This window comes from Echeneis naucrates, chromosome 5 (genome assembly GCF_900963305.1).
Source record: "Echeneis naucrates chromosome 5, fEcheNa1.1, whole genome shotgun sequence".
NCBI classification, from domain to species: Eukaryota; Metazoa; Chordata; class Actinopteri; order Carangiformes; family Echeneidae; genus Echeneis; species Echeneis naucrates.
In genome coordinates, this window is record NC_042515.1 from 21,645,315 (window position 1) to 21,789,493 (window position 144,179).

Here is a 144,179-nt window from a genome sequence, read left to right on the forward strand (position 1 = left end):
AGTCCTCTGCTGTTGGTCGTAGAGCAGCTGACATGTGCAAATGGGGGTTCATTGCCTATATCAAAGGCAGTTCAATGTTAGTCATCGAGAAAGAGAAGCCAATTCTCCTCAATCACGTTTGAGATGTTCACTGTTCACTGTATCAGAGAACTGCAATAGGAAACTTTCTTTTTTTTTTTTTTTTTTTTTACCTTGCCTTGACCCTCTTAGAAAAAGACCAGAATTTAACTTTTAAAATTCAGCCTTTTAGATCTTTTGATCTCTAACTCCTGCAATCCTAGAGAGTTGGTTTTGTATATATTGGTTTTGTAGATGAATCTTTAACTACTGTCCATCTGCTGGATTCAGCCACAGAAACCACTCGTGTGCAACCATTGAAGCCTTGAGCGTTATGCCTGACAGGTGACCTCCTGGAAGGAGCTTTGAATTTATCCTCCAAAGCTTCAGTGAGATCTGAGAAGTGACTGAGGTGGTTTGGCCGGAGCCCCCCTGTGAAGCAAAGCTCCTCTGTAAGGTTCCTCTGACCTCGTTCGAGTGGAAGGGAGGGCTACTTTTCCCCAGTTTGTGCCTCCTGTGCCATCATCTTTTCTAGACTTTATACATGGTTGCAGTCTGAGATATGAGCCACCTCTCAGCTGCAAATACCATCCCAAATTTGAAAAAGTGGACTCTGACAACCAACATTCATTGCATTTATTTTCAAATGCTGTGTGGTGCTGAATATACACAGACATGGATGAGACTTTTTTTCATGCCTTCATTAGTTCATATTATTGTGAAAAATTGGAAAAATTGCACGGAGGTAGGAGTGAGCTGCGTAAAGCATTTGTGCCCATGTAATGAGCTACCTAAATATAGAGTCAGCAGCGTTTACAATTTTCACATGATGTTACTTTGTTCGCTCAGCTGAACAGCCTTGTTTGTGCAAGGCACTTCAACACCTTTGGACTTTTTGCTTTGTTCCCAAAAAGCCCAAAACATAACAAAAGGACTAGTAGACATGAAATCTGCCCCATAGTTAGAGTAGATATATAGTAAATAGTAATATATAGGACAAAAGTTTGCTGAGACCAAAGGAGATGGTGTCTACCCGGATCCCGCTGTGCCATTTGGTCAGTTTGTAGTGTAACAGCGACTACTGGAAATAGTTTGTCAACCATTAGCCAATAGGAAAAGATAAACAGCTAAATCAGAAGTATAATTAAGCCACAACAGGATACGGAGAGAAGCTCTGGTTCTAAAGTTAAACCTGGAGTGAACTTGGAAAGATTAAAGGTTGTAATTTATGTGTGCATTTCAAACAAGGATACAGAAAGGGCCTCAGCTGACACGTTGACTTTGGCAGTATGCTCACCGAAAAGCCAATCAGTGTCAGGTGAACAGTAAGAAATGCATGTACAGGATGCTGGTCTAACGTGAGAAGCTCTTCGGTGCATTTGCAAAATTAATTTGTAAAATCAGGCCTCGGTTCCTCTCGGGGCTAAAAACACAATTCTTTCTTTTTCCTAAATTGATTTTAGTTTCCATGACGAACTGCATAAAAGCACATCTATAAAGTAAAGCCTGCGTATAACGAGCCGATAACTATAAGTGTGTTGTTACAGTTCTGGTTGTTAACTCGACTTTCGCACCACTAGTTAGGTCCCATGTGATTAGTGTGTGTTTTGTTGCCACGTCATTTTGGGTAATGTGGTAAATATGACTAATTTAGCATATTAACCACATTATTGTTGTTGTTTGCATGTTTGCACTTTGATGTTAGTATTTAGCTCATGTCGCTGAAGTGCTATAAGAGCTGTTGGTATGACTGCACACCATGGTTACAACATCAAAAACAAAAAAAAAAAAAAAAAAAAGAAAAAGAAAAGAAAAAGATAACTGGTATTCTCTACCAAAAATAACTATACTTAGCTAAAATTTCTAATGTGCAATTTCACCGAGCTCCTGCTGTTATTCGCCTGCTTCCCAACATGTATTACAGCCAATATTGTCTGGAACTATTTTATTTCTTTTTCTTTCTTTCTTTCGTTTTTTTTTTTTTTTTAAATTTGAACAAAAGTTCAGATGGCGTTACGAGGCACCTTGAGTAATACACTATCCAATAAATCTTCAGATCTGCTGGCACAAACTGTGTTACTGTATCCTCCAATGCATAATTAGGACAACACATACTGCAGGAAGTAATGCTGTATACTATCATCAGAATGATGAGAAAGCCGGTTGGTCGGGATTTCATCCAACAGCAAGATAATGATCTAAAACATGAGAAGAACAGAATCAGACGGTGGCTTCACATGATGGAAGAGCAGCACAGTCTCCAGACTCAAACCCCATGGAGCTGGTTTGGGATGAACTGGACAGAAGATAAAAGCAAAGGCATCCTGCAAAGTGCAACACAATTGTGCCAACTGTAACAATGTCTAGGTGAACTTTCTGCAAAATATTTGATTCACGTTGCAGAAAGAAGCTAGACATGCGTTCATCTGCTGAACGCGTCCTGTATTTAGATCAAACGATTGTTTACATTTAAAATAGATTTCTCGCAATCTCTAGTTACAATTAATTCTGTTAATTTATATGACAACTGGGAAAATTTGTCATAATTATAAAAAAAAATTGACAGTTTTGAATGCGGTTGTGGGTGTTCCACTGCAACTCAGCACATCTTTGTGCTGAATTATTCTTCAGATACTGAATGTGGATCACTCATTTCTGTCCAGTTGCTGATGTGACAGTATTGGAGTAGGGGGCTGTCACAAGTCTTCACACTTCATTTTATGTAATTTATGATGACATTGTATTGATTCTTTCTCCCATTTTGTGCATTATATATGTGTGGTGTATGCTGAGTGAGAACTATGATGCATCAGTTCATTAACAGTACAGTCAGAGTGGATTTGCACTTGTGATGAAAATTTCACCAGAAAAGTCCCAGAATGCAGGACACATTTTCAAATTTTGAATTTTAAAAAGTTTCCCACAAACTAAACTTTTAGAAACATTAGTATCGCAGGTCTAAATAATTAAGTGCAATTTCTTATCATAATTTTCTCTTCTTCACATGTCTCCACATTAAAAATTGCCTCTAAAAGCTTTGCTCTGCTGGTGCCTCCACTCAGTTTCCAGCGTGATGGATGGAGCCTAAGCTGCCTTTCATATTGTTCTCTGGCCACACAGAGCAGATACCCCCTCATTAATAAACCTCAATGATTAATTTCCAGGCCTCTTTCCTGTGTCTCTTCCCTTGTCGTCTGTAAAAAAGGCGCCCTTCTAATTAGTGAACACTGATGGAGCATCTATAGAGCCCAGGGACAAAGCTGTGGAGCTCTGCTGCTGCTGAAAAGAAATCCATCTAGAACCCTTAGTCTGGATGTTACCTAAACATAGTATGGCAGACATTTAGATTTCACCAGCCTTTTGACTAACTAATGTGATTACAAGAGGTGTGACATTTCAGCATCTATATTTGTAGATATATTTCCCCGTAAATCTCTCTTGTCATACTAGATTGTATGCGATGCTTTATTAGTAATACCACAAACTGTCTTAATTACGTGCCACTTGGTGCAAAAACACCATTCTGATGAGAATGACTTTATGAGGCAGAGATTCAAAAGGGGAAGCTGGATTTCGGTTTGTAAAAAAGAAACTGCTTCACTTGCATTGTTGCTCACCTTTGTTGATATTTTGTCTCAGGTCTGCGGTTCCCATCTGTGCATAGATCACCATGTAAATATTTTTCATCACATTGGTAGAAGGTAATTACTTCTAAACTCTGCATCTCTCCTGAGCTTCTTAACAGACAAGTGATGTTCCTCCTCTTGTCGATCTTTTTTCATAACAGAAGATAAACATTATGCAGTAATGTATTTTCAATATTAAGTTTTCTTATTTTCCTAGCTGAGAGCTGATAGAAGTATGACAATTTCATACTCTGCGACAAACCACTTATTTTAATCACTTTAAGTTTAATAAATTACGGGGTGAGAGAAAAGTTGGGCTCTTGAATTTTTTGAATCATTTTACAAAAACTTCAGATAACTTTAACAGTGAAATACAGTATGAATAAGCTGTTCTATTCATTCATCTTCTACCGCTTATCCATTTCTGGTCTCGGGGGTGCTGGAGCCAATCCCGGCTTAGATTTGCAGAGGGTGGGGTCACGCTGCACAGGTCGCCAGTCCATCACAGTCCAACACACAGAGACAGACAGAGACCAACAACCACTCACACTCAGACCTACAGACAGTTTAGAGTCACCAGTTAAACCAAACATGATGTCTTTGGATGGTGGGAGGAAACCGGAGTACCTGGAGGAAACCCACGCAGACACGGAGAGAACATGTGAACTCCGCACAGAAAGGTCCCACGACAGGAACAGAACCTGTGATCTTCTTGTTGTGGGGCGCTAACTATTATGTGGCCGCGCTGCCTGCACATTTTACATTTGAATTTAATTTGCTAGTACATCAGTGGTAAAACTCAAATGCTGAAAAAGAGCAAACTAGAAAGTGTGAAGTGACCTTAGGTTATTCACAGAAAGTTTAACTGTAAAAAAATCGCACTCTGCAAACAACTTTTGCAGATTTTGTGTTTACAGTACTGCACAGTTTGCTACTGCTTCTTTCTGCTGAAAAAGAGTTAAATGAACTCTAATCTAGAAATCCTTTGACACAACCGAAAATATGACAGGTTCTGCTGCTTGGCTTATTACCATATGTTAAAATTGATTTCCCAAAACTGAAAGAAATTTTACTTTGAAAGTGTACAATACACCACAAGGACACAAACAATACACAGACAACCAAATCTATGAATAATATATTACTGGTCCTATAAAACCCAAATGAGGATGTGTAAGCTTTCACAAGAAATGAGTAACCTTTCGTGACACGTTAACACAAGGTTGAATAATGCAGCTTGTGTAGACCCAAAAGGCGACCTCTGGTCAGACATAAAGAAACATCTATTCTTCATCGATACTGTGACTGTGGGGGGCTGATGATGGGTAAAATGCAGCGCAGTGGAGAAGCCAGCGCAAAGCTGTGCTTCGATGAATCGGGTGATTATATTCAGAAACACTCGTTTGCTCTACAAACTTCTGTGGAATAAAGTAATCCTGTTTTGACCCACTGCCTGCCTGAAAAGGCCTTTTTTTCCATTGAGGTGTGAATCCCACAAACGGAGGCTTTCTGTAATCATTGCCTCTGGTTACCAAAGGAGGCGCCTGCAAGTAGATTATGTCCATCGTCATTACGAACCTCTCCATCACCATTGCATTTCATATTTAAACTGTTTGAGAAAATGCAACATTTGGTCTTAGTCTTGATGCCCTACAAATCTGATCCTGTCATCATGTTCACCAGATCTTAGGCCAGGTTTAGATTTCACTGGACCTTTAATTATTCATTATGTATTATTATAATCCAATATCCATGTGAATACTGTGATTAAATTATCTTATAATCCTATCTTCTGCATCAGTTTATAATCATCAATACCTGCATGTATCTGCCATATGTTGACACGTATTGATTTTGGAAAATGTCCATATATAATATTGCGGTAATAGTTCCAAAACTATTGCTCAGCGCTGACCTTTCTCAAAGCCTTGAGGCAAATATTTGCTGCTGTGCTCCTGCCGAGACCTCTGCTGAACTTCTTGCATCTCTTTTGCACCCCTGCTGCCTACAAATACCGAATTAGTGTGAAGCGCACAGCAGACCATATGATTTATTTGTCCGGCGGTGAGGGAATTTGCCATCCACCCTAGAATAAGATTACCTCGACTCTAAATAATCATGAGTAGAGTATTAAGAAGAAATAAGAAATTAGATTTTGTCCTTTTTTTCAGTTAAGTAACCAAAATCCATTGACAGATGAACAGACCACTGGCTGGGATAAACATTTTTATTAATTTATAGTTTTAGAAAAAACCCCAACACAAATTCACAAACAATGATTAACATGCACAATTTTAGTATACAAGACAAAACAGTTACTTTTCAATATGAAAATGTCACTCTACATGTAAGTATCTCACAGAGATCATTGATTAATACACCAGTATTAAGGTTGAAGAACACACTATATAAAAGCAATATGGTTGTCTTTGATGGCCATGTTTAAAAAATATATGCAAGCTATTTACACCGCACCAGATACACTCCTCCGAGCAACAGCAATCACAGAAACCAATGGAACCAAACTGACCTTGTGGATATAAAGTAATGTTGTTCTGTGATAAACACACTTCAACCACTTCAGCTGGTGGTTCCCTTTAGATTGTACTCGTAATGTAATTTCTCAAGCAGAAACAAAAGTTTTGCTTTCTTATGTGAGCAAGAGCAGAGGAAAAGAAATATTAGGCTGAACTACAACTATGTAAACAATAAGAAAGCTCTTGAGAAATTGCCACACATTTAAGCACTGTAAATTAATAACCTATTAGCCTGACATTTGGCGATGAGGTTACATTATTTGGATATCTACGGAAATATTAACACCACTTGGATCAAGTATTTGCACACACAGGCTGCGTTGAGGCCCCGTCACACCAGAACGTGGCACAGCAAAATCCATCCAGACATGGTTGTGGGGTAAAGCTAGTTACTTAACTACTGTATCTGAGAAGCGAGTACCTATAAAAACTGGACACGCGATAGTGCTAGTCAGCCACATAAGCTTTATGAGCTTCTTTTTATTTCTATTATCTTTTATTTTCATTTCACACCTGTAACACTTACTGCACTCGCTTTCAAACTAATGAGCTTGTCAGTTAGCGAGCTCATTAGCTCAGGTGATAGCAGGACATTAAGTTCACATAGTTAAATGTACAATCAGAACTGGTCTCTACAGACCATGCCTCTTCTTCTGGAGCGTGCTATACTTTGACAGGAGAGGGATAAATACAAAATGGATGGACCAACGCAGTTAATAAGCTGTTAGCAACCTGCATTTTGGATTTTTTTGGTCAATTTCATCAGATTTGATCACTGTGACACTGCAAAATAGGTTCACCGAAGTCACTAAGACTTGACACTAATGGCATCACTTCCACCAATTTGAATTGAAATGTCACTGTTTTTTATCCTGGTGTGACTGGGCTTTTATGCAGCTAGAAAGAAAGATACAATAGTATTACTGCAAGAGCACAACAGCTCAGCAGCGGTTCGACGTGTAACTTAAAAGAATCAACCAGCCAATCAGTTTCAGGCCACTGCTCCAATTCAAAGTCACAATCTACCACTACACTATAAAATACTTGTAAAATCTGTGAAAAATTGAGCAAATAGATAAAATGAGATTTCTGGTAAAAACCAAAACAAACCACAACAATAAAAAAGGAGAGAGAGAGAGAAAAGAATGACGTGCCTGTGAAGTCTTCTGATAAGTGGTAAAAATAGTGGAGGGCATCTGAAACATCCCAAGATGTAACATAACAGAATGAGGGCTATGAGAACATGGCCATCAGTCAATCAAGCAGCTGAATTGTGACAGCTGTAATAATGGGCCAGGAAAATCAATATCCCATTGACTGGTCTGCAGCAGTCCAATCAACGAGCACAGGGCTTTATGAAACCAGTCAAGGAGCAGATAGGACAGCCTGATTATGTCGGCCGTTTGGACTTTTTTACGAGGCCTCTGGGGTCTGCACACCTGTTCAGATGGCTAAGTGAGGACATCCAGTCACCTTGCATCAATTCCTTGTGCTTTCATTCGACTTTGGGGTGAGGTTGTAGGAAGGGGGTGGGGAGGGGAGTAGATAGAGTGCAAAATGCAGACGACGACAGCCTCCAAGCTAATGACCGTACACAGCCCCATGTTCGGCAAAGGCACAGTAATGTGTAGCAGTTCAGTTGACTGTATCCTTCCACATCCACATGAACATTGTCAGGACCCCAGTAATCACACCTCAGCTTTTACTTGGGTGGTTTTTGACAGACTCATCCACATGATAAAAGGGCGTGAAAAGTGGCTCCCTCAGCAGAGTTGCAATGTTCTGTTGTTGCTGCTCAGTCTGGTATGTGTCCAATAGATGGGATGGGGTGGGAGTATAATGACAGCCATGCCTTTCACCCCATTTCCAGTCAGGGCTCTTTTCACTGCACTATTGGCATCAATTATTCTGATGCCTTAATAGCCCATAAATTATGCTTCCGATGGAGTCATACATTTATTATACCACAGACCATAAATACTCTGACCAAAATTTCCTCCATATATCTCATTCTACAGCGACTTCCCTTAAGCTTCCAACCCATTCTATCTTAGGTGCTCGGGTGTACTTGTCTTAATGAAAATTTGATCAATATACCCTTAACAATAATGTGCTTCTTTCACATTCTGAGTTTCCTGTCCTTCATTGCTAATTGCTGTGGAAACCAAAGCAAACAATGCCTCCTCTGAAACATGAATCTTACTCGCAAGCTACTTGAAAAGGAAAGAAAGAAAAACAAATCCGAGTGAGCTATAATGAAGGCACTGTTATCCGTAGTCCACTGCGTTCAGAGCCAGCTCGTCATCTGGGGTGTACATGGTAAATGTTCTGTGGTGAGATATGCATAACTAGAACACAGGTCATCTAAATGTAGGGAAGGAACAATACACATGGGATCTGCTTGACATAGTAACATCACACGTCTCTCTTCTCTGCAATCCTGGCTTTTAGACTAGACTGAGATTGCAGGATTGTGATAGGCATTTATTATTTAGAGGCGCATGAGATAGAGAGCAAAATGCCAAGGTCTATCAGAGTATTGTAGAGTAGCCTAAAGCTCAGGAACATGTGGCTCTTGAATGGACTTAATTTTATTTCAGAATGCAGAGATAAGCCAGTTTGAAGCAGAGTTGATCTAGTTTTATATGCATCTTTCATTTCTTCTTATTTATCAAAGCCTGGTAAAACTTCTCAAGTCTGCAATGGAGGGTTCTTTTGGCCAAAGCTGCAAAAAAAAAAAAAAAATGACTGTGGTTATTATCATGGTTCAGCTTAACCCATAAGATTAATTTTGAGAGATTGGATACATCCTTGAAGACTTCATCTTGTGAAGATGAAGTCTTCAGTGTACAAAAAACTTTTGATAGAGGGTTCAAGAAACCACCTACTTTGGTATGGACTGTATGTTTAAAATGGATTTAAGGCATCAGTATCTCCAGAGATACTAAGAAGATAAGTTATACAGACATCATAACTTATAAAATGAAACCTAGAGCATGGCGGCACTTATGACACTGGAAGAAATACCGAAAGATATCATGCACGCGGATCATCACATCTCAATTTGACGGTCCTTTAAAAGAAGTAGCGTGGTCCCTTTAAGAATTTGGTGCAGTCCAGTCCATTCCAATCTTTCCCAGTCCTGCCACTGAAGTCCAGGCCCTGTGCCAGTCCAGTGGAGGGTTAATGCTGGACAGGCTGACTGAGGGGATGTGGGTGGTGGTGGGGGGATGGGGGTTTGCTCCACGTAATCTCTGATTAGACATCACCACATGGAGCAGAGCAGTGCACTGATGAGGACTGCAGAGAGGTCCAGCGGACTGAAGCCACTCGCTCCTGAGCCTCGCGCTCCCATGCCTGAAACCAAAACCAGCGAAACTGCTTGTGAAGGACTAGAAATGCCCCTGCGATCAAAAGAAGAAAACATGCTCTCTGCTATGCTTGCCTCTAAAATTTCTGACAAGTCATCATAAATCAAAAGGCAACTGTGAATTTTTTTCTCTCCCATATCTCCATTATTACTTTCTTTCAACAGGAGAGGCTATTTAAGTATCTGGAGAAGATAAAGTTCATATCACATGAAAGAGGAGAGTGGCAAACTGAGCTGCCTCACAATTTTGCACAGCAGCAGGATGGAAGCACGGTACTGCTTTATATGCTGTGGCGCTGTGCAGCCAGTCAACAAGGAATAATAACCCAATGGCAGAGATGGATGACACCGTGCACGCATTTCTAAAAAGGTCGCTTTTCTCACACTCAAAATAAGTCTATTACACATGGTTGGAAGGGGATACAATGACGCCAAATTAAACGCTCTCTCTGAATAATCAAATTCTCACTTTATCAGAAGGACGGGGAGCAGCACAAAGAAGGAAAGACAACAGTAAACTCACTGAGTTTGTGGATGTGAATGGGTTCACTGCCCACACCGTCTCCTCCCTCACTTGTGGCTTTGATCTGAATGAGATAGTTGTCATTGGTAGAGAGGCTTAGCTCCACAGTGGTTTTGTTAGTCAGGATAGTGTTGATGTCATTGTAGCGATGTCTCTTCAGCAGCACCTGAGGCAGGAGAGGGTGACAAAAGAAATGAGCTCATGCAAAAAAATGTCATCAGCGATTCTGGAGAGAAATCAGAACAACCTGGGACCTACCAAATATCCAGTGACCTTTGACTCTGTCTCAGCGGCTACTACGGGATCCCAGTGCAGCGTGAGCGTGGAGCCAATCATGTTCCATTGTATATTGAGAGGAGCTCGATCTGGAGCTGCAAAAAAAAAAACAAAAAAAAACAAACAAAAAAAACCAAACAGAAACCCAAAAAACAAACAAAGAAATAAAAAAAACACAAGTAAAGGTATTCTGTAATGCAAGATATCTGGTTGCTGTACTGTAGTAGCGTCTAAATTGTGGCTGCAGCAGAGCACCACATGAATTAAGATGAGTGAATTCTATGGTGGGTTGCTAAACAGCTGAAATTAAGTCCAGGTGGGATGCAAGTGGAAATGCTGTGCATGACTGTCCTCTGTCTGGATCCTGTTGTCTGTCCACCATTGTTACCTAATAAATGCACAAAATCTAATTTTATAAATGCTGCAGATGTTATTTTCTCCAATTGTGAGGTTGTTTTCTTCATTTCCATGCATTTTGTCTATTTGCATTTGTTTTCATGAGATGCATTGCATCAAGCTCTCTGGGCCATAATTGAATTTTCACAATTTTCTCAGACAAAACTGTGCTGTGGAGCACTGTGCGACCACTGGCAGCAAATATCTGGCCACAGGAAATGAATGCGATACAGTCAGGTGAACCCTAATCCTTTTGGTGTAATGACACACGAGCATCTCATGGTTATTTTTCTTACTCTTATTTCAAAATGTCTGAAGGCTGCAATATCTACAATTTGCAACACTTGGTCCAGTTCAGTTTTTACATCCATCCCAAATACCTGAATTGTCACTACCACTACATTTCACTCAGCCCACTTTTTTTTCTTTTTTTTTTTTTACGTCTCTTTTTGTCGTCTTTTATTCCCTCCAAGGCAAATGAAAAGCTCTCTTGTCAGATAAAATTTTGTGATCCGAGCCAATAAAGCTGAAGAAATGGAACGCCTCTCATGTTGAGGACAGTTCGACGTCATTGGAGTCAGGCTGACATGGTTCATGAACGAGGACCATTTAGAAATGATTTCAATGCCTATGGGGAATGGACTCACGTGGTTTCTTTGTGGTGGTGTTGATGGGGGCTGACTGCGGCCCAGGGCCAGCTGTATTGAAAGCGGCCACAGAGAGGTAGTACACTGTGTTCGCTTTCAGCCCTGTGATGTTCACCAGCGTGTAGTTTCCAGATATGCGCACTTTGCCAATAGTGTCAGGCTTGGTGTCATCTTCCCAGTACACAACCTATTTGTGCAGGGGGGGAAAAAAAGAAGTCATGGACAGGGACACAAACAGCCTGATTCTAGTGGTGCATTTCACTGCATTATTGAAATTCATCTTCCATCAACAAATCTGAAATGCAGTTTATATTACAGGGGGGGGGTGATGATGATGAATACATTTTTCAAGAGTGCAGTCTCAATTACTGATGCACATCCTCTCAAGCACGCCGGTCATATAAACAGGACATTAGTGGGTCATATGATAACTGACCCAGGAAATCAAGATTCATGAATGTTGCCTGTTCTGTTTACGAAAAACAATCTCAACTCTTATTTCTCTATGAGGAAACTGGATATTAAAAAATGAAGAGGTTATGGATGTTACAAGTATTTCAAAATGCTTCATCTGCAAGAGAAAAATCATGCTTTTTTCAGTGAATCAGGATTTTGCCCTCTGTAAAAACAAGATTCGGAGTTTCCTTTCCTTAAGGCTATTTGCCTCAAATTAAGGGTGCAGGTGAGGCCGTACTGTGTTAGATAAAGCAAACTTATTTGCCACTTGATTTGGTTCCTCTTCAATATTCATGTGTCTGGTATTAAGTGACATAAGAGTTAAGTCACTAAGTAATTTAACAAAACGTGAAGTCTGCTCTAAGGGACACGCCTACTCACCCATCTCCCATAAATTTTTGTATTTGAAATTGGTTATCATTTAAAACCAAGTATGATTCGCACCAAGATTCACCGTTTACCGGAATGTAATCTTTGAAGCAGTCATGAGTTATTACATTAAACATGAAATTGGATTGCATTTGCAATCCTGACAACATCCAATTAAAGGTGCTGAGTCTCACACATGTGCAGCCCACAGCCCCGGAACCTATACTGTTGGTGGCCTATTGAGATTCAGCAGCTTAAATCCACTTCAGAACAGCATTTGGAGAAATGAGCTCCGTTCTGAAAGGACAATGTAGCCAGCGCTATGGCAACTGGAGAGCTTTGTGTGGAGGCCCAGAGGTGACAGATATTGAAAGCGCACCGTTGGGAGGAAAAACAACAAAGCCCTGTTTGCATTCTTGAATGGATGAGGGATTTTATTTTCCTCGAGTGGGTTTGCCATTGGTTGGCCAAAACTGTTGGGTCATTTCATGGTATTGTGCTTTAAAACTGAATCTCTGTGGCAATATATGAGGCCGAATATTGTAAGTAAAAGATAAAAAAGACAAAACTGAAAAACTTATTTGAAGAACAATGAAAGGATGATTTCGGGCTGATAACCAAGCCATGAGGAAGGACTACATTATCATGTAATTTAAAAAAAGGAAAGATGATTTTGTAGTGAGTCATAACGCACCTCATATCCAAGCACTCTTTCAGCAAGGGCAGGCAGAGCTTCCCAGATCACTTCAATTTGTGCAGCAGATACACTTCGAGCTCTAACCCTCTTAGGAGCCACACTGGGGACTGTAGAAATAGAGCGACGGTGAGAATCCCACAAACTCATCCAACACCATCACACACACTAATAGCAATAAGAGCAAAAGGCACTGAATAGACCTGTAGTTTCACTGAAAAGCTATTTCTCCACTCTCCTTTAATGGGGTCTGTGACTGACATAAGGGAAGACTATCTGCCCAGTAAATTCAATTAACAGGATACCTCACTGACAGCACGGTGTGGGAAGTGTCTGCTAGGATTTCCTGTAATCTACCAGCGTGATGACTAATATCAAGTTGACGTTCCGAGCTAGAGAGGGGAGGGAACTAACAACACTGGAACTAAAGAACTCGTTTCATCATTTCTATTCAAGGACAGCCATGAGGAAAGAAATTAGAGTTTATTTGAACATCACTCTGTGCTGCTGGGCTGTGAGGTCCGTAGTTTACCTTCCTCCGCCGAATACACGTTTGCAATAGAGCTGAACGGACCCTCCCCACGGTTGTTGTATGCCCCCACTTTGACATCAAAAGGCGAGAAGGGTGGGATGGTGTCGTTACGGAAGACGTAGCGTGACACGCTGGTTGTGGAGATGACGGCTCGCGTCCATGTGACCGTGCCCACTGGCCTGAAGGCAATGATGTAACCAAAGCCCTCTCCATTCTGCAGCTCCTCTGGCACAGGCTGGGAGCAAAACACAAAACTATAGTGATATTAAAACGCATACAGACAAAGGCACAGACTGGCCCGTGTCTGCACTGTACCTCCACAAGGGACTCTGTGATTAGTCACAGCCTCTTTCTTCAGGCCATCACCACCCAGAACATTCCACAGTCACCTTTTACCTTATCTTTTTCTCATGCAAGACCATGTTATTGTGGCTAAAGAGCAAAACTCTTCAAGGAAGTGCTCTCTGTGCCTGCTTTTGGAGGGAGAAATGGCTGTTGGAGGCTGAGCCACAGGAGAGGTGCCTCGCTCTAATGTGGGTCATAAAATTGCTCCGTTCAATTCTGCACAATTAAGCAAAACCATTACTCTGCAATAGAGAGAACAGTAAAATGTGACAGATGACTTACCTCCCATGTTATCACTAATTCAGACTTTGTGCCACCTCCACCTCCGACATCAGTGGGAGCTGTATCAGGGACTGAGAGGTAAAGCCCGGAGGGGAGCAATTAGAGCACAGTTTACAAAGCTCAATGACAAGCCTCAACTATACTTGTAGCCTTATGACATTGCTGCCTGCTGCAAATATTTTCTTATATTTTATGCCCCGCAAATCCCTCGCTGTGTGCAAACACAAACATTTCAGAAAATTGTGAATTACTGATATTGCCCAGATGTCACTGTACATAAACCTCAAGCCAAGATTTGTAATTTTTGCAAATGACATTCGACTCAACCCACTCCATCCTTGTTCCCACTCAGCTTTGCCATCATACTGTGCAGCACAGTGTGATGGCAAAGCTGTAAGTGTAGGTGGAGGAGCAGTTGTGCACATCTTTATAGTATCCTTTAGCAAGTGAAGCATCACATCTAATGTGTTATATCAGCAAATGGTTAAATCAGTATCTGTGATGCCTGCGTGTGGTTGCTTGGCAGGACTGAATCCTGGAAACTAAGATCCTGGTATCATTCCAGAATTCTTGCCTACATCTGCTCCCATTTCCTGGAAAAAAAAAAATTACTTGCAGGAACCTGGGACTTCATGTTTGTATGCATCTGTGCGTTTGTGCATTGCTGATTGTATAATAGGTTTACAAAACCTATTACCTAATTAACCCTAGCATGTTACAGCAAAAGATATATTCTTACATTTATCATAATTCACATAATGAAACAAAATATTCTTTGAAATCATGCCACTACTGAAAACCCTCACGCTTTCAGCCTCGGTCTCACACTTACCAGAGTAATGTGGCACAAGTAAGAGGAAGCCACAAAGCCACTCTGATAAAAAATATAGCCACTTAGGTTACATAAGCTGTACATGGAACAACAACCGAAAATTGGGATTCAATGTACAATTCAAGCGTAAAAACCCCAGTTTGCATTGCTCCAATGGTGGAAACTCGCACATCTAGACTTTTCCAACATGTACAGAACCTTTTCATTATGATTTCTGACTATAGTCTAAAATTCCCATTTATATGACAGCGAAATGTGTTTATTTCTCACAGCAGTTCGTATTGTTGCATCTGAAGCATGTTCGTGCCTCCAAATGAGAAAGATGCAGTGTGCATTTACACATTTGATATGGTGCCAGTTCAACTTTTCAAATCTGCTGGCAGGGGACCGGACTACAGAGCAAGACTTTAGAAAGAAATTCCATGTTTCTCGAGCTTTGCTTGGTTCGATACTTTCATCATACATTTGTAGGCTTTGCTATTGCTACGTAGCCAATGCTAGCATTCGCAGCTGTTTACTTACCAGCCCAGACGGAAAGCTGCAACTTCAGCACCAAATTTAAGTCCTTTACTCTTCAACGGCTGTCTGAAGGACTTTATTGTTTTACTTTTTTTCTACTAAAGACAGTACGATAACCATCTAGCCCCAGGTCAGCTGGCTCATCCCTTTCTGATACGAGTCAGTCTGCCCTGAGGAGTTAGTGCTCCTCACGGTGGGGCCCCTGCCAATTACATCTGATAATACAGCAATAGCAAAACTTACATTTAAGTGATCTAAATTCAAATTCAAGTTGTGAAAGTCTAGGCAGAAAAAATCAAATCTCCAAAAAAATTATCAATCTATGTATTTGATGTTTAGTTTTACGTACTGGTATCCTCTGTCCTGGTCTTGGTTGAGGCTGGGCTGGGCTCCCCCAGGCCTACAGCATTGCGGGCCACCACCCTGAACTCGTACTCTACCCAGGCATTGAGACCCACCACGGTGGCTGTCAGCATATTTCCATTGACCACTTCTGGCACTGCAATGTGGAAATGAGACCCATAAAAAATCAGGCTACTGCACAAGTGGACTCATATTAAACGATAAATAAATAAATACCTACATAAGGACCACATGAATATTACAAGGAGGACAGGAGGAGTGTTCCACACTACCTGTGTCAACAGCCTGCCATCCCACAGTAAAAGGCGTGCGGGCCTGGATGATGTAGCCAGTGATGGGGCTGCCGTTGTCTCTTCCGGGAGTCCAGGAAAGCTGCGCTGTGCTGTCAGTAATTTCCTCGACTGACACTTTGTCTGGAGGACCTGGAGGACCTAAATCAATCAGGCAGTAGGGAGGGTGAACACGAGGTGATCACCCACTTCAAGAAGGCCATAACTAATCTCATGTTCCATATCAAGGCCATCACACTCTCTTTAATTAAGGGCTATGTCCTTGCTGTCTGCATACAGGGACTTCACTGTGTGTGAGAGGTGCGTGACTACAAACTGACAGCCAAACACATGAGTGGAAAAACAACCTGGATGGGATCATTTTTGAGAAAAAGTAAATGGGATGAGAGGGGGAAGGAGTCACCGGTGATTAGAACACAATGAAAACAACGCACCATGAGAGAGAAAGGAACGATTGTTTGTGTCTGCTTCACTCAGCCTGGCGTTACCATGTTGTTTGCTTTGCTGCTCCATTATTCAGATAGCTTCCATGATATTTTGCCGATGTGTAAATGAGCCAATTATAGTCATTTTCTGTGATAAACATTGCCTCCTCAAAGCACCTGGGACAGCCATTACAGTTTGTTAAGGGCATGAATACCAATGTAAATCACCAGAGATTAGCCTGCACACTGAGCCAGATATGCCGAGCACATACCAACAAAGCCAGCTCAGCTGAGCCCAAAGTCACACATGCCAGTGAGTGTGCCAATTTCTGGATTTTTCAGCAACACAGATATATAATGTAAACAGAAGGTGACATAACTATGACCAATGTTGTTCTCCCTCACTATGTATTCACAAGTAGCCTGAGGGATTTTGCACATTTTACTTATTTGCTCATTAAACACTTCAACAGTCCCATCATTGTACAGTAAATATTACTGGGTATTCATACACCGGTTTACAAAAACAAGCTCTTAAATTGAATTGGCACTCTTACCTTTGACAACCAAGATTGCAGAGGTGGACAGGCTCTCCACATCAGTCTCAATAACACAGACATACTTCCCTCCATGGTTCAGCTGGATGTTACGAATCATCAGATCCCCTGATATGCTCTGGAGGAGAACATTGTTGTTGGAAAGAGAATACAGCTGAGTAAGAGATGTAGTTTCGTTTCATCACTAAGCTTTTGGCTCGGGGATGTTTGAACATTTTTAATGCTTTGCAAAATTGCATCGTCTCCAGGCCACTGATTTTTGCATCTCTTCAAACATCAACAACAGACATGGCAGATGTACTTTGCACAAATAATGCCATTGGCTGTCCTTCAGGGCCTACCTGACCACCACCGTCCCTCCCCCTTCCAGCACCAGCGCTAACTGCTCCCCAATCCCTCCACCCCCGCAAACAGCTACCAGACACACAGAGGACACCAAAAACAAACACTGTGTAGTTAATTGGCAAGGCAATCCTAATTATTTTGTAATTTCATAAGCTCAAGCTAGAACAGAGAGTATAGCTCTGAGTGTAAAACACAAATATTATTTTACACAAGCTACATGCAAGTGTTGGCCATGAGGGAGTGGAACAAAGCATCACAACAAATACTATTATCTGTATAATCTGTATAAGAACAGTTGCTTTATTTGTAAATAAAAAAAGGGACAATTTTTAAAGGATAACACTGCTGTTACTTCTTCATATTTTTTATATATATATAAAAAAAAAAACAAAAAACCTCACTAACAATGAAGTTTGTCTCTTAGTTTATAGCACATACTCCTTATCTGAAGAAGCATTACGCCCCAAGACAATCGGTTTCTACAGAATAACTACATTTTTAAAAACAAATAACAAACACGGTATTTCAATCACAGTTGAAGTTTTATAAAAGGAATAAAAAGTTAACGGCTGAAGACTTTTTTTTGACCGTGGATTAACAACCATTTGGTATGCTAGAGGGTATTACAGCACATAGGAGGTACTGACTCGAAATAAACTACAGAGCCCATGTTTGTTGTTATGAAGGAACGTGTCATCCAGTGAATCAGTGTGAGTCACTCATGTTTTATTAATAGGCTTAAGGTCTTTGTGACACAGAGCAACAACCTACGTCAAGATTTTGATGCAAAGAAAATAATTGCCTGTCTACGCTTCGCCAATTCTGGCCGTCCCAGACAAAACACGCTCATAATTCCAACATGGTGGTCCGAAATCACAGGGTTTAGTGACCATAGTCAGCTTTTGGAAAAATTCTCTGCCTGCAATATAGTTCTCATAAATAATGTACCACATAATTTGACAAATGCACTATAAATACTACACTGGAGCTTCACAAGTTTCCTGCATTAGAACGTGAGATGTTTTTGCAGGACAATTAACCGAGCATTCATCAAACAATCTGACAACTGACGCAAATTAGAGCAGAGGTATTATTAGACCCATGTTACAGTGTGACATGCACAGAACTTGTCAGACTGCTTTACAGGGACTAACTGTTTGTTTTTGTCCTCCATATGAGGACTTTGACAGTGAAAAAAATGAATTGAAAGATAATTGGCCTTCTCCTTTAAAATGACATATGCCAAAGTTAAAAGTCGTTTAAGTGTATTAACACATTTGTTATTATTCTCCTCTCATTTTCGCTGTGCATGGAGAGCTTCCTCCTGAAAGTCACTGCTATAGGTCCTCTGTCACTAAGCATGTCAGCCTCTAAAACGGAGTGTGTTGCTTTAGAAACGAGCCCCCCGGGGGTAAGACTTGGCACAGTCATTGCAGATTTCATCACCCCCAGCGGCTAGTGATCATAGCTTCATTCTGCAGCGGCTGGACATGAACTCCCGTGGATCTCCACCTCTGAAGCGCCTGACAAAGCAGAGCTGAGCTGAATGGCACTTTCTCTGTGGCCATGGGCGAAAGAAACTAACTCTCTTGCTATCCTCTCTTTCCCTCCCTCCCTTTCATCTCCACTTCTTCCACCTGACAGTTTTTTGCTCGCTGCTCACCATGTCTGATTTTCTCTCCAGTGTCAGCTGCCACCTGGCCAACCTGAGAGCTTGCATTTGAAAGCAAGGCGTCCTGCCTTGGCAAGGGGGTAGTGATGAGGCATATTTCCCTTAATTATGTTAATTCATTCATCAGAAGCTGCTGATCAGGGGGCCGGTAATCTCTCTGGACAGGGGAAGCAGATTCTGTGAAAACCTTAGCTCATGTTATGCCTACACACAGCTCAATGTCATTACTAATTGGCGTTTGCATTCATAAAGATATGAATTGGCATGTCCACAACACCACGAGGGCACTAATATATGATGCCAACCTTTAACACGTGAATCCCATGGATTAGGCCGCTGACCTTGGATGATAAATTATACTATAAAAAGCAAAAAGATTCTGTCAAGCCATTTCATAGTGACAAGCTCCGAATAATTAGTTTTGCCCTTCATCAAAAAGAACAAATATTCAACAAAGAGCCATCACTTATCATTATTTCAAGACATAAGGATTTGAAATGAACATTTACTCGTGCCAGGCCTGCCCTTGGTGAATGCCAGCCAGCTCATTACTTAATTATTTTGAGGCTCAAGATTCATAAATAGGTATGCAAATTCAATTATGGAAGAGGGAGATGATAAGAAAATGTTCTCCCTTGAGGTACAGCAGTTAGGAGCTGAAGGGATGAAAAGGGATGAAAAGACTTCATTAAGGAGGACCCTCTGTATGACTGAAATGGCATTTCAGTAATATATTTTTAGAAGTGTTACACATGGCCGCGCACACAGCCAATTGAAAAGGTAAGGATTGCCGATACTGACCTGATGGTGGCAGTCATGAAATGGATGAATGAAAGTAGTAAGTGATTCTTAATAGATATTGCTTGTATTTTTGATATGCTGTCTGCCACTGACCATAGGGAAACTTTCGAATGAATGAGTCATAAATTTCCCTGCTTGGGTATTATTGGTGTCGGAGAAGCCTTGGGCAGGGCAGTGGAGCATACCCTAGCACTCCACACAGTATGTCCCAATTAATCCCAGAACACCCAGGAAGTAGTTGAGTTTAATGCCTGAGATTACTCACCCCGCCCACTCTTTCAAAATGATTGCTGTCTCGCTGGAAGTCGATGAGCTGGCCGTTGAATGCCCACGAGAAAGAGACATCCAGAGCTGGATCGCAGGCAATCTGGCAGGGCAGCACAATGCTCTCGCCAACAATAATCTCCATGTTAGTAGGCCTCATGGTGATTCTGGTGGGCTCTGGCCAGACAACAGACGACATTGCATGCATGTTAATATCTCTGCCACGGGAACCTTTAACACCTCCGTGACCTCTGCAAGTGTCACCTCACTCCAATTCACGGCTAAATCAAGCTACCTTCATTACATTACCCATGGATGTGTGCTTTTCCTGATTTTTAAAAAGCACTTAAATTCCAAGCCTGTCCATTAGTAACATTTAATGACATCTCTGCTTTGCACATTATGTTCCAGGATCAATTTGGAAGAAAATGTTTGAAAAAGGATTATAGATATGGGAACACATTCCCACTGGTGATTGTGGTGGATTCGAGGCCTCTCAATATGTATATTAAAGGTCACAGTTATTAAATTCTATGACATTAAATGGTTCAGCTGTCAGTGGATGAGAAGAATAGAAGCTAATGAGAAAACTAAGTCAGGTGGCTCCACACACAACAGATTCAACTGGAGGACTACATGAATATGTTATGTCGCTGCATTCATAAATAATGACCTTTAACTAAATCAAGGATAATGCTTTGTTGCTTGCTTAACTTCTATTTTGCATAATGTACATCAGCCATATAAATTTGACTATAAACTTGGCTGTTAAGATTATAAATGCACTATAACTTTCATACAACGTAGATCAAACACTCTCAAATTTTACCTTCATTTTGAAAGGACCAAAAGGGAATTTGACCATTTCCGTGACATTGTGCCAAGCTAAGTAAGACTGCCAAATTTGCCATTCATTTTCTATGCATAATGACTAACTAGCATATTCATAACATCACTGTGTCATATTTGTATTCTACTTAATGTCAGATGGGCATTGAGCATTTTCTATTTCGTTTTCAGACAATGGGATGACTTTGTATCACCAAGACTGTATATAGATCGGTCGTCACGGCTAAAATCTTGACTTTATAACTTGGACACTATGGACACGTGATCGTAATGTGCTGTGATTTTTAGCTATACCTGCATGCAAAATGATCATGTAGTGACAGAATTTATTTCGTATTTCTATCTCTCACACAGTAAGTGTTCATATTCAGTATACGGTTATTAATTTCCTCATCTGACTCTAAGCAAGAGGGAGCATTTCCATTATTGTGAAACTTTGACTTAATGGTTAGATTAGCGTTAATAGAGTTTCTCATTTTCAAACATCAGCCAGATATGTGTTTAGTTCTTTGACGAGAGCTTTGGCCATTTTTGCTTTTACAAGACGTGAGATTATAATTCACCCTCTGAGCAGAGCTACATCTTCAGGACAGACTTGAGGCTTCAGTGAGTTCACATTATTAGCAGCTGTCAGTTAGAAATTGAATTTGCTTCTACACCTACTATTATTCCACTCACCACCATTATCGGTGGAAACTGTAAATGCACAGTGGTGAAATTGACAGATTGTCAGGAAAAGCATGACAGGCATAATTTTAACATAAGGATCCGGGACTTAGAGAAAGTTAAGTTAAAGCTGATCTGTTTTTTGTTGATGCAGAGAGGAAGAACTCACCAGTGACAAGCAGCCTCCCAGTTGTGCTTGCTGTCCCAAACTGGTTCTTGGCAATGCACGTGTAGGTGGCGGCATCTCTTTTAGTTACATTGGCGATTTTTAATGTTCCATTGGAAAGCAAAGTAATCCTGAGGACAGGGAAAGAGTGTTTTTACCGTATTGACCAAGGTGCAGCATATATGTCTAGATTTTAGTGCTGAACTTTGTGTTGCTGACTGTGGTCATTATTTCACAGTGATATTCAATAACTCCACACGACAGCTTTTGTATGTAGATGTATGTATGTTGTATGTATGCTACGTGATGTTTATACCAGAATTGTACTCTGGTTAAAATGGCAAAGACCCTGAAGAAAAACTTTGACCCCAGCACTTTAAAGCTCTCTCTCCAAATGCCCATAAAAATTGAATTCTTTGAGGTGAGTAAGCAGCAGGTAGGGCGACCCAGCACCCTGACACAGTTGTGAGTTAAACTCACGGACACATTACTGAATAAAGGCATATTTTACAAACAGCAGCCCTGAATAATTCAATCAATAAATAAAATCTGCTCTGCAGGCTTTATGCAGCTAAGGTCAGAGAGGAACTACTCTCATGCTGGGGGTCACTGACTGGCTGGATAAACCCAGAACATGCTGCAATACATAACACAGTGCTGCATAAGCACAAGTGGTGCCCCAGAGGACTGCGCACTATAATTTCTGGAATTTTTTGACTGCGTTAGGCACTGTATGACTCGTGCCTGTGAAAAATGTAATTTTACTGACTAATTAATCACCAGCAAAGAGTGTTCAAGACTATCCTTCAAAATATTGTGAAAAATAAGAATAGGCACATGATATAAGTGAAAGATAAATATGTCCTTTTATATCCATCGTGATTAAATGATAATGATAATAACAACACTGTGCACGGCGTTGTTACTTTTTCTTGTAATTATATAATACTTTGCTTTGACATCTCTCCTGAAAACAAACCAGAAGGGCTGTGTCACACAGATATGTTGCATTTTATTTGTCAGGGTTTTGGACAAAAGTATCTCTGAGCGTTTGGCTTCCAACCCCGCGGGAACGAAGCTGAATAGAATTTTGTTTGTGGTGCTCAATGAATTGAAAAACTACATAGAAATATGTCAACAGCAATGTGTCTTACCAGAAGCAATGTCTGGGCAAATCACAGACCTGACTGTAAACACTGTTTTCACTGGACCCACTTTCTACCAAAGAAATAGTCGAGATAAAAACTGCTGACAGTGTGTTCTGTAGATTATCCGGGGTAGCAAGGGACTGTAGGGTCTGAGGCAGATATTTCAGAGATTGATATCTCTAAATTAAGCTAAAGCTCTCTGCATGGATAGACACCACCAGGAGTAGCTGTGAAAATATGTCCTTTATAATTTGGCTGAAACTATCTTTAACTGATGTGGTCTTTAGTGACAAAATGTGCGCTCTGTTCAATGTCTACACGCTGCTCCAATTTATGGCATGACTGCATATGGAAGAAAACATCTCCCATCCAGTGTCCTCATACATCCTGTGTTGTGCACCTTGAAAGGGTATGTGGGATTCACATACAGTGTGCTAAATGTCATTCAGCTTGGGAATTTTACCAATTTTCTGCAGCTATAGCTGCAAATCCCCATCTGGAGCCAACTAAAGAGCCTCTGTGCTGTTTTGACAAGATGCTTTGCTCATATTGTTCTCTTTCAGACCTCCTTTTGAATAAGCAGCAGAGAAACGATTCAGAAAGCACAAAGTAAAGCACTTCTTCAGTGCGCTAGGATGTGTGTGTTTGTTTTTTGTTTATCCAGTCTGCCTTGGCTGTGTGTGTGTGTGTGCATGTGTGTGTACAGTATGGGCTACAAATTCTTGATGTGTGTGTGTGTGTGTGTGTGTGTGTGTGTGTGTGTGTGTGGTGTGTTAAATTGCAGCAAGGTTCAGTCACCATCAAAGCTTTTCTTCTACACCCAATCAGGATGATGAAAAGTGTGCAAATTGCTCAAATGTGCTGTTTCTTTCCCTCTGATTTGCTTTTGGACTTCTCCACCTTTAATTAGTTGTTTAGAATTGTGTGAAATCTCTTCAGGAGCTTAAATTCATCTCCTGGCGTATTCAATAAGAAATCAGACTGAGATGGACAACACACTAAACGAAGCGCCACATTTATGTTGCTTCGAGTGGCGCTTTAAGTTTTCTCATTGTCTGGATCATGTCCTTGCGTGGAATTTATCGCCTAGCGAGAGGTCCGAAATCTGCAAAAAGGCTTTTGTCTTTGCAACTCTGATTCGTGCATGAATCAAGGTTGCATTTATGCGTCATAATAAAGGTGAACATTTTACCTCAGGTAATTACAAATGGAACAGCTTTGGTTTTACTTCTTTTATCTACAAGCAGATATACTTTTATCTTCAGCAACGACTCCATTTGAAAATCTTTTATCCTCTTAAATATTTTATGTGTGCACCGTTGCTACCATCTCCATTCCTCACACCAAGCTATTTGCGCATGACGGTGCACACAGTACATTAGCCATGTGCAGCCTTCATGGTGGGTGCCCTGCTCTCCTTCTCCTCATTAGCCTTTCCGTCTATGCATCTGCACAAATGCCAAATACACTATAAAAACTAGTTGGCCTGTAGTGACTGTGAATGAAAACTGCTTGGAATATGCACTTGGAGTTTTATCCTACCTTTCGGTTCTCTGCAGGATCTCGTTCCCTTTCTTCCATAGGCTAATTGCTGGGGGCGAGGCCTGAGGCTTGCATTCAAGAGTGACTTCGCTGCCTGAGCGAGCTTTTAGCAAGGCCCTTAAAGGACTTTTGGAGAAACTGGGAGGTGAAGCTGTTTGTGGGGGAGCAGAGAAAAGAGGTGAGACAATGTTCAACCTATGCACAACAGCCGTGCTGTGTTGTGATTGGATCTCCTTCAGGACTCGGTGCACTCTCAGCATGAACCCAGCATTTGGCTCACGCCTATATGCACCCACCTGCCATCCCACCTTTCAGCTACATATTTACATGCATACACACATAAAATGCACACTTATCATCCGCAGTCTAGGTTACAGCCATTATCCAAGCTCATCATCACATTTTGTCAGCCGCCATTTGGACTCAAGTGTCATCATACATTGAATTCCTAAGTCAGATGGAAGTCATCAAAGCTCTGCAAATAAATCAATACTCCATCTACATGAGAAAGCATGCACAATGCCACAAAGCAGTGTGTTTGTAGTATCCAGATCAATATGATGAAATGGCTGAAAGTAAAATGAGACACTCCATCAGATTCATATTTTCGCTCACACAGCCCACAGTGACATCAAATGAGTCTGCAGACTGATTGCTAAGGAGAGCTGTAGCAAGCTCCTGGTTTTTATCTTATAAGATGATCAAACGCACAGACTGATAAGCAGGATAAAAGCAGAGGGAGGGAAGCAAGCTTACCTAACACCATTAGTTGGGCACTAGAATAAATAATGCCATGTTTGTTTTCAGCCACACACTGATACATCCCAGAATCTGACAGGTTTAACGCAGCTATAGAAAGGGCCCCGTTTTCGATTTGTACCTGGCCCTAAGGAAGAGAGAGAACAGTTATGCATATCTATTGCAAGGCCAGTCTATTATGTCGAAAGGCACAACAGCAATTACCGGGGCACCATGAGGGGAGGAGGACAGCAGGAGAGGAGAAAAAAAGGGAAGCCTACAGAGCCTTGTGGCATTTTGAGTATGTTCTGCTTGGAATAGGGGAGATGAGGAGTGAGTGTGAGTGGCCAAAATCGCTAACCTGTGCCTCAGACACACAGGAAAAAAAGGTACTTTGGTTTGTGTTGCTGTTCAATTGGAAAAAAAAAACTACATTTATAGCTCAGATGTTGACTTTTAGCCAAATTAGCTGGTGAGTGATCCTCAGTGCTTGCAGTGCAATCTTAATAATAGATGCATATCCTATACTTTGTCAAATGAATATACTGGTAATGTCACCACCTACACGTTGAAGGCCATCAGGTTTTCAGACAACATATTTAAGACAGAAAGTAGCTACACATATTACACACTAACAGCGTCTGCGTGTTTCTGCCTCTGCATTTACCAGGTAGATTCATAAATCCCTTGGATTCAGATTATTTTGGGATTAAGAAAAATATTTGTTCAAGATCTCTCTCTTCCAGCTCAAATTTTTTTGTTTCTGCTCACTCTGTACATCATCTTGTAGTGATGGGCAATATCACACTTCTATGATTCAGTATGATACTGATTACTTTTTTGGCCTATTTAACTGATACTGATATTGATACCAATACTTTCTGTGATGGTATTTTTCAAGATAGGCCACATGACATAAACTATGCTCTGTTTTATTTAGTTTTTTTTTTTTCACAGTACGGTCATGCCACACTCCTTTTTGTCTTAGTCATTTCCTCAATTTCTCCATTTGTATTTCCTACTGGGGCCCATGCAACTTTTTTGCGAGCGTGCCACAAACAGTAAAAGCTAACTGGAGTCGCAGCTCTCCTCTGGTCACGTGATATGAATGGAGTAGTTCAGGTTTATGCTGCCAGGGGTGTTTCGACACAAAAACCTGGAGTAAATTAGCCCAAAAGATTAACAAGCGAGACATGTGCTTTTAGTTCACAAATATTAATTAGTATCGATACTCAAACAAGTAGCATGTGAGTATCAATATATTGATGCCACAGAAACGATGCGCCCATCACTACAAACTTGGTTACTCTAAAACTCTACGAGATTTCTGGCATTTTTCCTGAATAAAGCTAACATGGAGGGAGCAAAAACTGCTGATCTGCAACCATCTGAGGGCCGGCCTTTTTGAGCAACAGTGAGCTGAACGTATGGTAAGTCTCAGCAGCCTTCTCACTTGCGCACATTTGGACTAGCCGCAGTGGCTGTTCAGAGTTTTGTAATATGGTTTAAAAATAAAAGCCAATTACAATGTTGGTGAGTCAAGATAATGGGAACACTTACAGGAACATCATTTTCATATTCATTGAACCATATTCATCTGTATTCATTATGTTTCTCTCCATGTTTATTCAACTTCTAAGTGAATCACTGCCTGCGTGAGTGAACACATCTTCATACCTCAGTCACTACTTGCTCCCCATTTTTAAGCCAGCTGTAGGATGGTTTAGGCTTTCCGTTCGCCTTACACTCCCAGAAGAGTTTCTCCTCGATGGACAAAGCTGTGTCTGTCATTGTCTGGAGCCAGTGCGGTTTAGCTAAAAAAAAAAAAAAAGAGGATTACCTTTTCAAACACGTGTTTTAATTATAGAAGCCATGGATTAGTAGAGAGTGGTGTCAGAAATCATAAAGCCGTAAAAGCAGCCTTGCATTCAATTGTCAAAGTTTAAACTTAAAAAGTGGATTATAATCATGATGGCAAAACACAGGTTTGTAAACATATTTGACTCCTGACGAGGAAAGCATATAAAATATTTCATGGTGACAATATGTCCCTCATGAAACAGACAATTAGGTTTTCTGTCCGGCAAATGAGATTCAAACTGCTTGTCGCATGTATCCTGTTCAAATGTGTCGATCTGTTACAGACACACTTTCATTTCTGCATCTTCATGCATTCACTGTCATTCAATTTCAAACGGTTCACTAACCATGGAATGAGATACGACCCCGCGCAGCATTCTTGCCTCGCCGATTCTCTGCCGTACATTCGTACGTCCCTGCATCTTCCTGCTGAAAATTAGGGATTTCAAGGACGCCATTTGAATTCTTCATTTTGACTTTGCTGGGGAAAGGGACGCCGCTTGTTCTCCTCCAGCTGATTTCTGGGACAGGGCTACAAAAGAAGAACAAAAAGTTCCCGTGATAGCAACTGTCACTCGCTGTGATCAAAGTGTGATTAAGCACAGAAGAAAAGTAGTTGAAGCAAAAGCCTTGGGAATTATGCTTCCCTTCAAATCAAACTGAGATCCCTCAGATTTCAGAAGCTCTAAAAAGAACTCTGATTTCTGCTCTCTTGTCTTTTCATTCTGCAGCCCCTCGCTCGACTAAATTGATGAATCTAAGAATGAATAATGTTAGGCTTGTGCATCCTTAAATCATTTTGAGTAATATTAATTCATCCATGAATGAGTCTACAGTTTATGTCAAACACACACACACACACACAGACAATAGGGCTGACTTACTTTCCCAGAGCGAAGCATTCCAGTTTCACCACCGACTCCTTTGCAGCTGGAACTGAATCGGGGAAATGGACTTCTATTTTGGGTTCATATTCACCCATTACTCCTACGAACAGGAGACAATAGATGACAAGCTTTTTACGTCGATGATTAACAGCGGACATTATGCATGCACTGGATCAAATAGAGAGCAGAAACACTTTCGGATAACTAACACAAAAGTCTTTAAGTGTACGGAGCAACAGTGACCACTGAGGGGCTGGTAAAGAGGCAAAAAATTTCACATGCCTTATAAAAGATTCAGAGAACACAACAGGGAAAAGTCTTTCTGAGCAGAGATTTATCACCTGTGGTAATTCCACTTCATTTATGACTTTATTTATATTCACATCACTGGAAGGGGTCAAAGACTTCTCCGCAGAGATAGTGGCATGCCCTTTACTATTACCAATTACAACCCCACAGTCTGGCAGCAAGAGCTGACCTGGGATCCTGTGCCTGTTTTCAGACTCAACATCCCAGAAGACTTTCAAAGGCTGTCTCGGTGTGGAAAACATGCAGAGCATAGAGTTCTCCTTCAACACAACCATATCTCAGTCATCTAAATGCTTAGTTAGTAATGATCTATGACATTTTAACTTTTCCATGTGGGGAGGCAGTCAGAAGGGATGAGTCATAACCTGGTTAATCCCTAGTGTGGGCAGAAGAACTGGATGCAACCGCTGTGGATGTTAAGCATGTGCTGACTGAAGATTTGAATTGATATAAATATAGATTTTGTTGTTTGCTGGTGAGGTGAAATATATTCTGTGCGATTAACTATTTGATACTGATCTGCTAAATATTTTCAGAGCGAAAAAAAGTAACCAATAACATTATTTCTTTGGGCCCTGAAGTAAATTTTGAATGTCCTATTAACATGAATACAAGTATATCTATTATGCTCAGCTAAAAAGGGTTTGGTGTTAGAAGTGTCTCTGTGATTTTTAAAAGGACAGTATCAATCAAAATCAAAATTATTCATATAATCTACCAAACTCTTTACAGAATTATTTAAAGAGACCCAACAAATCTCTCCAAGAGCAAACACTTGGCATTAACCAATTTTCTTTACTGCATAAATAATCTAGATCACTCAAGTTGTTGGCACACACGTGGTTTGCAGTTAGATGATGTGATGTCCTAAAGGGTCTAACTAGTCCAACTCTGTTCAACATCCATCTGTCATTCAAGCTTTATATCTACTGCACTGAGACTGGGCCCATTGTGAGGCAGTTTGTCCTGTCAGTCTGTGGAGCAAACGTCAGAGTTGGCTCAATAAATACAGAGCTGCCAACAGTGGCATTAAAAAATGTAAATAAAAAATGTAAGATGTGATTTTCTTTGTTGTTACTATTATTGCTATCACTGGCAAGCTGGCAAAAAACATCAGTTTTCAATAAAGGAGAGTTACACATGAGCTTGTCACAATGATATATTATCTAGAGGGGTGAATAAAGTTTCTCGTTTCAAATGAATGCAGTCGAGTTTTAATCAAGATGAAATACTGATGATGCTTACTCACAGCCACGGAAGCCACAATATGTACAGTACGATTATAACATTTATTTCAACAATTCAAGGTGAATCTATAGGAATCATGAAATAAACCAAAAATGCCAGACAGTTTGAATGAACGGGTACAAAGTAAAGATTCCCTGCAGTGTTTGAGATTTACCGTCACTTCTGAGGACCAGTGGTGTTGGAGAGCTGAGCACCTTCTCCCTTGTTACAGTGTTATTCACCACACAGGTGTAGTTTCCCACATCTGATGGCTCCACCTTAGCGATGTACAGACTCCCAGTCTCTTGAGAGATGAATCGACGACTGTCTTGTTGGACGAAGTGCGGGTATTCATTGAAGATCCATGCGAATGACAGCTCTGGAGAGGAAGACGAAGCAACTGTTGCAACAAAGCTGTAATGTCACTACAATGCCATGACTGTGGCTGGGACAGCTGAACTGAAATGTAGGCCTACTCCACTGTGGCCTAAAAATGCTAGCATATCATTTCCCTCTCCTTTATCTCAGTTTCGTTGGGAAGAGATACCAAGACACGGCAAATGCAATAGCTATCAGTGCAGAAGAAATGGGAGCCCTTAGGAAAGGGAGCGAAACAAAATGGATTACAATACGTCAGTGGCCTTCCCTGAACACATGACCTCCTTTCCAGGTCCCTGAGTGACTAAGTTCACGGGAGGCACAAATGGAGGAAGGAATGGACTGACTACCGTAAGAGAAATAAGAATACTATTGTCTTCCCCCTTCACAAGTGGCAGGTCTACCATAAGAAAGGAGAGTCCTGCCATGATGAAGCACTGTGTCATTCTGAAAAGTGCTCACTGCCCAGACTTGCAAGACTGAGGAGATGCGTCGTGTAATCTACCACTTCGGAAGTGAGGGGATCCTGGTTAAAAGGTGTATGCCACGACTATCAAGCAAATCCTCCATCCCTCGAGGGAGCGAACCTCTCTGCTTAGGATAGAATTGAGCTACATGCTTCAGTGTAGTGATGCAGATTCAAAGCTCCTTCCGATTAGGCAAGCAGGAGCCACATGGTTCAGAGTCAGCATAATCTTCCTGCCCAACTATTTGGCTGTAGAAGCAAGACGTAGAATGTGTTAAGGAAACTTCTGGAGCTTTCGTACATCTGAAAAAGTGGCCTATATGGCCCAAAAAAGGGCCTTTAAGTAAATACATGGTTAAAAGTAGTATTAAATGTATTTTGTCAGCAGTGAGGGGAAGCATTTGCAGCATTCAGGGTCAAGGAAACTCAATGAAAACCAGAAGGAGTGCTTGCCTAAAGTCAGAGATATAGTTGATTAATTCAAGGTCATGTAGCACAGCAACATTTTTCGAACTCAGGAGTGAAAATGAAAAAGGGTGAGGATAAGACAGAAAAGACACAAAGAAGGAAATTCATTGAAGGCGCGACAGGATGAGAAAGGAAGTAAAGGACAGCAGGCTCACACTGCTTTATTTTCATTCACTTCAGAAAATGTGAGAAAACACAATAGTGCTACGGTTACAGCAGCCAACTGCGTATAAGCCTATGTTAGAGAGGAAAGCTGTCAAACTGTATTTCACACACAGTACTCTGACCCATTATCCCATGGACCAGCTGTACAATACGCTGTGCTGCAAACTGTTCTCTTATGAAGGAAATTGGTTGTTCCAATGTGAAGGCTACTGTGTCAAGAGGGAGACAAGCTAGGCAGCAACCATTGTCCATGTTCTCAGTTTTCAGCTGGGTGGTTCAGCTGAGCAGTCAGAATCTTTATCTGCTATTTGGATTTTTAAAAACATTTCTTATGCCTCTGCGCTGGAGACAACCAAAGCCAACCGAGACCAGAAGCGTTATCATTTCAGGTTCTCCATCCATCCATCTGCCCATCTATAAGCCTGTTCCACTCAAGTAAATGGGCTATCTCAGTAACACCTCAAGGGAATTTTTTCATATTTGGGAAAAATTTTAACTTACAAAGATTTTGATGGTCAAAGGTCAAGACTGCTTGACCTCACGAAAATGCAATTCTTGCTCTGCAATCGCCACATCTCAGGAATCAACAAGGGTATGCTTTCGAATTTCTCTGCAAGTTGTCCATTTGAAAGCAGGGATGTCACAAGAGTCAACATGTCAGCGCTAAAGTCAGTGCTAAAGCTGAATATGTAACAAAGCAATATATTTAAACAGTAAATAACGGTAAAACCGAAACATGGAGTGGCTGCAGAATGGAAGCAACAAAGTGTGACTTCAGAAAAAAAACAAAAAAAACAAACCCGAACCCTTATCATGTTCCAGGGAGATGTTTCATATATAACAATCCTCATCCAGATCCATGCACAGAAAGCATGTGTTAGTGTTACTGTGCAACTATATTCAGCTTTATATTAATGGTACACTATGTCTTTGTAGCCCAATACTTTAACGTCTAATTAACAACAGGAAGTGTAATACATATTTCACCAATATTAATATTTCATTGACTTCAAGATTCACGTAATAACATAAGCTAATTTCATTAATGTTGCATTATGTGTTGTACATATAAAGTACTGTTAAAATACTATATTTTACTCCTTTAATATTAATGTGCGAGACTCACTGTGATATTTCACCTTTCACATTTGATATCAGTATAGGATGATAAATATTCAACTTATTTCACATTTTTAATAAATGGAAATTGATTTTGCTGTATTTTTTCACATGAAATTGTGAAATTGAAAGTTTTTGTCTACAACACTGAATATAATTATCATTACTTTGTTTCAGCATATGATAATTGACCAGAAGTCGGTTATTGGTCCTGTTCAGATACAGGGTAATATTGTGAACTAACCTCAATTTGCTGACAAAACAGAGTTATAGAGTAAGCTTATTACTCCAATCCTCTCATCGAAAAAAAAAAAAGGAATATTTGATGAAATGTTAGTAAAATTAGTAAAATTTTCAAAATAAGTGGAAAACACAATAAGTGTGATTACTACTATATATACTACTAAGTGTGACTTAGTAGTATTCTGTACAGAAAACGTAAGGGGAGGATTATTAGGAACATATGTGCTCATAAGTGGTTATAGAAATGGATTAAATTTGGGTTAAGGAAGTAATCCTTTATCAAAGGTTGCCATGTGGAACGAGTAATTCCTATGAGTCGTGTATAAACAGGAGAAGACAGGCAGAAGCAGAAAAGTGGCGTTTAGTAAACTCACCTCCAGAATGTGCAGGTGGTCCACACAGTAGTACTACACCTTGGCCCTCACGTACGTTGACAGCACTCCTCACTGTTTGGCTTTTGAAGTTATCAAGATCTGATGAGTCAAATAAAATTCAAAGTAGAATTAAACTTGAGCTCAAAAAAAGTTAAATCACCAACAGCACTGAACGGAATATCAGACAGCTAAAAAGAGTCAAAGTGTCAACTCCTTTGAAAGGGATATCTTTTGAAAGCACGGGACACACATATTCCCAAATTCCCTTCATGGATTCGCTGAGACATGTTTTTTGATGTTACATTTTGAGCACTGGGACTTTAATAGGGCATCATTGATTGCCCAGGGACACCTCCTGATAGCCTCTGACACATTCAAAGGCATGCTGGGCGTTGATAAAATACATGGACCTGACTTGGTGACGTTTACCCCACAGCACTACATTTAAGACAAGGAAACGATTAGGCTGAAAATAAGATGAAACGAGCAGAGGGGGGGCTGTGTGAAGACTGAACAAACACGGGGGAGTGTGCATGACAAATGACAGTTTGCAATGCCAGCAGCAATAAGTAACATCATTATTAAATGTGGTGTAATCTTGCACTTAAAAGCATTAGCTTCCCCATCAATACTCTCAGCACAATCTATCCCCTGCAAATGAACGAACAGTTGCTGGTCGGAAAAAAAAAAAAAAACAAAACAAAACAAAAAACCTAAACCTGGGATGATAAACCATCCTTGGCTTCATGACTGATGGAGGGAAGCTGCCGCAGTCCGCTCCGCACTCTGTCTGCACCCTCTGGCTAACAGCCTAGAGTAAGCCTTCCAAACACAAACAAAAGAAAGTCAGTGTGACCGATAAGGGAAATTAGGAGGAGGAAGATTATGGAGAGAAGTGGGGCAGAGTGTTGGTAAGATTAATGAGCAGCTCTCTGATGACCGCAGTGGAATCAAACAGAGCCAAGTCACGGCAGGACACAGAGGAGGCCACAGGAGGAGATGGCTGACTTAAAATACAGACAGAGGCGATGTCCTTCTGATCTCGCCTGCTGCCTGAGTAAATACAGAGGCCAGCTCCCGAAGACATTTACGATTCTGAGGAGTGTGATCCACATACACGGCTGATTGAAAAAGCCCCGTACAACAACATTTCATAATTATAAACGCAATACTTGAAACAGTGGGAAGTGAATCAGAGAGCTACTATTAATTAGGAAAAGGAAAAGGATGACTCCTTTGCCCAGATCATACAAAACAGCATAGGGAAGGTTAGGGATGAAGCGGGGCTCAGTGCTGGAGGGGAGACACTACTCTGTGCCTCTCTGCAGAAGAATAATGGGCTTCACTGGAGTGAACTGACCACACACTGCAATCCTGAGAGCTAGAGGCCAAACTCACTGTAGCTGCAGTGATTCCTTTGTAAGCAGAATCATTCTCTATCATATAAGAATGGCCGGCCCATGGATTGCACAGAGTGACTATTAGAACTTGCAGATGATTGCTCTCAGCAGTGGTGCCGCCATAGCCATTTCCTGTTATACATCATGTCCAACAGATTCCTAGATTAGAGCTTCTTTTTCCTGCTCCCGAGGGATCGATGCACAGTTTGCGATCTTAAACAATTGAAAAATAGTAACTCATTGATGTCTCCCACGGACATGCAACATGCGCTTTACGTCTCTAGCCGTTATATCATTTAGTTGTGCTTTCAAGACCAGTATTTAATCTCTCCTTCGCTGTAGACAGCCACATACTCTTTCAAAACACTCAACTATATTCACCAGCTAAAGGCTGACTTCATCGGTACTTCAGCCAATTGTCTCACGCTGGACAGGTAGTGCACAGCGGGTTCAGCTGACCTTTAACACTGAAAGCCGTGGCATGCAGAAGCTGAAAATTGGGCTGAAATAGAACTGAACGGAGCTCAAAAGTTTTAAAATAAAAAAAAAAAAAAAAAAAAAGGAGAAAAATGTGAAATGCTCTTTAGGCCAAAGACAACTACGTAGCAGGTTGCCGACATTTAGCATAGCTACATAGCCTTTTGACCTAGTGTTAAAATAGCCTCGACTGAAGTTATAAATTACTTCATTTGGAGGAAAATTGGGTGTGTTAAAAACCTCCCAGTACACAGAAAAAGTACTGTGGAGAACCAGGCAGTTGGAAATGTTGATGAAAGTTGCATTAAACTCTATGTAATTTGTCATTGTCGCCACTCAGCAGATAAAGCATTGTCCTCATAGGGCACCATTATAGAAGAGAAATATTACTGGCCCCTCAAACTATAAAAAATGCTGCACTTTCACACTTTCTATTATGAGTTTTAAATCAATGATAGTTGTGTTTGAGCAAGTGAACCTTGACAAAATGTGAATTGTGCACTGGGTCACAGAGTGAAATTTTAATGCGTATGTTAAGTGATTTGCACGTCTTGGTTACGCACCGGATTAATCCTTTTCATCACTATGGTGATGATTACAACTCTATTGTCTGTTTTGTTTATGACACCTTGGGTCATTGGGATATTTTGCAATGATGGGCAATTGCATTGTTTCTGCCATCTCCTTTTAGACCATCCTGAAGATGTTCTGTTGGGTTCAGATGTGGGCGACTGGGGAGGCAACTGACCAATTAACTGCCTTGTTCGTGAGACTAGTTTGAGTTTTGCTGTGAGACATACTTCTTTATCATGGCGTAACAGTACAAGGCAGGTCAGGTTCATGCTGTGGACGCAAAACTCTGAGCACAAAATATGCTGCCTCAGCAGAAAGTGAGAACCATCAGAGGAGCCTACATCTATCCATTCCTCATCCGTCCAGGTAAGCTCAGCCTGTGTCCACTGCAGCCTCAGATTTCTGGTCTTGGCTGGCGCCAGTGAAATTTGGCCCTCAGCTGTTGTAGCTGCCTCATACTTGGATGTTTTATGAATTATGAGATGTTTTTTCGTCCGGTGCAGCTTTATGGAGTGCTTATCTGGTAACCTTAGCCTTTGTGTCAGGCCTTCCTCATCAGTTGACACTTGCCAGTCCACCTTTCACATCATTGTGAGGGAACTCTTCTGTTCTGTGCGAAAATCCAAGTAAATCAACATTTTCCAAAACACTGAAAGAAGACATGGCCCGGGCAAAATCTTTCCACAGACTGGCGTTTCATGTGAACATTCACCAAAGCCCTTGACGCACATCCGCACATATTTATGCACTGTGTTGCTGGTACTTTGTTGACCAATTGGATAACAGTATAAATAAGCAGGTACAGAGGACGTGTTAGCTTACAGTGGGTGCAGCTGAATTCTGTTGGAAAGAAAATCTCCAAAGAATGCACAACATTTCTGTCTTAGGACAGTAGCCCCATTGCACCGACAAAAAGTGAGTATCAGCCTTGCTGATCTTCTAGACCTCACTCACTGCGCTTTAGGCCAGGCAATAAATGTCAAGCAGCTCTGCTCTTCATTCGGTCGCCAAAAGTGAGATTCATTACCAAGCTATAGGGATAATGGCAAACCATCTCCTGAAAGGAAGTGAGAGGCTCTCTATCCTTAGGACATGATCAATAGTCAGCCAGCCTGATCAAGAGGAGGAGGAGGAGAGGTGCCTCGACATTGCCTGTTTGGTAGGTAGCAGCCCACTCTATAGTATCACTTTCCAATCCGCCTTTTGTCTTTTGAGCAATAGGCTGGCAGAGCAGTAGACAGCCTGCCACTGTCTGATCTCCTTCCAGTTCTCCTGTAGATATTATACATTAAGAGGTGGCTGGTGATTACAAACATACAAACACTTCTTCAGCATTATTCGTGTTCATCTGCTTTAAAGTCTGGATCACAGGGGCTGGCACATCACTCAGCCAAATTGAGGTAATTCGGACTGAACATAGCTTCTGTCAGAGTTTGAACCACTAATGAGAATCAATGGAGTTGTGAGGCAGTCAGTGGCTGCCTCACCCACTGTGTTTGTTGAATCTGACATTTCATTCGATTACCATTTCCCCTCTTGAAAATCTATTCCCTGGAAATTTAAATGAGGAATTGGAATAATAAATAATAAAACATAAAAAAATAATAAAAAAATTAAAAAAAAGTCGGGGCCAGAGCATAGCCATCTATTACATGCATGTCAGGCTGAGACACAGCAGATACAAAGGAATGGCAGAATCACATAGCTGTGTCTGAGTCGCGCCCCAATCGTGTTAGCAATTGTAGGATCACTTACATGCAAATTGGAGGCTGGCTCTGCGGCTGAGGATAGAGCCCCATGTGCTGAAGGCTGTGCACTGGTACACGCCGGTGTCTTGGTCCTTGTCCAGGTTGCTAATGATCAGGCTGCCCCCAGACATGTGACGCCGGTAGTCATTCCCCAGATCAATGAGTGTTCCGTTTAGTGACCATCTGGAAAAACGCAAACACAATCAGTAGCTGAGTCCCCCTGGAGATAGACACTCGCAGTGCTTTTCAGAGATCAATCTGATGAGTCCACTAGCATCACACTGAGAAGATAAAGTATGAGTAATAAGAGTAGGGTTCAGTATTATTAACACAGAAATCTGAGTGCTCGGTGAGGGCCTCTGAAGCAACTTCGGAGGAAATAAAGCATTTCTTGACATCGTGAACAGCCACTACTCCTTTTTTCCATCAATCTTCCTTCACCGAATTATTTTGTTTTCGAAAAAAAGAAATTCCAAGACTTGGACACGTACAGTTGTGAATATTGATTTTCTTCTACTTGCAAAAGGATTTCTATTTCATCTCAGTCTTAATATGACAGCTGGCAACAACAACAACAAAGCAAACAAAAACGCATAATAAGAGACGTCATTAACATTTGGCGGAACTGTAAGCAGGGTATCTGAAAAAAACAAAACAAAACATGTTGACAGATTTCAATTAAACATGGTAGAAATATAGACCATGGACAAAGAAGCAAGTTTTTTTAAAACATTAATCAAAAATATTAAAACAAAGACAAGGAAAATAAAGAAAATTTGTGGTGCAAAAACATAATGTAATCTTTTCCCCAAGTAAAAATAGTAATACCACAGTTACAAATACAAAGAAAAGTATGAAGCACTAATATAAAAATGCGTGCAAAGCAAAAAAGTCGCAAAAGTCATTTTGCATTCAAGACAGAGGCTGTCAGTGTTACTTTATTTTTTTATCATACCACTGGATTATTATTATCAATGAACGAAACATATTCTAACTTTTATTTGGTGTCATCTTGGGTGTTTCACCATGGTGCTGTAACTGTAATTGTAAATTATCAAAGGAGAACAAAATCTTAATCTAGAAAGGAATTGTAATTACGTGTCTCTCAGATTGACTGAGATGTGGAACACAGTAACCTGTACATTGTCCCTATGAGCACATTAGCATCTCAGCACCACTGTGACGGTGCACACCAAGGGTGTTCAATTTAACTTTCCTCAGTTGTGGGTGCACACAACATCATGCATACAGAACGCACCCATGTGCAAGATCAATTAGATATATTTACTTAGAATTAGACATACATTTTTTATTTCCAAACCAGACACATGAAGTTTCATACATTTTTGTCTAAGAACAATTGCAACTGGTCCACAACTGGTTTTCCATAGAGTCCACTGGTCAATAAAAGACAGAGGTTTCATCACTTCATCAATTAACCAACATTCCAGTTTTACAATAAACAGTCTCAGAATGTCATAGCAACTGATCGGCTCCAACAAGTTCTTTTTCTGTCCTCTTTGGACCCCATTGTCTCCACATAGATGTTTTCAGTGTGCTTGTAGAGCTAATTCATTAACATAGCTACAATCAGTCGCTAAGTAGCAGAGTGAGCAGAAAAGCTCCACCAGATGTAATAGAACCACTTTGGCAAAATTTAATAATTCACAATTATTTACAGGTTATAGTCGTGGGGATGCATTCACCGCCATGCTCTGCACATTAGTGATCTCTGGTGTAGACTCTGGTTTCTATTTGTTCATCAATCACTGTAGGCCCTTGACTGGAAAAAATGAATCCCCATCACTGTAGCTCTACTGTATGTGCAATGCGATGGGAATTAAAATTCCAGAACAGATTGAAAATGTCTTAACATTTTGTGTTAATAACATTACAAATCCAAAGGATTGTGTAGCCTTGGCAGAGTAATGCTCACGCTGAGTGATTTCTAATTAGTTTATGTTTATGCATTTATGTTTCTGAATTATTGCTTTGACACTTTCATATTGCATTGTCTACAGACCATTTGCCTCAAGGAAAGGTCACAAGATAGTCTGCCATGCAAGCTGAGTTCAGGAAGTGACAGCTATTAATCACAGCTACCAACAGAGACAAAGCACTGAATAATGTTCCCACTGAACGATGAAAACACTTCATATCTCGCACTCTGAAATCTACAGTCTGTCAGTCAGTCTGCCGCAGACACATTCAAATGTAAAATGAGGTATATCTATGTGAGTAGGACTCTATCTGAGAATATTAACAGATTAACGCTCACTTTTTCAAAAAGAACCTGAAAAAGGAAAGCTTATTTACTGTAATGTCGCATGAAAGGCTACCTAAGCGACAAGACCATGAAACGACAATCCAAATGATAAGTGGGGGGGGGGGGGGGGATCAATATCATCTTTTCTCTCCCTCACAGGGAAACTAATAGGCAGCTGGAATGATGCAGTCCTGAAGCCAGTCAGGGCTCGCCCTGGTTTCCTGCCTGACAGATTACAAAAGACAAAGCTGTCTTTCATTTCATAGCCTGCATTATTCATCTAACAATCTGTGCTTGTGTCACTTAATCTGACTGATTGTGTCATTGCTGTGACAATAGTATTATTTTAATAAAGCTCATGACAAGCTCTGTCATGTTTGAAGGTGTATATGAAAGCACACATCATCTTTTTACATTGTTCCTCCATCTTCCTCTGTTTGTATCAAAGCAAAACCACTGCATGTACAAACGGGGAGGAGGTTAAATCAAAAGCCTGAAGAATCTGAGTTTAGAGCTGCCCTAGCTTGACTGAACTTAATGGCAGAGGAAGGTGGGCAGCCTGGGTAGATCACACACCCCTAGAGCAGACGGTTGGCTGAGTGTAATGATGTCTCTGCAGTGTCAACACAATAACTGCTGCCCTCCCAGTCTTACTGCAGGAAGACCTGAGACGGGCTCAGATATGGCAGAACACGGGGAAGCATTCATCAGAGAGCTCTTATTTTGATTTTTCTCCACGTGAATGGACAAAAGGTGGATGTGATTCAAAGATTCAGAGAGGTCAACAGGTCACTTTGAAAGGTGTAAACATTTTTTCCGAAGAAAATTTCGGACGGGAATTGCGGCTATGGCTAAGCAGCGGCGCACAAAGAAACAAACCTGCATGCACAATTTCTCCCAATGCAACGGTGACAGGTAAGAAAATAATGTGAATATTCTCATTTTGAGAACAAGAGGAAACCTCAGCACACAACACGCTCCACACAGCGTGTTCAATTTTGAAATTTGCCACTTTGAAATGGACAATTTCGCACCACTGGCACAAAAAAGAAAAAAGGAAAAACTTGTTCCATGACTTTATTCAGAAAAACAGGACAGACAGATCAGTTCCAGTCCCTTCTGCAACAGCTCTTCTCTGTGCCAAACACCACCACTCATTACATAGGGATTTCTACGTGCGAGAATATTATGCAGGTTACTAAATTGATCTTTTTTGGCTCAACAAAACAGAGGAATATCTTTTTTCCATGACCGTTCTGCAACCTTAGGTCTCAACATAACTGTAACACACCACGTCGGGCTGAGAGCTGATCACAGCGACTTCGACAGAGTCCAAGAGAATAGTCCTGCTTGCCGTGGTGTGCTGCGGGCACGGGCTGATCTGAGCATGCTCCGAATGAACTCCTCATGACCTTGAGGTTCACATCAATTTTGCATGAGGTCTCCTCATCAAATAGACTGGGGATTGTACTGCAGCACCGGCTCACCTGCCTTTCCTTGAGGCCAGACACCCACAGAGAAGGCAGTGACCACACAGACCACATAATGCTTGCACACATGCACACGCTTTCGCAGAGCCTTAGAGCAGATAATGGAAATTCAACTGCTGACCTGGGTACACTCGACAATTATGTTGAGTCGGTTATTGCTGCTGCTTTTTAACAAATTGCTGTTAATTTGGTTTGAAAGCCAAATGCAACACAATAAATATTCTTAAAATTACACTGTCTCGGTGTGAGGGCATTGTGTGTGTAACTGTGGGTCTGTGTGTGAGTGTGTGTCTGTATCAGCCTCAAAGACAGTACAAATGGAACCAGTCAAACACTGAGTTTGAAAAAAATAAAAATAAAAATAAATAAATAAATAAAATAAATATATAAATATATGTATATACACACATTTGCAATCAGATATAATTACGCAGACAATCAGTGATATGAAGTTTTTATCCCATTTTAAAAGTGGATGAAGTAAGTAAATCTATGCAATAGGGCGGATAAAAATGGAGTCTGTCTGTATTTGTCTTCTTGAGCTGGATTTCAGGCCACAGTCCTACCTGTGTCAAGTTTATCTCAGGGGTTTTGAAACAATTGCATAAACCCAAGGGTCACCAAATTTTCTCAAAGGACAAGTAACCCTTCAAAGGATAAAAATGAGAAACAGTCTCCACATCCAGAACCATTATCTGGCTCCGTGTTGCAACTATATTTATAATAAAAAGAATAACGCCTTATAATCACACCCTCCCAGGTCTATTTATGTCCCCGTTACCTTCCACCAACCTATGAACAAAGGTAGAGTCATACATCTGCCTGAAGTCACATTACATGATAGCAGGAACCAGCAACAGTACTTTTTTATTCCCCCTTTCCAATCACTGCTGTGCCCTTGATCCTGTGTTACAGCAGATTCATAGTAAACACGGTGACAGGTGTATTCATAAAGCACGGCTCTGAGCCCTGGAGTGTGCTCTGGTACTACGCTGGACTATTCGTCACCCTGAAAACTGTCAGGGCTCCCGCTCATGTTATTCGCCACTGCCACTGAGTGGGCGAGGTGAAGGTGGAACGGTGCATCGCAGCGTTGAAAGCAGAATCCGACAGAGCGGATAACTAGCATCGGAAACTTGCAAAAGGTGTAATGAACAGAAACAGAAATGAGAAGAAATTTTGATTTCATCCCATCTGTCATATTGAAATCAACTCGATATTTTTAAACTTGTTAAACAGACAATTATGAACTATTCTATCCTCATATGACTGTTGAAAAGCACTAACCTCACCATGTTTCCAGTCTCTATCAGCCATGTAGGTTTCCTGCACTTCCCAGAACTCAAGATTGCATTGTACTCTCGTCAACTAGGTGTTCTTCTCTGATAGATTTTTCCATGTGTTTCCATTTTTGAGCATCAGCACACACTGCTGAGTCTGTGAAGCCTGATAAAGCACTCACTCTTTGACTGACAGTAACACCGATGCAGCTACCGGTCATGATATATCCTAAACTGTCCCATGTTATCTCACTGCTCAATATCATGGACATTAATTTAACTGCACTGGACACCGTTATTGCAAATCTCCCCTGCATCAATACTCATCCTCTACAGATGAACTGCTTTGCCACTAATGGCCTCCACAATCTCCTCGACACCCTGGCTCCCTTAAACACTCGGACGGCCTCCTTCACCCAATCTGCACCCTGGTTTACATCTGAACTTCGCCAGCTGAAAGGTAAAGCTCGCCAACTGGAATGTCTTTACGTAAAAACTGGATTCATTATTCATAAGGACATGTATAAGAATCTCATTCTCTTTTATAAGAACTCTATCCCCTGCTAAATCCAGTTACTATGCTGACTTAATTAGGTTTGGTAATGGTACTTCACAAACACTGCTGTCTCTGGTTAACAAAACACTTTGTCCACCCAACTCCCCCTGATTACTGCAACTCTATTACATCATTCTTCGATACAAACATTGACAGTAGTCATCATCTACCGTCTCCCTCTTGGTCGTATTTTCCGTAAACACAACATCCAATTTCACTGCTATGACTCTCAGCTCTGCCTGTCCACCAAACCCACATCCTCCCTCCTGCCTCCCTCTCCTAGTGCCTTCAGGAAATCAGATCATGGTTCTCCAACAACTTCTTTAAACTGAACGGTCATAAAACAGAGGTTCTTCTCATTGGCACCACATCTACCCTTTCCAAGATAAACAACTTCACTATATTCATTGACATCTCCCCAGTTTCCCCCTTCCCCCATGCTAAGAGTCTGGGTTTCATTCTGGACAGCACTCTGTCATTCCAGTTCCATATCAGTAATGGCACTTGTTCTTCATACTTCCATCTATAAAACATCTCTTGCCTTCATCCGTCTCTCTCCCCCAACCGGACTGCCTTTATTGTCTACAACCTAGACGCATCCCATCTAGATTACCGTAACTCCCTTCTCTTTGGTTTACCAAAAAAGTTGATCCATAAAGTTCAAATGCAGCCCTCAGAACCCCCTTTACCAGTCACATTACCCCTTACCTGCAACAGCTCCCCTGGCTTCCAATCAAATACCGCATTGTTTAGGAGAATCTACCTCTCACCTTCAAGGCCATCAACAACCTCCTCAGCACCTTACTGAGCTCCTTCATTCCAAAATACCTACTCGACTCACCCTCCAACCTGCTCGCTTAGACACCATGTGGTCAAGAGCCTTAAGCCGCTCGGCCCCCCACCTCTGGAACTCTCGGCCTTAGGACATATAACACTCCACCTGTCTCAGCACCTGCAAATCCCACCTCCCTTTAATCAGTTTATGTGTGTATACGGGACTGGAATGACTTCTCTTTCTACCTTTCACCATTTTACTTCTCTGTTTGTTTATTTTATTGCTTTTTGTATTTACATTTGCCAGTTGATTGTATTTTATCTATTGGAAGGTGTCCTTGGGTGTCCAGAAAGGTGCCTAAAAATAAAATGCATTATTATCAGTATTATTATTATTATTATTATTGAGGATAAGGCTGGTGATACTACATACTTTCGATTTTTTGAACTGTCAATCAATTCCCTTAAAACACAAACACCAACAGGGACTAACAAGCATTTTCTGTGCAGCCGGAGTGTGACACATAGCATCTAATTTCTCTGAGTGATTCAGCTCCATTGTTTTCCAAAAACACACCAGTGAGCCATACTGTTTCACCAGGTGACATCTTCTTTTGTTTCCATGAATCTGGTTGCTGTCATTTATTTTGAGTCAATCCCGCATCAACAACCCCGCTGCTGTAAATATCCACCAGCTCACCATCAAATGCTCAATTCCGACTCGTTTTAATAAGATTTAATAAAAATTGCAGCCCTTAGCTTTTCTTTTCATATGAATTTATGTATTTGGGAATACATTTTATATCTTCAAACCAAGGGCTTGGTCAAGAGACAACAACAAAATAGTGAGTTGTTTTTAGGCACATTTGCTGACATTAACAATAAAAAAAAAGAATGACAACACAATGTTTAAACTTGTTTTTTGAACAACCACAATGGCATGTGGCTGGTATTATTTAGACCTTGTTCGTGTGTGTGCGTTTGAGTGTCATGATAACAAGTCTCTCCTTGTGACGCCGAACGCAGCAGGAACTTTATGTCTCTCTGCAGTTTTTTGTTGCAACTGAGCAAAACTCAAAATGAGGACCAACTTTAAGATAAATGTGGTCTGATTCATCACAACAGTGACGTCGTTACTAAATGATCTCTACTTGTATTTGCTATTAATATATATATAAAATGATGTGATGAAAATGTACAATACAGTGGAAATCCTTACGTACTGGGCAGACATATAGAAAGGCATTACATGACATTGTATTGCATTCTCTATTACAACACATTGCATATTTCATTGCAGCTGTGCTGTGTTTGACCAGAGAAAATAATGGACCCAGGTACCATGCAAAATTTTCCAATTATTTAAAAAAATAAATAAATAAATGTTGTTGCAACACAGTGATGCCCCACCACCTATGTTGGGGTAACTGGTGTCCTTAGATATAAGCCTGAAAAGCTGTTTGTTTATATGTTGGCTATATAATAGACTGGCGTCCAGGTTGTACATCGACCTCTTCCAATGTCAGCTGGGATTGGCTCCAGCACCTCTGTGACCCTAAAAGTACTGGCAGTATAGCTAATGAAAAAAAAAAAAAAAGATGATTTGAACAATCACATGCTTAGTGTTAAAAACCCATTTGTGCCCCCAACCCCCTCAAGCAGGGTTAACATAATCTTTTCTGCCAAATTCAATATTGGGTGGCCCAATTTTCTGTACAGATATTAAAGTAAATGAATGAATTTTTCTTAATAGTTGCAGTAACTGAGGAAATTAAGTGCGCAGCTCTGAATGTAATACCCCCTCGCTTGGCACATCTAATTATACAAATACTGTTCATTTGCAGGGTGTAGGCACATGCACCGTTTGAAGGCTTGGTGAAAGTCAGCATGATCACTTCCTGGAATCCTTTTTTTCAGTCTGCTCAGGGCTTTTTTAGGTCCTAATTTCAGTTTTAGGAAAATACATCGTCAGGAATTTGTACCTTCTATTTTATCACCAGGACAAAGACGTCCTCTCCTTGCCCAAAGGGAAACAAGTCAAGGACGATCAGTGTCAGAAAACTTATGCAACCCAAATAAAATAAAAAAATAACAATAATAATCTTTCCTCCAATAAAAATTAGGGCCAAAATGTACTGCCTTTAAAAGCATTACCAAAAATGTCAATCCACAGTGGTGAAAGATGGCTCAAACAAACACCATTTCTTCCTTTTAAATCTGGTTTCACATTTTCGGCCACATTTGAGGCCACTGACTCCCAAACAGTGAAACTACTGACCTAGATGGATATCACCAGCATGAGATATGTGTTCTGTTTTGACACTAAGTGCTCCAAAAGCCAAGGTACGAACAATTCAGCACTGAGGACAAAAAAAAAAAAAAAAAAAACAGAAAGCAGCTGCACAAGGTTCACTTTCAGAAATATGTGCCTCTTTGACATCAGAGTGAACGAAGGAAAGAGGTTGGTAGTGTTTTTTCGTAAAAATGTTCTAAAACATAAATTTAGGAGATAATAAACAGACATTGCAATACTTTGAATTTGAAATTAATTACAGAACTTCTACATGGTTCATTATTTTTTATTGCTCTATTAAGTTTATCTCAGTGAATGTATTATCAAGCTATTCATTATTTACTCATCCAGCAGACATGGATCAACATTAACTTTTAACTGAAGCCATGATTGCAACAACCTGACAAAGTTTTTGCTTTGTTTTGGTCTACAGCCAGCCCCAGATAAATATATCTGGCATGCGAGTTGCTAAATGTCTCACTATGTTATTTAGCTAGAAAATCAATTTCTACCATTTTTTTCCTGCTGCAGGAGGGGCAGTGGAAAGCAGTGAAACTATAAACCAAAACAGTGAAGTTGTTTTGCTGTAACACTGTAACAGCAAGCTGGAAGTCTTGAAAACCCACTGCAAAGCTAATAGGAGCTGCAGAGCTGCTCACAATTGCCTGTGGGTTGCGGGTTTGCGGGTTGTGAGCAAAGTCATTTGATGCGTTGTTTACATATTGATTGGTGCCTTAAATGTGAGGATAACACAGTAAAATTGATAATCCCTGCATAACTACTGGAATAGCATCTGACCATGAAAAAAACAAAACAAAACACACACACAATAAACAAAAAAAAACAAAAAAAAAAAACAAGGTTCAGTTCTTATTGACAAAACACATAATTACTTATATTATCCACAAAGAAGCCTAGAAAGACAAAACCTCTTCAACATCACACCCATCAAGCATAACAATGCTCTAAGTTTCGCGTGAAATAATACGAGCGATGGTTTCGGCCTCGCCTTGTGTTGGCTCAGGTTGCACAACAAGTATAATGATACCCCCCCTGCTGTGCCTGGGCCATGTTTTCACTGCAGACACATTATAGGAAATGTAAGCATTTAGTGGAATGTCACTCACAAGGTTATTGCTTCTCTCCCCTGCTTGCTGTGTATCTGCATGGTGCTGACCAAGCTCCGAAACACAATCTACCATAAAAAACACAGCCAGCTGCCATTTCCAGGCTGGCTCCCTGCGCCGCCAGGGAATTGCCAGGGAGATATCAAAGGATCTGCTGTGCAAATGAGATGTTGGAATCTCCTGTACTCTCCTAATGATTTCTTAAGCCATGTACCATATTATAAATCACCATCTTTACTCGTACAGTGGCTCAAATCTTATCATTAATAAAGTTAACCTCGCTCATATCTGAGGTGTTGGCACATTTATCAACCACAAAGGCGCCTTCTGGACTCTAATGCCACATCATAGCTCAGGCTGAGAATAGATAGGCTTTTTTCAATTAGACATGGATGGTCAATTAAGCAGTTGGTCTTTGAAGAATGTCTTTTTGTTGAATGGCGCGTAATCTCTCTCGAGCATTGATGTCCAGAAAAACGCTGTTCTTTAACAAATCAATAGCAATGAACGCTATCAGTACTGTCTTTGATTTCCATGGAAGCAGCACAGAAGATTCACAAGCAATTAGGCAGCAATGGAATTCACCATGTGATGCTGATGTGGAGGTAGACGGCTGAGCTTCTTATGCTTGCACGGGGATGTAACACTGTGCAGTAATTTACCTGTACTGTGGGGGAGGGCTCCCTTCTGCTGCGCACGTGATGGTAGCTTGCTGGTCTGGGGAGTTGATTGGCAAAATGAGGTCACTTGGCTCCGTCCTCCATCTTGGCCCTTGAAATATGACATCCTCTGTACAGGCTGAGGGAAAGGGGAAAAAGTCTGCGGTAGTACAAGCCAGAAAAATTGCCTCTTTGGAAAGAATAGGACAGTTGCTGGGACCACAAATATTTAATTTAGCTGAAATACAGCAGCTTTCTGACACTTATTGTATATTACTTTTTGAATGCACACTATATTGTCTCCCGTTCCCTGAGCAGTGTTGCTTTCTCCAAAAGAAAATCAAAGCAATGCATTGGGACAAGCCTCATGATTTGTTATACATTATTTGCTCAGCTTTCTAGGAGGAAGGAAAATTCTATTCGCAATGTAAGGCAGTTAATTGCTAATATATTTTTACATTTTTGGCATCTCTTACGTGTCTTTCTGGTGAGCTTAACACTTAAAATAGTTGAGAAAACCTGCTGATGATGGCAGTTGTCTGTATTTTCACTGTTTTTGCATGCAGGTTGTTTTTCCACAGAGCCAGGCTTCTCTCTGTCACTGTATCATCCTGATAAATCTTTATATTGTCCATATGATTAATTTCCCTCTTCCACAAATCCAATGTGGAAATAAAAAAAAAAAAAAAAATGCTTTAATGCTAAAATAAGTCAGATAGCACTTTTATTATGTAGGAATTCAATGAGGTGAGCTGAGACACTTTGATGCACTTGGGCAGAGCTCACATGTTCTGGATGAATGGTGTTCAGTATTAATAACTTTCCAGGAACAATATCATAACATTAATTGCAAAGGACAAAGTTGAGCACTCAAGCTGAGTTTTCGCATATTGTCGTCAGTAATTAATGATTCCTGCAAAGTGACATGTTTGATAAATAAAGCAGGGTGATCTATTTTCGCATCATCCATGTCACTCTATGAGTGCATTGGTTAATTGAGGCCATAAGGAGCAGCAGCTTAAAAGGAAAGGATGTGGAGCACAATCTGGTACTAAATGAAAGCGGAGTCAACAGACGGTCAGAGTAGGTATAATTAATATCCTACTGCTAACAGATTGCAGCATGTGGCTAGCAGTTCTACATGTGGCTTTAACTGCTAATACTAAGTCAGGGAATCAACACATATTTCACTGTGTTGAAGGGTTGACAGCTGAGAGGACAATGGAAAGGACAATGGATCCAATCTTAGTGTATGCTCGGGGAGAGATTTCAGCTTATCAGCTTAAAGCTCAACTACATCTTAAAAATAATAAAGCATAGATATTTTAAAAACTAATTGAAAAACTTCGATTGAATCGAATTTGTTCTTTTTCTCTCTTAAAGAGCCTCTCCCTTATGTTAATTTGAATCAAATTTCAATGCCAGCCAACGCCTAAGGTGTCAGAATAGAGAGAGGAAGCATGGCACGCATGTCATGATGATTTTTAGCAGGTGTAGTGATGTTGGAGGGCTTCCAATTGCACAATCAGCACACTGCATAAGAACAAGCAGCTATAGGCTGAAACCAGTGCCCCGTTAAAAACACTTGTCTGCCGCGAAGGTGAGATAGCTTGGATCTCGTTCCCATGAGAACTGGACGTGAATTACCCATGAGCCCATTTGAATAACATTCATTGGGATTTACAATGTCATTTGAACAAGGGCTGACATTCTGTTGGAGTGTCTGCTGCTTCTCTTGCTGGAATCCCAGGTGGCTCCACAAGGGCAGAGTGAGGCACGGTAGCAAGTAGATTGTGCTAAAATGTGGGGCTGCAGTCATTGCATGGATCCTGATAATGATCTGGACAGGCCATAAACAGGAATAGGATTGGACCCCCAGTTGTCCCTGACAGTCGGTAAATATGCTGCAGGACACAGCTCCAGGGAACGATGAAGGACATCACACTTGAACCCTATACAGGCGATGACTGCTACTTAATCAGTGAGTGAGTTCAGTGGAGATTTTCTGAGGTTATTTACACCTGCTCTGAGTCCCTCTGAATAAAAACTCAATATTGAATAGGAACTTGAAGAGAAGAACAGGCTATTTCCAACCTCAGACCTTTGAGACACATATTTTGCTTCAGACTGGGGTTATTCCGTTATTAATATCCAAGAATATGTACTTGATAACATGAATTTTTCAAGACAGAAGTTGTCTACATAAAACATGACAACAAGAGTAATGAAACTCAAACATATTATGTGTTAAAATATCTTACCTGCAAGGCATCCAGTGATTGATAGCAGAACAATTTGTTTCCATGGTAACATCATCTTTAGTTGCCAAGGGCTAATAAGACTCTCATCCAATTGCTTGTGAATGGAATGCTTCTCCCTTGAATGCGAGAATTTTAATCTGAAGGGAAAGTAATTATGGATGTGATTAAAATGTGACATTTTGATCCAAATACGACAAGCATTCAACAGAAAAAAAAAAAATGATTATAGCACTGCTAAGTTACATAATTGGCTCTTAGTATTTTTGGAGTTATAGCAAGTGCAGAAAAAGTGAATGTTGAGGAAGTGAAAGGCGTCCCGGGATTGTGGTGGATGTGGTGATAGACAAAACAACGTGAGGAAGTAACCCGGCAGTATGAGGTGGCACAGAAGAAGTAGAAACAGCTGCTAAATGGGCGTGTTTTCTTTTACTGCACATGTTGCTCATTCTGCCTAACAAGCACAATTCTGCAGCTTTAAGTGAGGATGGAAATGATTGACCTCAAAAGATACTTTTCTCTGTCTATTTGACTATTAATAGGGGCTGGCAGACTGTGTATCAGCCCTCGGCCTAATGCCACTTCATACTTTAACAAAGGGTTTGGTGGATGACTGAACGTAAACAAACTGACTGTTTTTATTTTCATCGGCATTCATCAGATTCCCTTAGATCAACAGGAAATACAGCAGGGCCAGACAAACACAATAACAGTGGTACGTCTCGCTGTCAGCTATTAGCGTTGGCTGACAATGACATGCACGGTAACAACACATAAATTATATTTCTATCACAGTAGTCAGCCACTTAAAGGGCTCAATTTATTTGCTTTGGGAAGCACAGCACAACTGTGAAAACAGCTGTATGTTTCTTGTGGCTCAGGAAAGCTTTGTCAAACCTGAGACAATTGTTCAGTGTCACTTACTATCATGGCATTTTAAAACGTACTTATCACATCACAGCTTCTCAGTGATACTGCTACTTTGACATCTTTGGGTCAAACTGAAGTAAGAGACGGACAGCTAATGTTGTTTTTGACACTGGTCCACAGCACATTAGCGGGGTGAAGGGACTGAGGGCAGACTGAGCCCCAGCCAAAAGACGAGAGGGGCATAAACAGCTCCCGAGCTGCCTCTTTATATTTTGAGTAGTCTTACATAATAAGCGAGTTTCAGTGAAATGTTCGGGAAATTTGGTACACAGAGTATAGAGGGCAGAGTTGTTTCTTAAAAATGCCATTATAAAAGAAAAAAGAAAAAATCTATGTGGTTTGTTCGAATTCTACACAGCATGGGCACAAAAGGCTGCGCTGTGTGCTGCAGCTTCACTCTGACCCACAGCAAATCAGTAACTGCTGCTCTTTGGTGACATGATATAGAGAAAACTAGTGAGCTGTCCTGAATCATCACTCTAAACTTTCCTGAGAGGCAGCATTTTGGATCAGACACCTGAACAGGGAAAATGCTGAGGACGTTAGATTATGATGGAAAATGCAGTTGTTTGATACAGTGGTCATTGTGGGTGGTCAATGATAAGGGACGTACATACCGATAGAAGAAAAATATCACTGAGCTATGCTGGTTGAGTTCCCATTCATTCAAATGAAATGTGTTAAAAAAAAATGCCAGCGCACATAAAACTCGGGCCTTTTATTAAATGTGTTCAATGTAACAAGAGGAGGGATGTTGACAGAGCTCGAGTCCTTTAGCATAATTAAGTAATTAGAAACTTGCTTTTGCCTGATGAAAATGTACAAATTTAAGAAAGAATCAAGTAAAACGAGTAATTATATTCAGTGGAAATTTCAAACTTTACAGCACTGTTTAACTGCAAATGTGGAGTCAGACAGCATTGTGGGAAGTGGTGGATTTAGTTCTATAATGCGAACCACTCAAGGAATTAAGTCTGGAAATGTCAGCTTTTGCTGTATCCATTTGGATTGTTCTTTTGTCTTAAACTTGTTTCTTGTGGGCCCCCTTTCAACACATTCTCTGGTTTATCATAGACTGTTGTTGTCAAATGAGAAGGGAAGCTTTATGGTAAAGTATGAGATGTACATTTAAATCACTGGAAGAGACAACAACAGGCTTTTTTTTTTTAACCACAAAATCAGTACATCCTATCCATACTGTACCACTTGGTCCATCCTTTGCCTGTTATAATCACAAGCAGTGATATCCTTTATCAGATATCCCTTCCCGCTGGTGATCAATGACCTAAATGGACATTAAAACTTTTCTCATGTGGAAATGGTACCGAGAGCTTTAAGTCTGTAATTGTAGTATCCATGGCACGAGGGGGGGGGGGGGGGGGCTTTGCTCAAGCTCTGACCTAAATCACAGTAAGTGGAAACTGATACGCCTCTCAGGATTAAGAATTCAACTCAGCCTCTCATCCTTACAACACAACCCTGTTGTGCGGATTAACCCAGGGCTATCTTTGGAATTCTTGAAACAGACCTGACTCATAGCCGCTCACTTCTTTCACCAACTTCTAATTGTCGAAATGTGCTGGTGGTTTCATGTGTGTTTCATGGCCGCACAATCTTATGGAGGAGTATATGAAGCATGGTGAAAGCTACAGGGGGGGAATCATCCCATTTGCCCGATCATAACTTAATGGTCAGTGTCGGCTTAGTTTAATGGCCCTGTTTCCAGTAATTGTTCCTCTGGTGTAATTGCAGCAACAGTGAGGTACAGGCTGGATTTCCTTTTGTCTTTCAAAATTTTGGGGGCGCTTTGCCACTCTAAAAAAACATCCCAATAGATTACATGGTATGAGATTCTACTGGAGCAAAAAAAAAAAAATAATAATAATAAACTGCTGCATTTTTCTCTTTCAGAGCAGTATTAAACACCATCTGCTTTCTGGAGGATCCAGCATCGTCACCCTAACCCCTCAGTCCAAAAAACCCCTGCAAAAAATAAAAATCTCCTTTAAAAAGACTTTCTTTGTAAGTTGGTTGTGTTTCAACTCTGAAGCCTGTCAAACCTGCGGTGATGTTTTCATTTTTGAACGTTTTCTTTGTATTTACTTGGAGTTAATGGTTCATTAAAATGCGCAGTATATGACAGTCCTTCCAGCCTTTGTGCTAGGCGGGTGTGTCACACTGACTTGAAGGATTTCATTTTCAGCGGACAGCTTTTCTGTGGCAGCGTGTGGAGAGTTAAAATGTCTCACGGTGCCATTTCAGAGCGTTTTATACAGTTAGGGAATACACTGAGCACTTGTCTTCTTTTACTGAAGTGCCTCTGCTACCATTCAAGTTATAGTTTGCATGAATGTCTCTCCAGATCCAAGTAGTATATTTATGGAAGAACTAGAAGGTAAGAAAATACTTTCATTGCATTCTTATTTGTGAGTTTCGACAAAAAGCATTTTTTGTCAGTCACAGAAACACTGACCCACTAACCTAAGGTTTGGGCAAAGTATCAAAACTGACTTTTTGGACCTCTGATCGATTTAATCTAGGTCATCTCCACAACCCACCAAGATGTCACATACTGGTTAATGAAATTTCTTGCCACAAATAGGTGCCTTCAGTTTGTTATTTGGCTGTCACTATGTTGTTGAAAGAAAAAAAAAAACTATTTTGGAGGAGAAGGTGTAGCTGAGAAGTAGTTAGGGCTGGCTCAGCTTTCTCTATGGCTGGCAGGTCAATTAGTAAAATGTTAACTGAGGTAATAACAAATCAAGTGAGAATTAGGGCCCTTTTCACATAGACGTCAACACAATCTGACTTATTTTTACAACCAGTGGTGGTTTTGTTCCTCTGCTCCATCCAACTTAGTCTGTGTTCACTCAAAACAAAGCTGGTAATATGGATGACACAGACAGAGACATTACGCCTCAAGCAGAAGCTCATAAGTAAAATGGATGGTATGTAAGCTTTTGGCACATTTTGGCTTCAGTACAGATGACAGTGCAAAATGATAAATCGCAGTAAGACAAACATTTACGTCCCAAAGTTGATTTATGCACAGAACCATCTCTATCTAAATTAAATAATTCCAAGCAACTGTTAGGAATATTCAATAAAAAGTCATAAATAGTTCCCCTGTGTGTGTTTCCTGAGGTGATATCCATCACAAAGGTACGCACTTCATTAAAAAATATCTAAGCATTGAGGAAACCTGATAGCTGATTAGAGTGCATACCACATGGGCTCTAACGCCCTGAGCAGTGAGTCCCCGGTTTGACTCCCAGCTGGAGGGATAATTTGCTGCAAGTCATTCCCCTCCTCTACCTTTATTTCCGTCTGACTCTGTTATCACATTATCCGATAAAGTCAGAGAATGCCCCCCTCCCCCCCCCCAAAAAAAGAAAAGATTTCTAAGGATTACCACTACTGCATAGATTACTGACCTTGTCAATAGGAGTGAGGAGGACAATTAAGGTGTATAAAAGAGGTATTTATTCATGAATGAAAACTGTGGTACTTTGCCCACCAAATTGGAATCAGTTCTGTCAAGTCCGTGTCAAGACCAAGACAAAGCTTCAAAAGGATTTACTGAACTATCATGTTCACGAGAATGGGAAGGACAACCTGCAGACATAATGCCTTCATTCATAGCTGTTACGGCACTTAGAGCATAACAACAGACTGAATTAACTGTATCATTCAAAAAGGCACTAGATGGATAACTTAGACAGGTGAATATCAGCTGTAGGTTTAGCAAAAAAAGAAAATAATGAATAATAAAGGAGAGAAGTTGTATGATAAAGGTGAGAATGCCAAAGATCGTTAGTCAATCCACATGTGGTATATAACCAGCACAGAGCTGAGAGAGCCACATGTTGTGGATCATGGAGGAAAAAAAAAGGAGCAACAACAACAAGAAAAACAACCACATTGTGTCAAAATTAAACACCCGTGGCACATTGTGTTTGACTTCACTACAGACTGCGATGCATTCATTTCCATTTAGTTAACGTCTTTATGACTATCTGATGCCATCTCCATTAAATCATTCAGCAGGAGAACCTGGGAGACCAGAATCCGCCACCGGGGACGGACTCAATCTGAATGCACAGCTGCTCTGTGCTTTTGCCAATGAATGAAGAATTCGCAATCAACTGTGTGCTGATACCTCCTAATTTACTCTGACTGACTGAAGTCCTGCACAAGTCTATTTCACTTGAGCCATGGAGGGTAACAAATAAATAAGTAAATAACTGAGGTGATTAACAAATAAATGTAGGGCTTTATTGTTAGTTTTTTCACGACTTAGGTTACAGCGAAATACTTGTGAAATGAAAAGGAGAATAAGCAAACGAGGATTAATTGGTCAGCGCTGGCAAAAAAACACCACAACAGGCCCATCGAAGATGAGTGAGTATTGCTTCCCACAGCAAATAATGCAGAGATAAAAAAAAAAAAAGAAAAAGTAAAAGGTATTTCATGTCATTGAACTCTCCAAAACTAATAACAGCTGTTGTATTAACATGCATCAAATAAATTGTTGAAATAATGTTCTCTCTTGGGAGTTCAGCCCTGCAGAGCAGCAAAGACTAAATAAAATAAAGTAGACGCTTCCTATGTGTGGATGTCGGCTCACACTATGGATGTATGACTAAGACGTTTGATTTGAAATGTGGCAGAGGTCAGGCTTGAATGCTTGAGGACAACTTCTGCTGATGAATACGATGGTAAGCAATGTGTTAGATGTCAGTCAAAAGTAAAGTTCAGCCACTTACGCTTTTGCACAAAATAGACAAACACGTAAAAAAAAAAAAAGTGCATAGTACATCTTTGTTTACCAGACTAGAACTAAACACCTGTGCAGGACACTCTGCAGACATTATACAGCTGTGCATTTTCATGCGAAAAATCGTTGAATCCCTGGAAGGCAGCAGCAGGACGCCCCCAGTGACTCCCCCTGCAATGTTAAACGCGGCTGCATCCCTCAGCTGCTGCCAAATGCAGGGGCAGGAGAGTAAGTGCACTTAAAAGAGAGGGGAGCAGCGATCCATTTCTCAACCCCATCATCAGCCAGGCACATCCCCAGACCCTCATCCTAGATACAACCGCAAACACATGACTGGAGGTCAAGGATGAGGAGCAGGAGACACTCAGGAAGGCTCTTTACATACCGGCCCCCTCTCACCCCACCCCACACACTCATGACATTCCGTCCATTTCAGATCTCTTTTCTGGAAGAGAAACTGACAGCACAATGTAAATGCCTCTGTGGTTCAGAGAGAGAGAGAAGTGTGTGTGTGTGTGTGTGTGCGTGTGGGGGGGGGGGGTTCAAAGCAAATGGTGCTACAGTACAAACTCACCCCTGCACTGCCATGGTGAATATCCCTGTATTATGGAATAATTGACTGCTTGGCTTCAAAGATGTGTTTCACCTCTCATTTGGTTACTGCCTGCTAATTTCAAAATGTGTGCAAAGGATTTATACATAAACATGAATGGGGGGGAATAGTGGGATACTTTGTGGATGAAGCAGGCAGAACATTTTCTTCTCACTGCTGAGTCTTTTGTAGTCTGGGTGGACAAAAAAAAAGATATATATAGATATAGATATAGATATATCTATATCTATATATATATAGATATAGATATATATATAAATAAATGCAAAACCACTCGCCAAATATTTGCTGTGCCAAAAAAAATGAGTAAGGCTCAGCTCTTTGGGCAATTTCTTTAATAATACTGCCTGTTCAGCTGCAACTATCATAATGCCGGGAGAATTGCTTGTTTTAGGAAAAAAAAAAATGCCCCACAAATATCAGAATGTTTGATGCCAGAGGACATTCAGATACAATTAAATGGGCATTTCGAAAATCCTTTTCCCTCTGCAAAGCCTCAAATAATTGCCTTTAACAAGTTAGACAGAGAGCTTTTCTCCAGGCAGGCGGTCCTGATGCCGTGGCTGTGTGTTACTGAGCACAGCAGCACCATATGGACTTTGTCCTAGATGGAGGAAATGAGCCCCAACCGTAGAAATCTCTCAAGGACCAGCGAAACCATTTGAGGCTCATCTAGAAGCACAACCATCAGCATCAAGCATGTGCGCCCATCAGCCCTGACACACTGAAACAAGATGAAGACATCTATGAAACACATGGTAAAATCATGGGAAAATTGCATTTTTTGTTTCTCTTTGTGACAGTTTGCCTGCAAAGCGAAGGCAGCAAACTTGGCACAACACAGTTGTACCTCGTATATCCAAATGGAATGGGCTATAAAATAAGGCGCATGCAAGTGTGATGACTCCTCGGCGGGTACTCACTTGGTCTAGGACGCAATTTTTTTCCTCTTCATTAAACTGCTTTGATTGTAATCCCACTGTCCGTCAGGCGCCGTTTGTCTCGGGATCTAGTCGGAGGACAACATTATCTACTGCCAACTCTTGGTCTTTTTCAGACGCTGCTCTCTGCTCCAGCTCCGCTTTTTTTTTTTTTTTTTTTTTGCGCTCTACACTTAATTCTGCTCCGCTCCTTTAGAGTCTCTCGGTCTTTGAGGACGGCACTAACCAGCTTGCCGCCTGCGCGTCGGTAAATTCCACAATCAGTGCGTGAATTCACTGTCGGAGGGGTGATGGTGGTGGTGGTGATGATGATGGTGGTGGTGGTGGTGGTGGTCGGTGATGATGCTGCTGCTTCACGGCGGGACGCTTTTCGACCTCCTCAGATTACACTCCGCAAGATGCTGCCAAGGAGCAGAGAGGACGGCGGTGCCTCTGAGCGGACACTCACATCGTGCGCATCCCCGGGCTCTGCTCTCTTTGTGCGCAGGAAGAAGCGCCCACTGGTGACGCGTGAAAACACCCATCACAGCACAGTCATGCGCCACCAGCCCGTAGAGCACCTGCCGTTCGTCAGCCTAACTGAGTGCACATCTGATCCCGCAAGGATACCTGTCGTTAGGATGAGCAGAGATCAAGCTGAAGTATATCTTGGAGGACCAATCGCCATTTGTTTTTTTTTTTTTGTTTGTTTGTTTGTTTGTTTTTTTTTTCTTAAAAAGGAAAGAAGAGAGAGAGAGAGAGAGAGAGAGAGAGAGAGAGAGGCAGAAGCACTTTATAGAAAGAAATGAACTAAATTCCATCATGTCTCAGAACGAAACAGCTTCATATCTGATCTCACTAAATGTCGTGTTGGTGGTGACTGTGTGGGGAAAAAGCAGGAGGTCATCGACACAAGCAGAGGAGAGGATTTTTTAGCTTATTTTCAAAAGTGAAACTGACCCATCAGATTTATTTTATATTGAACCCAATAACACAAGAATCGTCATCATTAGGCGTGGAATGAGCCCATATGCAGCATTTTTATTTATTTATTTGTTAATGCAGAGCCTTCCTAGAGAGTGAGAGGATTTCATCCAAGTACAGCACAAACTAGATGTGCGGTGCGGGACCACACAGGCAGGTGCTTTAGAGCTTTTTGGTCTATTAATACGAAGTCAGCTAATTTAAATTTCATTGTTTTCGTGATGCAACCGCCCGAAATCATACAGTGTGTTTGGTTTTCTCCCCACAGCTCTTTTCAAAGTCTCAGCTCTGCAAGGGGGATGTGATCACATGCATATTACAAACACGGAGGCGAATAAAATGGGATGCTTCTTAATATAACACTTGAGGCACTCCATCCTCTCATTGGCAGAGCACATGGATATATTGTCCAGGATATTGTCCACTGATCATAAAGCTTTTATTGAGTCCCCTTTGTTCAAATTGTTGGATTTTCATATTAATTGAGGATTATATTGCTATTGTGTCAGTTGTATTGGAATACCTAACTACTGAGTTTCTTTCAAAACTTTGCATTTGGTTCACTCACCAACAGGGGGTGGGGCAAAGTAACCCCCCCACCACCCAAAAAAAAAAAAAAAAAGCTGGACTTAGCTTCTGTAATGCCAGCCAGGTTTCCAAAGACTGGCTTTGAAGTTCAGAGCAGGCTGCTCTGCGGTCACCCTCACGGCGGCGTCTCCCTCCTTGACTTCCAGCTACTTCAAAAATAGGCAAAGAGATGGGGCATACAGGGCAGACACACCCTATGTAAGAAGCCTGAGCTCAGTCACCTGTCACACAAAGCGCCACGTATAATTATGGAGAACTTTAAGCTTGAACCTCAAGGTGAATAGTCAGTTAGCATGAAGGAAGAAGTTAACTGTAGAGACCAAAACTGTTTATTTTTTCTGTAAATTTGGGCATTTTAATGTGAAAGTCAAGTTGCCATTCAAAGACCTGCAAGTCCTTCTTCAGCCTTGGCTCCATCTGTGGCTTGGTTGCAGCTTAATGCTTGCCGATGAGCAGTTAACAACCAAAAAACAAACAAGCGATAATAAAAAAAAGAGGTGATTCAGTATTTGCAAGCCTTGCCCCTGGTGTATATAACCATGACTCGTGTTCTCGTGTTTTGTTTTGTTTTTTTGTACTGATCCACAACGGGACACAGCCCGTCATCTATGAAAGTAATGTGTTCCACTAGAAAGTTAAATAAAAAGCTGGTAGAGACCAAAAAGAGATAAAAGAAGCATTAATATGAGATTGTGATTGCTTCACAGCTCCAATCAAAAGCTGATGTTGCTCTGTGACCGCTGGATATTTAAACCACATTCTGAACCATTTCAGCATATTAACATCATCTGATAAGAAACCTTTCAATGTTGTGTTTACATCTCGCTCTACTGCCCTTATATGTCCAAACATATTTACTGCTGCCTTAAGTATATTGAAAAAAAAAAAAATAGGTTCCTTATAAAATCCAGGAGGATATGCTCTGTATATTGTTATAAAACCAAAAGGTCATAACGACACTGAAATATGAAATTAATCATTATAATGACGAATTGATTGAGGCTATTATTTTCAAGGGCAGCTGAATTTACTTTCCAACCTCTCAGAGGAGAAAAAGCACTCACAATTAAATTGTCTGCTCTGTTTCTACGAATAAATTCAGTGACAGTAGTATATTTCAGCTTTGATATAGTTTCTAGCCTTTAGTGCAGCACAGCACTGTTTTCAAGTAGCCTGAACAGTGGAATCAAACACGTGAGGCTCATTATCACCAAATCTCAATAAAAGCCAAACTGCCACTTAAGCTCCTTTTAGCCATTTTATCCAAAAATGATCTGCTGGATGGTGCCACGGTTTGTAATTTTCATGTCCTCTGCCAGCGTGTTAGGGTCTGTATTACTTCTTATTAAAAGGGGTTTTCTCATTTCATAAACTGTGCCAGCAATTCTCTTTCAAGTTAAAGGAAGCCTTGAAAGATGCATTGTCGTCAAAAAAAGAAGAAAAAAAAAAAAAAGATATAAAGCGACAGACATTCATCTTCATGTTTCACCATTTGTCACTCATCACACTAAATAAATCTCCCCATCACTGCATAGATAATTGCTGTTAGTTTTATCTGGTGCAATCCATTTGATTGACTTAAATATTAAAATGATGGAGATATGAATATTTAATGTTTCCGGGCACAGGATAACTCCAGGGGGTTTTCAGAAAGTGGCTGGTAGAAAATACGGAGGAGATAAAATGCAATGAATTAAAGTCATTTGGTATCTATTGGTTGAGGGGAAATGTGCGGGAGGGGAGGTGTGTGTTAGGAAAAATGACAGTTCAAGGTCAGCAGAGATCTGAAGCCACTGCAGATAATCTGTCTTCATGCATGAGGAAACTAATGTGGTAAATGGAGGTAGCTGGTGGTAGCTCTTTCAAATCTACAGGCAACACATGTCCTGCTCCAGTGCCCCTGAACAAGACACTGCTGGTCAGTCAGGTCCAGAGGTCCTTTCTATCTGAATATGAACTTTGACCTTCCTGGAGAGGAAGCTTAAAGAAAACAAATGGCCATGCACAATTCAGCATTGTACATTTTGAAGCAATGTAGATTCACGTCTCAGCTGTAAAGCACCGAGCTATGTTCAACAATGTCTAAACCTTGGTTCCTGGCCTGAGGCCGTTCCGTGCGGAGTTTGCATTGCCTGGGTTTCCTCCCACCGAGGTGTCAGACATGCACGTGAATCTAAATTGTCTGTAGGTCTGAGTGTGAGTGCGAGCAGTTGTTTGTCACTGTTTGTCTTTGTGTGTTGGCCCTGTGATGGACTGGCGACCTGTCCAGGGTGTAGCCCGCTCTCGCCCGGTACGTTGGCTGGGATTGGCTCCAGAACCTTCCGCGTGACCAGGAAATAGTACGGTACAAGATGGACGGATGCAAGAAACATTTTAGTTTATTGATACACTACCAGTTAAAGGTTTGGACACAGTTTTCTATTCATTTGAATGAGACATTGTGTCCAAAGCTTTGACTGGTAGTGCATATCTAGTCTTTGCATCAGAGTTTGCCTTCTGAGTGTGAAAGAGAGGAGTGCGTTTTGATATTAAGCGCTTGAACCAAGACTGTTTTTGCTTGCTTTATTTACAGCCTTATGGCATTTGCACATGCCATGCGTTATTTTCAGAATAATTCAGGGTGGTCTTAAAATGCCACCGGCTGATACCACAGTGTCCAAAATCTGGGACAGTAAATAGTTCACTGTAAATATTGAGGTTTCCAGTGCATTCAATCTACACCGAATCTGATTGTTGTTCAGCAGTCACTTTCCTCACAACCAGCTTCTCTGTCAGCAGTCCTGAGAAGCTGAGATGACAAAATGTCTAATGTCACAAATCTGCCAGACAAAAATTACTTTCATTAGCACTCAGTAAGGATGTTGGGAAGGGCATTATATTTTCCCTGTCTGTTTTAGGAACTGGGCAAACCAACAGCGTGTTCATAAAGCTCAAATATCAGACAGGGAACGGGAATCAATCATTAAAGAGGCACAGCGATATTTTTTGGCAGGTTCAAAACACAAGGTGTAAACAGCTAGATATCTGTGTGATTTGACTGACTATTTCTCAAAATATTCCTCAATATGCCAGAAAACACACCTGAGGTTTGTCGAGTTAACATGGACCGAAACATTTGATAAAATGGAAACGGCTTTGTGGGTCAAGTGAGGGATGTCAAAAACTGCTTTCTGTTTGGATGGGCTTTTAGTGTTATAATGTGTTGATAGGACATTGCATGACTACTGGTAGAGAACAGTATTGAGAGCGCAAAACAAAACATGCTGAAATGCATTTATAGTCTTTACTTCCTCGTGTCAATATTTCTTTATTCCGCTTTTTCCTATGGAAGTTTCCATCACGCTTTGGGATATGCGCAAAGGGTATGCAATATTGAACTGAGGGTCTATCCCAGTACTCACACTTGCAGTCTTGAGCGCATGAGTGGGTGTTTGTGTTCCCCTCAAGTAGAGGGCAAATGTGTCCTCTGATGTGTCATCTGAAAAATAACAAGAGAGAGCGCACTTTAGCTCACACTCGATGCACACTTATCCTAATGTTTTGGAGAAGTAATCAGAGCTTCCTGTATCCCACAATTCATCATCAGCCCAGCTGTTGGCAATAATGTAATTATGAGTTGGTTGTATGGCTGAAAAAAAAAAAAGATGATTTAAAGGAGCTATTTGTAAGCGAGAGTGTAGCTTTTTGCCGGAAGCGAGTGGTGGTGATTGTCGCTTGGCAAGGTAACAAAATAAAAATTTCTGGCCCAACATATGCTTGGTCTTTGGCCTGAATCTGGCCCTCATATGTCCACATATCTCAGCAGAGTCTGGCTGTTAGTTTCCATTATTTACTGACACGTGGACAATTTTCTGTATCTCCGCTGTAATTGGTACAGATGTGCTCATGACATTTTGGAATCTTGCAGTATGCGGACAAGATTCAGGCCGCGGACATGGACATGAACAGAGCAGTTTTTACTATTTTAAAAGAGCTAAATTCACAAGACTACAGCAAACAATGCAACCTCTAAGACCAGAGTTAGTTGTTTCATACTTTAACTTTGGAAACTTTAACTTCTTCTGAGAGTAATAACAATAAAAAAAAAAAAAAAGGTAGAGACACGGGTCAACATTAGTGTTTGCTTTTCACATCTGGAGACATTTTGTGAAAGAATGAAGTTTGATGCTGAACTCATTTGTTCCAGGCTGGTAAGTACACAGCTGTTAATGCTTAGACTGTAGCAAAAGCTAAACTAACAAACAGCTCCTTCAGCGTGAATGTTGTTGCCTATGTTCCTCCACAGATGGTTTTCAGCTAGTATTGAAAACTATCATTTGCCATTTTTGACTGATAGGAACAAAACATTAATTCATTGACATACATAAACATCTAGTATAAAACTTTTTTGGTCAGTTATAATGAAAGATTTTGTTTGACCTCTTATACAGTCGACCCATGTGCTTCTATGTCTTAATCGAATTGTTTAATTCACTTTTTACTTCCCCCAGCTTCTGAATGGAATGTTGTTTTTCATCAATTCTAATTCTGCGTGGCTCATTCAGCTCATTTTTTCCCCATGTGAGGCAGGACATAAAGCCAGCACAGCATCTCAGCTTGAGTGAGCCATATATTTACATTCGGGTGAGTGACGGGATGTCCTCATTACCCAGTGTGCCTCAATAAACCTCTTGGGTACTGTTAGCGATAACTGGGCATAATTCACACAAGTCACACTTCATTACTTGCAAATACAGTGCGTGGGCAATGTAGACAAAACCAGGCCCTGCATTTTTTACACTAATCATATTGCATGAAAGTACAACAACGTTGTGACGATTACAAGGCAAGACTGGAATTTATAGGAATCAGGAGTCTTTGCTAGTGATTTGTAGGAAAGTAAAAGATGTTAACCCCTCAGTAGGATATCAATAAACAGCCGTCATTGTAAATCACTCAATCCAATACTATGACTGTAAAATAAGTGAGTGGCGACTGTCACAGGGCGGGGTTGCGTTGCGTCGGTCTTGCAGCGCCGTGACTTTCACAATGGGTTTTTAACTGCTCTTGTGCAAACATTGTTGCCACATCAAATTGGGATTTTTAATTTTAGGAGCTATATGTAGGAACAAGAATATGCTAATGAGTAAAAAAAGAAAACAAACTTTCATAAAAGGTCAGGAGGATGACAGGCTCAAAGCATGCTCTGAATGTCTCACACACTCTGAGCAGGCCTGCTGATAGAGAGGATAATTTATGCATGCGATTGCTAATGACGCTTTCTCACTGTTTTTACACTTTTTGCACCATTTTTGCTTTTTGTTTTTTTCTTTTGGATTGTTTTAAATGACACTATGTGTTGAGAGGTGTTAGAGAGAAAAAGAAAGAAAGCGGTCAGTGAGCAGAAAGAGGAAATCCACCTGAGGGGGTACAGTGCTTTCCAGTGAGGTGTGCAGCTTTGACTGAAAAACTGGCAAGTTTTTTTAAACTCCACGCTTGGCAACATGCAGCTCTGCTCTCATTGTTGTTACTGCCAGTCCTCTATTTGGAAGTTTAACAACATCCACTGGCGAGAATAACACTTTATGTTTTATTGGTGCACTGTGCTGCAAAGACAAACCAAAGGAAGCAAGTATCACCTCAACATGAACTTCTCAGAATTACAAGAAGTGAAAGTAGAGGAATTTCAAAAAACTAAAAAGAACAAACCAACATCACTACATACAGTATACCATCTCCAATGCAATGCAAATGGTACTCATGAATTTTTTATACGATTGCAATACGTTTGAGTTTCTAAGACTTTGATCATTATTGAATGTCATTGTCTTATGAGTGCTGGTGCAAGTGACAGGTAAATAAAATGATTAAATATTTAGAATGCCTTAAATATTATATGTACTCTCAGATTTAAGACAAGGTGTTGCAACTGAAAAAATTAAAAGCAAAATTCAAATTGTTATGATCCAACTCCCCAGGGATAGGAGAGCCAGGTGCTGGTTGGTTGAAAAAGAAATTGCCCAAACCCTAACCCTAATTGCCCAGAGTGTAAACAAATGCAACAAAGAAAACATCTAGAACAAAAGAGGGGGAAAGTGCTGCTGGACAATAACAGAACTAACAAAAAAAGGATTCCTAAACTAAAATTGACATAAAAAAAAAAAAATTGAAATAACAGAAATTCTACCTCATCACCACACTATATGGTGAGCGTGGATCAGTGAATAAAAGAAACTAGTCCTGGCCCAATTATATATACACAGGCTATAAGTTAACCACTTGCATTAAAGCAGTTAAACTACTGCTTTAATGCAATGCATTATATATATATATATATATGTACATCAATACCAAACATTAAAGAAGAAAATATAACTATATAATCATTATAAAGTACACTCATAAATCTGACATCAAATCATGATCATTCAATTATCATTAATCACAAAATCAGGTCACCATTTCTCTTACAGTGAGTCAATCACAACGTAGCTACGCCCTCATGCATACCCTGCTTTATGGTCAATTTTCCTCTAAATGGGGCCATCGTTTAAAAAATGAACATCACGTTGTACTAAAGATGTGAAACTTGAGACTGCGACTATAAATTAATTAGGAAAACGTTTAGAGGACTGGGCCAAGTGCACATCAGCTCATTCTGTACCAAGACTTCATAATGTAAGTACAGTAAACCTGCATCCACTGAGATTTCATTCATGTTGTTCTACCTCTTATCCGTTTCGGGGTCCCATATATATGTGCCTACATCATTGTAACTACATACATCTGCGGGCATGCCGGACATGAATTTTGCTTAAGGGGATGTGCATGAAATATTGTACAGTGATATACTTTCATTTTCTACTGCTTATCCATTTCCGGGTCTCAGGGCGCACTGGAGCCAACTGGGTGAGGGCGGGGTAATGCTGGACAGGTCACCAGTCTATCACACGGCCAACACACAGAGACAGACAGAGACCAACAACTCTCACACATGCAAACTCCACACAGAAAGGCCCAAGGCCGGGAACTGAATCTGCAACTTTGTTGTTGTGAGAAGACAGCTTTAACCGCTATGTCGCCATGCTGCCCCGCTGAGATTTTTGTAAAGCAATTGGAACTGTGTTTTATAGTGAAATACAGCATCGTCTGTGCCTTTTGTTGTGGTTGCTGCTCCAAAAGTACCCTCTGGGTTAAGGTGTAGCAAAGATTGTCAGGATGTACTTAGGATGAAATAGTTAGTGTGAATGATGTGGTGCGTCTTGTTTCAGTCTGAGACAAGAGTTTGTCAGTTGTTTCATCACATTCTGCAATGCCTCTCATCGGGACACGTCTTCAAAAAACTCCAGCGCTTGTTTGGTGTTGTGCTCACATAATGTTTCCACTCGCACTTTACTCTAACCAATTTCTACCAACAGCAAAGATGTGGATTTGAGAATGTGTGATTGTTTGTTTCAGATTATTTCAACTGTCATATAAGCAGTTACATTCAGGACTTGGTATATTGTGCAACCTGTGAAAACTTGTTGAATGCTATTACTTCTCCTCGACAACAAGCTTGAGAGATCTGCTAACACGGACGCTCTGTATAAGAAGGGGAAGAGTCGGCTCTGCGTTCTAAAGAGGCTCAGGTCCTCTGATGTCTGCGGTGAGTTGCTGCACGTTTTATCAGACAGTGGTGACGAGCACCTTGCTTTACGCAGCTGTCTGTTGGGGAGGCACAATAGTGGAGAGAAACAGGAGGCGCCTGGACAAGCTGGTTAAAAAAAGCCAGCTCAGTGCTCAGCAGGAGGCCAGAAGGACTGACAACTGTGGTTGAGCCAGACTGGGTAATGTGAGCCACCCTCTCCACATCATACTGGCTGGACAGAGGAGCGGGCACAGTGTGTGGCTCATCTCACTGCGCTGCAGGGCAGAGAGGCTGAGAAGGTCCTGAGAAGGTCAGCCATTAGGCTTTACTGCCTCTTAACCCACCCTCCACCAGGGCTATGCTGGGTGCAACAATAATCATGCTGCTTTTTTATTATGACGAATGCCAGTTTTCAACACATAACGGCTTTTTACTCTGTACATAATCTATTTATTTATTTATTCATAGTCTTTAACCGGTGTTATGTGTTTTGTGTGTGTGCTGCTGGACACCTGAATTTCTTTATGTGGATAAGTGAAGTATCGTCTTCTTCTTCTTTTTCTTGAGGCACAGTTTTTTCATCTTGGCACAGCTGATGTTCTGAATCACCTCCATTGCTTTCACCGATGCACCATCTATTTGTGGGATTATGTATATCGTTTTTAAAAACCAACCGGCGCATTTTTTGAGAAATATGAATATTTGCATGTGAAAATGTGAAACAGCCACCTACAGATAATTAACTGATCTGAGCATATGAGTTATAAGGTGAATTTAAAAGACTATGCCCCCCTAGCGCATGCTCTGCTTCATGGTCTGTTCTCTTTGAGGTAAGAACGTTTGTTTAAAAAACTAAAATCATGTTGTACTGTAGACGACTCAACCAGAGACTAAAGACTCCGACCAATGTGTTTAGAAAAATGTTTACTGAGCTGATAATTCAAGCGGTCAGCACATTTTCACATAGGTTTCAATACAATATGACTTCTTCTTACAACCAGTGGCAACACCCCTTCATGGTCATTACATAGAATACAGGTTTAAGGTTTTTCAGCATTGCCTTAAGAACTCCCACATTCTCCAAAAATGTCTTTTTTCCCTTTTACACATGCGCAGACATTCCTGGGGAGTGAGTAGGAAGTAGTGAATGAGGGAGTGATTTTGGACACAAAATTTCAGAATCCACTGCCCCCGTGCAACACCATCTTATTTCCTTGAATCCACTTGGTGTCACAGGGTACACGTTTAGCATATGACCTACGGGGCTTCAGAAAAAGCTGGAGTATCTGGGAAACCAAAGTCTCCTGAGCTTTTACGGCTCACTGTGTCCTCTGTTACAAATTTGACTAGTCAAAACAACACGAGGTGTGAGATAAAACTTCCCTCTCATTATGTTGAAAAATGGTCTCAGCCATACTTTTAAAATTACACTACACTGTACAAACAGCTAAATTGTCATTAATAATTCATCGCCGCTAAGCCAACAATTGCCCACAATAGATACTAGAACATGTCCTGGTCATGCAAATTTAATACGCTAACGTGCACAGTGCACGATGCAGAGCTTCGGAAATTCTGCATCTAAACATCGAAGATGAATAAAGTTGAAACAAAATCTTTGTAACTGCATTGTTTCTGTCAGTGGAGCCCCAATACCTTTTTGGCTATTTTGTTTGCACACTGTTTAGCGTTTTTGAGGCAGCACAGAATAAATGCATAAATACATTAAATGCATTAATCATTTATTACAGGTTCGCACAGAGCATGTAAAGCATTGCAGTATCAAAGAACATATGCAAGAACATGTATAGTTTAAGTGTGAGAAGCAAACGCTAGTCTGCTCATTACTTATGCATGAATGTGTACATCACTGTGATGTTTTAGCTGGTGAAAAGGGGATTCATTTATACTGCTCTGTCCACTGCAGATCAAAACTGGAGACCACAATCTTGTTTTCCAGCGTCTTAAAGACTTTACGTGGAGACAACCTCCGACATTTTCATGTGTTATACCATACGTAACATGTGGTGAGGAAAAGAAGCAGCCAGCACCACAGTTGTGGAGTTACATCGGGGGGACTAGGGATGGGACAGTTTTGGAATTTGATAGTACACACATCAGTCGTAAACGTACACATCGTTGTGGAGTAATTAAACCGTTGTGTACCTTTAATTGTTAGCATATTTCTGAATGGTGCTCCTATAGATGTGTCAAATTGGATGTGTTGTGTACCCTTTTGCTGCAACTTTGTTTTGGCAGGTTTTGCAGATTGGGTGGCCATCATCCCTAACAAGCACCCGGCCATTCTTTTTACAACCAAATTCATCAGTTTTCTGGGTGGCTAAAGATTGTTTGCTCATTCTGCCATTCTTCCTGCAGCAGCGTTAGATTCATGGCTTCATAGCTTTATCAACTTTCAATTCCAGCCCCTCAATTTAACAGCCAAGAAAATAACCTGTGTGTTCTGGGGAGTTTTGCTACGAGCCATTTTTTCCAGCCACAAGGGCTGTGCAGGTTGCTCAGGAATAATTTACAATTAATGTCCCTCTTTTTCTGGGAACGTAATCACTTAGGGTTAGGGTGAGGCCTCTATCGCAGAATAATTGTGATGTTTTAAATTATGGTTTATAGTAAAATCGGTTAAGAGTCCCGTCGCTACTTGGGACTTCAGTGAAATAATGATACTCTCATTAAAACAAAATAAGACAGATATATACATCATATAAAGAACCAATTGAATCAATTTGCCACAGCAAGTGGGGGTGGGGGGGGGGATTAAAACTGAAACCTTGTCTGTTGCCTTTGCTGAATAACTAACTACTGACGGTTAGAAAAGCTTGACACAGGAATAAGAAAGCGAGTGTAGATGTACATCCATCGCCAGGTTGCCTTTTTCACTTTTGAAATCAAAAAAGAATGTTAGACAAAAGGAGGTTATATACGGAGGTTAGGGAGGCATAAAGATGGAGATAAAAAGTGAACATGCTACATGGCACAGCTACATGGCACAGCTGGACACAAGGGATCAATGCACACAATTATTTCTTCTTTTGCTGTGTCTGTCAGTGATGTAGAGATGTAAAAACCTTCCTGGCATATTCAGAGACGAAGGTGGGAGTCAGGGTTGGCCATCAGGGGTTAACAAGTGAACTGTCACAGTCCGTCAACACTTCCCACAGACTTGCCAATAAATTCCAGCATTTCTCTCCGGGCTGCCTCTCCACCCTGGTCCACGCTCATCCCATAACAATGGTACAGGTATAAACAATCACAACAACATTAATCTCAATAACAATAGGCTAATGGGATGGCTGGGAACAGCAAATTTGTCAGTAAAGAAAGAACACAAGACCAGCAAGGACCAAAGGCACAGCTCAACTGCTAAATAGTTAGGGCTCAGCAGTAAAATTAGACTGGCTGGAAAACATTAGCCATTATACACCCCCAAGCAGTCTTCGACAAACTAATTCACTGCAGGCAGACATTGGAATAAGAGCAGGGAGACTGTAAAGATTGAATGCAGGGAGAAAATAAATTTCATTAAAGTTTGGAAAAGAGCTTTTAACTCAGAAAGTTAGAGATTTACATGTACAATTTCATTCACAGCTAAAATCATTTCCATCGGGGAAATACTAAGTATTTTAAGTCAAGACGTAGCATGTGAGAAATTGGATAGCTGTCACATTTTGTAGAAAATAATAAATTTGACTTGTCAAATGAGTTGTCATCATTATGGACAGCACAGTGAACACTGTATCTGGGTCAGCGGGGTCCTCTGATAACAGCACGTTTCATTTACTGTCTTTCCCCCAGAACATGCTCTCACCACATGCATGCATATTAATACTTGCATGGACACTTATTCACATTTATGGCTGCTTTCATTCTGACATTGATAAATTAGTTTGAGCAGAATTTGCTAGTGTGCTTTGTTTTGGCCGCGCTTTTCTTAGAAGCACTAATAAACAGATTGGGGAAACTTGGAAAATAGTGCATACGTTTACTGGTGTGAGTAAGTCTTCAAGGGGCGCAGTGCTGGTGGCGAGGAAAGCTAATGCTGACAACCCCCTTGTGCCAATTTAAGTGTTAATAGAGGACTAAAAGAACCTTGTAGGCTGCTTTATTTTCATATGCATGGATGTGGATTCCTGTGGTACGTAGCATCTCACATGAATAACTGCTAAACAAGTTTCTTTCTTTCTTTTTTCTGTCTTTTTAATGTTGTTGCCTCATATTTGCTCCTTGTTTTTATTACTGATACAATGTTTTTTGCCTGCGGCATCCTTTGTTTTGCAGGAAATTAATTGTCATTTACATTTGACTGAAACAAGAGATTTAACAGATGTGAGCAGCCTTATCATATGTCAATCAAACTAAACTGTCTCGGTAAAAACTGTTGATCGAACATATTGAATTGGGACTGCATCACAGAACATGAACACCGTCAAATGGATTTGTTTATTTCTATGAATGGTAAGGAAGCGCAGAGAACTCTTAGGGAGATATATCAATAGCCCATGAAGCTGAGGGCCTCTCAGCGATCTCACATGGACTTTTTTGCAGATGTTGATACGCTGACATTCAGAGATGTACTGTAAGCGATTCTGAGAGGGAACCAATGGTGGCATTTATCAGACTTTACCAGGAAGGAAGGATCATGAGGACATTAATTGGTGTGATTCACTCCAGCACAGAGCACAATAAACCCTCTGCATTCTGCGCTGAGTGAAGCTTCGGCTGTTTACAGCTTTTTTTTTTTTCTTTTTTTTTTTACCTGAAGTTTGAAGGTTGACTATGAAGACGTTCTTGTTGTTCCGTCACATGGCCCTGCCAAACTGGAGGGGTCTTTGTTCCTTGGCAGCATGCCACCCAACAAACCGCAGCCAAAGGAACTGTGTCATGCCCCACACGTTGCGGTTTGTAGATGGGGAATAATCCATTCCATTTGATAGCGTCCTGGCACAAATTTGAGTGGCTGTCACAGCAAGTTAAGAACATATTCCCTGTCAAAAGTGAAATGTTATGTATATCACCACCCATTTATTAAGACACATGTTCACCCCCCCGCAACCCCCAGGCGTTCATGTTCACTGTAAGATGAGAAGAGCTATTTATCCGCAATCTCTGCTTGGCATGTTATGTGTAGCTTCAGCAAGAAAGTTTAAACAATTACAAACTTTCAAGAATCCAATGTGTCGCTCTCCTGTACAGACAAGGTAGAGACGGCCATCTAACACAATAGCAATTCAATTATTTTGATTTTAGTCAGGAGATGAAAAAAATTCAAATAAAAAGTGCAATTAGGGTTTAGAAGACTGTAGAAGATAAAAGGAAAACTGATCACTGATCTGGGGTATAGTCAGCCACAGCTACATGGCACAGCTGGACACAAGGGATCAATGCACACAATTATTTCTTCTTTTGCTGTGTCTGTCAGTGATGTAGAGATGTAAAAACCTTCCTGGCATATTCAGAGACGAAGGTGGGAGTCAGGGTTGGCCATCAGGGGTTAACAAGTGAACTGTCACAGTCCGTCAACACTTCCCACAGACTTGCCAATAAATTCCAGCATTTCTCTCCGGGCTGCCTCTCCACCCTGGTCCACTCTCATCCCATAACAATGGTACAGGTAAAAATCATCACAACAACATTAATCTCAATAACAGTAGGCTAATGGGATGGCTGGGAACAGCAAATTTGTCAGTAAAGAAAGAACACAAGACCAGCAAGGACCAAAGGCACAGCTCAACTGCTAAATAGTTAGGGCTCAGCAGTAATTAATGTAGCACAAGTGTTCAATTATGCAATTTATCAAAAGGTAACCAGTGAGTGTTTGCCAAAGGCAGTGTAATGATGCTAGAAGACCAACAACAACAACAAAAATCTTGTTCTTATCTGTGATTAAAACGGCACAGTGGGCTAAATAGTGTGTTCTACCGCAGTTATCAAACCACTTGGCAGGTCTGAGCAAACTTTGATACATCTGTGGTTAAACCAGCACCTGTCTACCATGATTTCCTCTGGTGTTAATTAAAACGAGAACACCATCTCCACACTCTCCAGCACAACTGTGTACCTGATCAGTTTGCCGGCGCAGAAATTTTGTCTTCCAAATGTTTTCACAGTTGACACCATACCAGAGAAATAACGTGAATCAGGAGACATGTGGTCCTCCAAAGGAAACTGTGTCAACATGCCTTTTCTCAAGAGTGTTTCTTCACTCGTTTGTCCCTGTCAACACCTCCCCTTGTACCACTATTTCTGTGACAACGCTGCACTAATTATAGTGGGCTTATTAGCAGTGGAGAGATTATCACATTTGTGGTCACTGATTATTTATTTAATTTTTTGGCCATACCTCATTGTGTCTTGAAGGAATAAAAGTGGTTAACCCTAACCCTAACAATGTGTGTACAATGACACATTACTATGATTACTCAGTGGGGTTTAGCATATGATAACTTATTATACTAAAATAGGCTGATTTAAAGCCAAACAAAGTTTAAATTAAAGTAAAAATCATACATATTTCAAAAAATCGCAGCAGGTGTTTCCATAACAGTTAGAACTCATGGTCTAATTAAAATTGCAAATGTTAAAATAAATAATAAATCACAATGAGTTCAGCAGTGGAAGGATAGAATTTAACTTGTGCAAAATTAAGCTTAAAATATTTTTGATTTATCATCGTATATTTTGGAGAATATTGTATATTATTTGGCAGCACGGCAGCATAGTGGTTTGCATTTCAATTGCAGGGTGAACCCCGCCCTCACGCAGAGTGAGCTGGGATTGGCTCCAGCACTCCCGGCGATCCAAAAAGGAAAAGCAGTAGAAGATAAATGAATGTATATCATTTTATAATGATGTACATATAGCTTAACCGAAACTGCAGAGTGCCTGCAGATATATGTAAATACAATGATGTAAGCATATATATATGGTGGCATGTTTTGGGTTTTGCATACTTATAGACATTGCATTGTGGGAACTAAAAGTTAGAGTAAACTGCCTGAAGGTGCTCAGAATCACCTAATTGTGTGTTATTGACTGGTCGACAGAAATCGGCTGCAACATTCCTTTTTATGTGTTCCTAAAAAGTTATCACTTTTGAGGTAAACATTTGGCACCATGAGTGAGGCCGTTCTTGACATCCGTGGTCTCCCATCTCTGTGAATGAATGAGGGCCGGAGTTCATAGCATTTCAAGAGTTCATTTCTGCCTCTTTCTTTCATAAAAAAACCCAAGTTAACGCATAAACACCAGTCAAATACACCTCTGACTGGTAGTGTATGCAGTGTACAGTATATATAGATATATACACATATAGGTATATGTGTGTGTGTGTGTGGTTGTGTGTAAGTACCTGTGCACATGTGCCTGTTTAGGCAGGTAATTGCAAATATAAATATATGATATAATTACACTTAATTACATCTCATTGTTATTTTAGAAATGCATGTTACCCTCACATTCTCCCAAAGAGACTTTTTGGCAGATGCAAACGGTTATTTTGACTGTCATTGTTATGCAAATTTAGCAATTCAGAGATTTGTAAATTCAGAAGGCTACATCCAGGCTACCGGTTTCTCTTCCATTAGACAACAGCAGCACATTATTGAAAGCAAAAGCAGCCTTCAGTCATTGGCTTCACTCTCACAGACGCGAGCCTGAGGGGGTGAGTTTAAAGTTCGCAACATCTGAAATTTTGCCACAGCAAAGTATGTGCGGCTTGCCAGAGATACACACTCTTGCCAAATAAGCCGATTCTGCCAGTGTGTGTAAAAGGAAGCAGGAAAGTGTGGAAAAATTAAAATAAGCCACAAATTTTAAAGATTACAGCACAAGCAACAACATCTAATACTCCAACAATATTCAGGGACAACAACTGCTGCAGTTAAGCTACTCAAATTTGCAGCATTGATTAGGTATACTATCAGTCTGATTTAGAAGATGTTCAACAACATGAGACATGTTGCCTCGACTACGTTGGCATTTCACTATGCAACGTAGTATAGTGGTGTCTTCCACAGTCCATGGCTGGTTTTTGAATACGCTATTCTAGCGTGTATGAAACTACATCTGCCTGGATGTTCTTGCTTTTGGAAGGTGTGGAACAGTATGCGGCCAGGTCGAATATGAATTTTGGCCCCCTGGCCAGAGAAATAGATTTTGAAGATAAAGATAAAAAAGAGTTTTCAGCTGACAGGTTTCTATTCAGGTCAGTGACTGCACTGAACCACCTTAAACAGACAGGGTGAGGACAGAGGCATGGAGAATTGGACCATCCCATCTGCTACAGGTTGAATTTCTTCTGCAATATATCTGTTTGCCTCCATTCAAGGGGCTGTGATAGCAGGCTCTATTACACTGCTAAATCACCCAGGCGACTTCTATTTGTAGTCAAATGTGCAGAATTTATGGACAGGCCAGAGCAATCAAAATAACGGATTGCTTATTTAGACTGAGTTTTTCAGTAATGACAGCTGATGTAGAAGGCTAGGCCAAGGTGACAGCTGTACAAATATACATGATTCTGCAGTTTTAAAATGATATTCTTAATATCCTTGTGATTTGCATTTTAGAAACTGTAACAAACACATGCATGAACAGTGAAATTAACAAGTTTCAAATGTTGAATAAGGCCATGAGAGGGAACCAGTCAGGGTATTTTGAGCCACTATTTCTTAAGGATGTGGTGGCAACTTTTACACTGTTTGGAATTTTTGTTGTCCCTGGCGCTGTGTCAGTGCCTTTTTGTGCTGGAATTCTCACCAATCCCACCTCTGCTGACAGCAATCAGTCCAATGTCATCTGCAAACCTGAGGAATTGGTGCCTGACCTTTTTTACCGGTGCCACAGAGATAGTAGGCATCGGCACATGTGGTAGGCTGTAGTTGTTCAAGAGAGCATTAAATGCTGATGTTGTGAAGTGTCCCACAATGCCTTTGTTGTAGCCTCGTATTTTATTTTATGGGTCCATTTGTTTTGTTTATTACATTCTCAATTCCCCAGGAAATGTGAAAACCATGGTTACCCAGTTGAGCCATTTTTTGACTTTATTTGATAGATAGATAGTGACAAAGTGGGATGTTCTACACAAAGGTCCTGGAAGGAATTGATAGAGATTTTACTTCATCGCTCAGCTAGAGGATGAGTCTCTTCAACATGTGAACCTCACTTACATTGGCTGCAATGTAACAGAGCATCTATTGTTGAGTTTATGCATGGCTATTTAAATAGCAAAGATACTATACAAAGGACACTCCAAGATCTCCTTTTATTATGAAGCAGTTAGAATTAACTGGCTGGTAGCCAATAATGTTAACTGCAGTCACTTCCCTCCAGAGGTAATATACAACTGCTATAAACCCTGTCCCTCAACACTTTTTTATTTTAAAACACATGAAAATAAATGGTGCAGTGGCTCAAACCACTTACAGATAACTTAACAGAGTTAATCATTCCAAATCCATCCACAGTTCAGTTTTTCTTTCTAATTATTGCCAACGCTGTTGTCGAAATGTGAAAGGCACAGTACATCCTCCCACCACATGCGTAATGCCCAGTGGGGAAGCCAACTTTTACGTTTATAATCTCACTTTTGCATATTTATATATATTCTCAGCTCAAGACTGTCTGTGTCCCAGTGTTGCAGCATTATATGATATCCAGTGGTAACGCCCAGAGCAGCGCTGAGACACAGGGTTACAAACAAATCATTGTGCAAATCGTACATTCATTACGAGAAAATTTTGTGACATATCTTACGAGATGAAAATACAGAGGCTGTGAGTTTTAAACCCTGCCCCTGCAAACTTCTTCAGCATTTTCCTGCACAGAACTGTATTGCTGCTTTGGCCACTAGCAAGGACTCTGCACCTCCGGAGACTCAGACATCAATCCTATCTGTAAGATGTCAACATGCAGGCATTGCATCATTAGTCCAGAAGAGAGGAGGTGGATAAAACTTATCATCAATGCACCATTAACCTTTAATGAACTGGTGCTACATTTTCAAGACAAAGCTTTTCTGAAACACCCCCTCCCAGGAGGTCAATTTCCTCTCACCAAGCTGTCCTTGTCAACAAGAATTTTGTCTGACACTGCATCAGTAATAGAGTTAAAGAGCTGCGTTTTGAATATGGAAAGCAAGTGTACCTGCCTTCACAATCATTTGTTAAGTTGTGTTCACAACCGAGCAATATTCCAAAGGCTGAATTAAACTTCAGAGGGATCATACAGTGATTTATGGTGAGCTGCGTGCTGGGCTGCGCTCATCAATAGAGGCATTCCGTCACGTTATAATAGCTGTTGTTGATGTTGATGAGGTATTATTTCGCACATAAAACATCCCCACACGCTGACTATTTCAATGCTAATTACGTCTGGTTCATTTTTGATGTCTCTGTCGCAGTGGGTCGGCACTGCTCGCGGTGCCGCCGTAAAAAGCTGTACCTGCTCCTATTCCATCCATCCTTCCTTCTCACAGCATGCGCCGACCTGAACTGCAAGTTCACCTCAGGAGCGGTGAAAAAGATATGTTCTCTTATCCTTTGAAGGAACTGTTACAACCTGGCTTGAATTGCGCGTACTTCTTAAAAAAAAAAGAAAAAAGAAAGAACCCACCACATTAGAAAGGGTGTGATGTGAACGCTGTAATTAAAATGTCCCGGCTGCAGACGGTAATTTTTAAAACTGACTACTTGTTGTGTCATTAGTGAGCAAGCAGCATACTGACATTTGGCCTTTAGAAATGAGCAGCAAGCTGGGGAGAAACTGCTTTGCGTTAATCTTATTTACCTGCAGTGCTGTGGATTCTCTTTGGCTCTAATAAACAGGACTTTTGGGAAGCAATATTTGTGTCACGCATTATTTTTTTAGCACTTCTTCCTAAATATAGTGGCAATAATGGCATCATGGCATTATGAAGTTCCTTTGGTTTCTCAAAATTTTCTTGACCAAGCTGCAGTTGGTCGCATCCAGAGCCTTTTTTTTGGAAAGCCTGTCAAATGTTATTGTGACAAGATAAATCCTGAATAACCTTCCTCCACCCAGTGCTATCTTGGCTCTTCTCCTGCACATCATAATCGTCCTCTGGAAGTCTCCTCGAGGGAATTGGAGTCACAGTGTGTCTGCCAGTGTGTTCTTGTTTTTTCTCTATGTTTATCTGTGACATGCAAAGTGTATTAACCAGTATTAACACTTACAGCCTCCATCTCGTTGTATGATAACCGTGAACAGCCTGCCTTTATAACACAGGGCAAGACACAAAGCTGTATTAATGGAGATAAAGGGCATGGTTCATCCTCAAATGTATCTACAAGGTATTTGTGGTGCATCCGTGCTTTTTATGCATGCAAAATGGTGAGTACCGTATTTGACAGCTATTTACACATCACCTTTAACGGCACTAAAAGCATCTTTTGTTGCATTAGGGTCAGAATAATGACACATTACACAAATATCTGGATTAAAGATGATGTCTTCATTCTTTAAATATATAGACAAAATTTGTTTTTTTTTTTCTTATGCAGCTGTGTGAATGGTGGCTTACTGCAGCATCAGGTGAGGCACAGTCCTCTTTTTGTCTTTTGCAGCCCCCTCAGTTGCCACAGTGCACTGGTTAAGCTGAGGCTGATTCCAGTCTCTGTGAATGAGTAGATAGGGAGGTGAGTCGCATATCTCCATCCTGACAGGCTCAACACACCCCCACCTCCTGGGACTCCACACCAATCATCCCTTATAGCACACAACTCGATTCTCCCCTCATGCCCTCAGACACACACACACGCACAAACACAGACCACTCGGTGAGACCCGGCACTCGCCTTTTTATTTAAATGCGATAAATATTTAATTTGTGAACGTGTTGCGAAAGATCACACGAGCACGCACAAAGGACCCTCAGCTGAATATGCAGTACTCTGATAAATATTTCAGTACTCCATTTCCCCAACCCCTGGTTGACTCACCAGGAACCTGGAGCTGATCCTGTTGAGAATTAAACATGTTTTCCTTGTCATATTTATTCTCTAAAAAACAGTCAGCGCATTCTGATTTGCTGATTTCAAGAGATTGCTTGTGACTGAGCTCAGTCTGTTGTCCATTTAAGGATGCTCTTTACAATGACAATATTGTCCCCACACTCACTTTCTCTCTCTCTCTCTCTCTCATGTAGGTTAGTAGAATATTAACTCCACTAATCCTCCCACTAACATATTATCCCTCCGCTGCCTCTCTGCACCTATAAATAGTATCACACAAACTGTAAACTACACTTCCCTCACTCTCCCACTTAGAACACCTGCATCACTGAAGCACTGCTCCCTGTAATTAATTTTTTTTCCCTATACAGCGATGTAAAAGTCAGAAGTTGCTCTTAATGAAAGTGCAGCCTCAGTTCTCTAATGCTAATTCCAAAGGTTGTCTTTGTTTAATGATTGTGTCACATTTATATCTCCACAGGGTATCGCGATGAAACAACCCACATCTCGCAAACAACAATCAACCATGACTTCACCTCTCCATCTACAAATGTATTACACTTTAAGTGAGGAGCAGGAGAGGCACAGTCAAGGAAGGACAGCATTCGTTTCCAAGGGCAGTCCTCTGCAGCACAACCTCACTTAACAAATTTGAACTAAAATAAAAGCTGGGAAAAAAACACAAAACCAAAACACTGCAGTATTAATGTTGGAGTGGTGAAAAGTCCCATGCCAGCCTGGTGAGGTGGTCTTCCTTGTATGAAAGAAATTCATCAATAAAGCAATTGTTTAAGCTCCCACTGGGTTCCAGCACGGGCTGTAAAATTTATGAGCAGCAGAACAAACAGACAGTGGATGGATCGAAAAGGGTCCCGGAGGCAGCCGGAAGAGGGTCCTTAGCAATAACAACACAATCAATCACAACCAGCAAACGTCACATCCAACCCCAGGCTCCCCAGCGGTGCATTCAAAACATATTCCCACATTCACATGATTGCAATTCTGTCATCATACCTTACTGTGGAAGAGCTTTTTATTACGTGCATGCCATATAGCATCCTCCAATCATGCTAATATTTGTATCGTTGGGTTATTCAAAAACAGGCTGTTGCCTTTGTGTAATTACATTTAGTATAAAACTCCATCAATACTGGTTTACTTTGCATTTTCTATTTAGTTGAATGTTTAACGGAGGGTCTCATTTTAATCACTTATGATAATTTTGGTGTTTGGTGAGAGCCCCTACTGCGTCTTAAAGCCCTTAAAAGCTGTGTTTCAAATGTGTGCTAAATCAAATTTATTTGGGTGTTACTACTGAATCATCAAAAATGCGACAATTAAAATGAAGGTTTGGCCAGATAAAGTCATACAGCAGATCAGGGGTCTGCAACTTTTATTATCAGAAGAGCCATTCTGCTCTCTTTTCCACCAAATCATTTTTTTACGAAGCCACAGGACATAACACAGCTTGTAAAGTTTTATATGTAAAGATACTGCGTATACAAAAACCAGTTTGTTGCATTTATAAAAATATAGAACTGTAACAAAGAAAGCTGATATTTCCCTTCCTGTTATCTGTCATAACAAAGGAAAATACCGAACACCGAAAAAAAATGTGTGGTGTGCATGTGTAGACTAAATAAAAAATTAAATACATGCTGATTTGGAGTTCTCTCCGTATTTGTGGAAAATTAATCTAATATGATGTAGCTGAGGGCAGCACGGCAGTATAGTGCTTAGTGCTGTTGCCCCACAACAGGAAGGTCATGGGTTTGGTTCTTTAGGGCATTTCTTTTGCATGTTCTCCCCGTTTCCTCCCACCATCCAAAGACAGCATGTTTGGGTTAACTGGTGACTCTAAACTGTCTGTAGGTCTGAGTGTGAGTGGTTGTTGGTCTCTGTCTGTCTCTGTGTGTTGGCCCTGTGACCTGCGACCTGTCCAGGGTGACCCCGCCCTCACCCGGTGTGAGCTGAGATTGGCTCCAGCACCCCCCCGCGACCTGGAAACGGATAAGCAGTTGAAAATGGATGAAAAAAAAAAAAAAATGATGTAGCCGACTTCTATATTAATAAATCACATAGTAACAACAGCTAATAAAGGGAAAACATAGCAACAGGTCAGTTTATATTTGATTATGAGAAAAATTTTGGTTCATTGCTTAGCAATTCTCTGCTTTTTTTCCCCCCTCAGCCACGTACAGCAATCAACTGATGCACTTGCACATAAATCACATCTATGTCAGCTTTGGGTCTAAAATACAAATACAACACAAACTATTTCTTGCAAAATAATATCTTATAAAATGTTAATGTTGCTCGCTGTTTAATGTGACTTCTGTTTCTGAACATTGCTACAGATTGCAGATTACCAAGGGTGGGTGGCAAATTCAACTCTAGCAGCCTGAAGGTAAAGGATTCAGCCACAGTACAGTATGTGACACATATTTAAATGACAAAATATTACTTTTCTTTTTTTTTTTTATGTCAATTCCAACCACCTTGAACTCCAAATTAACTGTGCACACATTAAAAACAAATACATAATTAAGAAACTTTCTTTATTTACATGTAATTTATGTCAAAGCCAGAAAGAGTTGCTGCAGAGGGAGCAGCGAGTCGCCGATCCCTGCCAACAATGTTTCTAAATGTTAAAAGGAAATATGTGCAAGTTTTGCAATTGCTACATTCCCAGCATTAGCAATAACAGCTGTTTACCAACCAGTCAAAAAGCAACTTTGCAAGTTCAGCATTCAATTACTTTCTCAGAGCCGTCTACTGTGCTGGAGAGCCACTTTTTCGTTGACTTCCGTCTCTAGCAAGCCCTGGTCTGTCTCCTCACTTTCCAATAATGGTGCTGCAAAATGCCAACAATCACCATCATCCACTTCCAGAAAGAAACCATGTTCAGCAGCAGAGAGACTTTGCAAATGGCCACCATAACACTCAGAAACTGGAAATGTGCTTCAGTGGCAACGGTCTGGCCACATGGTTGAAGTCTGAGTGGCCTATGTAGTTTACTTGGCCAAAAACGGAGTGACGGCCCTGTAGAAAACCTCTTTGTGTGCAAGTGCAGATTAAAAATCATCATGAGAGAGGATTCCTGCCTGCGTGAGCACAAGAGAGCTTCCCCTCCCGCCCATAGAGCCTTTTTACACCTTTTAGCCTCTTGTTTTGGTGATTTTTGAATCACACTTGTGGCTCTTCTTAACATAATATCAGCTCTTCTCAGTGACAAAGTTTCGAGCCAGTTTCCAATTCCAGCCCAGCACGAAATGAAAGACTTAGCAGCTAGCTGGTGAAAATAGTTGAAGATTTAGTAGCTTAAGAATCGAATATATTCTTTCCAGTCGTAAAAGACTGGAACACAGCAAAAAACCCTTGACATGAAACACAACTCAATACCAACATTCCACCTGTCTTGATGAGAGAAGGCTAAATGCACCCAAGTACAATTTTTTTACCTATTGATCAGAAAATACTTGTTTTTCCCCTTTAGATTCACAAAGCCGATTTGTTTTCCTCATGATTTGATGCCATTGTAAAGTTGCTGAAGTTGCATCGCTGGCTTTCCTGCAATCCTTCAGCTTGAAACTATCCAGAGAAAACTGTGAGTTTTCTACATGTCCATTTTTTTATATCACCAAACATGTACAAACCACATATTAACATATTAACCACAAAAAAAAAATCCAGAAATTTGAAGTTTGCAAGATATTTAGCTTCAATCTTTGATATGAAATTAGCACATGCATGTATCCAAAAACATAAAATTTGCTCATCAGAATAAAGGCAAAATTGATCTTGGTTAGTATAAAGAAGGCAGAAATGAAAAACGGCATTGTTTTTTCATCACTATGTCATACAGACATCTTGGAATTTGTTTAAAAGAGCAGCTGAAGCACCTCAATCAATACGGCGCTCACATAAATTTTGATTTAGGTTCCAATGAAATATTGGAATAATCAATGGACTATGACTGTTGCTATTAAAATATTTTTATATTCATATTTTACATTATACCATAAAATGTCCTTCACACTAAAAATATACTTGAATTTGCTTCAGCACTCAAAGGCATATTGATACTACTGATATGTATTTTCATTGCCACCCAGGAAAATCTCATACAGTACTGCTGCAATATGCCAGTTGTAGCCTCTTACTCAAACATTTCTCAGACTGTATTTAACCATATTCCCTTATGTCCACAATCCCAGGGTGCACTTAGTAAACTTCTGGGATCTCTCTGTTCAAAGTGTTCATTCTTGGAGAGACACATGGAGGGTAGCTTTGCCCCTGGCGTGCTCACTGCATCAGCCAAGAATCTGCTCATTATTCTTCCCATACAACAAGTGACGTGGCCCGGATTAGATTGGTCGGCCTGGACAACAATTTCAGCCCGCAGAGCTGAGTTCCTCTGATCTATGCACATTCGTTGCCAGTGAAAGCGGTGAACACAGAAAAAGCTGTGCATTTTGAGAAAAATAAAAAAATAAATAAATAAAACTAACAACAATAAAGGAGTAGCAGGCACCATACTGCCGGTTTAACTGTAAAAGTTAGCAGATGGAGGGCAAACACAAAGTAGAGAAAGAATTTTTGTTTTATATAAGCGCTTCTAAAAGAAACCATACACGGTATCATGCTTACTTACACCTCATTGGCAAAATAATGTCCTTTTTCAAAGACATTCTGTGCTTCCTTTCACAACACACACAAGTCACCACTAAGTCTTGTATTAATCCTTTGTCATTGTTCTTTGAGTGTATATTTCATCATCACGCACTGCCCATTCGACATACATACTCCAGACCTGAAAAATGAAACACCTGTGAACCTTTTTTTTGTTTTTTTTGTCGGCACTAAACCTCTCACCGACATGTTCATGATGGTTGCATGCCATGTTATGTTATTGGAGAAGATTTATTTTAGCATTTGAAGATGACTGCCTCGTAAGGCATTTGAATAAAAATGCCTGCCTGGAATGATTCACAAGCATAACACAAAACTCATTTTTGCTTCGGGATTTTCAAATAACACACCCACACAAAACTCCAAACAAACATTTCAGAGCCTCCACACTTCTGATCAAATGTTGGAATTTCAACAATGCAGTGCTGTCGGTTCTTTGGCCTCTTTCATCGCACCATTTCTGTGATATAAATCACAGGCTGCTGCCATTTTGAAGTTATACAAATTGAAACCCACTCAAAATGGCATTCAGAACCAAAGTATAAATTAGAGAGTTCTTGCATCAAGTAACAAGTTAGAGAAACAGCTTGTTAAAGAGCAAATCAGAAAACTGCTTTGTACATTTTACATCCAAATTGTGCTTTTGAAAAATTTAAGATAGGGTTTTGCTGCAGTTGGAAGAAAAAATAAAATACGGTCATAACGGATCCCATCAGGGAATCAGTTCCACCACAGCTCACTGTGAGGTATGTTGTTGTCAGTCTGGCGTCTTGCTTCAAGCCCACCATGAATTGCAGCCTGTGAGGACATGGAGTCAAAGGAGAGGAGAAAGAAACTCCCTCCCTCTCATTTTTCTCACGCTCTCAGTTAGTTTCTCCTTTGTGCCTCTGCTCTCTGTCTCTGCCGTTCTTGTTCCTGTCGTCTAACATTGTAATCACAGTGTGGAGTTTTGCCTGGCCATTCAAGATGGGACTGACCTAGCAAGCATATTCTCTCATATTAGCTCCTGTTGTGAATGTGAGTGTTTAATTCTCCCTTCAAAGTTCAATACCATCTCAGTTATATTTCTATTTATAAGCAATTGATCTGCCCTAGTAAACCAGGGAAAAATGTGAACCTACCTAGGCTGCATTTCTGGAAGCATAATGAATATAATGAATGAATCAACATAATGTAATGCAGAATGTTAATAGAATATTTAAGTATCTATTTTCCTTTAAAACATCATATTGCAATATAAATTCCGTTTATTTTTTCACTGATTGAAGTCTGGCTTATTATAGCTACAAGTTAACTTCCAGGCTGCTGCTGAAACCCTGCAAAATCACTTAATTCATTTGTTAAAGATAAGCCAAGTTCTTTTGTAAAACAGTCACTCGCTGAGAAAGCTAGGAAATTTTTCTTATTTGGTCCCACACAGTGCACGGCCTCCATCTGGGTAACAAACTACTGCTTGGCCTCTCTCTGAACAGAGGGAGAGCCACTCCAGGTGTAGTGACAAATACACAAAGGTGTAAACGTTACCTTTGTAACCGCTTGTTCCAATTCATACAAAGTGATTTGGGAAAAGTCAACGTATGGCGATGTCCAGTGGAGGAAGTATGGCCACTCACTCACTCATTCAAAATTAGAGAAGACAAGCAATGTTGTACTGATCAGGCTATCACAGTTCTGAATGTAGGTGGCATGTGCGATCCAACCTGGTGGTGTCTATACGTTGGATGGAGTAGACTGACTCTGGCCTCGGGCTGGAGTCAAATGGCTGCGATTCCTGTTTATGAGCCTGACCCTTTTTCTACCTCAGGTTAGAGCTTTATTCCTATTAATGAATATTTTATTTTACACAGATTCCATTGGCCCAGAAGCACTGACAGGATGTTGAGAGGCCATTTTACCTTCTTTGGCTGAATTCATTTTTCCAAGTTGGCTTCAACTGCTGAGCACATTTCTGTCAACCTTGCAGGCATAGGGCTCAAGGCTTCTAGGATGGGAATGGGACTCACCCAGACAGTGCTTTTTTATAACAATACTGACACCTCAGAGACAAGCGCACAGCACTACACGTCTCATCAGTGCTGTTAGACAGACCAACACCTGCAGGCTGCAGGCGGTGGCCTTGGCTGATTTCTACAGAAAGCAGCGACTGAAATCACTCTACTTCAGTTCCACTTGAGGCTCTGTAGAAGGATTACTAAAAAAAAAAAAAAAAAAAAGACTAACACAAATTACTGGGGCACTGCGTTGTTTTGAACACACAACAGAGCTTTGTAAATTTAAATGAAATAGATTCTTAGATGGAATTAAATACTTCATTTTATAATTTCCACTATTCACACTTTTCTCCATTTTAAACATATATTTATCCTGCAAGCAGTCAGCAAGTTTTCCTTGTTTAAATTACATTTTGAATTAGAAAAACAAAAGCAATCAGCAGGAAAGCTTTTTGTCCCTGTATGCTTTTAAAAGCATTAAGGCCTGCAACCAAAAGCTCTCATGAAAAATTGATTGCCCATGGGGAACAACAACATTTTATACAGGAAAAAGGCTGAAAAGTACCCAGTATGTTTGCTAGATTTATGAACACACCATTCACCACACCGGAAAATAAGTACCAGAATGCAAACTGTTCTTTTGTCATTTAGAAAACCCTGATAAACTGCTCTTAAATATAGTACGTGTTGGTTGTTTCTTAGAGAAGGGGGGAAAAATCCTTAATATATTTCAATCAATGCTTTACTCTGAGTAATGATTTAGCTGAAATAAATAATGAGAGGTGGGAATTGGAGCTCTCCATTGCAATTAGTCATTTCATTTCTAAATATAATTTGGCTTAGTTGAAATGCCATGGCTGTGATTTCATAGTGTTTGTCTCCAAAGGTCAATCTAAAGGTTTTTCACTTCTCCCAGTCTTTCATAATATAACACACCACTGTATTGCTGGGGCATTCAGGTATTTGGATATTCTGCAGACTTAAGGTTGCATGAAACAACCCACACTACAAACAAATTGTCTTGCCTGCATGCATGCAGAAATTCCCACATTGTTAATTGCTACTCTAAAGGCTGGACACAGATGGATGCACGGGTGCAGACACAGAATGGGAAGCTTTAGATGAAATCAGTGTTTATTGTGATGCAGTTAACTAGTTCCGTCTTTCGGGGGTTAAGTCAGGTGGGAAGCGAAGAGCCAGCGGGGAGCCAGAGAGCTGACAGGTCTCCAGAGGGACAGCAAGATGGAGCAGGCAGATGCAGCCCAGGAGTGGAAGCAGGAGTTCTCAGTGACATACAGGAGAATAGCGGGCGATCTGGTGACGAGTGGTGGAATGAACCCGTCTTTTATCCATTAGTGGTGTTGGTGGCTCGAATGGGAGATCAGGACCAGTCGCGTGATTACAGCAGGTGTCCATACAGTATGATCAGAGCGGATCTGAAAGACTCCCCCCACCAGCTCCAGACAGACAGGACAGAAGACAGGCACACCAACATAAGGGAAGGGAACAAGGGGAAACAAAGGGAGGACAACACAGGATCTTGACACATATGGCGTAGAATAGGGACGTGACACAGTGCGGGAGCTGACAGGTAATACAGCAGCGATAAACGGCTGGGGTTGCAGTGTAAGGTTGCAAACGTGCACGATGCATAAACAGGGTTTTACATTAGTATTTGAGGGTCCTAATCAGCGGTTACATTGGAATTGGTCTCAGGTTTGCCACAGGTGCAGGGGTGTATAGATCACTAGATATGATTGATAAAATTACACACTATAACAAGTTCAGAAAATAATCAACAAAGTGCTAATCACGGTGCAATTTGAGTGGTTCTCTAACCTTTAGCTTAAATCTGACTAGCGCTTGACAGCTTGTTCAACGTAGCAGATAGTGACCAAAAACTGGAGGCAACCTGCTGCGAACTAACTGCCATAGAAACTGCGACACTATTTAAGCTTTTTAGGAGTATAGGGACTTCTTTATGGCAGCAGCAGCTTGCATACTATGTTGCTTTCAAAGAAATCAGGGAAAAGGAGAGCTGGGTTGCAATTATGCACCACGGCTGAGTTCTGGGCAGCCCAGGTCCTAATTGAGGAAAAACTTGCTTGGAACTTGCATCAATTTCAAGCAACAAAAGCTGACAGGTGCAACTTCTTCGCAGAGAAATATCCTTTGGGATCGCACAAACGCATCTCATCTTTGTGATAGGTCACTATGACTTTAAGTCTTAGTGGTTCCTATACTAACCAAAGCAATTTTGAAAAGCATTTCTTTTCAGCAACAAGCTCACAATGAGCCCCTCAGAGTTTCTAGTCGTCTTCTGCTATTGTGGCGCCATCAGAGCAGCACTGGGGATTACATGGTTTTGCAGTTTCAGATGGTTGCTCTGAGAAACAATTATCTGATTGCGACTTGAGGCTAAGGGATAAAAAGGTGTTCAATCTCCACAGGGGCCTGTTGTAAAGCAATATCTGGAGCAAGCTCCCCACCACACAGGCCACGGACACCGCAAAGCAGTCATATTTGCTGCAGAATATAATGGATAAACACTGTCAGTATGACCAGTAATTTGGTACAAAAGGCTAATGGCTGCTCCATGCTGGATCAAAAAAAGAGTTTGACCATAGGGACATCAGTGGGAGAGGCTCCAAATCCCTTTTCCAGTGACAATGATTCTTCCTTTATTAGAAGTACTTTTTTTTTTTTTTTCATGAAAACCCCTTCTGAATCTTTGTTTCTACAGAGTAACAAACCAACCCAACCTATGAGGGACAAAAAAAAAAAAAATAAACAAAAACAAACAAACCTTTCCTTCTTGTTCCCCTCACAACGTTAGAATTTTAGGATCATTTTCATCTGCATGGGATTGGGTGAGGTCAGACTCATCTCAGCAACATTCCAATGTTGATCAAGTGAAAGCCATTCAGGACAAAAGCCCAAGCAGCATCTTCTGAGCAACAATTCAACATTTTATTTTATTTTTTTTCTGAGGAACAGCAGGTTTAAACATGTTTGATTGTTCCTGAAGGAGACAAATACACAAACACAGAGATCTCTCTTATGCTGGTCCATTTTGAACCAGGGCCTGTGCTAAAAAGTGAGATCAACATACCCAGAAAATGTTCCAGTCAACTGATTTCACTTAGCCTAACATCCTAAATCACACTGGTGATCAACTCAGTAAGCAATTTTGTAGATTTCAAGGACATAATCAAAGCAAAGTCGAAGCTTCAAATATATGACTGGCTCGTGATGTAAACATGTATCTGACAATAATGAAATATGTGTATTCCCTTAATTTGGGGTCCACATTATGTTTAGATGAACTAATCACACGGGTTAATGTTTAATTTACCTGCTGATTTGATAAAAGCACTGTTATGGCCTGTGATGGCAAGTTTCTACAACAAACTCCACAATTGTCTTTGTCACTGTGTTGATGGCAGTTCTTTGTTCTTGTTTAGGTCTCTGCATCACCCGCGAAAACACGTCCTCTCCTGAGCTAAAGTAGCGACAAAACAGTCCTTCGGACTGTCAGTTCATGGCTCCTTTGAGTATCTCTGGACCAAACGGCTCTAAAAGCTGACAAATGGATCTCAGTCCATCTGATGAATCAATGTGCCTGAACAGATTTTACCATTTCAGAAAACTCTTGCTTTTCTGAGGGATCCTCTTCAAATTTCCTTCAAGCTCCTTGGAGTTATTCTCATACCCTGATGTCATTTTCTGAGAGAATAGATTAGTTAGAAGGAGGGGCTTTTATACCCAGTGATGTTAATCTCCAACAAAACTTGCTTTGACTCCAGTTTAGCCATTCAGGATAGGTTTCCAGGGTGATATATCCCATTAAGACCCAGGTTTTGACCTGAAATTACCTCACTGACTGCAGAGCCCACTTCGTACTACAGGTGTTAATCTGTTTTCAGTTCTTACATTTTTTTGATTATAAGACAAAGTAGTCAAGTTTGATAGCAGCATTTGTTTGCTTCCTCTTTTAGTGAAGTTCATTTATTGTTTGTGTGTATCTTTACCAACAAACAGCTTTGCTTCACCAATTACATCTGGTTCGGTAATGCTTCCCTTTTCCTCAAAGCGAGCAGGGTTGTAACATTTGTTTGTTTGTCATGAATTACAGAGGGATTTTCACTCACCCCTTTCCAGTAAGTATCCCTCGCCATCCTGCTGTTAAAGAGTGTGTTAGTGACTGGTTTGTCGCACCAGAGGAAAAAACACTTTGTAACTGTCTGTAATTGGGCAAATGGGAACACTGTGCACCCTGTAGGTATGCATTGGGTGCACAGCTACTAATATAACCCTGCGTCTTTAAAGCAAACATGGGCATTGTCAGTTCGCAATTGATTGAAGTCCGATTGCTCGTTCTATTTAAATCGTGTGGCACATCTCTCCTGCTGTGCTGCCTGTTTAACTGTAGGTTTCGGCTTCTAATGTCAGCGCTGATGCATAACACAAAGCCACTGCTGGAATGACTCAGATATAGCTCCATCATTTGTGGCATTTGTTTTGTTTTTGTTTTTTTTTTTTGTTTTTTTCCAATTCCATTTTTTTTCCTTGCTTCTTTAAAGCTCATTGCTCTCTTTCAAAACACAGACATGCTGCTTATATCACTGAATTCAAACATTACCTGACTGGTTGTACATGAGTGAAAAGGGGGCTGTTGCTCACGTAACCACTTTATTCTCAATGTTCAAAGTGATTCACATCAAGACAGAATGTAGATATTAAAATGAAATAAACATGGCAGACTTTGTCTACCTGTGGCATCTACCTGAGTATCGGCAGGTTACTGAGCTCCGATCCAGTGTGCTCTATTTTGCACTTCCATTTTGCCAAACCGACCCTAAACCTATTAATTCAACAAAAATGCCAAGAAAGGATCACACCTCGGTGGATGGCGAAGTGGATCCAGAGGATGCTAATGCAGGCCACCAAGCCAATGGTGCTAAAATTATAGCCGCCATTCATTTAATGAGAGCTGTGTAAAGTTTCGTCTAACCAAGAGACAAAAGACGCAACTGGTGCTTTTTAATGCAGCAGAGACCCGCATTGACAAAGTTGAAAGTGACATCTCAGCGCCAACTGGCAAGGAAAAGTCCCTTCATAAGAAAGTTCTGCTTGATGACCTCGCAAACAGACACCAAAGATCGAACCTACGGCTGATTGCTTTGCCCGAGAATATTTAAGGAGAAGACATGGTCGCATTCCAGACAAATTTCCGGGCCCCATTGTTACTGAACGTGCCCACCAGCTGTCCAGCTGACATGACCCAAGCAGATCTCCGCGTGCTCTCACCATGAAGTTTCTTAAACTATCAAGACAAATTTAGAGTAGTGAGAGCAACTCAAAAAAAAAAAAAGAAAGAAATAAATACACTGACACAGTCATACAGATTAGTGACTATGCCAGAACGGCCATCATATGTACAGAAAAGTATTATCTTCACATTATATGGAGTCTGTTGTGTTACAGTTTATCTGAGTGAGCAGATAATTGTGTTGGATGAGCTGTTCCTCGCAGTGTGAGAAACCAGGAGAGGAGGAAGAAACTGGGTGGGAGGTTGGGCTTCAATGAAGTCGCTGATAAATGCAGGAAAAAGAAAACAACACTACCAGCAGCAACAAGACAGTCTGAAGGAATCCCAATCGGGGAGACAGATGAGGAAGACCCATTTGAGCTGTCCATAACCAGCAAAAGTGTGCATGTGGCGCAAATGTGATGCAAATGCATCTCCATTCTTCAACCTTAACAGCAACTGTCTGCACAAATCTCAACATTGGACATCAAATGCAAGTTTAATAAATGCAAATAAATTGTGGTTCATTATGATACTGAGGTTATGAAACACGTGGCAACGTACTTGTGTGCAACAGATAGAACGTAAGTCCTCTTATTAGGCTCAAATTACTCTCTTGGTAATATGCACTTAAATTAACATTGAATGACTTCAGATCAGGCTTCTCTTGGCAAATTGCACAGTTGCAATTCAAGAAAACAATGTCAACAACATCTGACTTTAAACCCAACATGCCCATGGGTGCTCAGTGTATTTGCTCTTGTTATATCCCCAAAGCAGTCCAGGGAGAAGGGGACCAACAAAGTAAGGCCAAAGTACAGAACAGGGTTTATTAGCCAAATCAATCAAATGGGAGAGAAATTAAAGCAAGCCTCTGAAAATCGTTCATTGAAAACTAAAATCAGGTCACATGGCCACCAGCTCTGTTGCGAGAGTACCAAGACAACCCAGGTGTCGTCTGGTGAGTGTCCTTCTCAGCCTTTATACCAGGCTGGATTGAAATTGCTTCCAGGTGTGCACCACTGCAGGCGAGGAGGGGGGGCACACACACACACACCTACCTGGAGGGAATAGAGAGACACTGGGGAGGATCACCTCAATCAAACGCATTCATACTGCATGGCTCTACAGCTGTAACAGCTGTGTGTGTTGAACAGGAAGAAAAAGCTCTCAATATAGAACTGGGTTTAGTACTAAACGTAGTTTTCATCCCCAGTGTATATTAATATTTCCAAAAAATAATGCCAAATAAATCGCATTATTTGTAAGAGTTGTTCTTTTAAAAGTATTTGCAAGTAAGTGTCAGTTATTTTCTCTTAAACAGAATTTATACACTGACCCACCGGTCATGTGAACAAAGTAACAGAAGTAAAATCTGCATAGATATGAGTAACAGTAGTTATCTGAGAGAACATCAGGGAGGCTTCTGATCTTGGTGTTCAACATCTGACCCCTCATGACTCATTTGTGTGCACTTTTTTTCAAATTCTTGGTTTAGAGCCGGTTGTTGTGATGTTCCTTGTAACAGAGATGCCCTGGCAGTAGGTAGAGGAGACCCCAATATACCAAGCAGACCTTTCAGAACAGACAGGGCTTTATTCTGAAGGGGCACAAACAAACAGGAGTTACCAGAGACCGTTTCAGAAAGGGGGCTGCTGAATAAGGCAGTATGAGGTGTAGATGATGTTGAGTTTTATGAACATCAAACATGTAAACACGTTTTACTAGCCCCTGAAATAACACTATGAATATGCAAACAAGCTTAATATCCCCATAATGACCCTCTTAAAGATGTCCTCCTTTAAAAATGAATCCCCCTTAATGGCTGTATTGTAGGTGATTTTGAAATGATTGTTCCACCAAAGGACATAAAAGTGACACCCTGCTGATTGTAAACATGATGATGAGGGTTTGGCCGTGTGCACAAGGATCTTATCCTTCCTTGAAGTGTCTATCTTAACCACACAAGAAACTTCTGGCTAACCATTTCCTGTTCCTGCTACATCACAGCCCTAACATTTCATACTGTAGATGAAAACCCACAGCCATGTAGTGACATGCTACCAGAATACCAGAAATCAGTGTCCGAGTCGAACCCGCTTTCTATCTGACTTTGGAATTAAAAGAAACATCAATAAATCAACTACTCATATATTAGTTCTTTTCCTCACAGCGAGTCTTGTGCTATGTGTGGTAGAAGCAACCTGTGCATCCATATTTATGCCTGTCAACTCCTCAGAGGACTGCACCACAGTCAGACCAAACTCTGGGACTACCTGCCTGAGGGGTGTTTGGTGAGCCATCAAAGCATCCATCCAAATTGGCTCCAAGGTTTAATTTGAAATTTATTTGTGGTACATCCACTTTCTCCTCACCACAACGTTGTGTTTTTGATTTCACCAACTGAGTGGATAGAAAAGCTCAACCCATCTCCAGATTATAGAAGGTCCCCTCTTGACTGTTGTTTGATTCATGGCTTTCACCTTTGCATGAATTTTCAGTGTTGTTGCGGCTTTTGTTGAAATTTAATGAATTTTCACTTTCTCTTTGGGGAAGTTTGGCTGCAGGTTCCTGTGTGACTAGCAGAGAATTGATGAGAAATGAATTCTCATTGTGCCGCTGAAGTGAGACTGGATGCAAAAGGATATGAAAACAGGCCCAGGTTTACTGACCTCACAGTGATGTGTTCCACAGCCGTCTCTCCAAAAAAAAAAAAAAAAAAAAATATATATATATAAATAAAAAAATAAAAATCTGATAAAGTCTTGCTCATTACAATAAGACATGGCAGCTGATAAGATACTTATTGGTTGTTTTATCAGATCACTTTCAAGTCTGGAGGTGCAATAATGCTAATATCAGTGACAAGAGACAGCCTGCAAAAAATACATAAATGAAATTCATGTATTTATTTATTGAATCAGCTACAATGACTGGCACCATATTGACTTCCACACTCTTGACTACTCACTTCTAAGTAATTACACAAGCACTCCATATTCATAGGTCAGACCAAACAAAAGGCTCAAACTCAGTCTTTGTTTTTATCAAATCAGAGATATAAATACCTGCCAAAGCCCTTAAAACCACCTCTGTGGGAGTTCCTGCCCTGAAATCAATGCCTGCAGCACATTTGCATCTCGATATAATAATTGAAAGACGCACCGACCACATCAGAACGTTAACACTTGTAACTGCCTACTGTACATCTGCCAGCAGAGAGCACAAAGAAGGTGGCTGATCTCGAATCATCTCATCTTTAGCACGCAATTCAGCGTCTGCCTTTTGCCTGGAATTCTCGAAACCATTTAAATTTAGACATTCAATTCAGGCTCAATTTGGGAGCCATGCATTTTGTGGATTTATAAATAACTGATTACTAAAAAAATCAATCGCAACAGTCCAAGGCGTCCAAAAGTGTATGGCTGGAAAACAGTTTGATACTGGGCACAGGAGAGTACAAATAGTAATTACCAAGCTCACTGATTTGTGACAGACTTTAGCAAGATTTAGGAATTGAGAAGGACAGGTGCAGCACGATTGCGATTTTCAAGTCATTGAAAGGTCAGGCTGTATCAAAAAGAGAAAAAGACAAACCATCTCTCCTGTCAGTACACAGCTACATTAGTATTCTCAAAAAAAAAATAAAAAATCCTGCATTATCCTGAATCAATGTCTTTACTTTGACCTGCTGTTCAACATATCAATGTTGATATGTGCAGTGAAGAAGCAACTAAACACGATCTCCATATCCCATAATTAATTAATTACGATCCTGTAATTAATTAACATCTGAATTTGAATTTATTGGACCCCCTCCCATTTTATAATCCCATTAATCATGGCAGTCAGTGTACCAATCACTCTCCTGGCAGTGTTAATTGCTGAACAGTAATGAAGCTACAGTGGTCTTATGAGAATAACAGTGAGTTGTGATTGATTAACAGTTAAAGGACCATCGATTCACGGGTCCCTCGGTGCTGAATAAGCACTATCAACAGATAACACCAGGATGTCCTGGCTCCAGCTCTGAGTCGCCCATCACAGAGGGACAGCCTTTTCGACAGTTTAGACTCTTGCTAAAAGTTAGAGCTTCAGTGATTTAGTGGACACATATTGCAGCCATTCCCTCCTGCCATGGAGCCTGTGAGTGTTTCTGTCTGGAGCCACGGAAATCAATCCCAGCATCAGACAAACCCGTAAAAGATGATGTGCAACACAAATTCCTTTGAATAATAATTAATTTGTTCATTTCCAGCGTTTTAAAAGAATTCCTACAACATCTGCGCATTGCAGCTACAGGATAGTTCAAGTGTCTGTGTTCACTCTCACCTTAATAATGTAAGAAATATCTAATGCACATGTGAAAGTAGGTGGTAGTAAAGAGACCCCCTGATAATTACCATTCAACTTTCCATTCCCTTGAACATTTTAGCGTCCATCTTAACTAGATTTTTTGATTTAATGACCTGCATTTTCAACATTTCACGTCATTCTCAGTGCTCTCAGCAGCGTCGTTTTCCAGCCACACTTAGCAGATGTTTTCCATGAAACGGCCCTAAATCCTACTGTACACCACCTGCTCAGCACTACACAGCAGACAGCGAAATTTAGAGACTGTTTGGTGAGTAATGTGCCGAATATACCAGCTAAAAAGCTAGGTGCTACATCTGAGGAGCACAGAGCTATATCTTAAGCAAAAAAAGAAATAAAAAATAAAAATTGCTGTTCGTTTCGAGGCTGGTTAATGCCTCATCACCGAGCATATGTCAGGATGTTTGGCAAAAGTAGATAGGAATATTTGAAACTAGAGAGAGCAGAAAGTAAAAGAAAGTCTCAGCACCTGACAAACTCATCATTTAGTCACTGGGATTGATCGTCAGTCCTGCAGAGTCATCTTTGAAACAAATGCTGCTTATTCTGGTCATTTTGTTCAGCGGAGCAGCAGAAATGTTTTATCACAGCTTCAGGGAAAAAGCATTACAAATGCAATTGTTTTAAATGAAAACTGACTAAATGACTGTGGCCTCCAATGAGTTTAATTTGATTTTAGTGCTTTAATATGGCACCAAAACAGCTTGTTTTTGGGGAAGACTGGGGAAGACTGAAATACACGCGTGACCTCATGTATTTCATGGCACTGTGCATCTTTATAATTATGGTAAGTAGGCCAAGACATGGCAAGACATGGATGAAAAAAAAAACTATTTGGAAAATCAGGAAATGTCCAGAGGTGGCACAGCGTGGCTCAGTGGAGTGTACTGTCACCTCCCGGCGTAGCTCAACTCCCAGTCCAGTGGCCCTTTCTGTGGGTTTTATTCAAGTTTCCTTCTGATTTCACCCAGTGCAGACTGCAACTTTATATGACCCTAAATAAAAATATTTTTGCTAAAAAAAAAAAAAAAAGAAAAGAATGGAGGATGATATCTGTGTATATTGGGAATAAAGATGGTGATTCACGGATCGTGAAAAGTAACACCTCACACTTCAGAAACCGGCCCTGCCAGCTTTTCTCCAAACCTGGGAATCAATGTGCTGAAGAGCCAATTGACAAGAAAATATGACACAGTAATACGACTCATGTTGATGAAAGAAGAAACACCCTGCTGCCTAGCTGTATCACACGAGAGGCATCAGATGACACATCAATAACTGCATTTGATGCATTCATGTTGCTGGTCAGATTCCTTTTAAGAGATTTATTGGATAATTTTGCAAAACTTACTGCCTATTTGTTTTTGTTATCGTTGTTGTTGTTATTGCCGTATTTTATTTTTTTTTTTTACTGTGAGTCTCTCAGAGTTACCATTCTTTTGACAGAAGAAGCTCTGGCTCCTATTCAGCCCATGGCACACTGTCAGGTGAACGCACCACAGTATCAATCAATATCATATTTCACTTTGAGACATAAGGCATTTTGTTGTACACTGTCATGCATTGCCTCTGTGGAGCCCTTTGTATAATACATCAACCTTTCCGGGCAACAGAAACTGAGAGAAAGACCAACAAAATAAATATTTTACTTGCAATGTGACAGCGTGCGATGCATCAAATTCTCCTGTGTGCCCAAAGGATAATAATACTGGGAAGAATTATTAGTGAGTGGCCATGAGTTGGGAGAAATAGGAGGGACATAGGACTGCTGGGTGGTATTTCTCATCTGGCATCTCAGTCAGTGGCCACATGAGTTGGGGCACTCGCCAAATCTCTAAGCACAACAACTTGGGCTTGTCTGGAACATTAAGCTCGCTGAATGTGTAAAACGTAATTGATGAGGATAAAAGAGGTTTCCCACAGCGCGCATTTAAGCTTGTCATGGGAAAAGCACCCCAATAAGCACGACACGTAATTTCAATCACCTCCACGCTTTTGCTGGGATACTTACCAACATTTTCTTTTGGCTACTTACAGCTTGGGTTTATATCATGTTTTGAAAACATTAGCGCTTCAAATTACCCAAAAATCTGCCAGTGTTTTACATAAGCACTGCCCACCCTCTGGCTGTATAGCTAAACTGTTTTCTTTCATACGGTCTATCAAATCCTACTATGCAATATTGCATTTAATCCATTTTTAATATATGCCAAAGGTCAGTTTTTATTTTAAGTTTGTGACTGTGAATTTAGAGACATAACTGAAAATCAAACTCAAAATCTTTAGTACTGATGTCGAGGTTTCTCTATTGGAGAGCGAATGCTGGAGCCCTGCATGTCTTTTGCTGAATTTGTTTATTGAAGCCTGATTCATCAAAGATAAAGGAGGACTCCTGAGTTCTGTGTCCTGATGTCCTTGTCTTTAATCTTTACAATTTCAGCATCAAAGTGAACATAAACATAAACAAGCAAGCATGATTTGTACTGACCTAGATGAAATTGAGTGGCACATGAGCCACTTGTTCCAGACCATCCAAGGTCTTTTCTTATCCACTGTGGCTCCAGCAATATCAGCAGAAACCCACTCCTGCGTCTGAAGGAGACGCAATCACACGACAATCAGCACACCCTGTTCCTGACAAGAAACCGCAATTGTGAGTTTCAAACAAAGGATGGTGGTATGATATCCAGATCCTGGTTGTTAATGATAGAGGCTGAGGAATCCAAACAGAAATACCACATAGTGCACCAAAGATAGAATCACTACTGATGACAGTCGTGGTGTTATTTGTGCGTCTGTGTGGCTAAATTCATGTAGTTTGTCCGTGTGACACAAAGATACTGCTCATATTTTGCATTTATGGACTTGACAGTGAATAGTAGTGCTGCTTTGAGACAGGAACTTTTAAAGCGTCTACAGTCACTAAAAAGTGCAGTGACAGAATTTGCCTGGCAGCCCAGCTCTTTGACTGAATTGGGTAGTTGGAAAGCCACAGAATTAAGCCAATTCCTCATGTGCACCAGCCCAGTTATCTTTTGAGACCTACTCCCCGAAGGCCAACTATTTCATGCGTCTGACGGTTCGACTCGTCAGTACAGTCAGATCGAGATGAGAGAGAAGAGAAGCTCAATGGTGCTAAACACGTTCTATTCTATCTACATCTATCTATAGGACAACCTTTGCTCTGTGCAACATCCTTTGTCTCTGTTTAAGTAAAGATGGTGTGAATTCCAATAGCTGGCTGAATGTAATATCTTTCCCTCGAAGACAACTCTCAGCTATTAAAGATGACAACGACAATTAACGAGTTGTAGCAATGGGCATCAATCAAAAGCAAAAATGTCCTACCTAACCCACAAGGACAGCCTTTTTGATTTTTGTTTCATAATTTCCATTTTGTGGACATTACAGTGGTGCATGTTTACAGTGCTTTCATATTGAAATGCAGAGCTGTGTGTTTCACTGCTGGTGTTTGACGGTCAGCAAGACGAGGCTTTCAAACTTCATATGTGGTTGCTCTTATTTGTGCGTATAGCTTGTTTTAGGTTAAGTTGATTTTTTAAGACATGTTTTTCAGGTGAACTGGTTGATAAAATAATTATTTTCAATCTCTTCCACTAGCAAAAAGACACACGTGGGCTGTTGCACACCCTCTGGCTCTTTATCAGACATTTGTGACTAGTCAAAAAGGTTAATTGAGAACATTTCCTCATTAAATCAATAAAATACCTGAGCTAATCACAGGAATTGAATCTCTTGAAAAAAAGTTCCCTCCCGGAGTACAATTTAAGGTATAATTAAGATTTTTTTCATTCTCATTTATAATATTTTATTTATTTTTCCAAAATTATTTCAGCTGTGAGTTCACTCGGAGTAAACCATAGCTCATACTATTTAAGGTTGTTTCGAAATTGGATTCTAAATGTCAGCAACAGTCTATTTTCAGCTCAAGTTTGAGTTGGTACTCGACAAACGCGTGCTCTCCAAAATCTTTGCAGCCAAGGTATTTTGGAAAACATACCATGTCCTGCAAAGTTATGGGATTATAGCACGCTCGAGAGTTTATCACAGTTTGGATCTTTTACATCTTTTTTAATCAAGAGTAACATTCAGAAGTCCTTTGTCTAAAAAGTGCATGTCCCATTGTTTCTTCACACAAAGACACAGTCAGGGCCTATATTGCCGGTGTGTGACGGGGATATTGAAACCAGTTTGTGTATGTGTGTATGATGTCAGTAGTCTACCATTACATGTTGTCTTATAAACATATTTCATGTTCCAGTTGACAGTGTTTGACTCCTGACTAATCCAAAAATGGGCCAAGAGCCTGGACGGAAGCCATGACTTCAATACATGCTGATGTAATAACTGTTGTAAGCAGCTGCTCAAGTTAGCGCCGTCAACACAACAGGTGCATCTCGCTCCACCCAAATTTAATTCATTCACTTGATAAATACTAAACTAACATGCTGTAGCTCACACAGACATAGATACCTTTTACTACACTGATATAGAAAGATATAGAAAGAACACCATTTCACAGTGAATTTGTGATGAAAAAATCTCCACTAGGTTCTAACATCATAGACACAGCCAATAGGTTACATTAAATGACTCTAACTGGGTCAGGGGACAGCAAGCAGAGAGCTTAGCTAGTTGTGAAAGTATCCACCTGCCAGTCAAAGTAGCCACACCCCAAAATATCGACAATTTGAAGCGATATAGAAATTCACAGTACAGCATTCCCTGTCTATCACTGCAAGATTTGTGGTCAGTTGTTGCAGTGAGATGCTACGTTACACTGCTGCAAGATTATTTCCAGGCAGGTTTCAGTTGAATTGTTTGTGTCTATTGGGTCTGCATCGCATCTGTCAGTTGCGGTTAATATGCGCAGGTGTGTACATATACAGGGCAGCCTCCCTGGTGAAAATACATTCCTGCCTTCATGCCTGGATTTGTTTGTGTTTTCATTATTGCTGCTTAGAATTCACATACTCTCAGCATTTCTGGTTAAAGTAAGACACAAAGAAATATTGAGTTAATTTAAAATTGACATAGATTGTAGAGTCTGCCTTCTCCAATCTTTTCACCACTCTGGTCAGGTTCCCCTCGGTGGGCTACAACAACTACAAAATCATGTTCTTCCAGAAGTCATATGGCAATACCTCAGACCTAAAGAGGGGGAACAAGGAAACCAAGGGTTTTGAAACCCCCCCCCCCCTTTTGAAAGTGATGAAGACTAAGAAAACTTATTTTCTATGTTATTTGCAGAAGTTACCGGTTTACTTTTGTAAGGTGCTCCCAGTGTATTACTGTTTTCATTGAAATAGTGAATGACTACAAGTCCCCGGCATGTTTAATTACCATATCTCCTCCAAGTTATTTCAAAAGAATTGAAGCAAGGTTTTCTCCGAATAAATTTACAATTAAAAATTGATTGGCTCTTTTGCTTTATCTCAATGGGATGGGGTAAAGAGAAAATTCCATTATTGGAGAAAATTAAGGTTATTCAGCCACCTTGAGCAAAACTTCGCGAGTCTACTTGCAAACATAGTGCAGTGAACGATGTGGCGTTGCTTGTGCGTAGGAATGCAGTAATTGAAAAAAGGGTAGTACCAAAGGAAAAAAGAGAAATAAGCTGTGAAAATATTTTATTTTAAACATGGCATATGGTGCAGGCATTAACTTTTCTCCATTGGTGAAACGTCATTGCAGTTGGCCCCAGTCTGTTCTGTAGGACTGTGCCAATCTGAGTACACTGACTACAGAAAATACCTTACAAAACCCCCACATCCTAGTGGAAAACACTTTTTTTAATTTAGATGGCAATCGGGGTAGCTCTGTCCAGCCTTGAAATAAAAATAGAAATAAAGCGCTTCAGAATGACGGTCAGCAACAGGAGATGTTTGTGGTCTGACAGGCTGCGGTAAGAGAGAAGATGGAGGAAACTGGGCTTGATCGACCGCGTTTTCACATGGCAACTAATTTGTGAATGAATTTTGAATTGAGAAGCAGTGTTTTTATTTGGATGTTGAGTTCAAATGTCACCAGTCTTCCTCCAGCTTTGCTTACTACATTATTAATCCAGATCGTTTTTTTATGCATAAACTCTGACATCAACGACTGTCTGGAATTCACTTAGTCTGAGTTCAAAGAGGAAAAGGATGTGGATTTATTTGTGGCAGCTCCCTTCAATATCAATATTGACAGAATCATATTGATTTTCTAGTACATCATTTGTGGTCCTGCTCCTTCTCTGTCCTCTTCCCAACCCTCAATCCACCCAGGGCAGAAGCTACATAAACAGTGCACAGTCCACAGACACACACACACACACACACACACACACACACACAGCACAAAGGCTGCAGTGTCTGGAAACAATGAAGTAGGTGAAGTGAAGATTACTCGAGTTGACAACAACAATGCCTGTTACTGCAAGTGCAATAAAAATTAAAAGGTCAAGAGGTACCTCACCAAATTACCTGTCCAAACACCAGGTAGAAGATGATATTGCCAGTCTCCCACCACTATTTTTTCAAAACAGCATAAGGAAGAAATCTGTTTTAGACAAATGATAGTAATTCGAAATTACAAATGTATGCGTTTTTTTTTACATGCGAGCAAGACACATCTGTGAGCCTTTGGCTGCGGTGAGAAGAACTATTAGCTACATTAGCATCACCACTCCTCATCTGCTTTAATGTGAAATCGACAAAGACAATCAACCAATATTACGCCTTCAATATTAGGAAAATTAAGTTAGCAGCCTGTATCATATATGAGCAGAACTCTTTCAATTGTGTCCAGCCAATGGTGAGACATGCACAGTGTTATTAGATGGAATATGTCACAGCTGTCAGATGAATAGATCTATTGCCAAACACAAACTACTGTCTGCAGAGGAAGTAACTTAAATACTTTCAAATGATGGGAAATTGTAAGTAAACGCAATAGTGTGTTGCTTTCAGTTTGTTAAAAAATGTAAACCTTGTTAACATGTTAGAGTGTATAATATTAACACTGAGTGAAATAACCAGTCAGCACCAGGACTGTGTATTTTAAAGCTGTCACTTTACGGGGGTGATGAACCGGCAGGATAAACATACAACTTTGCATTTGCACAAACACTAACACTCTGTCAGCCACCAGCTAATGACACCAACAGATAAGATGCTTACTGTGCTTGGATTGGATTGAAGAAGCAGCGCAGGGAAAGGAACACTTTCACTTGTCATTGGTCATGGCATGGCTCGGGGGGCTGGCCCTCCACGGTTGGGTGGTGCATGGGGCCGGGAGCCAGGGGGCCCTATGCCAGACGGTTCGGTCGGGTACCCGGGGTCCGACTGGGCTTTGCCTCCTGGCGCTGTGTGGCGCTGGACTCCCATCTCTCCAGAGATCGACACAGAAACCCTCTGGACTCTCTTAATCCTGAGTGAGGTAGCAGGAAAAGCACAGCATCCTTCACTCCACCAGTTCCTACCAGCACCACCTGCTTCCCTTCCCCTGTCCATCCTTCTGCATCTTCTCTGTCGTTTATTCCCCCCTGTATTCACTGAGGTGTAGCACTGCCCTCCCTGCCACACAAAGGTCATTCCACTCAATAAAGATCAACAAACTAGTTTCCAGGGAGGGCTGCTGATGGTCTCTGAAATAATACAATATTTAGCTGCAAGACTATAACTGCATCAGTCTCATATAATGTTGGCACCCTGTGGCGTTAAACTATGAGGACAAATGCATACAAAAAAAAAAAAAAGGAAAATAAGAAGAGGCTTACTGTGCCCGCCATTCTCCAACTCCTCATATCAGTCTGGATCTGGATGAGACTGAAATGATTTTCTCTGGGTGAGGGTTAGGGATTTAATTATCTTGATACACTCTTCTCTTCCACTGGTCAACAACAGCAGGACAGAGTGAAGGAGTGTTCATTAGCACAGCCACTAACTCTGTGTCAGTCACTACCAGTTACAAGTTTACAAACAACGTTCACAAATAACTGCACTCACCATTTTGATCATTCCTAGTCGCTGATTTTGGTTACAATGAACTCTTCGTTCCACCAAAAAGGATCTCACACTATAGCACCCCTGATATCAAAGCAATACACAAGGTAAGTATTATGTTCTCAAAGCACCTTTTTTTTTTTTTATTGGAACAATGGATCATTCAAGGTTGAACTGAAAAGCAGGGGAAATTCGGGTCACCTGTTCTTTCACTGCCTGTGTTTTGACTCTCTTCTTTTTCCTGTTCTTTTTAATTCCTGTTGCTAAGCAGCCCTCCATTTCGACTGTCCAGCCTTTGCCATATATGTAATCTTAACGCATGCTATCACGCTGAAATAACACACCGGGCCCTGATCCACAGGCTGTAGGTAGTACACTGGGGAGCTGGAGCTCTTAGCGACTGCAGCATAAGTAAGAGCAATAAGATAAATACAGTTCAGTCCTTTAAGTCATTAAAGTCTTTACACCTTCATGAGTAGCAATGCTAAAAAATATACCGCCATTCAAGTAAATGCCAAGTATCAATCTTTCTGAAGCCCCGTTATTGCCATTTTAACATGCAGAGAAAGCCAATAGGTCAGACGTGCCTGGCTAAGGTCGCTGAGCTGTGATTGGATAATCTCTGCTTGGGGCGGAAGTTAATTAGCTTACCTGCGATGGCAGTCTGTTTTCAAAAAAGGTCAAGTAATTGTTGCTGAATAACAAATTATGAAACAATAATTATTACCTGACCAGCTAATATTCTCGTATGGCCTTATGACCTTTATTATTATTATTATTATTATTATTTGGGGGCGGGGGGGGTTAATAATCAGTCTCACTGGCAAGGTTGTGTGTTCGATTCTTTGGAACAATAGGTTGCTCTTCTGCTTTTCTGTGACGGTGTTTCAGCCACAGCTTTACAGGACTGATACATGTCTATTTTAATCAATCCAGCTGTCTACACAGATTTTGCTTGTGATCACAGATTGAAGTTTATTTTTAAACCCCGAGTCTATTTCCTCGTGTTATGTGCATGAAACCACACTGTTGGTGTAGTGGGCTCTTACCTCTGACAGGATGAGTGACCGACAGCTCATCCGTTGTAGACACAGACAGAGCACCAAAGCTGCTGCTGTATTTGTAGCGTGCTGTTCACTATGCAGTCCATGTGCAGACATGTTTTCTGTCTATAGTCAGCATTAGATGTGTCATTTTACTACTGGTGCTTTCAGTAGTAATGTGCTCTTTAACACCAAAGCCACAGGCATCCTGGTCAGATCTCTGCAAGAACATGAACACACCTGACTTCAGTGACATCTCCCCTTCTCTGTATTTCTCTTTGTTTGTGGTTTCTCTATTTGTGTCGCTTTATTCATGCTGCATTGAGCTCTATATTTTTGGGGGTTTCGAAAATAAACCAAAAAAGAAACACACAAAGAAAGCATGTGAAGAGAGTCGGGAAGTTGATGTGCAACACACATCCCCTCCAGCCAGTGCAGCCAGTCATAAGTGAGCATGTACATCTTCCTGTCATCCTTTATTAGGACTTGGATGTTAGAGACATATTGCAATTCCAGGCAGAGATCTAATTCTCTCATGTCTAGTGTGCATTTTTGTGGCTTTAAATTGATGTTTAAAACGTTTCGATATTTAAAAAAAAAAGCATGACAATTGACTTGCTTTTTTAATGTTACTTGTTCTAATTAGGGCTGTCAAACAATTCAAATGTTTAATCAGATTAATCCCATGATCGCTGTGGATTAATTTATATTAATCATGATTCATATTAATTCTATATTAATTGTGTTTGGGGGAGAAGACTTAACATGTTTATTTAAACTAATGAGCAGATGTGGTGTCCAGATTGCAATATATAAATAAAATAACAAAAAAATAAAATAAAAATACCAACCACATCGTATTTAGAAACAAACATCTCTCCTCATTAATGTGGCCCTCCTATTCATCTTTTAACCAGCTTCTAAAACAGAATCATTTGTTTACTTGCTTATCAGAGAGGAGAGCTGACCACTTATGTACAATGTTACTCTGAGATGTTGGCGAGCCCGCAGTGTCAGCTTTTCATGGGCTCCTGAATGATCGATACTATATCGATACTCACACGCAACTCATTTGAGAATCGATTACTCTAATAAAGTACCAATACTAATTAATAAATGCGAAAAAAAGGGGAAGTGTCACTTCCAAATCTTTTATTTTAACCTACTCCAGGGTTTTGTGCTCTCTCCAAGGGACAGTGTTACATACTAATGCTGGGTTTTGCTCAGTACTGCCGGGCACCACATCAGTGCTGTTACCCTACAACAAGAAGGTCACGGGTTCGGTTCCCGGCCTGGGGCCTTTCTCTTCAGAGTTTAAATGTTCTCCCTGTGCCTGTGTGGGTTTCCTCCGGGTACCCCGGTTTCCTCCCACCGTCCAAAGACATCATGTTTGGGTTAACTGGTGACTCTAAATTGTCTGTAGGTCTGAGTGTGAGTGCTTGTTGGTCTCTGTCTGTCTCTGTGAGTTCGTCCTGTGATGGACTGGTGACCTGTCTAAGTTTTACCCCGCCCTCACCCAGAGTGAGCTGGGATTGGCTCCAGCACCCCCCCGTTACCCAGGATTTTGAGACATGTTAATTGCATCTGTGTATTGTGGTGATCTGCTCCATCATATTCTGAATCACAGCGTCGCTAAATCCAGATTTAGCCTCTAAACACAGGTGGTGCTGCAGATAACTGGCAGATAACCTGGCACACTGCTGGTACTGTTCAACATAAGAATAACTGCTTTTACGGTGCAGTGAGAGTGTTTGTTCCTGATGAGTCACCTGCACTCAGAGTACATGGAACAGTGAAAGGGACATACACAGATAATTGTAGTAAGATGGCAGAGTACCTGTGTCTGTTTGTAGGAACCTCCCAGCTGGGGTTAATAATATGAATCAATCTATCAATCTATCTCTCTATCTATCTGAGCATGTGTTCAAAGAAAGCATTTGCATGCATTTATAATGCCATTTTAAGTGATGATAATTAAGCTTGGTGCTACAGAGAACATGGCTGTTGGAGCTGCCAGCATATAGAATTGTTTATACAAAAAACCTCAACAATCACACCCTCTCAAATCACAGTGCAGCCTCTCCAAGCTGATACAAGTTGTGAAGTTCACACACTTGTGCCAGGGTGACAGTGGGACCAGACATGTTCACACCCAGCTGGCTCCCTGCAGAGTCGAATTGCAGTCCTGTCATGTGTGGATGTCTGTCACAAAAATAGCTTCCATTATATTTTAATGCAGCTCTCAGCTGTATTTAGCACGGAATGCAATATACAGAAAATATTAGATTTGTATTTCTGTAAAACTTAACAATTATTGCACGTGTGTGTATGTATGTTACACAACACATTTTGCGTATTGAACAGGGGAAGTTTCATCTTCTATCTAGTGTAAAATATAATGGTGTAATTACAGCCTGTGGGTACTTATAGAAGTCATGAAAAAAAAAAAAAAGATTTGAAAAAAGTGCATTTCTTCATGCTTCTTCTCTGGTGGCAGCTGTGGCCAGAACTGCGACGACTTCAGGTGGCGCTGTGATATCACAGGAATTTGTTAAGTATCTCTTCGGACTTTAAACGCACATTAACTTGGACTCATTGGCGTTTGGTAGTCAAAGGTCAACGGGGCAGATGACTTTACGGCCATTCCACTCTTGTGGATGCATTATACCAGGAAGACCTGGAGCCAGTTTCATTACGTCCGGCACAAAGATGACCTCATTAGACTGTGGTAGTGAAAAGTTTGTCAAAAACACCCTTTCGCCAATAACCAAAGGTGGCAAAAGTACTCACATTCGGTACTTAAGTAGAAGTACAGATAGATGTATAAATAAATACTCTGGTAAGTACTAGAAGCACTGATTCAACTCCTTTACTTACTTACTTTTACTTTACTTAAAAAATACATATTACATATTTTTGTGTATAAATGTAGGGAGCAAATGTAAAAAGTCGTCAGAAAAATAAATACTCAAGTAAAGTACAGATACCTGAAAAATATACTTAAGTACAGTAAGTATTATGTATTTGTGCTTCATTACTTGTCACCTCTGCCAATAACACAAGAATTAACCAAATGCAAATATTCAAAGATCTAATAGGATGAAATGATAGCATCTCTTTTAATCAATGTAAACTTCCAGCTCAGATTTTAACAAACATTTGATTTGCTGTCTTCATCAGGTATATTCAAGCAATCAGTTGATATTCTAGGAAACACACTCACATTCTTGCTGTGTGTGTATGATTAATAAGAAGCTGCAGCCAGCAGCTGTTTAGCTTAGCTAAGCACAGCGGCTGGAAACAGGAGGAAACATCTGTCCTTGCTGTGTCCTATGGTAACAAGCTCCTCCCACCAAACTTCTAAATCTGGCTAATTAACACATCACATCTAGTTCTTTTAAGCCATTCACACTGTATAAAAGCACCACACTGCGGTTTTTGTGTATTACTTCTGAACAGCATATACGCACAGAGGCCACATGATATGACACCTGCAGTGTGCACTTACACCTACACTGACTCTCACCCAGCCTCCCACAGCATGTTCCAGTGGAAAGAAAAATGCTTTGCAGGAAGATGAAGCGACATTTTCTCTCATGCTCTCTCCGTTTTTTCAAAACAGCTTTTCTTGTTTCATAAAGGCTTTAGGTATACATTTAGTAGATCAGCTGCCTTTGTGTTATTTACTTCTCGAACAATGACTCAACCCCTTATGTTTTGAATAAATGTGAGATATCATACATTATGCAGCCGTAACTGGATCTCTACAGCTGTTCAACATCACCCTGGACGCTGAGACGGCCACCAAATTAATATGAAATCTGCCTTCTATTATGAATGAGGGCCAGGTGTGCCTCATTAAATCCGGGCCCTCTATCACAAAAACGCACACACACACACACACACACACGCGCGTGCATCCACTGCAGAGTGTGTATGGTGTGAGGTGCGGGCTGCCCTTGCCTTGCTGGTGACAGGTACAGACCGAGAGGCCGGGAGAGGACTCAGTGGAATTCATAACATCAAGTCTCTGCACTCTCACAACTAAAACACTGAAGCTGAGGTTTCATTTATGGGACATTAATTATTGCTGTTCTCTAACTGCACTCTTTAAGAGGCCTGTTTGATCCCGGTGTGGCTGTAGTGAGATATTTGAGGAAACACTTGAACAGGAATTATGCCGTGCATGCTGATAATAGGAAAGCGATTGCAGTGCATAAGGTGCTAAGAAAGTTAAAAGATCACCACATGCGCTGCTGTTATGGATCTGTCATCTACCCCTGGTTCTTCGTTTGTGATGGGCACGAATCTGTCACACGGAGTGCATCAGGACATATTGTGTATTGTCTGTCTTTCCATCTGGAAGAGCAAGTTTTGAATTCACTGGTGGGACCTGCAGCGACAGAAGCCAGATGATTCGGGATGATTCAAAGCCCAGCTGGTTGATTCCTTTGGAGCGGCTGACTGAGCTGTGGGAAGACAGCTCCAGCTCACAGAGTCCTCCATCTGCCATCCTGGAGGAACCACTTCAGAGAGCTGGCCGAGGCCCAGTGAAAGCCCAGCGCCCTGCCCTGCTCGTCCCTCCTGCCCCAGGGTCTCATCTTAAGTTGTCAGGCCGACCCCTCAGTGGCTCAGAGCCAGCTGCACTGCTGGGATCGCAGCTGAAAATAGCCCCCTCAATTCATCCATCAGCTTGCCAGTAGTGTTTGTGCCGCATAGGCACTTCTTTTAATTTTTGGGATCGGTTTCAGAGTGACCTAGGCAGACCAATATACCACACCATAGCTGTCTTATCAGCCAGAGCATTAAAAGCAGGAAGTATTATTGCTTTATATAAACGGGGGGGGTCCAAAACGTATTTGTATTCTATATAAATATACACACTCTCATACACATCTGCAGCCACCTGCTACAGGCTAAAATCTTTGGCTCAAGGTCAGGACTCAGGACTGTGCAACCAGAACCGCAACAGCCTGACTCTACAGACATGTCAGACTCCGTCAGTTTGACCCCAGTCTGCAGGCTGCAGCTGTTGCTCCTCCTGCTCCACTTAGCCAGAGACGCCGGCTGCCTGGCGTCCTTTACATCATCAGCAATTCATCAGGGTTTTTGGTATCCTGATTAAAGCCCTGCCCAGACTTCACATACCCCAGTTTCAAGCAGCTCAAAAAGGAACGTACTGAATATCAAGGAGGTACAGAAAAAAAGTTCTTAAAATGTAGTCATGTTTTCTGGTGATGTAGCTCATTACAGCGCGAACTGTCACTGTTCCATATTAGATAGAGTGCATCAGAAGCAGTGTGTATACATCTTCTTTATCTATCTATATGGGGCTGGGAAAGTTAATGGGTTGCGTTATAGTTTCATTGACACGTTTATTAATTCATGCTGACAGTTATTTTATCTAACACAGTTTGTTTTTGCTTTTCTTTTGAAGGGTGTGTTGCTCATTGGCTCTGAATAAGCATACAGACACAAAACATAGGCCAAACAATTTGGGCAGTTGAGGACTACTGGCTTGGGATTGGCATAAATGCACATGTGCCCGTTTGGGTTGGACCAGAACATGAAAGAACCAGTAGGGACAGAAAAACGGAGAGCGGCTAAATGGACATTTGCATTTTAAATCTCTCCAAGACAGTTGAGTTGAAAATACCAAAGCTATTTTGTAATCACTGCAAGGCTGAATTTCCTTATCATCGACGTACGAGTCTGTATCACTTAAAATGCAATACACACATTGATGCCTGGAAATCACTCCACCCAGTGAGCGGAACAGTGGAAGGAGACTTCAACAGACCACGTTGGAGAAAGGTTAGGGCTAGATAAACAAAAGTGTTTGAGCATAAGAATGCAATTAAATTCTAATCGTTACAGCACAGCATTAGTCTATGTACATTGTCTGATGGTCTGATACATTGCCTGTGCCCTATTGCTGTTCTATATCACACACACACACAATGTGTTTACGCCTCTGAGTCAAGGCCATCGTAAAAGCCACAGCCAACGACTAATGTACTCCATTCGCTTAATCCCTGTACTTTATGTCAATACTGACTAGCCTGAGTAGTGAGGACCTTGTTTTATTTTAGACATTTCCATTCGATGAGATCGCATTAGATTGTGATTAAAGACAAAGAGTTCCCCATTTCATGTTCATCATAAGACAAACATGATGTAAATTAGGCTGTGGGAGTGAATATATTGCATTAAATTAATCATTTATGATCAAGATCCAGGGCCCAGTCACGTTACCTCAGACACAAATGGTGTTATTCATTTGAAGCTGATACAGATCAAATTTCATCTTCACTGGGCATTAAGTTAAGGACTGTTTTACTAGCGTCATCAATTTCTTTTCCAAAATGTTTGTAGAGAGTTACAAAATCACAAGACATTGTATCACTACACTACAGAGATACATGCAGTCAGATAGATTATAAGTGAATGTCTTGTTTATCAAAATGAGCAATGCGGTTCCAGTCAGCAGGGAATTGCAATACAATGTGTGATTCCCTGCCTTCTGTTTGGAGTGAAATTACCACAAAGCTTCGTTATAATTTTTGTCTCTTCTTCTGTCAAGGATTAAATCGTGGTCTATATTTATATTCATGTATTTATTATCACTGAACTAATTCAGATCCACTCACTGGGTCATTTCGTTTTGTCATGTAGATTTCTGTGGAATATGACACACACTGCCTTCCCACAGCGAGCTCCCTTGTGCCTTCACTGGATTTTCATAGTTTTATTAGTAAAACGGACAATATATTTTGTATGACAGGTGATTTTGACAGGTCTCCCATTGTTTGTGCAATTTTTCCTGAAATACATATTCACAGTGCAAAACACTCACACGAACACCACGCACACTAGTGCTCCTGTTTGATAGACCCTTCACTGCCTCAGCACGGCTGCTCACCCATGCTGCAGCCTGGCTATTCAGTGGCAGTCTCAAAAAAGTAAATTCAAACAAGCTGACTGCATCCTCAACAATGATGATCAAAAGAGAGAAAGGCTAGCATTGCTCCATGCCATTTTACTATGAATAGAAAGCAATGAAGGAAAAAGGAGAGAAAAAAAAAACAGAGCCACAGATGGTTCAAAGATGCAGGCAATATCTGTTTTTTGCCATTCGTTCACATTCAGTTTTAAATCCCTGTAGTAACCAACTGAGGTGAAAAAGCTGGTTCAGGCTATACTGTGCCTGCTTCCCAATTCAAATGACCCAGCCACATCCTTCGGGTTGAGTTGGATTCATTTTGAAGGCCCTTTTAAATGTGGACATCTTTTCCTGGACAATGGAGGTTCCAATGGTCACATCCTTCTCAGCTTGACCTTAACCAAGATTTATTGCAACGGTAATGAAAATAATACGGCAGCAAACACCGCCGACAGAGAGCCTGAGGATTGCATGTTGTAAAGCTTCCCCGGCGAGGGGGGCGGTGCCTCAGTCAGGGCAGCTGGTGACACAAAGCAGAATTCCTATGTGGTCCGGAGTGTCTCCTTTCAGTCTGTCCATCACTGTGGAGACTGATTTTGCCCCTGAATTGGTACTCAGTCAGTGTCTGCCTGGCCTTAAGCGGGTGGATTTCAGGGAACGAGTCACAAGTTTTTGTCTCGAACATCCAGATACCCTGGTGAAGAGACTCAGCCACCGCTTCAGGATGTGAGCAGCTGTATGTCCATAGCTCTTTGTAGAGCTATGGACATACACGACGAAAAAACACAAGAAGCCAATACACAGTAGCAGTCATTCCCATTAGAATGAAGAAAAGTGTGTCCAAACTTTTGACTGCTGCTGTATATGTCCATATGCATAGTAACACAAAGTGGTTAAGAGCCAATACACTTTGAGCAAGCATTAAGTCTTTAATTAGACTTTTATTACAATTCCGGATTATTGTTACCTATTTCTAATTGGTGATGGCATATAAAGAAGAGAAGACGCATAGTACTGTAAATATGAAAGTTGGGGAGCAACTGGCAGAAAACAATGGTGGGAACATGTTGAGATGCAGTGCTTTCAAGATGAGCAAAGGGCTCGGCAGTGATGGCTGCCAAGCCTCCCAAGGAAGTAGTGTCATATTTAGAAATTTCATTTGTATACAATTAGTACAATTAGTGCCCGTGAAGCAATGTGGCCCTTTATGCATCATGATGAATAACGGCGTTCAGGTTGGACTGCGGATTTGTCACCCAACTGCAACAATAATTGGAATAAGTTAATAATTGAATACAAAATGTTCTTTCCACTGTTGGACACACATAGTTCATACTGACACAACTATAACAATGCCTTTATTGCCTTTTGAGTCAAACTGAAAGTGTCAGAGCAGTTAAGGCTCACCTAAACATAATGAAATGCTGTCTTGTCAGGGATAGATGGTGGAGCCCGAGCTTAAGCCAAGGTCTTACTTACATGACAGGAGGTTACAAATACGCCCTCTGCGCAGTGCTACATCTTTAGTTCAGATTAAAGACTGAAGCAACTCAGAAGGTTATGAAAATGATTGGTAATAGCTGGTTAGCAAGCTAACTTCTCTAACATCAGAATCAGAAAGGCTTTATTTAATAACCAGGGAAAATTCAGTTTGTTACAGGTGCTCCACAATATAAATAGACACAGAAACAGTATTTCTAGAACATGTCCACACATGAGTAATGGCACTGACAGAATATCCATACATCCATCAATCCATCTTCTACCGCTTTTCTGTTTTCGGGTCGTAGGGGGTCACCCTGAACAGGTCATCAGTCCATCAGAGGGCCATTGATAGAATATAAAAATAAATAATTATACTAGTACAAGTTTGTACTACAGTACAATTAAGCGATGGTTAAAGTGACTTGGCCAATGAGTAAGTAAGATTAGATTAACTAGACGTATAGCAATGAAAACAAAGTAAGTGCAGTATCTACAAGTAAGTGGTAATGTAGGTAAAGTAAAATGCAACATCAGTGCAGAGTCTTGCATACAGTAATAGAGACAGGAGTTCTAACTAGCATTGCTTTCCCCTGCTGGAGCCAGGTCTCTTAAAGGAATGAAGTCTGACACTGAACTGGCAATGCACACTGATAAATAAACAACTGTCAATGCCAATGTTGGCGATGTAGCAATAGCAAAATTTACATGCAGCTCCTAAACAGCAGAGAGAATTTCAAAATAAACCATTTTGGCAGACAAGGCTTGTTGCCAGCCTTCGAAACAACGCATCCACACACAGACACATAGATACACACACCCCCGATTACACTTGAGGAAGTACACTTAACTATATTGTGCAATATTTTGCATGATTGTGCTTCATCTGTCAATGTGACTCTGAGTGCAGGCAATTTTCATGACAAGAATAATTACTATCATAAAAGCAAGGATACATCTTGTCCTTCTGACTAAGGTGGGTAATGTGTAAACAACAACCAAAGCACCATTATGGATTCAATCAGGGAAGATTTCTTCATTGAAAAGGAGATATTAACTTCACATCTGTGCCCATTCTCTAGTTATTTTCTGTTACATTACTATATTTTTCCTGAGGCTGTTGGATGCTTTAAAATCCCCCCTTCAAAAATGCATCAGCTAGGAAGATGAAAATGTATCTTGGCAACACGATATCTACAACCTGTTTCTCTTTACACGCTACTTTTATCTACTCCATATGGATTTTTGTCAGATAACAGCCAGAAGACTTTCCTGGTTTCGCTGTCGATGTTCCTTCAGGAACTATAAACATGTTACATTTGACAAATTGCTGTGTCGTCATTTCGCAAATTGTATAGCCTTAAATGATCACAATTGAGGAATTTCAGGATCAAAAGCCCAAACCAAACAACAGATGATGGCTAATTTGGAATTGAAGATAGTCAGAGCTCATGCGTGAAAATGATCATTGTGGGCATTAGTTGTTGCAGCAGACCACCAAATTATTACCAGCCGAGTCAGAACTGTCACTAAAAACACCCCGTACACACCAGAGCTGCCAAGAAAAAAAACACAACCCCAAAAACAAAACAACCACAACCTGTCGTGATATGCTATAACATTGGTATCAAATCACGGGATGCTATCATACTGCTGTAACCATCACAAAAATAATAATGGTAGTGACAACATTATATTGCATCAAATTATCAGAGCATGCAAGAGAAGAAAACCAGTTCTGAGTTAAGCCAAAGCTCTTTAGCAGCTGGTAAGGCTCTCATCTCAAGATAAACTAGTATTGGCAACAATTGTTGGATTGGATTAGATTGGATTGGAAATTCAGCCTTGGCTTTATGACAAAATAACGAAAACCTCAAAAACTTTCTGAATGTTATGACAATCTACCAGCCAAATGGGATCCAACCACCGTCCAACTGGGAGAAAGAATTCAGTGTTGGATTTATGTGCGGTCGCACAAAGTCACACCGGCCAACCGCGTTTTGAGCCAGTACCAGTGCTCTGGGCTCATCTGTCTTTGTCTGAGTCCATTTTTAAATAAAAATAAAAAAAACAGTGGTTCCTACAGTGGATGGAATTCTTGAAAATGCCTTTCACCTGCATAGTACATATTGTACTGTGTCAGCTCGCATGTGGCCGGTGCCTCTGTGTTTTACCATTTGGAAGGTCAGTGTCTGAATGGGCAGCTTCATAGGGAGCATTTCACTTTTTCAGAGTAATTAGCAAAACCAAAAACAGGATACACATAATGTTGGGAGGATTTGTTCCATGCTCTGAACACAATTACTACACTGTTTTTTCACATAGAAAATAGTGGTTAACTCATGCACAGACACACTTGGCCTCTAAAACACCTGTTTGGAACACAAGGTCAAGTTTCATTTATTAGTTTTTCATCAAACAACAGGAACCTCATCAGCAGATGGATTATGTGCTGCTGGCTGTGAGTTGTAGATGTTTAAATTTCAAAATTTTTCCTTTTAAGGATTGAATTTTCAAGTTCAGGACAGAGTTAAAAGTTAAGTTTTCACGAACTGAGCGTCTTGAATAGACTCGGTAACTGAATATTTAGGATGCCCAGGATGGGAAAAGCGAAAAAATCTAAACATCTGCCCACTTTAAATGTGCCTATATTTTTTACACACAGTAATAGCTAGGCCCTGCGATGGACTGGCGACCCGTCCAGGGTGTACCCCGCCCCTCGCGGCTCCACCAGCCCCTGAGACCCGGATACGGATGAAGCGGATGAAGATGAGAGAGAGAGAGAGAGAGCGAGTAATAGCTAGACTGTTAAGTGATGTGACGTGATTATCTATGAAGAATATCCTCCTCCAAGCAGCAGAATTTGTTGATTTAATCTTGAATATTGACAAATTATGAACAACGTGTTATATGTTATGTTCAACAGAATATCTTTATAGCGTGATATGGCATAATATTATTGTCATGTGCAAATTCAATAATGTGTGGTGTCCTGTTTTTAAACACCTCAAAGATTTAATAAGCATAGAACTGTTACTACTCATTAATCTAAACGATATTAGGAACTTAAGAAAATCAGTATTTAGAGCCCCTACCTGTGGTCCACCATGCTGGATATTGCATATTAAAGGTTTAAGTGGACTGTTTCTACTCAACAGCAGCAGGAACACATTTACTGCTATAAGTGCTTATAAAAGACTGTTATGTTATTTTTATAGCTTGCACTTAATCCTATGTACAAGCCTTAAATTAGATTACAACTGTTGCATCATGTGCAGCACGCCTCCAGGACTGAGCTGGGCTTGCCAGGCCAGCGCATCTGCAACAGTCCTTTGTCTTCCCACCCAATCAGCGGCAAATTAAGAATTCCCATAATACTACAGAGATAAGACCAAAGCTCTGCGTGGTCAGCTGCACAGCACTCCCATGACACAGTCGATTCTACGATGCGAGGGAAAGGTCATCAAGCCTTTATTAAGATGTCTTCTGGGCTTTATCAGGATGGAGACCACTGAAGGCAGGCACACTGAGAAGACTGGGCTGTTTGGTGGATCTGGGTGAATAATTGCAGGATAAACACATTTGGTGAAAAGGGTTTCGACGGTCAAGCCTGCATGGTGTGAGGATCCATTCCTTTAACTGTTGGCAGTAAAAATGCTACCACTATGAAGGCTTGATTATATCACAATAACCATTCATTTGAGAGGCCTTTGATTCATTCCACACCGTTCAGATTATATAGCACAAAGGTTTGTGCTGCCCATTCATTTTGCTGTGACTGAACACGCTGAACTATTGCATCGAGGCGCCTTCCTCGTTGCTCTCAATCAAGGACTGTTGCCGTCTCTGGATGTAAAGTCGCTTTGCAGAAATGCTTCGGCTAAAAAGGATGGCAGCTGTTATCGCTCTCAGTAAACCTGAGATGGTACAAAAGGAACCAGGTGCCTGAAAATTTGTCACCTGCAACATGGAGAGGCAAGAGAGAACAATCTGTTGTGCAACTACAAAGGAAACAAAAAAAGAAACCAATTTTGCTATAATGTTGCATGCGTTCCATCTGAAATGTCTATCCATCAGTCCATTACATAGCTAGGAAAGCTGAATTCTATGGCAGTGAAAATATAAAAATAAGCGCAAATGCTACGCAACATCTCCGATTGAAGCACCACTGCTGCCACCCCCTTTTCACCGACATACCCAAAGCCTTGAGGTGACCACAAACCCATAAAAAACGTTGGGTTGAAATGTGTTGGTTGTACAAGAGAGTACTGAGGAAGCACTGAGAAAGGAAAAAGCCTGACATTTCCTGAAGAAGGAGAAAAAAAAAAACAAAACAAGCAGCCCCCACAACCCAGAAACAGGTAAGCAGTAGAAGATGAATGAATGAAAATGTTCAGGTAAAGTTACTGCACACAGTCAACCAGGTATCGGCAAAACTGATGCAAGGGGACAAAGTTAGGGGATATCGAAGTGAGAAACTTAAATAGTCTGGATTTTGATCTTTTACAAACTCAGCACAGCTCAGTTTGACTCTGGTTTGCTAGACGTTAGAGGGAACAAAGACAAAAAGTATATTTGACAACAGATTGTTCAACAACCTGATTTTTTCCAGTATGTTGGACATTCACCTTGTTGGACATGTTTTCATTGTTTGGCATTTTCAGAGGTTGGCTGAGACGTAATATCACAGAAATTTGGATCAGTACAAGAGAATATAACTTGTTTCTTCTTGTTGATTATTTTTATTTTTTTTTTGCGTTGGCCTTCTCTTAGTTTTCCACAGCGATACCAGAATCTACAGTGGGAAAACTGATGAATTAACACCAGCTTGATGTTGTGATAACTTGATGTCACATAAAAACCAGTATTGGCATGAATTGAATGAATTGAAGCTGTACAATTTCAGCGTTCAAAGAGTTAGGAGTCATCTGTATAGCTTAAAATGCAATGATTTTTTATTTGTATTCAGCCAAACAACATATACTCCTATGCTTATTTTCTTTTATAAAATGTTGTGCACAGCATAAAATTGTAAAGTTCCATTTGGACAGAACACAAAATGAATGTTTCCTTTGTGCTGTGCAAAAGAAAAAAAAAAAAAAAAAAAAAAATTAGAGCTGGATATTTTTGTGGTCCGTCTTTCTTTGCCTAATGTTGTCTCCTGGAAACTGCAATCATATGGTTCTTTTTTTTTCTCCAATTGTATGCTATTATATGCTGACAAATGTAATTGCTGCCGAGATTATCTTCACAGGCAATTTTTTGAAGTGAAACAGCATTGAATTTGACTGTACTGAGGTTCAGTTCGAGAAGCAAGAGCAAAAAGTTGTGACAAAGTATCGTTTCATTGGGTTCTTAATTATTTATTGCTGTTGATGATAATATGTTGTGCGGATTCAAGGGAACAATATTTTTCTGTATAGAATGCCACCACAAGCAGGGAAACAGTGTAGAAATGTATATTCAGTTAAAATACATAGATATTTAGGCACATGTCTATTTCTAAATGAATACAATTTTATAAAATGAACTTTTCACCCCTTTTCGAATGCGTAAATCAAACATGAAGTACTAGTCAAATGTCTGGACACGCTTTTTTATTCATTTGAATGGGTGTGTGTTTCCTTTTGTAAACCGTGGCTTTCCACTACTGAGATATTCTCATCATTCTTTTTTACTTATCTTAAATAAACTGCTACTACTGACTAAGCTGAAGCATCTGTGTGCAAAGAAAGCCTCTATTTTAGTTTTAAAACATTTCCAACTGTTATCCAAATTACTTTGGAGTTTTGAACCTCTAGAAACACTGCTGGTCCTGCCTTAATTTGAAACTGAAACACGAGTTTCGCTCCCTGATTTGGTCTTATTGGACTCAACAAGCAGTTATGACAGCAGCATTAGTAACAAATCCCAATCGTTAATGACTTTATTGTCTTTGGTAGCAGCTGTTGTGGATATAAATTATGCATTTTAACACAACAACTGTCTGTTTTGTTTCTCATTTATTGTATTTTCAGCAACGAACCAAATGCACTGTGTAAAATCTGTTTCCTGTTCACTCCAACTCGTGTCCAGTGAATGTTCGGGGTCATGTGACATGCATTTCTATTTGTGTCATAACGGAGGAAGCTCATTCGCTCTTTTTCTTAATTTAAATTTAACACCAATGCAGTAGTGTGGATATCTTCATGACTTATTTAGATACAATTTCAAAAAGTATACTAACGTCACTGAACACTAAAACTCAAACTTCTTTAATTGCAATTAACCAAACCAATGTACTTTCATTTTCATTTCATGAACTTGGTTAAATATACAAGAAATGACTCATTAACTGTGGCATGTCTTAAAAAGCCCATGGTTCTCAAAATGCGCTCCCTGTAATTCAATCTATAACTAACACAATGACCACGTCTGCCTATGTTCGTCAGGGGCTTCAAACACATTCTGTTATAAAACATCTAAAAGCAAAAATCTTATCAGATTGCAGACTTCGGCACCAGATTTTATCGAATGGGAGTTAATTTGTTTCACCTTAGGGGGCCTTGAGAAGGAAGAGCAACAATCGAAGCAACTGTGGAGTTGGAGGCAAGACCCAGAAGTCCGAGTTTAAACATGCACAGATGAGGTTATCGATGTGTCTGAGCCCTTCCGAATGTTTTCAATGTATATCCATTATAAGAAATGAAAGTCAAAGGTTTCCTTCCATCTATAAAACTTGTAAACTAATCTAATGTGTGCTTTGCAAAACACATGCATTGTAATTTCAAATCATGAGCGTACTAGGACCGTGAAGATGTAGTGTAGATAGTGTCGTGACCTTTCCGTGATTGCAGCATTAGACCCTGTTAACCCTTATAAACCATGCTGCTAATAACAGCTGTAAATGAAACCATTGTGTGTTTATGTACTTAAGCTCAGCTGTGAAAGCATCGAGCGTCCCTGAAGTTTGCGTTCCAGCTGGGAGCTCTTAAAGAGATGTGATCTGACCTCGTGCTTTAGGATTGATCTGTGGTGAAAAGGATGTTTTATAGCCATCTCAAATTTGACTGCATCAAGCCTCGTCACAGTCAGCATCATATTTTCAAGATGACATTGCTGTATTTCACCACTTTAACGCATATTCTGCTGCCGTTTTATTTAATTATCGTTTTGACATTATATTGACCAACTGATATTTAAAGCTTATGAGTGGCACAGCCATCGGTGTATGCCAGGAAGGGACTCAATCACAGATATCAGGTTTGTCGTCAGTCTTTTTCCCTTCTCAGTTCACCAGTAATGTCGTCAATCTGTCTGTCCCCCCCACACACACACACACACACACTTCTCGGTTCATATTTGAGACTCAGCTCACAAAAGATGAGAGAAAAATTTGCATGGATTTATCGAAATATTCTTTTAATCCTACCCAAGTTCATTCAATTCCAGTTTTGGTAAACCCAAGGCTTGATTAAATATTCATGTTGCAATGCGAAGCCCACATACCGGTGTGTGTATGTGGGATGATGCTGCTACCTTGCATCACATTCAGGCAGGTCTTGGGAGTATTTTATACGCACGACAGGGAAAGCAGCGCTACAATAAATCAAATGTGCTGGCCAGTAATTATTGCCTCTGCTCTCTCTCAGGGACCCGGGGATTTCACTCATGAACTTCCTCTCATTGGGCTCTGGAGCACTAGCTCTTGTGTGTTTTGAAAGACAAGTGAGCAGAAAGCTGAATGTCAGTTTAATTGGTGTGTTTGCAGTTCCCATTGCACGCTCCTCACCAGCTGCAAATTAGTTCCAGGGTGCAAGTCAAGGACAAAGGGCTTGACACATTGATATGTGCACGCAACCATGATCAGTTGCTATGTGAGCAACGTCTGAAAAAACATTGAATGCTGCAGCGAAAGAGGTTGGCTGTCTAGAGATACACCGTTAAGATAAAACACTTTTATGACCCTAAAGGTGCATAGTTTTACATTGCATTGGCTGTCCTGCTATACAGTATGTACATTAAGGAGCCTCTTTTGGCCGCTGGTTTAGTAATAATAGATAATAGTAATTATAACACTCATTCTATTAGCATCAATAATAAATCACGAGACACAGGCCAAGGGCATCGTAGGAAGCTACGCTGAAGCAATATCTCTGCTTCAGCGTAGCATGTCCAGAGCTCATACCTCAGTCTCTTTGTTCACTGCAGTGCAATGGTGTAGGTGTGGTTTCACACTCCAGATTTTGCCATTGAAAGCTATCGCTGGGAAGCCTCTCTCAAACACCTATGTGCTCCAGAGGTTCCCATCTTTGTCTGTTCTCTTTGTTTTGAACTTGTGAAAAAGCGGCAAGGTGGAGGAGGACGCCAATGGGATAGAGGCGGTGAAACCATGAGAAAGAAAAAAAAAAACAAACGTCCGCAGCGCTTTGACTCACTCACTCCCTCTTTGCCTTTCAGAGCACACAGACCTGCTGGGTGCGTGCGTCGGGACTGGCCTTGCAGGTCAGTCACAACACTCAATCAACTTGCTACAAATACAATCTAATTCAGCAAGAAACACTGCACCATCATAACAGCAATGCGCAAAGGTGCAGGCACTGCGGGCGTTGCACTCTGATTGGTTTACTGCATATTACGCTGAAAAAACTGTCATCATGGGAGCACACTGGGAGAAGAGGCTGCTGCAGACACTGCTGCTAAAGTTCCTTTAGTTGCGAAGCTGATTCCAAACCTTTTAATCTGTGATTTTCATCAGCTACATAACGTGACCCATGCAGGGAAAAATCCAGGTGTTCAGGACGTGAATGAGAGCAGGGAGAATTTGTGAACAATGGGGTGACAGTGACGGTGCTGCAGCTTGTACAACAAAATTCAAGGTAATTCAGTTTTTGAGTGCATTCATTAACAGAGGTACTTCACTCACCACAATGTAAACTTATAGTGAAATTACATTTTCTGGTCATAAATTTGATACCGAATTCATTTGCATATACTCTCATTATACTTATTTCTCTCATGCCATTCTTGTTGTGGGGAATCCAGTTCAGAAACCAGGTTGGCAAGACCATCAGTGGTCAGAAGAGGCTATAATGTGCCCTTTGAAAAGCTCGGGATCATTATTGCACATTAGGAACTGCAATGAGTCAGTATGGTAGTGTGTTGGCTCACTATGGCACAGTGCCATTATTTCAGCATGGTTAGCAAACTTCAGAAGGATAAACGTGTTAGAAACTAGAGTTTGCAATGACTAGTCGTTTCGACCTCTGCAACGAGTTGTTGGTGAGTAAAGGAATGATCTTGGATGCTGAACTCATAAGGTCTAGACTTTAGGACTAGCTCTGTATAGCTACAGCAAATCTCACCAATAGCTCCTTGAAGGAATAAGTTGCACATGTAAGGGAGATAAAACAGGAAATGAGTGCAAGGGGGGCTGCATCTCTGTGAGATTGTTACAATCGGTGACCTCTTTCATGATTGCAAACATTTCAGTTATAAACACGGCAAAATATTGAGGAGTGCACCTTGACACACAGTTCATGTTGGTATAAATTCAACAAATGAAGGTGCGACACAGTAATGCAAAGTCAGTTACATCAGCTGTTTTTACATTTCTGCCACATGTTTACTTGTATAAGCAAATAGATTTAGATAAGCTATTACCATATTTTTCTTTAAAAATGCATTTATTCTACATGTGCCCATGGGGCAACCTGGTAAATTCATTCTTAAATAAATGAAGTGTTTGTATTCATGGTTAATCCCAATATTGGTGGTGTTTGCGGTAACTGCCACGCTGCCTTTACATATTGCCTTGCTCTAATAATTGCACCTTGCATCGCAATCACTTTGGCCCTGCCTCCCATCGACGGGTGACACAGGTTGTTTTTCAAGCTGCTTCTGGGGACAGAGCAGCGCCGTAAATAGTGTAATGTTTCTCTCTCTGGGGAGCGCTGAACCATCGGTGTATTCACTCTTTCAATATGGGAGCATCACAACACCATTTTTCACTTGGGGGAAAAAAAAACAAAAAAAAAAAACGCAGAGCTCTTGTTCTTTTACAGTACTTTGATCGTGCAACAAGTTATTTATTGTTGACGTCTTCTCCCAAGTAAAGCTGCAGTAATTTGTTTTGCTGCAATTAAATTGAGAATATGAGGTTGGCGCGGCTGATTCCAACTCATTTTATTGAAGTCTACAATAAATAAGTACCCGAGAGCCGATTTCACCATCCCGTCCGCTCCTCTGGATATACCTATATACCTCACTGCCATTGCAGCCATTTAGGGGAGGGGAGAAGTGTTATTGCTCTGTCAGTTTTATCTTGTATTACCTGAGCTACAGGATGTCAACAGAGGTGCAGATTCTTAACCCAGTTGTCAGAAAATTGAGTCAGCCCAATGCCGTGCACTACTTCTGCTAATGTCTGCTTTGTTCACTTCTCTTAAAGGGCTGTCTCAACCTGCATCCCATCACTGGTGCAGATACTGTCACATTACACACAGTGAGCACATCCTGACATTTATTTAATAAAATTTTGCAAGCTAAAACATGGGGATGTCTTGACAAGGAAATAGGAAGTGAAAATTTGCTCGATAGACAACACTAACATTGCCTGCAAGCTTCAAAAATAGTTCCGAGCAGCATTTTTAAACTGAAATTGGAAATTAAAGACACCAGCATAGAGGAAATTCTCAATAGCAGGCCATGAGCTCCAGCCTGCAGGCTGTGGGAGGATAATTAATGTCAAAACAGTGCAGTGGTACAAACAGACTTCTGCTCTGCTCTCGGCCTGACATGGCTACAACGCACCAGCAGGCTTCAGAGCCCTTCCAGTGTTTCAGTGCAGACACATTCCAACAGAATGCACTGCAACAAGCCGCCTCTGACTAGTCCTCTAATGAGGTTGGGGACTGTCAACAGCTTTCCTCAGTGCTTCTCCAGCCAGCCAGGGTGCTTGCTCCCAACTCACTGCCCTGCTCCCTCTGGGCCTGCCACACACTTTACACTGGCTGCACCGATTAATCAAATAAGACCTTCCGCTGCTCACTTCTACTTTTTTCTTTTTTTCTTGAAGATTGTAGCCCTTGAGAAGCGGTCTAGACGGTTATAATAATTGGGAACTTTGTTGGGCTTGTTAGCAAGAGTAAAGTAGGGTGGCAAATGTGCTTCCATGCTGTAATTAAATATTTACAGCAGCAGCAGCAGTAGCAGCAGCAGCAGCAGAAGCAGTGTTTGTCCATGTGCAGATTATGACCAGACGTAATTGCATCGAGATGCTGACTGATCAGCGTTTCATGACAGGCCAGGCCCTGCATCCTCATAATTATGTGTATGTGCCACACTCAGTGCCAGGCAACTGCATTTTCATTCAATTCTACTATCTGTGTCAGGGTGAAGAGAGGACTTCTTAATTCATGGTAAAGAAAATACATTTGAATTCAAAACACATTTTTACAATAACCAGTATACTGCATCCTTTTCACTTCATGAAAAGTTTCACATTACATTTTTTAACACCAGGTGATTTTCCAGGGACGATTTTACTGGAGCCATAAAATAATATTTTTTATGCATGCTGCAGTAGAAACAGTGTTTAGTCTGTATCAAACATCACCAACAGTATCTCAAACTGCAGCAACAGTGAAAAGCTAAGAAAAAAGACGCAAGTGGAAATAACAATAGATCATTAAGTGCAAAGCAAAACAGCAGCATAAGTGCAGCTCACTAAGTATCCACAAACTGTAAGAACACAGTGAGCCATATAATAAATGGAAGTCTTCCAAGCTTCCCCTTTGAGTTTATTTAATGCACACCAAGGTGTTCATGACTCTCTGTTCGTTATAAGTAGGCCTGTGTGGAAGATCTGAAATAAAAAACATTGTTAGAAACATGCAATAAGCATATCCTCAAATTTATTATGCCACTATATATTTTTTAGAATTTTTAACATCCTGTCTTTATGGTATTGGCATTTCAAAATTTTCAGTTTCAGATCCATTGCCTTTATTTAAATGTAAAGTAAATGTAAAGTAGATTTAATTGGATTTTATATTTTACTTATTTTATTTAGGATTGCTCTACCAAACAGTTGTAGTTGAGGTTTTTCTTCGTTTGAACATGGGCTACTGGGTAAGACTGGGTAAGAAAAATACCAAATATGATATATTATGTAATTATAACAGTACAATAAAAGATATATCATATAATCAAAGTGTCCCCCATTTTATTCCAGTCAAGGATCTGGCTGCATGTTTTCTCTCTTCCTATCTTAGTGGTTCTAAAACTATTACGATTAAAATACTTTGAAGAAAACATCCTGAATGCAAAAAGATGTGTGAGTAAGAGTAGACATGTATAATCAGGAAAACATAAAGTATCAAAAGTAAAAGTGCTTCATATAATGGCTTTGACTCTTGGTGAAGCCAGAATAATGAAATAAATGATTAGCTGATTAATCACTTATCAATTAGTTGATCTGCTGATCCACTAACCATCTCAGCTCTAGTTATAACAATGACTGCATTATATTGCAGATGTTCTCCGTGTCTTGTATGCAAAATAAAATGTGCAAAATAACTAATTCCATCAAATTAGTGCAATGGAGTAAAATGAGCAGATGTGTATTGAAGTTTCAATTCTGACCCACCTTTCTTTTTCACACTCAATTCTCAATTCTGTTTAAAAAAACAGCCAGGCTGATTCTTAAATCATCTTGGACTCTCTCTTTTTGTATTTGTTTTGACAATTGTTTTTCTGCGCCATTAAGCCTACAGGCTACTTTCATTGTATTTTTTCCATTCGGGTTAGATTGCGAATGTGACTTGGATTATTTATATTGATTGACCATCAAAAACAATGCAGCTTTTAAACTAAAACCAACTGATTAAATACAAATAGCTAAACTCGTGAAATTTCTTTTGATTATTTTGGGGTGGTTGAAATTTCAGCAAAATCCAAAATAAAGCAGAAGCATTGACACTAACACATTGTGTTGCACACAAAGCAGGGCAGAAACCCTCTCAAAATCCTCGGACATCCATTTCATGAAAGATACAGAAAATCATTCATTCCCCCTGCTATCAGACTTTGCAACTGCTTCACTATCAGAAGATAAGCTACCAAACAGCAGAAATTACTTCCAGGGATTAATAAAGTATTTCTGATTCAGATTTTAACACTGAGAAAACAGCATCAATAACTCCTCGAGCAAGTGCTGGATCGTTCACGAACACAGTGTGAGAGCAATGACAGCACTGTCTGCTCCTCTGTTCAAACCACTTTGGCAACAAGGGGTGTAAAGAGCAGCACAGTCTCGGGGGGTGATTCTGCGGCTTGTGTTTTTCTGGTATTTTATTTAATATTTTTCGAGGTGGTACAACTGCACACTGAGAGCAAGGGCTGCTGCTGAAAGCAAAATCATGACAAATAGGCAGTTTTTATCACATACAGTTAAATTGAGCACACACTAGGTTACACCAAAATAACATAAAACTGCTTAACTCATCAATTTGCAACACGCCTAAGAGCTTTGATGCTATATTTTGGTACATTTATTGTAAAATGAGCTGTCTGTGTCTTGGTTGATAACCTGCATGCTCCAGTCAGCATCAGTCAAAGTGGTCAATATGTGCAGAGGCGTGAATTGCATGTTTGGTCTCTCCCCACAGAGCGACGGGTGCCAAATTAGGGGGCTGGCGGCAGATGGTGTGGGGTGTGAGATTAGACTGGCATTGACACGTGGCAGGAGGCTGTGCTGGTGTGAAGTTGCTGTGGGTGAGAGTGGAGTTCAGAGATCGCTTCCATGGGAATTAGCACTAGAGCTGAGGAGGAGTAGATTTACATATCTGTCTGTTTCACCAGCTCGGCTTCAGACAATGTTTCTCCAGCACCTCGGGGGAAGAATGTTAAATGCAACATTTTTTTTTCTTTCTTAAAAGAATCCAAACAGTCAGCACACTTTACTGTATGCTTTTTATGCATCATTTCTCCCTCTGGACTGAACTGTGTGCCAGAAGTTTATATATAACAGGATGAATTACTAAGTAATCACTGACCAGCTCTACTTTGCATACGGCTGCGCTGGGAAAAATAGACTTCTTTATGTTATTGCTACCATAAAGTAGAGAAGTAGATACTGCTGCTTGAGTTCACTAATAACAAGGCCAGCACATAACTCTTTAAGAAATATGATGGGCTTTATGCATACACATTGGAACAACTGTATTTTTACTGGGGCAATTAAGGACAAGAACCTTGCTCAAGGGCATGAACACAAGTGGCTCTTTGGATTCATCTCCCTGGTGTTAAATCACTAGGCTATTGACCCTCTGTAATACCTCCTGCTGACACAGTAGAAAAAGGACTTTAATTATATATTCAAGCAAAAATGGTGGGGGAAATAATAGGATACCCCGGTGGCAAGGGGAGCACAAAGTCAAGAGCGGCTTGAAAAGAATATTGAATTAAAAACATCACATTTTTTGATGTTGAGAGTCCCCTATCCCCCTCTGTGGGCAGGTGTTCATAAATTATGATGCTTGATTATTTTCAGGTGTTTGACCAGGAAGACACAAAGCGATACGTCATCTGGTTGGTGAAATCAAATCAAATCAAATCAAAAATGCCTTTTCAACACAGACAGCGTCTATGAAATTAAATTAGTCGAGTTGGATATGCAGAATTGATTTCGCACATGTCGGAAGAAAGGCGGCCAGAGGATGGCGACAACAGAAAGAAAAAAAAAAAAGGGGAAGAAAGAAAAAAAGATATGTGAATAAAGACTGCTTTGTTGAGAAAATGTAATTCTCAGTTCTACCAACAGAGAGAAGCAGAGCACAACTTTTACCAGCAGACTCGCAAAGGGACGGCATGGTGAAAACTCTAAATAGTTCAATGGATATGAGCCCGTGAATCAATTCATGGCAGTTGCGTTACCACCAGTGAGGCATCTGAAGATACCTCTCGTCTACAATTCCCTTCAACTTCAAAATCACATTATGTTTGAAGGATTAAGATGATGCTCGACCAAAGTAGCCCGCTAAACATAAATCCTTTCAGCATCACTGATCTCAGCTGTGATGCAAGGTCACACTGTGACAAAAACTATTAGCACGGGGTAAATGTAAATCCACTTATCAAAGCCTACCACTTGTTAGGGTTGCTTATAAAGTATTTAACAGACCAGAGAAAATGTCGAAGGAGAGATGCATGGAGAGGATTTAACAGGTGAAATGAGAACCTCAAAGTGTTCAATAGTCTATGAATGATAGCAGACATTAGGGAATGAAAAAATGTGTGTTTCATTTGATGTCATGTTCAATTGATAGCAGTCATTTCAAATCCCCCCTTAAAACCATCTTTCTTTATTTCATCTTGGCATTTATCCTAATAATAATTTCATGTATTTCATGTCAGGACTTTGGTGTCACTGCCCCCTCACCTTTAACCAATAACTTATGATAAAGCCGGTTTAGCCGTTTCTCAAACAGCTAGTATTAGCTGTAAGTACACAGCATGGATGTGTTTAGAGTGCTAAAGATGGTGCGGCACATAAAAAGTTCAGGTGTGTTCAGGCAACCTTCAACTACCATTGTCAAATTCTCATACATACACGGTACAACTGAATCAGAACTAATTCAACAAGGCTGCATATGATTTTGAGCCCAGAGTTCATTCTGCCCAATTTCTGATTTGATTTCCATCTGTGCTGTGAGTGGCACTTAAAAATATGTAAAAATAAATAAAAAAGATATTTAGGCCTGTGTGCAGCAAAAAAAAAAAAAAGATTCGCAAACGTTTCCTCAAAATGGGAAGAAATGACTTTTATGCTACATCATTTTTGATGATTCCTTGTTTTAATGTAACAACTTGTTGTAGTCTGTAGGTCACATAGTTTTATAAACTTTTTTTGACACTGTTTATTCGTTTGACCATTATTTTTCATTATTTCTATAAACACTTCACTAAATCAACTCCTTTTGAAGATCGGACTTTTTTCAACTGATAGAAATGAGTAAGAAACAACTTAAATTTAGCCAATGTAATGAATTAATGAATAAAAATTCACATGATTTTGATGAAAAAAAAAAAAAAAAAAAAACTGCTAACTTTTGCAATAAATATTCATGATGTTAGCCTGAGTTGGAAAAATCTGTAACACAAACAGGTAGAGGCTGGCAGACGAGCTTTTGTGAAGAGGGGACTTCATCAGAGCTTCATACGAACACAAAGAGGCAGGACAGAAACTCGATTACTGGGAAATGGAAGTCTGCTGCCGTGTCACACTGACAGTATCTGTGGGGGCTGCGACTCTGAGATGATACCATCAAAGTCCTCCTTTATTTTGTGAAATGAGGAAGAGACGGCGCTTCCCCAGAGCTGCTGGAGGGCATGCTGATGTCATCTGGCTGTCAGACACAATGACGGGAAGCCTCCGGCCAGCGGTAAATGACTGAGCGAGTGGTACCAGCTGGTGGATTCATCAGGTCCTGCGATGAAACTGGTCAAGGCACTGATAACGGGCGGAGAACGGATTAGCATTTTGCCCAGATATGGAAGACTTGATATTCGCTTTGATATATACTGTACTGATGATAAGCTCTGCACCACCTTTGGTGAATGCATATTGCTTTTCATTAGTGATGCTTGGATGGTGTTTGGAATTCACATTGCACAGAGCTGCTCTTCTGTGCATCTGGGGGTTGGTTCTGCGGTGTGTTGCTCACTGCTCACGCTCCACCCTTGATCCTCAGAGACACAATAGAGCTGTAAGACAGAAAAGCAAGCAACTTCTTTAAAGCCTTTTTGGAGGCTCATGCAAATCACGCCAGGCTAAGTGTGTGTATGTATGTGTGCGTGTGTGTGTGTCTTTTGAGGACTTTGCTGCAAAGACAGATTTATCAGAAGGGCCTTTTGTGACCGTCCCCAAGCTTCCAGCACCTTTGGTTCTAGCACAGGCAGTGGAGACAAACACTATCCAGATTATACCTCATTTGAGATCTACAATAGCTGCATTGGAGCATTTAAATGGACCCCCTGAGTCATAAACCTTCACACTGCTGACAGCTCACAGATGCAGGACTGTTAGCTGACCGCTGCTCATTGATGCAGACCACGGGATAAGACATGAATGCTTACAAGAGTAATTCTCCCTGATAAAAAATAAATCCCAGCCGCAACTACTCACTGCTGCCAGACAACATTTTAATGAGATGCAGCCAGATTGCTTATTGACTTCCTGAATTCTATCTGGCCTACATCTCCATGGCAACCAAACCAGCAATTTCTTTTCAAAGTTGTAGGAAAAGGATAAGAGTTTGTCGTTGTTGTTTTTGTTGTTTTTTTAGAGTCCATTCTCACTGCACAGCAGCATAGTGGTTAGCATTGTTGCCACCCAACATAATGGTTGCGGGTTCGGTTCCAGGCGTGGGGCTCTTCTGTGCAGAGTTTGCATGTTCCCCCCGTGTCTGCGTGGGTTTCCTCACACCGTCCAAAGACATCATGTTTGGGTTAACTGGTGACTCTGACTTGTCTGTAGGTGTGAGAGTAGTTGCTTGTCTCTGTGTGATGGCCCTGTGATGGACTGGCGACCTGTCTAGGGTGTACCCCTGAGCGAGAATTGGCACCAGCATCCCCTGCAAGTTGGAGAAGATGAATGACTGAGCATTCTCACTGCTTTCTTTTCTTCTCTGAAGAATACATTGATGATTATATTTCAACCCTGCACTCACTCCAAACTATTATCCGCTAATGTTATTAGAGGGATAATGAGGCTTAATCAATGCAACACACGATTACAGAGATTATATCAGTTTGGGGCATGAGTATTAATGACTGAGATGAACAAGGCAGGGCTGTGAAAGGAGACAGTGAGGTAAGGCCATTAAAAGAGAGAGCGCAGTGGAAGGAGAGGGAGGAGCAGGGTTCGTCTGAGTGTCTGGCTCCCCGCTGACACCAACATGGCCCTCTCTGTTCTCTGTCAAAGTGACATCAACCAGTCCTGAATCACTGCTGCCGACCTCTGGGCGATGGCTCTGTGAATCCCTCTCCCTCGCTGACACACTGGCCCCTCACACATCAGATCACGTGTCCACATCAGACGGGTAAAAAGATCCAGGATGTCTCGTCCTGCTTAAGCAACGCAGGAAGGAACATGTTCTAAATTGTACAAGAACAGGCTGCAGCGATTGGCACCTCCAAACAAAGTCTTGATTTGGTTTTGGTTTTGCTGAGCAGGTCTGTTAATAATGTTCTCCCCTTTTCCTTTGCTTTTGTTGGACGATAACATCAAGTTGTATTTTGAAAATACATATATTAGATTTCATGCAGATTCAGTCGCAGGTTTTTCAGCATTGACATCTATACTCTATTTAGGACCTATAGATATACTGATAGATAAAGTATTAAAGGGGCTTTCTGGGGATGCCGTATTGTACCCTTCTGTAGACCATAAAAAAGTGAGAGGAACAATCAAAATGAGTGTGGGATTGGTATTCATTTGAACCGCTCTGAAAAAACATTGCCATTTGCCATAGTGCTGCCTCTTGAATGCTCTTCTTCAAAGTCCAGTCCATAATGCATGGATTCCTTTATAAATGTGCATTTCTCAAAGCTTGAGCATCATTATCAGCATTTCTGTTGTTTCACTCAGTAATCATCTTTGTCACTGAAGACTGTGGGGAAAAAAATCTCTTTTGTTTCACATTGAAAATAAGCCTGAGGGATTAAAATTAAATAAAAGCTGTATGGAAAAGGTATGGAAATCAGGCGTCCAAATTACAAAAACATCCAGCAAAATCTCTTTTTGGTACTGCAAGATGTAATGTGATCATTAAAGAGGGTTAGGTTAGGCTGTGTGAGCTGTGAGTTTCCATTCTCTTAATGATAATAATAAGAAGAATATATTTAAATTTCATATTTAATTTCCGGCCCCATATGTTTTATCTCTGCCAGGGTTTAGGAAGGATGGAGAGACACTGATATGATGTCCTTTAACTGCTAAAGTAATTTTGTTACTGCTTGTAAATGTCACTTGTCACACTTTAAAATGTCAAGACAACACACTGATCATTATATCATATTGTGCAATATGTGATGCAAAGGATCGAATCTCAAGCAGCTGCTCATGTTTACAGACAGAGGAGGAGCTTGTCCTTGAGCAAAAAGTGCAATGTATTAATGCCAATACATTTAATACCTGCATTTTCTTTTCTTTGTTACCTTAGCAAATAATGGGAGGCAGTGTGACTTCTCACTCTCACTAATGTTAAGTAATTAAAGGCAAAGTGTGAAGATAGTGAAGCAAATGTGAAGGATTTTTCTGTATTGATTTCAATTGTTTCTTTTTAATTAGCTCAAGGGCTTAAATCTTGATCAGATAGAGCCCTGGATCTAAAGTTATTGATTAGTTGTAACTCCTTTAAAGCCACTGTGCTGGTTATTACCAATCCCTCTGCTCCCCTGTGGGGAGTGTTTGCCCCATCGGCACAGATGTAGTCGCCCCCTCTAAGGGGTCCCACAAATGTTTAATTGAAACAGACAAAGTAACACCCCTGTTATCCTGCGGGCCCAATTCTATTACCAGCGTATGCACCTCCCCTGAGAACTGTGTGCAGCCGCAAAGCAAGTGTAACACAAGTGCATCATTCATACCTTCAGACCTGTTCTTGAACTCATCACACAGCCTCTGCCTGCAGGGCCAGTATGTGCAGCAGAGATGTTTTCTTCTTGCTGTATGACACCTTCATTATCAGAAAGCCAACAATGTTGTTTATCCACAGGATTTATTCAATCAATTAATGGTTTCATATATAAACATGGCTCCGCGCTCCCTCATGTGTTCCTGGAGATCTGATTCAGCCGTGCCTGTCAACCTATGTGCCAGAGTACAAGTGGAAAGGCAATTATTTGCATGGTCACACAGTCATTGTGTTGCATCCAACCCCAGAGAAATTTAATTATCTAATGGAAAATTCATCCACAGTACAAGAATGGTGACTCTTGCATTAGTGGTTCGCATCTTCCGTGCACAGCATGGTCAGCTGCATTTATGCATTTTGAGGATGACAACAAGGTGCTCCACGTGTTAAGTCCATTCTCTCAACATTTTGATGGGTAGTTAAATGTTTTTAACATTTAGCCTACAGCCGTGATTTGCACAGCCTCTCCACTCCTGGTTAATATTTAATTCCAGCCAGAAAGGATCATACAACTGATGGCAGATTAAGAGTATAGATGCTCCACCGCTGCAAAATGTTACGTTGCAACAGGCAACTCATGCAATCTCAGAAAAAAACACCACAAGCTCATGTCTAACAATAACACTCCACCTTTATCTTGTGGTTTAGTAGTTGTATTAGAGTAGGAAGAGATGGAAAGCTAATTCCCTGTTTCCTCTATTGTTAAATGATTGATGGTCGTTTGGCACCAGTCTCCCACCTCAGCTCAAATTTCATTGCTGCAATATTTGGATTGCTATGGAAACAGCTTTCATAATGTGAGCTACCCCCACAACCACCCCTCCTGCTTTCATCCAGACACCACAGTATCTCCCAGCCTTTATTGGGTGAGAGGATGTTCCTTGTCGCTCTCATAAAGAGTAAATGATTCCACAAAGGCATATGATGAAGCTCCACCGGCAAAGCGACGTGTTCTCAGGGGAAGGCGCCTACGCACAGAGCAATCTGCCATAGGAAAATGCTCTCTCCCAACCTGCTGCTCATATTAATTGTGAATCGAAAGCTAGCTGTGCCTCCAGCTCTTCCTGTGTGATACTGGGAGGAGCTACGAAGCGCCACAGGGACTATACAGATGTTGCTTGCATATTCTTTTGGTAGAAAATGGGAGAGGCTTTTGCGTTATTCTCCTCTCTGCTGCAGGTGTGCTAGTAAAAGCCAAGCCAAGCCTGAGCAGAAAGCCTTAATAATGACCTCCGTGATCATACAGCACGTGCACAGCCACAGATTCCTTTGTGTTGATTTGCTGATGCATCCCTGCAATAATGGCTATTTCATCAAGGATGAATCAATAGTTCAATGCCTGAAAAGGTAATCAATATGTAATTCATAAATAAACTGTATTTGCAAGAGCAGAAACTATATCCTTGGTAATGTGGAAGATCTGCAGAATCATCAGATGATTGGGATTACTACCTACCAAGAACTGGAGCCGTAAAAGAAATACAATTTATTTCTAATTTCTAATTTCATGAAGACATTTTTTGCCTTCTATCTGTATATCAGATATGGAGGAAGGATGTATCAAGTATTTACCCAAAGTTCTCTGCAAGACATCCCACCCAATTAAATGCAAATTCTTCATCAGGTGCCCAATAAATGAAAATGATACAAATTAATTTCCCTATGTGAGAGTTCATCGAGACAAACAACTGGTGGCATAAACTCGATTGCTTCTTCTAGATCTGATATTTCTTCAATGAAAGAGGAGCTCCTTTATACGTTGACTTATAGACTTCATGTTTACCAGTGAATTTCTGTTTTTATTCATACACTACCCTTTCTACGTCAACGCAGAATGGAAACTGTTGGGGAAACATACTGTTTGATGACAACAGGGACAAGTCATTATGCCTAGTTGATGTTCACCTAAAAATTTGACAGGTGGGTGCTGCCTCCAGTCTCCATGCTAAGCTAATATTACAGACATTCTCATCGCATTCCCAGAGAAAAAAAAGAACAAGAGGTCTCTTTTCACCTTCGGACATTTGGAGCTGCCAAAGACAAAGAAGCTAAGGCTTCATTAAGAGCATTAACAATGGCTGTGCTCTATTCAAGCGTCCCAGTAAGTTGTGATATTGTGAGGGTGAGCCGATGTGCAACAATAGCATGACCTTGAAACTGAAGCAGCTAAAAGGAATTAATTGCTATTTTTTATTTTTCACACCCACTTTTCCCCACTTTGTTAAAAGAGTCATCTGTCATAATGGCTTCCATTTCCACAGGGATTCATTGCCACCCTAACAAGACAGCCTGAAAATGAATATTCATAAGCTACGTTTTACACACAGCAAAATCACATCACCAATAACCAAGCTTTGGAAAACCTTTGTTAAATGCTACTTCTCCGATGTGATTATTCAAATAATATTTGCTGCATGTTCTTATCACAATATTACACAATATTTGCGGTCCAGCAGCCAAGAGTGAGCAACTTGCACCGTGACGGAGCACGCACATTTGATAACAGTCTTTCAGCAGGTGATTTTCCTGCCAGTGGTTCCAGAGCTGACAAGTGGCACTTCAAACCGCTCTGACGTGTTTGTTGTCATCTGTGGTGACTGAGATTCAGTTTCTTTTTCCATTTTTATGAAGGAAAGCGGAGAAATGTATTTTGAGTACACAGGTAGTCCAACGAACAGAGCAGCTCCTCTAATGTCATAACTCCTCGCCTTGATGATTTTCATGAATATTTTATATGTGCGGTCTTGTGTAACATTTACAATGCATTTTCCACGTCACATGGAGAAACTGCTCAAGAGTGCCTGTGTGGCCTGTAATACATATAATGAAACCACCAACTGAGCTACAAGAGGCTGAGGGGGGTGGGGAGCATCTTAAAGGAGTTGCTGTTTCACACCAGCGGAGCACTGTTGTTACGCAAGGTTCAATACCCTTCCTATTGTGATAAAAAAACACATGTTAACTGTTTGTTTGTGTGAGTGCAAAATGTCACTACAAATTCATTTCAACATACTGGATCATTCCCGTACCAGTCACCTAAAATAAATATCAGCAGCAAAGCTAAAAGCATATAAACAACACGTTCCAAATGGGAATGAATGCAAATGTTAAATCCTTTAAAATGGTCTTTGAATTCTGCCTTAGATAAATAAAACACCGTGCTGCATTTTTATGGGATTTTGGCAACATAATCCATCTTAATTTTTGATGAAAGCCTATGGGCTGACTGGTAAAGGGTGGCAAACAGCACACAGCCTGCATATTTACTTCCAGCTCATTTATTCTCATTATGCAGCACTGCAGACGTCAATGAGGGGATTTCTGCCCCACAGTGATATTCCATGATACAGAGGGAGAGATAGAGAGAGCTGGGGGGAGCACATCGGGAAAAAAACAAGACGGAAGCAAGCCGATGAGGGGGCGGGCTACTTTCATTCATGCTCTGCCCGTGAACTTTGACACCTTTGACAGAGGTACCCTCTGTTTTCAGACCCTACGTTGACGGCACCACCTCATTCTTTTCCCCTCGCTCAGTCTCTGCTGGAAATTTCACATTCACTGTCACGTAATGAGGCCCTGCCCTGTCTAGCTGGGGAGATGCCATGATTTCATGTCTTAGGTTTTCTTCCCTGCTGTAACTATGGTGTATATGGCCGATGGCATGTCACCAGAATAATGATGTATTTTGAACATTACAGAAGAACTTCCTCTATATATGTATGCATAACGATTGCCAGACATAATATAGATAATTTTACTACATATGTATTTCTGCGTGCGTGTGTATATACGTGTATGTGCCACTCTTCTGTTTTTATACCAGTAATGTTGAAATTATCACTAAATAGGATTTAGTAAAGTTACTAAATAATACCCATAAAATATATAATCTTAGTAGTCTTCGATATCATTCCCTTTCCAAATCTGAGTTTTATCCTCTGGAGTATGGGCAACCTGTAGCACTGTGTAGCAGAGTTTTTATGTGTGGCTCCGTGCGTTGTAAATTCTGCTGCCAATGCACAAGGACAAGCGTGTGCACACTTGCGTGCAAAACACTTTCCTGCCAATGGTTTAATTATTCTGCTGATCTATAGGATGTTGCAACGCCCCTACTAAATGTAGCAAGCCCGTGTTGTAAAACACAGCTAGTGAGCTAGCAGGAATATTAACCATTACAATTTTAAACTTTTAAGAGACACATTAGTTTTAGCAATAATGTATATTCAGTGCATTGCATATCATTGTGCCTTTATCCATTGTTCAGACTAAGTAGCTTGTTTACAACAAAAATGCATCATGGGACCTTTAAGTTTGAGAGTTTAAAACTCCAAAAACTAAGCTAATATGTCTATTAACGACCAAGTGGCCTGGTTAGATTAAATTTTAAGTGACCAAAAAACCTGCAAAGACATTATATGTTAGTGTAGAACCTGTAGCTAATACCTGATTGCCCTTTGTCAAATCGTTTTAGAATGATCTTCAATCATTAAAAGAACAAAAAAATCAGTTTACATAAAGTTCCGCCTTTTAACCTGGGCCTCTAGCAGGTCAGCAGTAGCTACTTCATCACATTTACCACACATAGATGAGACGGTTCCTGTGGAAGAAAGGAAGCAGATGTCCCACCAAATCTAATTGTATTTGATAAGAGCACTCACTGTAACATGGAGCACCTCACATAGGTATCTTGTTACATTTATTGCTCAGTCAAGCCATTGGGTAATCCATTCAGTGTGATTATGATACCCTAAATCAGGTTATTTGGATTCAAGACAATCTGTTCATTTCCTATCCTGGTGTAACAGAGAGGTCTTAGTCTTTCCTCTCCGGTGCCAATTGATGAAGGATGAATCCAAGGGGGATAAGCCAGGTAGACAACTCGGATTCTCAACTATTTATTCTGTGACTTTGTTGCCTCTAGACCTATTGCAAACTTTCCCCATTCATCAGGTCTGCATATTGAAACCGTTTACCCAGTTGAGACTATATTACCCCTCTTGTTTTGGTTAGAGGTCTTTTACCCACGATTTACCACCCTACAGTTTAAATGTAATCACATTTAGTATAAATAAATATACAGTGATTCAATATATAATTTAATTATTTTGCTGAGAGGAGAAGGATTTGAGACACATTTTACAATACTTGTCTGGTGGCAACAGGAGGCTGATATTAGCAAATAGGACCTGTAATCTAAAAATTTCAATACTCCTGCCAATGGCCCTTGCATGGATGTTGAAAACATTCTCGAAGCACAACAGGTAGTAGTCAAGCATAAGCAGTAGTACGATAAAATCAAGAATGCTTGCAACAGCAAAGAAACATAATGCATTAATAAAACAGTCAAATGGAGAAGTTACATTTATTAAATTGAGAATCTGACAATTGAAGTGGTGAGGAGACTTGTTTAATGCTCTGAATGTGAAATTATACATTTATGGCAATACATACATGCAGCTGTAGATGAGTTTTGTGTCCCCCAGACACTCCTCTATTGTTTTCTGTTCTGATCACAACCTGTTTCCAGTGCTGTTGTGTTATGAGTATTTGCAGGGCATGTGTTGCTGAATGGATGAAGGATTCCTCAGATTTTTTCTGGAAAGGTGTTTTCTATTGCTTAAGTCGCAACACACCGAGCTTTCAGGGCCACTGTTGATCTATACAGTTGTCTTGTAATGTAATTATAATGATATAGTAGCTGTGGGAGAAATGAAAAGCAAAGGCAGGTGTCAGATCCATACTGAAACTCATCACAGACCACAGCACATGTGGCGGGTCTAATAGTGACAGTCATACATATGCGAGAGGAAGATGGATGTGAGCAGGGAGAGGCTGAAAAAATTTATATGGATTTCCCTTTCATATAACACAGGATCAATAGCTTTTTTTTTTTAAAGCTTCTGAGTCATAACTTCTTAACAATGTAAATATTTTGATCTATTTTATCCAGAATAGTTGTTTTTTTTTTTTTTTTTTCATTATGAAGATGAACTACTGTAAATCATGGGCTGCAATGACATTCAAAATGACCCAGTGAGTCAGATATGACAACATCCAAGCATTACTGGCAACGTTGAGAGGCCGTTCCCACCTCATCACTTCCAGTTTAGAAATCCACTTTATTTCTGTGTGTGGCTCTGACTTATTGGCTGAATTGATTTCTCCCGACCTTTACTGCCCGCTCATCTGATGCAAAGAGTTCTTAATGATCCTATTCTCACAGAGGTGCTGAAATCACAAATCCCTACAGAGACTATTAGTCTACAAGACACGGGCTGCCATTATGATGAACGGGGGAACGCTGTTGATGCACACCAAGTTGACACAACAGTATGAACACTTGTTAATGTGCTGCAATTCAATACAACAGCCATGTTGTGAATGTAGCTTAGAACTTTCACCTCAGCAGTGTTTATCAAATCTTACCGTCATTCTTTAGTCTGCAATGTTTAGAGCAAGTGGAATTCAATATTAGGTGTTGCCCTATATTTTTCAGTTATAAAGTGTCTTGCCTCATGCCCATCTTTGTCATATTTCTCAGCATGAAAACATTGGTATTGGTAAAAAAAAAAAAAAAAATCTAATATCCTCCTCACACATGTTTCAAGAAATATTCAAGCTTCCTGTGTTTAATAATTGGTTTTTCTAAAAACCAGACTGATAATATACAATTTACCTTGGACTGGTGGATGCAAGATGTCTCTTGTATTGGGAAAAAAAAAATCATGTAAATATTTATATAATTTCAGCATCACAGTTGTTGGATCACATTATGTCCCCAGATGAGTTTTGATGTCACAAAATAACTGCTCTTTTAGATTTAGTGTAAGGACAGAGACCCCCCCCCCCCCCCACCATCCTCTGCATTACACTCAAATGAGCACCAAACTGAGGCCATTAGTTTAAGTGCACCATCACTGGTAGGATATATCACCATATGATCATTCTATATGATCAGATATTTAACAATTTGTTTGAGTCTCCACTATCCACTATGGCTGTGGTACATAGTAGAATCCAAAGTTCTTTCACACATTGTATTGTTGTATCTGTTCTTACTACATTATTCAGGTGCCCTTAAGCAAGACATTTAACCTCTGAGTCCGAGTCCTGACTCGTTGGGGATTAAATAATTAACAATGGTTGGAAATAAGACAACAAAAAGTACTTGAAAGCAAGCTCAAAAAATTTTTCCATCAGTAGATAACTCCCAGCAGCCAAACAGCCTCACTATAGACTGGGAGATAATGAACACGCCAATAATCTACTGGACCCAGAGCAAATGGAAATGGAAATGTGATTTGCTCTCATCCATATTGGAGCAGAGTTTATTGGCCCCTCCGTTCTCCCGCTTTCATGTCCCCAGTTAAAGCCGCTCTCTCTGTTGGGGCTTGGGAATAATGTCGCTGTCACTGTTTTGGGGGGCTGGGGAGGTTTAACCCGGTCACAACGTGGGGAAGTTGGGCACGATTTTTCCACGTTGCCATGGTTTTTTTTTTTTTTTTTTTGGAAGAATCTATTGACTGCAATTGGGTCCTTTCTTTTCTGTGAGTTTGTCTTTGTGGAGGAGGAGGAGGAAGAAACCCGCTATTACTTTTTCCTATAGAGTCGTGGAGGTTGTGCGTGTGTGTGTGCGTGCGCGTGCGTGGAGGAAGAGAGGAGAGGGGAGGAGGAAAGCCGGCACTCCGGTTCAGAGCGAGCGCGAGGCAAAGCGGCGCTGACACCCAGTGCTCATCCAGCGGAGGGGAAAAATTCAACTTTCTCAACAGTCCCCTGAAGGTGAGTTTCCGCATTTTTTCCCCTCTTTGCTGCTGTGTTTCTGGGATTTGTTTATTTATTCATTGACAAAAAAGCCAAACAAACACATGCCACATCAGACACCCCCCCCCCCCACCACCACTCCGGTAAGTGTTGCCAGTTGTAGGCACTTGTTAGAAATGTTAGCTAGCGGCGAGCACGGAGCTCCGACTCACACCTGCGACCGAGGTGGCTGGACATGAAGATAATTAGGAGAGGAAGGAAGGGAGGAAGGAAGGAAGGACTGACTAAGGATGCATAGGAAAATGTAGTCACGATTTCTGTTCGATATCTCCAGTTTTTCCATGAGTGGAATAATAAGTAGAATTTCAGGCAATGATGACAGGAGACGGACCGGTGGAGGGGCTGAGCTAGTTAAAACCAGGTTTACCCACCTGCAGAGATCACTTTGTTTTTGTTGTTGTTTTTATGCATAGGAATATATCTGGAGCTTTTAAATTATCTAGATGATGCAATGGTTTTGGAGTTGTTGGATGCAGTAATGTTATTATGAGGTGAAAGGTTTTTTTTTTTTTTTCTTATTTGTGTGAGTGCCTGATAATAATCACTGTCTGGAAATCCAACTACCTTTGTTATTTATCACCACACTGCCCATCAAACAGTATTGATCTTAGCCAGCTTATCACTGCCTCTCACGCTGAGTACCAAACCGCAGAACTGAATCATACCTTGTCATCCAGCGTGGCTGACTAGCATTTCTTTCTTCACTATGAATTGGCAGACCTCAGTACTTTATTTGTACGTGATGTGACAGACTGGAGGAATAGATGTGAACAGACATCTGTGCAGAAAGCCAGCTTGAAGGTTGAATCGTACAAACATTTTCTGTGCAGACTTTAATGTGGAAGAACTACCTATGTCATTTTAGCTGATTTATTCTAGCGCTGTGAAAAAGCTAAGTGGTGTCATGTGGCACTAGAAAAAAGCATTGAAAAGCCCTTAAAAGCTTGTTTTACACTCGGAAATAAAAGAGAATATCTGATTCCCTTTTTCAGGACTTCCTTTGCAGCTGGTGTCTATGAAAAAGTGTTCAGAGAATTCCTCCTTTCCCAGTCATAGCTTCACTGTAATCCCCTTCCACACTTAATGTAATTGCGCTTCATTACATGCATTGCTATTGCAGAAGTGTGAAGCATGCGTAGCACAAGATTAGAATAACTGATGAGACTTCAATAAGTGTGATTAAAATCACATTACACTGACATTTGAGAAGATTGGTGTTGTGGTCATTACCTATAGCTTTTTTTAATTGATGAAGATGCAGATGGAGCAGTTGTTGCTTGCATGTTTGATGTGTTTGTTTCATTTATAGATCAGATGCATCTCGTGTGGTTAACATAGTGATTCCCTCAATATGAATATTTACCCCGTATGCAAATTTATCACACACTGTGTGGATGTGCTGCAGATTCAAGTGTTGGTTTTCACAGTTGTTTTTGTGTGGTGTCTCATTACAGATGATGCCTCTGAGGGAATCCCAGGAAACAGAGAAATGTTACATTGTTTACCCATAATTTGATATTTGTATTCCTTTTGATGCTTTTTCCCCATTGTTCTTAACACCCTCCACGTGCCCTGTATTGTCTGTAACACAGTTTGTGGCACATTTTCCAAAAAAAGAAGGAGTGAGCTCCTCTTGTAGTCAACACACTCCTGCTAACACTTTAACTAATAGTTCTTTTAGTACTGGTGGTGCTTCCACTACTGACACTGAATGCTCTGCTGCTAAATGTGTAACAGAAGGACCTTCTGAAGGTCAGAATGCCATTAGTGAATATAATCATGTCAAGCTGTTCTTCAGGAGGGACTAGACTAGATTTTCACTGCCCCCCTGCTCATTTCAGCAGGTCGTGCCAAAAGCACATAGGTTCTCCAGTGTTGCCAGAATGATCACAGGTAAGTTGCCTGAATTTAATTTCCAGGCCAGAGACAAAAGCTTCTAATGGCACTTGTCATCACACGTGGTCCCAAGCCTCTCTGTATTCAGGGCAGTGGTGCTTTGTGTCCAGAAGTAGGTCGAATGCTTCTCACCAAACAATTTGAACAAGAGCCAGTAATTGGACAAGCAAAGTGTCGACCATCTCCCAGCTGGTCCATGTCAGGCAGCCCTTCCACCACTTAATATGCAGCTCCGACCTGGCGCATTTCATGGACCTTTTTCATCCCTTTAATCATTTAGATTACAAAATGCTGGAAACAGAACATCCTTTGTAGCTGTAGACAGACTCATTCTCCATATGTAAGTGGCTGGCATAATCAATGATGAACAAATGTCTGGTCACATATTGAGAAAAGTTCCAGTTATGGCAAGTGTTGAATTGAACTTCCATAACGCTCTGTGATTTATGGCTTTCATTGCTCCTCACATATTAAAACTCTTGTTTTTATCTTTTGCACATCATTAAAAAATAGTTTGGAAAAGTACTAAAAGTGCACTGAGAATGTGAAAGACTGAGGGAGGCTGTTTTTGCAATGCTGAAGACCTGTTTGTGCTTTTGACTTTGGTGTGCATGATAAAAGGGGTTGAGGATGAAAAGGAAGCAGCACAGAGAGCCCTTTCTTTACGACAGGGCTGCATTCACCTGGCCTTTAACAATGCAGACTGAAAGATGTATGTATCAAGATTCGATGTGCCTTTGGTGATACATGAGTGTAAGATGAGCTGACCAAAACTGGGGACTGTATTGACCATATTTGATTCAGAAGTAACTTTATACCACTCAGAAATGTTGTCTTCTGTGCAGCCAGTTGTAGATACAGCTGTTATCAGCATCAACAGCGTAATTTCTGTCTATAGTCCAGCCCGTTGGATGGAATCAGGGGTATCAGATGGCTATTAGTGATTAGTGAAAGCAGCCTGACAACAGTGAGCAGGAGAGAATTGCTGCAGTCCATCAATCATCCATTTAAGCTGCCCTATCTACAATGTGTCACTGGTGCTGATTCAATACAAGAAAAAAAAAAGTGAAGAATCTGTGTTAAACCTAAACTATGATAAAACCCCAACATTGCAGTAATAGCTGGTTGTGTTGAAATGTTAGGAATGTGTGTCCCAGAATGGCTGGCGGATGTGGCGGTAAGGTGTGGAGCCTAGCAAGTACCCAGGCCCTAATTGAGGTTCAGCTCAGGCTCCAGCGCTACAAGCAATTACAGCGACGATTCGTGCTCCCTGTGCTGCAGGGGGAGTTGAGAGTGCTGCAGTGCCGTCGTACCTGAGCCCCCCCAGCCCCTCTTTCATGTTTGTCACCGTTGACAGCCGGAAGAGGCTCATTCTTGCCAGCCTGCTCTGGAAATGTGTTTGGCTACATGAAATATTCATTTCCTTGTCTGCTTTCCTGGTAATGTGCATATTTATTTACCAGATTTTTTTTTTATTATCGTACCTGTGACTGGAGGAGCAATAGAGGTCTGTTGATGATGATTCCCCAGCCTCTGATGGGGATGGTGGGGAATGCCATGATAAAAGGTGCTGATAATCAGAATCAAGGTTTATTTCTTATTTAACAGGCCACTGCATCATTGAAGTCACCGGGTGAACGTGATCAATGGTTTCTAGTGCTGCATGGACAATTAATCAGTAAGGTTAATATTGAAGGACAAATCCACAGCGAGGTCAATGTTATCTCATGTGTTCAGTGCTGCTTTTCACAGCAGGTAGGAATGAGAGGTCAGCAGCCAACACTGGAAATGTGCTATAGATATGTCCCTGCCTGAGTGGGGAGTTTAGCCCGTTGTTCTCATAAATACTACATGGAACTCTAGACATATTGTTATTTGGTATCAGCTGCAGGGATTGCGTGCTTTCATAATGTGTTGTGTTGACACCCCATGATGTAGAAAAAATTAGAATGTCTCTTTATTGCTATGTCCAAGAACCAACATTTATACTCATCTTCCACCTGGTGCGTTTTTATCCGTACCTCTGGGCTCTTTGTGCGTGCCTCTTTGATGGTAATTTTCCATTCTCTGTTGGAATCAGTGCAGAGACAGTGATTTGAACCGAGAGTTATTCTCACGTGGTTTTTAGAATTGCAAGTTTAATTAATCAATTTAGATTATGCTCACATGAAAACCATAAACAGTTAAGAGAACCAATAAGGGGGTGTTTTATGAGAGCAATTTTAATTCCTCTGTGCGCTGCAGTCAGCTTCAAACTCATTCTCCTATCGCATTGTCCTGTTTTTTTGCTTGCCTTTTCAGATTTATAATTCCGCTGTTAAATTACAGGGAACTTATTGTCTAAATTCAATGTTTATGTTAAAAAGATTGGCGAAAAGGGCAGCACAAGCATAAGATTCATCCAGGAACAAGAAACATAACAGCTATGCCCCGAAGAGTAAGAAGTTATTTCCTTAAAATCAACGGGATACAGGGACTATTTCCATTTCAATTGTGGCCTCAATCTGGGATAACTCATGCATACAGAGGTAAAATGCACAAAGACCATAGGAATAAAAGTGACAAATGTAGAGAATAGAACAGAGGAATGTGGTGTCATTGGTTTTGTGTCCCATGAAGAGTATTGTGTATGTCTCAGTGGATAAGGATACGAGGAGACCCTTGGGACATGGAAGTGAAGGGCACCAAGGATGAGGGGAGGACACATATGACAGGCAGAGGACAGAAAGGATGTACCAAGACGGGAGCAAAACACCCCTCATTTTATAATGCTGCTGAAGCTAATATGGTTTGCTAGTACCAATGACTCATAACAAATTATTATACCTTAGATTGCTGTGTCCTACCAA

At 40.7% G+C, this 144,179-nt stretch overlaps 1 protein-coding gene across 1 annotated transcript; it reads right to left on the reverse strand.

Annotated features, from left to right (window-relative positions):
• Nucleotides 1-9,443: 9,443 nt before the first annotated feature.
• cntn3b (contactin 3b) lies at nucleotides 9,444-57,273 on the reverse strand. Its single transcript, XM_029501790.1, has 23 exons — nucleotides 56,928-57,273; nucleotides 49,688-49,824; nucleotides 47,430-47,565; nucleotides 36,989-37,164; nucleotides 32,784-32,882; nucleotides 29,746-29,949; nucleotides 28,032-28,134; nucleotides 27,495-27,679; nucleotides 26,965-27,101; nucleotides 25,306-25,435; nucleotides 24,550-24,700; nucleotides 21,863-21,990; nucleotides 20,180-20,355; nucleotides 17,097-17,214; nucleotides 16,097-16,255; nucleotides 15,811-15,960; nucleotides 14,111-14,181; nucleotides 13,484-13,718; nucleotides 12,952-13,061; nucleotides 11,433-11,619; nucleotides 10,372-10,484; nucleotides 10,114-10,279; nucleotides 9,444-9,577 (listed from the first exon to the last, which is right to left on the reverse strand). Exons 2-23 carry the CDS (start codon nucleotides 49,740-49,742, stop codon nucleotides 9,486-9,488), a joined length of 3,081 nt encoding a protein of 1,026 aa, XP_029357650.1. The 5' UTR covers nucleotides 49,743-49,824; nucleotides 56,928-57,273; the 3' UTR covers nucleotides 9,444-9,485.
• Between the last annotated feature and the right edge of the window lie 86,906 nt (nucleotides 57,274-144,179).

Coding starts and splice junctions, on each gene's coding strand:
- cntn3b (XM_029501790.1), bottom strand. CDS start 49,742: ATGATGTTACCATGGAAACAAATTGTTCTGCTATCAATCACTGGATGC. Junction 17,215..20,179: donor ATTTTGAAAGAGTGGGCGGG/GTGAGTAATCTC, acceptor GTTCTCCTCCAG/AGCATATCAGGGGATCTGAT. Junction 15,961..16,096: donor ATGGCAGGCTGTTGACACAG/GTAGTGTGGAAC, acceptor TCCACATTGCAG/TGCCAGAAGTGGTCAATGGA.